Below are 144,179 nucleotides of genomic sequence, written 5' to 3' on the forward strand. Positions count from 1 at the left end.
GAGATATTAGTTGAAATGAAAGTAGCCCCTTCCTTGGCCCTAAATGGAAGTCTGAGGTTCACTAATTGTTCCTTATTTATTTATTTAAGAACTTGGTTGTCCAGCTGTCAAAAATGGAAGAACATAACCTGTACAGGATGGAAAAAGCGTCTGCTCTTCCTTCAGCCAAGTTCATTTCAGAAGTCCCTGCTCGTGTGAAGTTCATGGTTGCTACTGTCTAACCTTTCGGTTCTGCCATCTTTTCCTATTGATTGGCTTCCAGTGCTCATCCATAGCTGTCCACTCTTCTGGGTCTTTCTTTTGTCCTTTTTTTAGCCTATTTTTAGTTGATAGTCTAAAATGCACTATGGTATGAGGTGTATGTGTTACCATTTTTTATTTGTCAGATCCCCCAAGCATAGTCCAAGCACGCGAGGTGAGCTTAACCCTGGCTCTCCTACTCCTGGAACTGACCTTGGGAGAATGAGCCTTATCTTACCCATCTGTATGATGGGACAATAATATATTCTCACTGGGATTTTCTTTTGGAGACTAAGTGAGGTTATACATGATTTGAAAGTTTGTAAATCACAGAGTACTAATTAATGTGGGAATAATGATTACTAATGTAATATAGACCTAATGGTATACATTCAATAAACAGCCAGAAGGATAAATAGAGTACTCCATTAAATACTGAGAAATTCTTGGTGATCCAAAAATAATACCTCATGGGGATTGTCACTAAAATTGTTGATTTTGTGCCAAGAAGAATTATATTGTTTTTACTATAGGTAAAATACATGATTTTAGAGAAAATACTTAATTTAGGGAAAATACACCTCACTTTGGTCTTTTATGGGTATATTCAACATCTAATGTTCAAATTAAATGATTCCTGGAGTCCACCTCACCTACTGTGAGTTTGACTTTCTTCCCTTCGAGGCTCTCCATTCCCTTCCTCCTTCTCTTGTCCCCTCTCCAGGGTAGTTGGTTAGCCCAGTGTCAGAACTGGGTGCTTAATGCCCACAGTCGGGAAAACCAGAAGGCTCACTTGAGCCACCATGGAGTGGCTTAATCTTCTTCATTTGTAATTTCTGCCACTGTTGACCTAGAAATGACCTGGCCAGTCTGGCTGCTGCACTGTCCGCTGTGGGATGACCATTGGTGATCAAGCTCACTGGTCATCCCAGGTCAGGCAGTAGCTTCTCTGTGTGCAGCTTTGATAAGGAGAGAGTAGGGTTAGTAGCTGTCCAGTAGGTTCACTCTGTTCTTCTGTTGGTCTGGACTCCCAATATTGTTGACCTTTATTACACTACAACAATTTCCACAAGACACGCCCATGATTACAGGGTGTCCACACTCAGGAGGGGTCTCAGCCTCAGCCTCACGGTGAGTGACTTTTTGTAGCCCTCCTGTAGGGCGAGCCTGGCCCCCCAGCCAAGACCTTATTAAGAGTCCAAAGTTCCCTAATTTTACCCCTCGGGCCCCTTTTTTGTCTTTGGGGTCTCTGGTATTGCATCAACAGAGATAGTCTGACAACACCAACCTCAAAAGAGGAGTCAGGGTCTCACAGTAGGTTCATTGGGCTTCTATGCAAATAGGCCTACATCTTTCTAGCAATCCTGGAAATTATGGGTTAAATTCTCCAGAGAAACAGAATCAATAGGATATCTATCTATCTATCTATCTATCTATCCATTTATATAAAGACATTTATTATAAGATATCAGCTCACATGATTATGGAGGCTGAGAAGAACCATCATCTGCTATCTTCAAGCTGGAGACCTAGGAAGGCCAATGCTATAGTTGGAAGGCCTGCAAGGCAGAGAGCCAATGGTTAGATTCCATGTCGGGTCTGAAGGCCTGAGCTCCAGGAGCACTGAGGGCAGGAAATCCATGGACCAGCTCAGCAGTCAGACAGAGAGCGAATTTAAACATCCCTGTCTTTTTGTCCTCTTCAGGCTCTTTAACAGATTGGATGAGTCCCATCCGCACTGGGGAGGGCCATCTGCTTTGCTCGGTCCACCAATTCAAATGCTTCAAATGTTTCTTCCAGAAACACTCTCACAGACACCGCCAGAGATAATGTTTAGCCAGATATCTGGGCATCCCTTGGCTTAGTCAAGCTGACACATAACAGTAACTGTCATAATGGTGTAGGGAAACCTTTTTCCAAGTCTCCAAAAGTCTTCTTACACCATCTTCCCATAGTTTCCTGATCCAAAAGTCCTAGTTATATTTGTGTATGTGTGTGTGTGTGTGTGTGTGTGTGTCTGTGTTTAAGAATAAAGAATGTATTTCTATTTCCTTGCCAGCAGAACTAAAAGAGACAAGCAGATTTTCTTGCTAAATAATTTTGAAATTCTACTTTTCTGGGTACTTGGAGGTATAGGCTTTTACTAAAAATATGTATATTTTCTACAACATTTTCTAATGTATAAACATTTTATATAAAGCCTTTGACCAGTGTGTGAGAATCTGAATGAATATGACACATTTGGTTCTCAGTAGTTGTAAACAGCAAAACCATAAAAATTAAGTGAAATTTTAGAAATCTCAGATCCAAGAAAATAAAGTCTTAAATAGAATACAGTTAGCAAAGTGTTAATTAAACTGCTATAAAAATGAGGAAGTTAATTGATAAAAATGAGTTTGTCAACACAGTTTTTATTAGTACTAATAATATTTTTAATAAAGGATGATTGGCTTCAGATGCTAGTCAAGAATAGGTTACTATTAAGAATGGACAGTTATCACAGCTTTGCAGACAAAATCTTCACCATGACTTATGACCTCATGCTTGTCATCTTTACTGTTATTTTGGAAGAATACCAGTATACCTGGTATAGGGCAGTGAGTGAGTTTAAAGGTACATCTTTCCTTATTAAGATAATGGGGAAAATTCTAGGCAAGATAAAGTGGGCCAAAAGGCTAGATTTAAGTTTTCCTTAGTCTTGGGTGTAGAGGAAATTTTTAGGAATGTGGAAATCTTTGTATTTTTTATTATGTTAATGTTAATATAAATATGACCTTTTATTACTTACTATCTGAAATCAATACAATTGATACATTTACAAATGTATTATGTACCCATAATGTGCTTAATAGTATGGGTGGTAAAAATGATCTGTCCTCAAGGAGCTTACAGTCTAACAGAGGAAATGACATATGTATTGATAAAAATAAGTACAAAAGAAAGATGTTTGAATTAGGACTGTCTGGAGAAGAGGTGGGGCAGGAGGGTTGATTGGAGGAGTTGACATTTGACGGGGACTTTGAAGAATAGATAGAATGGTAACAGGCAGAAATGGAATGAGGACATTGTGGGTAGACAAGTCCTAAGTTAGAACTAAGCCTGCAGGTGGGAAGGTCTTGTGGAGGAGGAGATATGGACGAAGGCTAGAAATGTACGTAGAGATATCATGACAACCTACGAGTATTACCCAAGAAGGGTTAGGCTCTATGTTGAGATCAGTGTGGTGCTTTCAAGGATTTTTACAGTATGAGGCAAATTAGAAAATGCGCTTGGATTAAGAGACGGTGTAGATGAGGCGAGACGGTTTTGAAGGGTATGACCACACTCTAGTCCAGGAGTAGGTAAACTTTGTGTTGTAAAGGATCGACTAGGAAGTGCTTAAGCTTTGCTGATCTGTGACAGTTGCAACTGTTCAATTCTGGTGTAGAAGTGCAAAAGTAACCATAGATAGTAAGGACCAAGTGGGTGTGTCTGTGTTCCAATAAAACGCTACTCTTCCCTGTTCTAGATTATTATGACCTGCTGCAGGTCTTAATCTGATAAGTGACCTTCAGTTAAGAAGGCAGCGTTGCATTTTTGAAAGAAACTGTGTTTGGGACCCTGCGCGCTTGGATTTTAATTCTAGCACTTATTCTAGCTACCCTCTCACAAGAAAATAAATATGATATTGTATGTCAAAGCACCAATCACTTAGCAGATATTCAGAGAAAGTAAGATTCTTTCCCTAAATTCAATGTCATAAAGTTCACTCTTTAAAAAAAAAATAAGGTAAAAACAGTATTTATTTCTTTTTTGGGAATATATAATAAGTTCTTGCTTACGGAATCAATTCGCTGCATTCTCAATCACATTCAAGTACCTTCACATTCAGGTTACTTCACTGGCTTTATTTCCCTCTGTGGTCTGTTTGAAACATTTAATCCATCAGGTTGGGTGTGTTCCTTGTCTGAATACTACCACTGTTAATAAAAACAACAGCAGTGACAACAATAATAGTTACTATTTATTATAATTACCAGCTATTTTGTTAAATCTTACATAAATTATCTTATTAACTACTTACAACCACCCACAATGTAAGTAAGCACTGTTGCTTTTATTTAAGAGATGAGAAAAATGAGAATAAGGGAGCTTTTTTCCAAAGTTAGACACCTAGTAAGTTAAATAACTAGTTTTTCAAACTATTTTCTGCTTTTCTATGGTTCTTGAATTGTTCTTGCCTTGAATTCTTATCTCCTCTGCACTCATCAAAATATGATCAAATTTGGTTTAGATCTATTATTTTTTATAAAACCTTTCTAGAGGTCCTCAGCTCCCTTTGATCTTTCCCGTCTCTGACATCTTGTATCATTTAGAATCATCGCTATATGCTATATTAGTCTCTGGACGTTTGTGTCTTGCATGAAAAGGAGAATTTTAGCTACCTCATGGTATATGACCAACCCAGCTGTTACTTTGTTCGTACCTGCTATGTGATGGAAATTATAGGTTCTTGCTCAGCCAACTAATGTTTACTGAGCTCCCACTAGATGCCACATGATATGGGGTTTCTAAAATTATATGAAGAAGGAGGACCCAGGAGAGAAGATCAGTTTCAAATGTGAGCATAGATTTCTTGAGTAACTGAAAAAATACAAATTCAAACTAGGTAAGGGTGAACTCAATAATTCAGGGGAGCCAGGAAAAATAACTCTGGACTAAGAAATAAGCCAGTTCCTTCAGAGATCCACTCTAAAGGGATGAAGGAATGAATAAGAATTATCCTTAAAGGCTGGTGTTCCAAACTTTATGTATGTATAGTTTTTGAAATTGTAGCATGCTTATTCCTGTCTGCAGTAAAACAGTGGCAAAGACAAGGAGGAACATTCATTGTGGTGTGAAACTGGGCTGTGATGACTTACTACAAGTCATGAAAATTGTCAGCAGATATTAAGAACAGGGTTGGGGGGAAAGTAGAGCTGGATTTCCAAAACCACAGTGGCCAGGGAAGGAATCTCCAGTCCCCACCTACCCGTGATGAGCACTTTGTAATTATCGAGACTGCTTTGTGGGTAGTGTACAAGATGCAAGTTCTTGTCATATGATCAAAGGAGCTACCATTTTAGAGGTTACCAGGTATCCAAAAATACAGGATGCATTTGATGCAATCTTTCTGCATAATGTAATCAGGGAAACTGAGGAGTGCCTTGCACTATTAGACAACAATCTAGGGTGGTTAAAGACAGTCAAGTTGTCTCACTGCATGTAACTATTCAGACTTGGCAAAGCCTTGGGAAATCATGTATGGATTTAATGAGTCACAGATTTTATTACATGTCCAACAAGGAATTTAAATAATGCTTGCTTTTCCTTTCATGTCAAATGCAAAACAAAATAAGTGGCTTTGAAAATCATTACTTGGAAGGACAAAAGGAAGAGTCATGATGTCAGCTTTTAAGTTGGTCCAAAGAGATGCTGAAGGCAAACGTAGCCCTTTCTGGGAGTCGCAGGGGAGTGATGAAATGAGACAGCAGGACAAATGCCATCCCATGTAGGACAGCATCCAGATTATAAGGCAAAAGCACTGTTGTGTCAGGAAGTAACTGCCATTCCTTGTCAGGCAGCTGGGCTCTGGACTTTAACACTCTGGTCTTTTAATGGATTCCTAGGAGAACATCTTCTTGGTTGACCAAAAGCGAGAAGTAGCACGAATTCTCTGGAGGTCTTAGTTAATCTCCTTAAATGATGCAAAGAAATCCGTAGGCATCACCAGGGAAACTAAGATATTCACAAGTTTCTATCAGACCGCTGGATTTCAGAGGAAGCGAACTGGCATTTCTGAATAATATTGGGGAAAGGAACAATCAGTAAGAATGTGGTGAATTTGTCAGGGTCCTAAAATATCAAGGCCTTCAGAAAGCTGAGGTTTCATTTTCTGTATTGATTAAAAACTCTACCCAAAGCTTTATAAAAAGGAAAGGAAGTTCTGGGGGAAAATTTCCAGTTTCCATTGAGAAATGTTTCAGGAGACATAATTAACAGGAAAATGATGATGATGATGATGATGATGATGATAGTAGTTATAATAATAGCTAGTAGAGTTGTGTATATTCTTGCTTTCCTCAAAATTTACTTATTGAAACCACAAAGCAGGAAGCTGAATTCCTCTACAGCAGGAACATATCAAATATATATGTCAAATAGAATTGATGCAAATTATAAGAAAAGGGAAGGGAAATGCGTATAACCTAAGCACTTACTGTGTGCTAGGCACCAGACAGGAGCTTTACCTGTGTTAATGTATATATCTATTTACTAATTTTAATCAAAATGCTGTAAGTTATTGGTTAAGGTGAACTTTCAACATTGAAATGTGCTTTTACCTATGTGACCATGAGTGAGACAGTTGAATACAATGTATGTTGTTCTCCCAAGAAAGAGGTCAAATTCGCCATGTGTCTGCTGAGCACTGCACAGCCTTCTGGTCTACCTCCTTTGAGACCCCTGTTATGTGGGACATGACTCCAGGCTAAGCAGAAGCAAGCAAAATTTGCAGGAAGGAAACCATTGCTATTACCGTTCAGAATTATCACGCTCTAAAGATGAACTGGCTTCTGATGAGTGTTGATAGTTTCTGCTCAGAAAGAAAAGTCAAGGGGGTTTCTTAAACCACAAATGGTTGGAAAGATTTTACAGAAGTCTACTTTTAGCAAATGACCTCTTTGATCAACAAATGATCTTGACATCTTTCATAGCGTTTTCATAGAATCTCTCTGTACAGAGAAAGCTGTTTGAGGTGTTTAAGATGAATATCAGGTGAAATCCTGTGCTGAATTTAGTAATGACAATCCAAAGACTCTGCAATCCCTAGATAAAGAGGAAATAATAGGAAGGTGGAGGCTGTACAAGAGTCACGACATTTATCTTTTGTGTCCCAGAAAAGACTGTGAGACCTGTAAGGAGGTGGGAACTAGATTTTGCAGCGTGGTTAGTGGGAAGGCACAGGAGCTGAGTGTGAGCCCCTCAGACACAAGGGGATGAGCCTCCCCCCAACCTATTAACACAGAGCCAGGCTTAGTTGACCCTGTGAAGAAAAACTTATTTTTTAAATGAAACAAATTAGCTGTTTTCCTAGAGGAACAGATCCTGAATGAGGGATATGCTGAGTGGTTCTGGGTAGAGCCAAAGTGTAACAGGGTCCCACCTCCTTCTGCTCCCACGTGCTAGGTCTCCAGGGCTGCTGACGGCTCAGATGCTCTTCAGGGCCCTGGTGAGGCGAGGGAGGTCCTATCAGGAGGGTGTCGGCCTGAGAGGGGGTGGACAGAGGTGGACCTGAAGGTCTGAGTTGAGCTCTTCCAACTTCAGGTTGAGGAGGGAGTGGAGAAGCACTGGAAGGGTGACCTGGAGGGTTCTGCTGGCGCCCATGTGGGGACAGAAATTGCTGGGGAGTGGGAAGCTCTACACAAACAATGTCCAGTCCATGTTCATCCCCCAAAAGGGATGTTTGAGATACCGGGATGTGGCTCTGGTGGTCCTATTAGCTGATCAGAACAGGTCTGTCTCCAGGTGCTTCTGTTGGATGTGGGCACAGCCTCAGACAATGCTCCTTGCTCATTAATGTGAAGTTTACTTCTCATTTGTGGAGAGCAGTTCATTGGTGCCCTGTCCCCTATCACCTTTCTCTGAGTGCTGACCTGCCAGGACCAGGTACACTCATGTCCCTTTCCCTTATGGCTGGCCTCATGCCTGCAAGTTGTTATTTGTATTTGAGTATTTTGAGGGTTAGTTGGTAGACACGGGGTGAGGGGGTGATTAGAATTGAGTGGGGGACACAATGCAGCTCATACTCTTTTGAGCCTATGAGGAGGGAGAGAGGCCACTTACTCATCAAGTTGGAGCTATCTCAGCAGGATGCTTTCTCTCTTCTTGGGGAAGATCTGAGTCCACTTGTCCATGCCAAGTACAGAATTCGAGCTTGAGACTGGTGATGGCACCAGCTTGTAGAAGTCCAGCACAGGAAGAGGAGCCATGGCTGAGGCTCATGAGAAATCTCTGGATACATTTCCAGCTGTGGACTGGAGTCACCTTCAGATCCACACGACTGGATCCAACTTATTAGCTCCTCTTCAGCTGCATGTAGTGATGGTGCCTTTGCTGGCTGCCCATCCTTACCCATCAGGCATCCCTGAGGGTGGGATTTCTCTAAGTGTGTCCCGGAAACCACGCACCTCAGACTCACCCTGGGCACTTGTAAAGTGGAAGAGTCCTGGTCCCATTCCAGAATCACTGAATCAGAATTTCTGCAGCTGGAGCTCCAGAATCTGAGCTTATAAGAAAGACCAGTGATGACTGATTTTGGAATTCCTTAGAGAGCCATTGCCTTACAAGTCTTGCTCTATCAGCAGGTGAGGGTAGAAACTAGTTGCATTTCTAGTGACCATTCACTTGCCCTTGTGTACCCATTTGTCACTCAGATGCAAACTTCCCCTTGGTCCATTTTGCATTCTTGGTTCCTTTCTTGTCAGCCCCCCTTGACCAGGGCTTGGGCATTCTGCCTTGAACTTGCCTTCCCTGCTCTTGGAAACCTGGGCCTTACTACCTGTATCTCTTTGTTGATTTGGGTCCAATTCTAAGTGGACTGATCACCCAAAATCTCAGTGCTAACAGTTTCTTAACTATGAAGACCACCTCCTGCCTGGGACCTCTGGTTTGCATTTCCTGTCAATAAGTTTTGATAGGAATAACTGCTCAGAGCAAGATTGAATTCCCTACTTCCCTTTAGAGAAATGGTTCTCAAACTTGACTGTGCATTTGAAACACCTGAGAGTTACCAAATATTCACAAAATCAGAATGCTGCCTTGGTGGAGCTTACATTCTAGTTGAGGAGACAGATAACAGCTTACCCAAAATAATATAATAAGACCTTAGGCAGTGTTGTAGGTAGAGACATACTGTTGTAGGCAGTAAGTTGTAGGTAGAAACATAAAACAGAAGTGGTAAGTTGTAGGTAGAAACATGAAACAGGGTGGGAGATGCAGAGTTACTGGGAGGTGCTCAGAAAATGGCTCTGAGGAGGTGGTATTGAGCAGAGACACGACTGAAGTGAAAGAATAGGTCCTGCAAGTATGTGAAGAAGAAGCCTTTCAAAGAGGGAACAGCGAGTGTGCACATCCTGGGGAGGAAGGTGCTAGCCTGTTCCATCAACATAAGGATGGAACTCAGTGGATCAGAAGAAAGGAGGAAGTCATGTCAAAGAGGTCACCAGGGGCCAATTCATGGTGGGTCTTACAGGTCATGGGAAGGATTTAGATTTGAGGTTACTCCAACAGTGATAGGAAGCCATTAGAAGATTTACGGCAAAGATATAATCTGATTCAATTTATTTTAAAGGATCTCTCTGGCCACCCTGTGAGGAAAAGTCTATACAGAGCAGCAGTAAAAGTGACCAGTTGGAAGGCTGGGTCGTACAACTGTGGGAAAACTGAACAAACTTTGATGCTAGAAAGTAGATGTCACAGCTGAAAATGGCTAAAATGGCTAGAATTGCACAATGTGAATTCCTGCTACAAGCAAAGACGTTCTTTCCTAAATTGATTCCCGTTCCAGTGATACCCTGGGTGTCTTGTTTCCAGTGTGCTGAATTACAGGGCGCAGAAGCAAGCATGGAGGAGATATGTTGAGGCAGCAGCAGGCAGGCAATGGGAACATGTCTCTTCTGAGGTGTCAGAGAGAGTCAACTCCGTGTGGTGTCAAGAGGGAGACACCCCGGTAACCTGTGATAAAATGGCGGACAAAAATGGCTGGGATCTCTTATGAGGTTGTGTAGGTAAAAGCCGAGACATGGTAACCATTAAACTTGACTGCAGTGTTCTTCATCCACAAGTTGGGAGCAATATTAGTCACAGACTTAATGGGTGATTGGGAAGATTAAATAAGAGAATGTGCTTACCACCCAATAGTGTTCAATAAATGATATGAGTGTAGCTGGTAAAAGGCAAGTAACAGCTGTAACTGGGATTATTTTCTCCTGTCTTAGAATAAGAAATGATTTTAATTGGTAAAAATTCATCAAGGTAGAATAATCTGACATTTATGGTATTAGTTATGTGAGGATTATCTCATTCTAGTTATGAACAGAGATTCAAAACCTTAAAAGCAGGCTTATTTGTTTTTCATAGCTTATTTGTTATTCAAAGGAAGATTGCAATAATGCAGTTTTTATTGCTTGTGGCCTCCAATGGGGATTTGAGACTAGGTTTCTGTTTGGGTTCTGAAAGTTGGGAGCTCCTTTGCTGCCATATTTTCATTATCATTTCTGTTCTGTTCAACCTCCCTTATTCAATTTCTGATTTGGTATTTCTCAAAGTATGTCCCATGGACCACCTCCATTAGGATTATCTTCCAGGGCTTTTTAAGAATGCAGACCTACCTCAGAAGTGGGAATAAGAAATGAGAATTCTTGAAAAGCTTTATTGGTAATTCTAAAGTTTGAGAAACACTGGAAGGTTCAACCAGCCTTTGTTTTCTTCAAGTATTTTATATGTTTCTCAAGTCATCCCATGTTCTTGTATCAAATATTTCACTTTCTTTCAAGTACTATAGAAAATAGCATGTAGGCCTGAAGAAGGACTTAGAACCCATATTCCCAATCCTATTTGTTAACTAACCCCTTTACATAATATAAATAGAAAGAGCTTCTATTTATATTAATCTATTATTATAGTTTTCTATATGAAGATTAGTCATCCCTGTTAATCATGCTGTATTACTATATAGTATGCTTATTATTATCCAGAAAGATAGTGTAGATGCAGTGATGTAGGGGCACACATGCATTTAAAATTCTGACTCTTTTGCTTTGTGATTTGAAACAAATAATATGATTTCTCCTTGCCTCAATTTGCTTATCTTAATATGGGGTTCAAATATTCATTTAATGATATTATGAAATTAAATGATTATATTGTTGTAAATACTAGTTTTTTTTTTTCTTTCTTGGTAAAAGCCTGAAACCATTTCTATGGAAGAATTCTGTTTACTTGTATTATTCATAAAAATGTGTCCTGGCAGGACTGAGGTTGGGCAGAGGGGTAAGAAGTTGCCTAAGATCTCAGATATTGGGCTTTGCTTCTAAAAATGCTTTAAGATATAAGCTCACAAAGGACAATAACACAGATAATGAACTTTTTGTGCTAAAAGGTTGCTTTAAGATTTAAAGTCCCAGAGAATACAGGATTCTCTTTTTAATACCCAGAACATGGTACATGTTGCATAATAAGCTCTAAAACAACAATATTTAATAGCCAAAACTAGTTAAAATAGGAAATTTGGAAGTTGCTTCGCATGTGATGGAGTGAGAAGACTCTACAGCAGATCTGGTGAATGTACATTTGCTAAATATGTGAAATTAATGGGTTAATCCAATAGCTATTGTACTTTAAGTCTCAGAAATGAGTTTGTAGGTCAAAACCTCTCTGATAGACTCCTGTAAAAGGTTTTATTTCCTTAGGAGCAAAAAGCAAGATTAAGAATGAAGTTGACCTGCTATAGGAAAAGCAATTAACTCCTCCAGGTAAACCAGAGTTTTTTTTTTTTTTTTTTTTTTTAAGCAGCAGTTGTTTTCCTATAATGACTTTGGTAGAAGTGAAAGGTCTGGAATTCTATTTATATTTATTTATTTAATGATTAGCCTGTAGGATGAAAACGTTTTGCCCAGTGAGCGTAAATAGGTCAGGGAATCATCTGACTATTCATCCCATGGAGAGGGTGTCCCCAACAGGCCGCCACTCCTGAGACAGCTCTGTCCCTGCAGATGCAGGAAGAAGGTGCATCTGCTCCTGAGCTGGGCAACCTAGAAGCTGGATGCAGCCCGCAGAGATGCTTCAGCTTCTTGCTGCCTGTGGCCTCAGAGCCTAGGAAAGAGTGTGCTTTGTGTTTCACATTTTTCCATATGAAATCAGCTGTTCACCCTGTCAATCACCATGTTTTTAGAGGCCCTGGGGAAGCTGACGGGGTTTAGTATTTTTAGCTCCTTTATCGGATCACTACTTTTCTTTTTGGTTCTAACAAAGCAGTAGTCTCACAGGTTAAGATGTAGACAAAAGGCTCAATACTTGGGAAAATTCCTGTGGACTCAATAAGGCACTTTGACTAATTTTCTTTTTCCCATAGGAATCTGAAGAATTGTTTCAGGATACAAAATTTTTTAAAAATCTTTCTTCCCAAGGGTCTTTATATCAGTAATACATAGCTCCTTTCCCCACAAGAAACAATGGACACTTTTCAGGAAGTTATAGTCAATGACAGTTGAAGATGGAAAACCTCCAAAGAATGGTCCATAGACTTTAAAAAATGAGGAACTTTTGAAAAAAATTCCATTATTTAAAGCAAAAATTCCTCGATTTCAAAGAAAGATATGTAAAGCACCAAAATTCCTCTCTAATAAACCTGGTAAAACATTACTAATAAGCTACTTTATGTTTTTTGGAGAGAAATTGTGGCCAGAAGAACTCAAGCAGTATTACGAAATTAAAAAAGGCAAATATTACAGGTAGGTACAGGTATATACACTATGAGGTCAAATAAAAAATAAGGACGTTAAAGCCTGTTGTTCAAAAAGCAGGGGAAAATGCCATTAAATGTACTAAAATATAAATTTTTCTGTTTAAAATATTGTAGTACTTATAATAAGGGTAACAGTGATACATGAGTAATATAGCATGGACTTACAAATTTTAAAAATAATACTTTTGGTGTTATAATTTTATATAATATAGTAAATGATACTTTATTATTGTGATATATTGATCATATGTTTTTCTAGGTCACTTTACTGGAAAATCATTTATTAGAACCTTGTAACTTCATTTTCACTTGATATGCAGGTATACCTTGCTTTATTTCACTTTGCAGATAAGGTGTTTTGTACAAATTGAAGGTTTGTGGCAACCCTGGGTCAGGCAAGTCTATCAGTGGCATTTTTCCAACAGGATTTGCTCACTTCATGTCTCTGTCACATTTGGTTAATTCTCACAATATTTCAAAATTTTTCATTGTGATATTTGTTATGGTGATCTGTGATCAGTGATGTTCACTGTTACTATTGGAATTGTTTGGGGCACCATGAATCGAGCCCATAGAAGAAAGTGAACTTAATCGATAAATGTGTGTGTTCTGACTGCTCCACTGACCAGCCATTCCCTCATCTCTCTCTCTCCTTGGGCCTTCCTGGTCCCCAAAACACACGAATATTGAAAATAGGTCAAATAATAACCCTACAATGGCCTCGAAGTGTTCGAGTGAAAACAAGAGTCAATTGATGCCACACACGTCATGTTGTCTTATTTTAACAAATCGCCTCGGCCACCCCAAACCTCAGCGACCACCACCTTGATCAGACAGGAGCCATCAACATCAAGGTCAAGACCCTCTACCAGCAAGAAGATTACAACTCCTTGAAGGCTGAGATGATGGTGAGCATTTTTTAGCAATAAAGTATTTTTAATTAAGGTATGTAAAGTATGATATTGCACACTTACTAGACTACAGTATAGTGCAAACATAATTTTTATATGCACTGGGAAACCAAAAAAAATCTGTATTTATTATCACATTATTGACACATTCACTTTCTCGTGGTGGTCTGGAACCAAACACGAAATATCTCTAAAGTATACCTTTCATTGTAAGTGACATTAGTTACTTGGCAAATGCCAGATCACAAATCATTTTTGATGTTTTCTTTTAATTTGAGAGGGATCTTTTTGCTGGTGCAACTGGTATCTGTGACAACATTGGAATATATTTCTGATAAATCAGTTCAAAATATAACTTTTAGTATATTTAGAATTGATGGTTTTTCCTGGACAAATTTTCTAAAAAAGATTTAACTCTTCATACAAATCAGTTTTGTGCAAAACTGAATTTAAGTGTAAATTTATAAAATGCCACTTTAATGTTTCCTCTGACATTTTCTGAAATCTGTGGGAGTTGTAGAGGAAACTGAAAGTGACTTCATTATTTGTATATAATTCGAAATGCATTTTATTACTACAGCTTCAATTACAAGGAAAAAAGATTTGTCTTCCTTATTAATAACTTGTTTATCCGAAGCTTCAGGTGAAAATAGTGTTCTTTTCCATAGAATATTAAAATTTAATTTCTATTTAATTTAATTTAATTTCTATTAAATTTAATTTCTATTTCTAAGCTTGTGGTTGTTTACTTTGTAAGGCACTACCTTTCAAGACCACAGGTTCTAAACTCTTCAAGGAATTCTGAAAACTTCCTGATATGCATTATGGTGATGTCCACGTGTACAGCTGTATTTTGTAATAGGTTAAGGACAAATTTTGCTGCCTGGCTGCTGGTGGTTCCTGTCCAGGTGCTCAAGATGGGAAGCTGATGTTTGTGCAGCTGTCGCAGGGACCAGCTCCAGAGAGAGATGGGCATGCGTCCCCCACCATTTTTCCTGGGCTGCCGCTAAGTGCGGCACCTCCCCTCCCACAGCTATGGCTGCTGCTGCCATTTCTGCCACCAATCTGGTCCAAGGTCCTGACCTGGCCACCTCCTCAATGCTCCACAGCATCCCAGACTGATCCAAGACAGGTACCTGTGTGCTTGGTTAATTGTCTGCGCAGGCGCCGTGGGATGTGTCAGTGGGCTTGATCTTGCGCATGCGCAGGCAGCTACTGGACCACAGTCGCCGTTCCGCAGTACCGTTTGACTTCACCTGCAAAATTCAAGTTCAAAAATAAGGTTATCTTCAGACAAGGCAACAGAGCATCAAACCAATCATAGGGCCCTTCTCAGCACACGATCCTGTATAACTGCGTTGATGGACACCTAGGAAGCCAGCCTTGTCTGTGGGCAAAATTACCTGGAAGTGTGTAGTGATCTCAACTTTTTGAGAAATGTGTTTCTTAAGATGCAGGTGGGACAGGTAGAGATGTGAGACAACTGTGGAGGGACCGTAAGTTGGAAATTCTGAAAAGAACTTTGAAGAACAGCTCAAATTAAGAGATTTTGTTCCGACATATACATGGCCTAGGAGCCATTGATTGGTGTCACATATTTATTTTACATAAACTATAATCATAGTGCATTATTAACAATTTCCACTTCTAGTTTCCTTAAAGAGGAGTCGGAAATTCAAGACATTAGTGATCTAATCTGAGCACAGAAGACTTTGAGATTTTTTTCTTCCCCTGATATTTCACAGTTGCCTTTCCGGTACTTTATTTGAGAACAACTATTTTTAGCAACTCAACTTTGTAGTACTTTCTAGAGTATTCAGTTCAATTTTCATAGAAATCTTTCTTTTTGTGCCCATATAGTATTGACTTTTGTAATATTTATTCAAGTGATTGTAATTAAAGTTCAACTAGTGTAATCAGATTTGGGAGCACACACAATGAACTCTTTAGAGTAAACAAGTCAATTGGAGAGAGGCTAGTAGAGCCATGAGCATTCAAATATACTGCAGACATCAATCAGAATGTTTTTACAGTGAAATTGAGAGCATGGGTTTCTAGTGAATCAGTTAAATGGAAGTTGGTTAAGAATGGTTCTATTGGTTTGCAAGGCAGAAATAGAGAGAACAAATGTATGGACACCAAGAGGGGAAGGGGGTGGTGGTGGTGGGATGAACTGGGAGATTGGGATTGACATCTATACACTAATATGTATAAAATAGATAACTAATTAAAGAACCTGATGTATAAAAAATAAATAAAATAAAATAAAAAGAATTGTTCTACTGTAGCAGTTCAGCTCCACTGTATATAATGTGGGACAAAAATGTTTATCTTCAAATGTATTTTTATAAAGGTCTCTGCTCAGTAACATTCACAGATAATTATTTTTATTTTACTTAAAAGATGACACTATTGAGTTTAAGTAGTTCTCTAGCCTTGTAATGACTCACACATCTTTACTTTTTTATTTTTCTTATTCTGCTTTGTAAACTTCTTGAATCTTAGAAGTTAGCCTATGGGACAGCCAACACACGTGAAACTGCTTTCTTGTCTGAAGAATGCTCTCCTAAGCCTATAGCATCATCCTATGTGTGTTTATGCACTTGTGTGTCTGTCTCCTCTGAGGACTTTATTATAAAAGGCACTAGTTAGGTGATGGCATTACCTGGTCCTTGTTTAAGCTGAGTGGCTCTTTAATCTTCTGAATAGTCTAAATTTTTTTCTTGGATGAAACAAGCATATTAGCATCTAAATGCATTGTGTTAGCTCATAGCTGACTGGTTCTTATCAAATGGTGCTTTGGTGTCATGCCATTGACATGAATTGGTGGGTCTTAGAAGAAATACTGACAAAGTATTTTTGCACCTCATAGACATCTTTTTGAGGACTTGGTTCAATAAATTCAAAAAGTCATCTTTATGAAGGACTAAGATGTAAATTTCTTTACTATCCTAGTATCAGAAAAGAGCTGTGCTTATTTCAAGAAACTGTTTCTTTGTTCTTTGTATGCTCGGGCACTCAGTCAATCTTCTCCCCTCTTCTAATTACTGCAGAGGAACTTAAGACATGCATTCATCTGCTTCACTTTTTTTCCCATGTTTTTCCTTTATCTTAGTCTCTATTTATTTTAAAAAACTTGCTATGATTTATTTTCTTAATAATGTAAATCACCTCAAATCAGTTTTTAATGGACTAGAATTAAAATAAGCGTGTGTCCTATTAAGAACCCGTGAATTCTTTTGTCTTTTCATTTTCACCTTCGTGTGCTTAGTTATTATTATCAGGAACTCCTAAGGAGAGGGAACTGTTTCCCTGATGTTGGCAACTACGTTTTCTTACATCCAGATGGTACGCATCTAAAAACATGGCCTTTCAAACATTTTTCTCATGTAGCTGAGAGGGAGGAAAAGAAAATTTATTGAGAGAGTCACAGTGTCAATCCACAGAGCCTGAAGTATTGGTGTCATCAAATGCTGCACAGCCTACAAGTCTCTGAGGGCCCCAGGAGTCTGGCCCGGTGCCACCATAAGCCATCCATTATCCTGGAGGAATTTAAGTGTGTCTGACAAAATTTCCCATTCTAGTTCATTTGCTCCTGGTGTTACTGTGATGGGGATCCAGGCCTCAAGCCAAGATTAGGTCTCCCATGTTCTGGTCACATCTCTTGAATAGAGTTCAGAAGTTCTGACAAGGTTCCTATTTGCAATCTGCAGGAATCCTCACTATATTCCATGCAAAGTGTCATGCAAAGTGTCGTTGGCATATTGTGGTTAATATTTTGTAAAGAAGAATTTTTTTGGATCATCAACTATCAGAGGCCCAGCTGAGGGATGAGCCCAAGGGCTTTCCATTTTAACATAGCCTGCCTGGCTTTTATGCTCTATTTCCCAGCAGTTTCAAAATCATAAAAGTGGCCAACGGTGGCAGATGGGACCTGACACTTGAAATAAGTGAACTTTCCTCCAGAAGAAGAGGAATTGATGGATGCTACTAGGCACATTCCCAAGACAGCAGAAGTTTTGGCCAATGGAAATGACAGTGGGGTGGACATGAATTAAAACTGTTGATACTTGATACACCCTGATTAGGTATTTCTGCCAGATGTTGTCCTAACAAAACTCTTAAATAAAACACTGAATAAAGCGGAGAAGTGGATCCTGTTTAACAGAGATTATTTTTTGCAGACCACTTGCTGACGGTTACCTCAATGATTACATTATAGGCAGCAGTGAGGCTGTTGTCATTAAAAGTGAAAATAATAAAAAAAAGAATACGGTATGAGCTCAGAGGATTAAACAGAGTTGTGGTTGTTTGACTTCTTCAGTGAGAAGGCAACTGTGTGCAATTATCGGGTGTGAAATTATCACTGAAACAGGAAAAAGGTCATCGGACTCATTCATTCAAAGCTGCAATCCTGCATTGATGTATGGAACCTGGGACTATGAGAATGGGGAAAACTGAGCCTGAAGGGTTATGTTATGGATATGGTATAGAATGCTGGTTTCAGGAGGTTGCTGGACACACAGAGGTCAAGTAAGGACTATGAGCTTTTCTTTTTCAGGTTAGAGTTTGCAAGGTAGGGATGGGAGGTGGTGAACTCTGACTCAGCCTTCTGATGCATTCAGCTGGCTTCCACAAACATGTGGTGGGCAGGACCTGAGGGTCGAGTGAAATAACTCTGGAGCCCCCATGGAATGAGAATGTAAATGTGTTCATATCTCAAAAAGTAAAACCTTAAGGAGCCTCTAGGAGGGTTCCGTGGTCTCATGCCTGGACACACAGAGCAGGAGTTGGGGTCTCACACAGGTAGAACCCTTTGTAGGAGTAGAGAAGCAGTGACTGGGTCACAAAAATGTCAGAAGACAGCAGATGTGCCAGGTCACCTACACAAGGGATCTTTTTTCTTTTTTTTTTCTGTTGAAAAGGTTTGATATCATCATCCTGAAGTGATTCTTAAAAAAAATAAGATTGAATAATTCAGTTTCTTTCTATCGTTTTGCAATTTTAAATGCAAATGAGTTCCAAACTGCATGTAATGAATGAGGTGTTTTATTTTATGGAAAATGAAAATGGTTTATAATGCTATTCGGTTTATCCCTGAAAGGAATCTTACAGATAGCCCCTAATTCTAATTTTTCCTTTTTTTCCTCAGAGACTTAACATACCTATTTTTTATGCACCAAATTTCATATTATAAAAAATGTTTATCTTTTAATTTAAAGTCCCACCCAAAGAAAAAAGACCTGAAGGATGTGTAATATACTGGTAGTGATTATCTGTGGAGGATAGAATGATGGTTGCTTCTTCACTCTTTTATATTTTTTAAATTGTCTTCATTGAACATGTACTGTTTTTTTTTTTTTTTTAATAGATCTCTATTGGAGTATAATTGTTTCACAATATCGTGTTAGTTTCTGTTGCACCACGAAGCAAATCAGCCATATGCATACTTATGTCCCCATATCCCCTCCCTCTTGAGCATCTCTCCCACCTTCTCTATCCCACCTCTCTAGGTTATCGCAAAGCACCGAGCTGATCTCCCTGTGCTATGCTGCTCCTTCCCACCAGTCAACTATTTTACATTCGGTCGTGTATACATGTCAATGCCACTCTCACTTCGCCCCAGCTTCCCCCTCCCACCCCGTTTCCTCAAGTCCATTTTCTATGTCTACATCTTTATTCCTGCCCTGCAACTAGGTTCATCAGTACCAATTTTTTTCTAGATTCCATGTATATGCGTTAGCATACTGTATACTTTTTTCCCTTTCTGACTTACCTCACTCTGTATGACAGAGTCTAGGTCCATCCACCTCACTACAAATAACTCAATTTCGTTTCTTTTTATGGCTGAGTAATATTCCATTGTATATATGTGCCACATCTTCTTCATCCTTTCATCTGTTGATGGACATCTAGGTTGGTTCCTTGTCCTGGCTATTGTAAATAGTGCTGCAGTGAACAATATGGTACATATGTTTTTGAATTATGGTTTTCTCAGGGTATATACCCAGCAGTGGGATTGCTGGGTCATACGGTAGTTCTATTTTTAGTTTTTTAAGGAACCTCCATACTGTTTTCCATAGTGGTTGTATCAATTTACATTCCCACCAACAGTGTAGGAGGGTTCCCTTTTCACCACACCCTTTCCAGCATTTATTGTTTCTAGCTTTCTTGATAATGGGCATTCTGTCCGGCGTGGGGTGATACCTCATTGTAGTTTTGATTTGCATTTCTCTAATAATTTGTGATGTTGAGCATCTTTTCATGTGCCTCTTGGCCATCTGTATGTTTTCCTTGGTGAGTGTCTATTTAGGTCTTCTGCCCGTTTCTTAACTGGATTGTTTGTTTTTTTGATATTGAGCTCCATGAGCTGTTTGTGTATTTTGGAGATTAATCCTTTGTCTGTTGTTTCATTTGCAAATATTTTCTTCCATTCTCAGCGTTGTCTTTTTGTCTTGTTTATGGTTTCCTTTGCTGTGCAAAAACTTTTAAGTTTAATTAAGTCCCATTTGTTTATTTTTGTTTTTATTTCTGCTACTCTAGGAGGTGGGTCAAAAAGGATCTTGCCGTGGTTTACGTCAAAGAGTGTTTTCCCCTAAAAGTTTTATAGTGTCTCATCTTACATTTAAGTCTTTAATCTATTTTGAGTTTATTTTTGTGTATGGTGTTAGGTAGTGTTCTAATTTCATCCTTTTACATGTAGTTGTCCAGTTTTCCCAGCATCACCTATTGAAGAGGCTGTCTTTTCTCCATTGTATGTTCTTGCTTCCTTTGTCATAAATTAGGTGCCCATATGTGCATGGGTTTATCTCTGGGTATTCTATCCTGTACCATTGATCTACATTTCTGTTTTAGTGTGAGTACCATACTGTCTTGATTACTGTAGCTTTATAGTATAGTTTGAAGTTAGGGAGCCTGATTCCTCCAACTCTGTTTTTCTTTCTCAAGATTGCTTTGGCTATTCGGGGTCTTTTGTGTTTCCATACAAATTGTAGGATTTTTAGTTCTAATTCTGTGATGAATGCCATTGGTAGTTTGATAGGGATTGCATTGAATCTGTAGATTGCTTTGGATAGTATAGTCATTTTCACAATATTGATTCTTCCAATCCAAGAACATGGTATTTTTCTCCATCTGTTTATGTCATCTATGATTTCTTTCATCAGTGTTTTATAGTTTTCTGAGAACAAGTCTTTTGCCTCCTTAGGCAGGTTTATTCCTAGGTATTCTTTTTGTTGCAGTGGTAAATGGGAGTGTTTCCTTAATTTCTCTTTCTGATTTTTCATTGTTGGTGTATAGGAATGCCAGAGATTTCTGTGCATTAATTTTGTATCTTGCAACCTTACCAAATTCATTGATTAGTTCTAGTAGATTTCTGGTGGCATCTTTAGGATTTTCTATGTATAGTATCATGTCATCTGCAAAGAGTGACAGTTTTACTTCTTTTCCAATTTATATTCCTTTTATTTCTTTTTCTTCTATGATTGCTGTGGCTAAGACTTCCAAAACTGTGTTGAATAAGAGTGGAGAGAGTGGACATCCTTCTCTTGTTCCTGATCCTAGTGGAAATGCTTTTGTTTTTTCACCATTGAGTATGATGTTCCCTGTGGGTTTGTCATATATGGCCTTTATTATGTTGAGGTAGGTTCCCTCTATGCCCATTTTCTGGAGAGTTTTTCTCATAAACGGGGGTTGAATTTTGTCAACAGCTTTTTCTGCATCTATTGAGGTGATCATATGGTTTTTATTCCTTAATTTGTTAATGTGTATCACATTGATTGATTTGTGTATATTGAAGAATCCTTGCATCCCTGGGATAAATCCCACTTGATCATGGTGTATGATCCTTTTATTCTGTTGTTGGATTCTGTTTGCTAGTATTTTGTTCAAGATTTTTGCCTCTATGTTCATCATGATATTGGCTTAATAATTTTCTTTTTGTGTGATATCTTTTTCTGGTTTTGGTATCAGGGTGATGGTGGCTTCGTAGAATAAATTTGGGAGTGTTTCTCCCTCTGAAGTTTTTTGGAAGAGTTTGAGAAGGATTGGTGTTAGCTCTTCCCTAAATATTTGATAGAATTCGCCTGTGAAGCTATCTCGTCCTGGACTTCTGTTTGTTGGACGATTTTTAATTACGGTTTCAATTTCATTACTTGTGATAGGTCTATTTATATTTTCTACTTCTGCCTGGTTCAGTCTTGGAAAATTGTACCTTACCAAGAATTTGTCCATTTCTTTGTGGTCGTCCATTTTATTGGCACATAGTTGTTTGCAGTAGTCTCTTATAATCCTTTGTATTTCTGCAGTGTCAGTTGTGACTTCCTCTTTTTCATTTCTAATTTTATTCATTTGTGTCCTCTCCCTTTTTTTATTGATGAGTCTGGCTAACAGTTTATCAATTTTGTTTATCTTCTCAAAGAACCAGCTTTTAGTTTTATTGATCTTTGCTATTGTTTTCTTCATTTCTATTTCATTTATTTCTGCTCTTATCTTTATGATTTCTTTCTTTCTATTGACTTTGGGTTTTCTTTGTTCTTCTTTCTCTAGCTGTTTTAAGTGTAGGGTTAGATTGTTTATTTGAGATTTTTCTTGTTTCTTAAGGTGAGATTGAATTGCTATAAACTTCCCTCTTAGAACTGCTTTTGCTGCATCCCATAGGTTTTGGGTCACTGTGTTTTCATTGTCATTTGTTTCTATGTGTTTTTTAATTTCTTCTTTGATTTCTTCAGTGATCTCTTGGTTATTTAGTAGTGCACTGTTTAACCTCCATGTATTTGTGTTTTTCACAGCTTTTTTCCCTGTAATCGATTTCCAATCTCATAGTATTGTGGTCAGAAAAGATGCTTGATACGATTTCAATTTTATTAAATTTTCTTGGGTTTGATTTGTGACCCAAGATGTGATATATCCTGGAGAATGTTCCATGTGCACTTGAGAAGAAAGTGTATTCTGCCACTTTTGGGTGGAATATTCTACAAATATCTATTAGATCTATCTGGTCTCTTTTGTCATTTAAAACTTGTGTTTCCTTATTTATTTTCTGTTTGGATGATTTGTCCATTGGTGTAAGTGATGTGTTAAAGTCACCTACTGTTATTGTGTTACTGTCAGTTTCTCCTTTCATGGTTGTTAGCATTTGCCTTATGTATTGGGGTGCTCTTATTTTGGGGGAATAAACATTTATAATTGTTATATCTTCTTCTTGGGTTGGTCCTGTGATCATTATGTAGTGTCCCTCCTTATCTCTAGTAAGAGTCTTTATTTTAAAGTCTATTTTATCTGATATGAGTATTGCTACTCCAGGTTTCTTTTGATTTCCATTTGCAAGGAATATCTTTTTCCATCCCTTCACTTTCAGTCTGTATGTGTCCCTAGGTCTGAAGTGGGTATCTTGTAGACAGCATATACATGGGTCTTGTTTTTGGATCCATTCAGCCAGTCTGTGTCTTTTGGTTGGGGTATTTAATCCATTTACATTCAAGGTTATTATTGATATGTATGTTCCTATTACCATTTTCTTAATTGTTTTGGGTTTGTTATTGTAGGTCTTTTCCTTCTCTTGTGTTTCCTGCCTAGAGAAGTTCCTTTAGCATTTGTTGTAAAGTTGGTTTGGTGGAGCTGAATTCTCTTAGCTTTTGTTTGTCTGAAAAGCTTTTGACTTTTCCATTGAATCTGAATGAGATCCTTGCTGGGGAGAGTAATCTTGGTTGTAGGTTTTTCTCTTTCATCACTTTACGTATATCCTGCCACTCCCTTCTGGCCTGCAGAGTTTCCACTGAAAAATCAGCTGATAACCTTATGGGGATTCCTTTGTATGTTATTTTTTGCTTTTCCCTTGCTGCTTTAATAGTTTTTCTTTGAATTTAATTTTTGTTAGTTTGATTAATATGTGTCTTGGTATGTTTTTCCTAGGGTTTATCCTGTATGGAACTCTCTGTTCTTCCTGGACTTGGGTGACTATTTCCTTTCCCATGTTAGGGAATTTTTCCATTATAATCTCTTCAAATATTTTCTCAGACACTTTCTTTTTCTCTTCTTCTTCTGAGACCCCTATAATTCGAATGTTGGTGCATTTAGTGTTGTCTCAGAGGTCTCTGAGATTGTCTTCAACTCTTTTCATTCTTTTTTTCTTTATTCTGCTCCTTGGCAGTTATTTCCACCATTTTGTCTTCCAGGTCCCTTATTTGTTCTTCTGCCTCCATTATTCTGTTATTGATTCCTTCTAGTGTATTTTTCATTTCAGTTATTTTGTTGTTCATCTCTGTTTGATCTTTAGTTCTTCTAGATCTTTGTTAAACATTTCTTGTATTTTCTCAATCTGTGCTTCCATTTTATTTCCGAAATTCTGGATCATCTTTACTATCATTGCTCTGAATTCTTTTTCAGTTACATTGCCTATCTCCTCTTCCTTTATTTGGTCTTGTAGGTTTTTACCTTGCTCCTTCATCTGTGACATATTTTTTTGCTGTCTCCTTTTTTTTGTTATGAGTGGCATTATGTTCCTGTTTTACTGGTTCTTTGGCCTGAGGCTTCCAACACTGGAGTTTGTAGGCTACTGGGTAGAGCTCTGTTTTGCTGCTGAGATGAGGAACTTTGTGAAACCTCACTCCAATGAATATTCTCTGGGGTAGGAGGTTCTCTGTGAGTCCACTGGTTCAGATTTGGAGCTCCCACTGCAGGTGCTTCCCCCGACCCTGGGCTCGCAAAGCAAGATCCTGCAAGCTGCCTGGGGTGGCAAAAGGAAAAAAAGAGAGAAAAATAAGAAAATAAAAAGTAAAATTAGACTAGGAGACTAACAGATATGTTAGAAAAAATGTAAAAATAAAAATATAGATGAGTCAACAGGTACATCAGTACCACAATAGTAAAAAAAAAGAGGAGGAGGGAAAGGAAAAACAGAAAAAAAAAAGGTGTGTGGGGGGGAAGACCTTAGCTCCAAAGAACAGGGCCTAAGCAAGGGTGAGGTTTGGGTGGTGGGCGGGGCCTATGCTTAGAACCCAGAAAGCTGGAAAAGGCTCAGGGCACTGTGTGGGGGTGGGGCTTAGGCTCAAGGAACAGAAGGGGTCCAGGCGTGCCCTCCATCCTGGTCTCAGTGGACAGGGGACCTCACCTGGGAGCCTAGCAGGCTTCCTGGGCTCGAGTGGGCTGGGCAATTGCCCTCCTCTCCTTTCCTGCTCCTCCAGTCTGGGGTCTGGGATGGCCCCTCCCTCCTGCCTCTCCTGATATCCCCAGCCTCCCTCTTATGCCCCCAGGACCAATGTGGCTGGTGAGGGGGAAGGTGTGGGAAGGGAGACCTTGGAGGGCAGTGGATTGGCTTGGGAGCTCAGCAGGCTATGAGTGCCTGAGTGGGTGGGTCAATCACCCTCTGCTCCTCTCCTGCTCCTCGCTGAGGGTCCCTCCTGCTTGCCTCTCCTATTCTCTCCTCAGCCTCCTTCCTATGCCCCCAAGGACCCACACCACCTGGAGGGGGCTTTGGAGGGCAGCGGATCAGCCTGGGAGCTCAGCAGGCTCCCCAGGCCCCAGTGGGCAAGGCAATTGCCCTCCGCTCCTCTCCTGCTGCTCCCGGATGGCCCTTCCCACCTGCCACTTGTGATCTCCCTGGCCTCCCTCTTATGCCTCCAGGACCCACACAGCCTGGATGGGGGGGAAAGAAGCTTGGGAGCTCAGCAGGCTCCCTGACCTGAGTGGGCCAGGCAATCACCCTGTGTTTCTCTCCTGCTCTTCCCTGAGAGCCCCTCCCACCTGCCTCTCCTGATCTCTCTGGCCTCAGGGGCACTGATCTTGTCTGACCTCCACTTCTCCTCCCCCCTCAGTCCCCCTACGTCCTACCGGTTCACTTTGGGGTTCCTCCCATCTCCTTGGGGGTCAGAGTGCCCCATGAGTGGCCAGCAGGTGCCCTAGTTGTGGGGAGACGCTAACTCCGCGTCTTCCCACACTGCCATCTTGACTCCTCCCCCTCCCTCTGTATTGCTTTTATAATCAGAACTAATCAATGAATACTATTAAATTTTTTTTTCTAAATAAGGATACTCCACCAATATCTTTTTCAAACACATTAAGCTGTCTGCTTCCTTTAACACACATACACACCCTCATTGAAAATATGTGCATAAAAAATTGTCTTCAGAGTTTTGTAGTTTATGTGTATGTATGTATAGGTATTAGCTTCCATGTAACACTGGAGATCATATCACATCAGAATCATTCAGTACAGTGCCTATTTCATTGCCTATATTCAGATGCCAAGGAGCAAAGTTAAGTAAATTTCTGTTTTCCAACTCTTCTACATCTTTTTTTTAATATATAGTTTTATAATGATATAAACGGCTGAGAATATATGTGTATTATGCAAATTAGGTATATAATTATAAATGTAATACAGTTTCTAGGATTGTTTTTTGTACAGTCACCTCACCAAGTAGTAAAAGTATTTCTTCCAGGTATTCTAAATCAATTACATATGGGGATAAAATGGAGAAACCCTTTAAGTAAAGTGCTTTAACTCTTCAAATGGTGATAATTATAGACCCATAGTGTTCTATAATGGGGCTCCGTACTAAACATATCTTAGGACTGTTTTGTTCCATTGTTGGGATTCAGCTGGGAATTTCAGTAGCTGCACTAATTTCTTGATATTGGGAACATCTCACATAGAACAGGAATATGCAACAAAAATGGTCCTTTGCCTACTAACTAGTAAATTTGCTGACAGTTGACAAGTATGCCTGTTATGCAGAGGGGCTTTCAGTCATTCAAAATCATGCAGGATTTTATAACAGAAACTGTTATTTAAATATCATTTTATAATCTTCTGCTTTAAACATTAAAGGCCTGGGGGAAAACAATCTTCTTCAATATATTGGAATGATAGTGTGCTAGAGGAGAAATATTAGGTAACATTTAGTCAAACCTTATTTTATAATTTTAAGTCAAAGGTTGAGTTCTAAGCTAATGGAGAAAGAATTGCCAAAAATGAGTGCACAATACACAGCTGAGGAAATTCATGAAAATATTCAGAAATGAATATTTAGAAATAAAATTTCAAAAAAAAATTTAATTTTGTGGTTAGTCCTTTTGGAGTGCTGTTTAATACAAGTTTTTCTTTCCTTAAATCATAATAATATTCTGTTTTCTTTTCCTAGAAACTTTTTTTAGCTTTTCTATTTAGATTATCATTTTTCTCAAATTAATTTGCATGTGGTATTAGGTGGGGAGGATCAAGGATTTTTTTTTCACCTCTAATTAATGGGTTACAATTAACTAAAAAGATCATCCCTTCCCAAATGAATTGCAGTGGAGCCTTTGTCATAAATTTGGTGATTGTATGTTTGGTATTCTTTTGCACTCTCTAGTCTATTACAGTGGTCTATGTACCTCTCCACACCAAGTACCACACTGTATTAATGTCAGGGTTATATGTTCTCCAGCTTTATTCTTCATGAACATTGGCTTGGCATTGTTCCTTTTTATTTATATATAAATTTTAAAATTAACTTGCCAATTTCTACAGAACAAACCTTCTGGGATTTTCACTGGGATTGCATTGAATCTTAGAATCAATGAGAGAATTGATTTTTTAATAATATTGAGGTATCCAATCCATAAACATGGTATGTCCTTCTTTTTATTCAGGTAATCTTTCATTTCTCTATGTTATGTTTTTAAGTGTTCTGTGCAGATGTCATGAACATTTTTAATTTTAATTAGTTTTTTATTCTATTGTAAGTGGTGTTTAAAATTTTATTATCCACTTGTTTTTCATTACTATAGAAATAAAGTTGATTATTATGTACTGACCTTCTATTCATCAGCATTGTTGTGTACACTTGCTGTTTTTATTATTTTTTGTTAGATTATTTTAGCTTTTTACATGCATAAACATGTCATCTGTGAATAATAACATTTTTTTCTTTTCAAACTGTGATGAGTTTCCCTTCTTTTTCTACTGGTCAGGATGCAGTACAATGTTCAATGTAAGTGATGATGGTGGACATCCCTTTCTGTTCCTGACCCTGGCAGAAAGTTTTCAATATTTAACCATTAAGTATGAAAGCTGTATGATTTTCTTTGTAGATATCCTTTAGTAGATCACAGAAGTTTCTTTCTAATCCTAATTTTCTGACTTAAAACAAAACCCTTAAATATGTGTTTAAATTGGGATTAATTAAAATTAAGAAATTGTGTTGATTAAATATAAGAGTGTGAAAAAAGACAGGCCGTAGACAGGGAGCATATATTTACAATATATATGTCTGAAAATAAGTTTAAAGAAAAGACACATAATCCAACTACAATGGGCAAAAACAACTTGAAAGAACTTCCGATGGCCAAAGCTGGTATAATCTGATCAACAAAAATTTTAAAAAAGTCTTAGATAATATCCAAATAATAAAATAAACAAATATCCACGAGTCCATACTTTATAAAGAAATAATTATATACAAAATAAATGGAAAGGGACAAATATTTCTCACAGAAGAATTACAAATAATATTCATAGATCCTCCCCCTCCAGGAGGTCAGATTTAATTCCTGTTCCCCTGTGGGGAGTTGACTCAGTCACTCACCTCCAAAGAATAGAGAATGAAAAGGAAAAACAATAACTGTGAAGTGGAGAGACCATCTGATGAAATTTATTCAGCAGTGCTAAGTTTTAGCATTGTTATCATTTGCTCTCTGAAATGTTGCAATGAGATGGACATTTCACCTCTATGGTACTCTACTGAGTTATCTTACAGATAAATGTAGAGTTAGGTCATTCAGGGTCTTTGAGGACACAGTAATAATTCTGAGTTTTGTTTAAAAATCAATGGAAAGGCATTCAGGCAAAAACTAGTTGAGATTTTTGCAGGTGCGCAAGAAGCAGAGAGGGAGGTCAGGGAGCCAGGTGTTTTGGGGCACAGAAACCATAAGCAGGAGAGCACAGAGGAACACTACTTCAGGAGCCCACATGCAAGGAAGACTTCCTACAGCCACAGACTCCAAGTGGGAGGTCATGCTTCAGCTTTGTAATCACAGGGGCTAGAAAAATTGCTTTTATCAGCATCCATATTGAAGTAAAAAAGATCCAAATATATTGTTCAAAATTATTATTTTTAAATGCCAGTTACATATCAAGGGAGGCAACAGTACTTTAAGGTCAAGTTTTTCATGTGACTGTAATATCCATCACCTCCTAAATAAGCAATGCTAATATTGAAAGCCATTTTCTCAGTACACACTCAGTAATGAAGTGAATTCTAGATGGGATTGCCTAGTTGATTTATTACTGCCACTAGGTGATGGGAAGACTTCCACTGGAAGGCTCTTACAATTTATCACATTTTGTTGGCCTAAAAGAGGGTGATTACTTCTCCAGGGTTGATGTGATATGTGAACCAATGCAAGCACTAGGGACATAAACAATGACCAATCTTTTACGAAGACAAAATTAAAGTGTAGCACATTTATTATGTGCAGGGTGGGCATTTAACTGTTTCAAGGGATGGTTGTGGAAATAATCTAATCTTCAAATCCCCAGATACAATATTACATACACACTTAGTCTTCTGTGCATGTGGCAGCCAGGAGCTTGGGGCTCTTATTGGTCAAAGGATATGCTTTTGCAACTCAAATAAAATCATTCTTTAAAAACTGTAAATCAGTGCATGGCATGACTTTCAAAGTAACTCTTGAATAATGAAAGTCACAAAGGCTAACCAACGTATTTTTTTTTAATAAATTTCTTTATTTTTGACTGTGTTGGGTCTCTGTTGCTGCGCACAGACCTTCTCTAGTTGTGGCAAGCAGGGGCTACTCTTAGTTGCGGTGCGTGGGCTTCTCATTGCGGTGGCTTCTCTTGTTGTGGAGCACAGACTTGAGAGCACGCAGACTTTAGTAGTCATGACTTGTGGGCTCTAGAGCGCAGGCTCAGTAGTTGTGGTACACTGGCTTAGTTGCTCCGCGGCATGTGGCATCTTCCCAGACCAGGGACTGAACCCATGTCCCCTGCACTGGCAGGCGGATTCTTAACCACTGCTCCACTAGGGAAGTCCCTAACCAATGTATTTTTAAAATTAGTGTGGTGATGTCAACACTCTAAAGCTGCTATTCTAATCATAAGCTTTTTATATGATTCTATAATAATAAGACATGGGGATATTTAACCTGAAATAGAAACGAAAAAGAGAGGAAAATGTGGGCTCAAGTTATCTGTCTTCAAATAGTCAAAATGTTGTCATGTGGAAGATGAAACAGATTTATTCTATAATACTGCAGAGGGTAAAAGGTAGAACAATAGATAGTAACTGGGAGAAAGAAAATTTAGGTTTATCATAAGCAGTATATCCCGAATAATTATAGTTGTCTTATAATAGACTGCTTTTGTTTTCTGTTTGTTTACAAAACAATGGGTTTCTCATCACTGAAAGTATTACAGAAAAGCTGGAAGTGATTACTACATGAGGTGCAGTTTGGACTAGATTACCTAGGAAATGACTTAAGACTCTAAGCATGTGTGTTGGTTGATATATAATACCAACAAGTCAAAATTCTAGTTAAGATTTCTATTTCTGCAACATCATAAAATTTATTAAGTGAATGAATGCGCTCATACATTTTGGAAAACCTTGTATCAGACTACATTTCTTAGGGGAAATGAAACATTTTTCTCAACATCTTCAACCCCCAAACCATGAAGGAAGTTGGTTCAAGTACCATATGTTTTCAAATTGTCCTCCTTATCCCATCAACACAGGAGGCCTAAGTTGCTAAGAACTGAGGGGGAATGCAAGAAAGTGAAGCCAATGCAATAAACAGTTACTAGTGGGTTTCTCTGGGCTTCCTCTGACCTCTTTGACTTCTCCTCTCACTGTATCCTCCCTGTTCCTTAGTGGGAACTGCCCCATCTGTGTGCTTCTGTTCCAATCCTAGTCCCCCCCTGCCCATCCGCTGCCTTAACTTTTATCACAGTAATTAGTTCAGGAATTTTTATATGACCCAAGCTGACCCTAATCAGCCACTTCTCTGAGATTTTCCTAATGAAGCTGGAACTTGAATTTCCCCTTTCCTCGTGGTTTCCTAAGCTGTGATTTATCAGCTCAGAGTTATGGGAGGCCCTATTCCCTTTTCTGAGGAGACAGTCCACCTGCAGAAAAGAGAATATTCTAGAACATTCCATCCTCCATAAGAAAGAGAAGTATTTCTAAAACCCAGCTGGAGCTAGTTTAAGGGAAAAAATGAGGGGTATTATCTATTGAAAGGATAACAATGTGTCCTAGGAGCTACAGGAGCCAGGATAGTTCCAGATCTAATGTCTCAGAATCTGAGAGTAAGGATTCAGTGGTTATTATATCTAATCCCTTCTTCTATGTGCAGATGGGCTCAGTTCACTTTGAATTCAGTATACTTTATCGAGACCATATTATGTGCCAGGAACTGTGAGTGGTAGAAACGAACACACAAAGTTGAACCACATGAGTCCCTGGTATTAATGAACTTAAGGCTAGAGACAGGATGTCAAGAAACTAGATAATCGAGAGCATTAAAATAAAAGTCTGGGGTAGAGAGTAGACACCAAGCACACAGGGAGGGACCTAACGCTACCTTGGTGATCAGGGATTTATGCAATTTTGTGGTACGTTTCAGGAAGCTTTGTATTCACATGTGTTTCATGAAGAAATGATTTGAATTAGTTCTGAATGATCAGGAAGAGCTAGCCTAGTAAAAAGGGGAAGGAAGAGGGTCCCATTGGCTTAGAGGTAACGTGGCTAAAGCTGAGAGAATATTTGGGGAATATTTTATTTCCCAGAGAAATAAAAACTTACATTCACACAACAACTTGTATACAAATCCCCACCATGGCTTTATTCAGAACAGCCTCAAACTGGAAAAAAATTGAGATGCTTGTCAATGGGTTAATGTTTAAACAAACTCTGCTATATCCAAAACATGGAATACTATGCAGCAATGAAAAGGAACTAACTATTAATACATGCATACTAATATATTGATACATGAACAGCTTTAATGAATCTCCAGAGAATTATGTTAAGGAAATAAAGTCAATCTCAAAAAGTTAACACTATACAGTTCTGTTTATATAACACTCTTGAAACAATACAATTATAGAAACAGAACATACATTTGTGGTTGCCAGGAGCTAAGGACAGAGGAGAAAGGGAAGGAAGTGTATCAACATGAGGGATCCTTGTGGTGATGGAAATGTTCTGTATCTTAACTGTATCAATGTCAATTGATACAATGTTACCATTGGGGAAAACCAGGTAAAGAGTATGTGGGATTACCCTGTGTCATTTCTTACACCTGCAGGTGTATCGACAATTAGATAACAATTGAAAGTTCAATTAATAAAAGCAAGGTGGCGATCCGTTTGGTGGGAAATAGAAATAGAATGTATGACAATGTGCTTACTTTATCAAGAGGAATAAAGATGTACAGCCAGGTAAATTAAGAAGTCACACACACTCACAAGTCTCTACCATTATTAAAATCTCTAAGCTAACAGAAGTAGAGGCGACAAAAGCCATAGCTTGTAGGAGGGGGGTGCTTTCCATTTATTTCTTGATTTGCACTGAAGCTAGATGGACAAGACTAAAACTTGAGTGACCTTATTCACAGTATGAATAGTTCCACACCCAAATGGTTTATTTAAGGGCATCTCAGTCCCTTCCCTTCCCTTGCCAAAAAAAAAAATTCAACAATAACCATCCTGGAAACTATTCTTTTTGTTAGCTGATGCCTCAATTTTTACAAGATTAATGTCTTAGGTTTGGCCTTATGATAATGTATATGAATTCACTTGAATTCATGGAAAATATTGCCTCTTATAGGACATTCAAAGAGTTAATATAATTTACATATTAAGATACCTTAGAGACAAACAATTAAAAGATGAACACAGGTAAGTACTCATGGTGTGGAATGATAAGGTTTCAGCTTCTACTCAAAGTACTTCAAATATCTTTGAGTCTTGGAGAGAACAATTTTCCTAGGCAGTTTAAGGACCCAGGCCCTAATCAAAGTGTTCTCTGGCACAAAATAAGAATATTTACATCTTCCTTTCTGGAAACTTATGCAAATGTATAATTGCATAACGGGAGGAATGGGGTAAGAGCTACCAATCTTTGAAAACCTAGTAGACACCAGCTGCCTTAAACATGGTCTTATATACTCCTTGCCTGAAGCCTGTAAGATAAGTATTACTTTCCCTGTGTAGCCTAAACCCTTCTACCTACTGTAAGTGGGAAGCAGAGTTTATATTTCCTTTTTTTTTAGTTCCAGCTTACTGATGTATAAAGTTCCACCGGCTTTAGCATCTTTTTCAGATGCTGGTTTTATAAGCACTCCAACAAAAAGTGTCAGAGATTCCCAGGGAATGAGTAGTATTCCCAATCAAGTTTTCTGCATTTTTACTCATGTCACTTTCAGCCATCTTGTCTTGATATGGAGCTCTTTTCTTTACTTTGCTGGGTGGACATTGTGGACTTGGCTGGTGAACCCTGGTGATGCTTCCAAATCAGAGGTTGTAAGCCGTGCATACTGGCTGCTCCAGAAACTGGCCCCAACCCTGCCCTGTTTGTGCTTTCACTCCTGTTCGATGAAAGGCTGAAATTTTGTTTTGCTGCCGACTTGTGGCTTTTGATGCCACAGTCAAGAAAGGCTTGCCTGCACCATCAGAAACACTCCAGGTTCCTCCTGCCTCAGGTCCTGGTTCAACAGCCCTCCCTAGCTGCCTGCATGAAGAGCAGGGTTCCCCTCTCTCTAGTCCACCTGTTCACTTCCTGTCCTGGAAATGACCATGTCCCAGGATGACTGACCATCAGATTATCCATTACATTTGTCAACCAGGCGATGTTGAAGTTAGGTGATATTGACCATGGCCCTGTGGGATAATCCCCTAGATGTGCTACACCGCAAATATTTGGGATCGTCTATTTGGTTTGGGGCTACATGAGTTACTTACTTTTCAATTTAACTTGACATGGACTTGGAGAGGAGATGCCTGAAGCACAGATTCCTGAGTTGAGAAATACTTCACTCTGTTTTCCTGGTTTTAAAAATCACACCACTTCCCTCTGCTTTCATTTTCGTCTGAGCAAGGATAACAGTTTAGTAAATCCACAAGCACATTTAAGCAACACTGTGTTGTTATGTTGAAGCTGAAAATAAGATTGTTTTATTCAGGGTCAGATCCTGTTGAACACAAATTTCCTCATTAATTCTTTGCTTTGGAATCACAGGGAACCTTGTTATACAGCCCTGGACATATCTATATGGTTATTGTTGAGCACTAACAATAAGTCCATACTTATTTATTTATTGAATAATAGTTTATGTTTTCCCTGATCCAGTTCACCAATATTAAAAGATAATGATGGGCTTCCCTGGTGGCGCAGTGGTTGAGAGTCAGCCTGCCGATGCAGGGGACACGAGTTCATGCCCCGGTCTGGGAAGATCCCACATGCCGCAGAGTGGTTAGGCCCGTGATCCATGGCCACTGAGCCTGCGCGTCCGGAGCCTGTGCTCCACAACGGGAGAGGCCACAACAGTGAGAGGCATGTGTACCGAAAAAAAAAAAAAAAAAGATAATGGTGACATACTTATATTTCACTGGATTTAATTGGCTAGATTATTTGTCCCTCAGGAAATATTATAATTGTTATAATTATTATTTTCCAAATAACCAAATGCAAACATCTCAGGATTATTTAGTTGGAGGCATGGAACTGAGAATGATTATTTGGAGAAAATCTACCTGTAATACAGCTTGCAAGTGCATTATGCCACTTGCTCTAAGTGAACATGGGTAAATTGATTTGCAAGTAAAATATTTAATAGAATTAATATTAGTGCCATTTTATGTTGACTTGTAAAATTCCAGTGGTGTTTCAGAGACCATTCTTGAATCTTAAAATTACTTATATATCTTGTCAGTTAATGATGAAGAAGAATTATGGCAATTGGCTAAAAATGTAAACTTGTTAATGGCAGTGTCCTATAATTTAATCTTAATTTCTAGAAAGAGCATGTATAACTTTTAGCAACATCATTCTTGCATAAAGTAAAAATATTAGAATATATCTTCATTTTATGTACTTTATATATGCTTGCCCATGTTTTGTTCATGTTTTTATCTTTTTGACCTTTTTATGTTGGCATCTGAGAATAAATGTCTTGAATTTGCAAAAGTACAATTTTAACAGTTGTCTAGTTTACATGAACCAGTTTCACACAGTAACACAGACTTCTTGATATTGGGATTAGAAGACTGAAACATACCTTGGAAAACTGCACATGTGCACGTTTATCTCTAGTTGTCTGGTTTGCTTCTTATGGGGAGTTTTACAATTAGAGTCCAGGATCTATTCTCATGTCATACAGAACTTTGTTTCAGTAAATGCTCCAAAAAGAATACAAAAACCCAAAGGCGGACCTCTGAGTAGATAGTTCTATTTGTATTTAATTTGTGGAGGTGTGCTGAGATTAGTATGTTATTTGGATTTCTAAGGAAAGGCACAGGCTCAGGTCAAGCCCTATAAGAAAATAAGCTTATTCTATGCCAGTTTTGTAATCTAAAAGCATATGACAGCATTATAAATTCGATACAATTGACTTTTAAAAACATGTATGAGACAAAAAAAGAGGGCATAATAGATTATGCAGAGTTAAAAAAAAAAAAACTTGTGCTAAGGATCCAGCCTTAAAAACAAGTTATTTTTAATACTTTACCTATTCCTTTTATGTCTCGGACTTTGCATTCTGTCTAGATGTAACCATTTTCTTGAATTTCATGTTAATCATTCCTTTGTTTTCTTTATAGTACTATTCCCATCTCTCTATATATTCCTAAATAATAAATTCTTTGAATGTTTCTGCTTTGAACTGCATGTAAATGGAATCTTACTACATGTATTCCTGTGTGACTTATTTTTCTCAACATTATGCTCTACAGATTTCTCCACAGTGATACACGTGGCTCCAGTTAATTTATTAGTTAATTTATTTTTACTACTTTGGAATATTCTACAAAAAATATATTTTGCAATTGATTTGTCAGTTCTGCTACTGACAGGTATTCCAATTATTTACCTCCTTTTGTTATTATGAACATTGAACGTTCTTACATACCTCTGGGTTCACATGAGCAATATTTTCTCTGGTGGAATGTTTACTCATATATGTGCTCAGCTTTATAAGGTAATCCCATACTGTATTTCAAAGTGTTTGTACCAATTTACATTCATACACATATGTGTTCTCATTCTTCTACATCTGCACCAACACTTGATATTATCAGACTTTAATTTTTGCCAATTTGGTAACACTGAAAGAGATTTATATTGTGAACTTCATTTCCATTTTCCTGATTCATACTGTGGTTGAGTCTTATTTTATATATTGTGGGCCATTCAGGTTCCACTTCTGTAAATACCTACTCATGTCCTTTCCTTTTGGCTAATTTTTCCGTTGTATCTCCTTTTTAACTATATAAATAACTCTTTGTTGCTGTAGAACAGAAATGCAATTATACCTTTGTATACTGATTTTGTGTAAAGCAATTTTGCCAAGTTCTCTTATTAACTGTAATAATTTACCTGTAGATTTCTCGAGACTTGTGTAGATAATCATATTTTCTAAAAATAACAACTTGGTTTCTTTTATTCATTTTATCTTTAACTTCTATTTATCTATTTTGCTATATTTATTTATTTTTGTCTTCATCTTAAGTCAAATAGTTGTAACTTTTCATTCAGTCAACAAATATTCAATCATAGCTTAGCACATGCCAGCAAACAAAACCACAAAAAGCCCAGACTGCATGCAGCTATATTTAGCAAAGGTGAAGATAGAAGAGAGCTAATCAGCATAATAAATAACTAAGTTATGTAGTATTGTAATACTGTTAGGTGTCTTGGAGGGAAATAGTACAAAGAAAGGTGGGTAAGGTCTGGGGAGGTGTTGCAACTTTCAGTTAGGTGATCAATCAGGTAGATATCTGGAAGTCAAGGTGACATCTGGGGAAGAAGTTACCAGGAGGAGGCAACAGTTAGTTTTTCAGCCCGGAACATGATGTTCAGAAACACCACAGAAGCAAGGCAGCTTGTGTGGAATGAGGGAGGCCAGGGCCATGGGAGAGGAGGTCAGGGGAGTGATAGAGGCTGGATGATTCAGGGCCTGGGGTAATTCGGGGACTTGGGCTTCCAAAGAGTATAATAGGGCATGGATAGAAAGTCTGACAGAGGAGTACCATGGCCGGTCTCAAGCTTTAAAAAGACCACAGGCATATTTGCTGCTACGTTTGGAAGAGACAGCATGAGTGGAACGAGGGTGCAGGCAGGGCCAGAAACAACCACAACACTCCAGGTAAGCGATGGCCATGGCTCCGAAAAGATGGTAGTAAGTGGTCCAGCTCATGTTATTTTTTGGAGTCACACAGTTAATGAGATTTCCTGATAGAATGTCAGATACAAGAGGCAGAGGAAGAGTTTATCAAACAACTGGAAGAATAAAGCTGCCAAATGGTGAAGACGGGAGCAGGTTTCAGGTTTGAAAGGAGCATCAGGGGTTTGATTTCAGAGCATCACTTTTGAGATGTGTATTAGACATCATTTATGGTGCCTGCTGAAGGTTCCTTAAGTTCTTCTCCTCCTCCTAATACACAGATAGGGCATTCCAGGTGCCACAGACTGTTACACTCTTCAAGCGGTTCAGTCATTTACTACTCAGAACACGCCTCAGCAGATCAGCTGTCCTGTGGGGATGCCTTGAGTCCCGGTCAGCAAGTCCTCACATCCTGTCACGTGATCAATTCACTAACACATCTCAGACTTTCTAACTGAAGTTGCTTTCCTTTTGCCTCATGTACAGAGGCAGAATGTCCTTTAGTGAGAGTCTGCTGGTGACAAGCTCAATTTTGACCTGTCTGAATATATCTTTATTTTTCTCTCCTTCTTGAAAGATATGGAAATTTAGATTCACAATTATGTTCTATCAGCACTTCGAAGGTATTAATTACTCTGCCTTATGGCTTCTGTTCTTACTGTTGAAAAATCTTTATCAGCCTGGATGCTAGTTCTTTGTCTTCCCTCCTTGGCTGTTTTGCAGTTTCACAACAATAAGTATGAATTCTATGAATTTTATTTATGTTGATTGCAACTCATTAGGCTTCCTCGATGTAACACTTGCTACATCACAACAATTCTGGAAAACTTTCAGCCATTGTCATTATCTTTTAAATAGTGATTCTTTTTTTTTTTTTTTTTTTGTGGTACGCGGGCCTCTCACTGTTGTGGCCTCTCCCATTGCGGAGCACAGGCTCCGGACGCGCAGGCTCAGCGGCCATGGCTCACGGGCCCAGCCACTCCGCAGCATGCGGGATCCTCCCGGACTGGGGCACGAACCCGTGTCCCCTGCATCGGCAGGCGGACTCTCAACCACTGCGCCACCAGGGAAGCCCTAAATAGTGATTCTTATCCTTTATCTTTTCTTCTTCTGGAACCTTACTTAGATGAAATTAAAACTCTTCACTTTCTTTATTGTGGCTTGACCTCTCCATCATAATCCTCATCTCTTTTTCTCTGTGACTGCATTCTGGACCATTTCTTCAGCTCCATGTCCCAGTTCACTAATTCTTCTTCTTTTTTTTTTTTTAAACTTTCTCCAATCTGCTATCTACTCCATTAATTTAATTTTAATTTCATTTGTGGAAGTAGAATTATGATGCTATTCTTTTGAAAATTTTCATGCTTTTAGGTAAACTCTTGCTGCTTGTTTGTATTTTCAAGCTCTTATTTCTTTAAACATATGAAACAGAATTTATATTCTGATAATTCTCATTTTGTACCCTTGTGGATTCCCTTTTGCTGTCTACTGTTTCAGCTGGCTCTCATACAGGGTGCCTTGTTTCCTTCTGAGTTTTATGTTTCTGTAAATGTCAACTCTTTTCCCTGGACTTACATGTGGAAATATTTCCTACCTGGTTGCACTCAGCTAGGATTTGAATCTACTTCTGCCAGTGGCCTGGTACCCTGCCAACCTGGAGCAACTTTAATTTAAATTCTTTCTTTCCTTCCTTTCTTCCTTGTTCATTCCTTCCTTCCACACAGATATTGTGACTTGGGGCTATAAACTGTGTGAAGTTACAAATACTTGAGGGAGGTTTTTCCTCCATCCAGACAGTACCAAAATTGCAGTCAAGCAATTTCCCTTCTGGACTGGGGCTTTATTCCTTGAGGATCTCAGTTTTATGAGCAAAAGCATCCTACGAGACTCCTCTTGTTGGGCAGGTCTACGTTTTCTTGCTTCTTTCACATCAAAGCAGAAACTCAAGGCCTCCAGGTTTCTGATGAAATCCCAGGCAAAGCCAACTTTGGTTCTTGCTTAGTCCCCAGGTCTCTGCTTTCATTTTCATTTAGAACCTTGCAGAGTCTTTCTTCTATGCCAGTTCAACAGTGTGATGCAATATTATCATCTATCTATCATCTATCCACCATCTATCTTCCAGTATTTTAATTGTTTTAACAAAAAGATCAAGTCACTTACGGTATCTAGTCTGCTAGCAATGGAAGTCCCGTTAATGCTTTTAAGGAAATAATTTTAGAATATCAGGCATTTTAATATAAAATAGTCATAATGAATAATATTTTGAATGTTGGTCTGGTCTGAAATTGCATTGAAATGTGTATTTTCACTACTTCAGGGCTAAAAACTGTCTATATCCTATGTTATTATATCTTGTACTTCTGATATACATCTGACTTCTCTTTAAAATGATTTTCAGAGCCTTAAACTGGATAATCCAAGAAAAGTTGTTCTATAACAATAGCACTTAAGAGGTAGAATTGTGCATGGGAGGGGATGAAAACAGCTTTTATATTTTTTCTCTTTGGATTTTGTTCTATAATTGTATATATATTATGCCTTTTAAACATCCACATAGACATGTAATTTTAAGCATTAACATTTTTCCAACAGTATCCTTGAAGCACTTGATGCTACTACTTGATGAGAAAGGAGACGATTCTAAAGACAATAGATACAGCAGAAAAATAAGGTGTAGAAATTTGATCCATTTTATGAGAGAAACAGTCTTCTCAGTGGAAGACAGTGAAGACAGGGTTTTTAATCTTTTTTTTTAAGTAAGGAGATTTAGGAGGCACATGTAACTTATGGAATAACAAAATCTATTGAATTGTTCTTTTAGCTTGGTGGATTCCAGGGATACCTCTCTGAATTCCCCCTGAAACATTTCCAATAGAACATCCCATATGTAAGAATAAAGTTAAAATAGGGAGAATTTAAAAGTAAAGGGAGGGCTTCCCTGGTGGCGCAGTGGTTGGGAGTCCTCCTGCCGATGCAGGGGACCCAGGTTCATGCCCCAGTCCGGGAGGATCCCACATGCCATGGAGCGGCGGGGCCCGTGAGCCATGGCTGCTGAGCCTGCGCGTCCGGCGGAGCCTGTGCTCTGTGACGGGAGAGGCCGCAGCAGTGAAAGGCCCGCATACCACAAAAAAACAAACAAACAGAAAACAAAAAAGTAAAGGGAAAAGAAACCCAGAGTTGCTTTGTGTTTACCATACAGAGGGATAACATTAAAAAGAAAATCACTTTCCTTCCCTTTAAAAAGAGACAAATTGAAGGGCAGTGGCCACTTCAAACAGCTGCTTACATTGAAGAAAATACTGTGATTTTGTGTTATCCGCTGGTGTGTTGCCGTTTAAAGACTGAATACCTACAGGAGAAAGGTCCTTCCTTAGAAGGAAGACTTGGAATTTTGTGTGGGGAATGGGGAAAGGGGAAAAAGCCAACCTTCTCTGACTTGACTTCAGCAGGAATTTGGAGATTTGAGTCTGAAAGGAAGGTGTCAGGTCTGAGAAAGAGGGTCCTGAGCAATGAGAAATTCCCAGGGCTGGTAACGTCTGAAGGCAGTGTCTGCATATTCAAGACAAAGGTAGACTTATAAGGCTTGAGGTCTTGGAGGGCACCCCAAATCCAGTGAGCTCAGGTATCCCCAGGACTTCTAGTGGGTTCACCCTTACCTTAAATTTTTAACTAAATGAGAAAAATTGGAGGTATACATATGATAGCTTTTCTCTGTTTTTTCAGTAAGATGAGATACTATGGATAGGATATTAACTAGCAGGTTTTCACCTTATATAAATTATATAGGATTAAAGCCTAGTATTACAGAAATGTGTAGTACTTGATTGGAAAGTTTGAGGATGAAGTTCTGGGTGAAATGCTGGAAGCTTGATGAAGTATGTGTGCTTTTCATATGAAATAGGAAAGGCTGGCTGGAGAAATTCACGGGCTGCAAGTTTGGACATAGGGATGATAAAGAGCTATTGGAAGCGATGCAGGAAAGGGGTCAGGGAGACTCACACGCTTACCCATTAGCTTAGTTCCTGGTGCATTTCGGTTCCTGATTTCCAACTCACTGCTTCAAGATGCATCAAGTCAACAGCATCCCTTAGCTCAGCCTGCCTGTGGGTGCACAGGAGCAGGACAGGGGCATCAGTCAGGCAGGGGTGCAACCTCTGAGGGTAACTTCATAGCATAGGCTACCTTTCTCACTAGGCTGCTGCTAAATCCCTTTTGTGTTCATGTTATTTCAACAATTATGCCAAAGAGTAATTTATAAAAGGCTAACTTCATCTGTAGTCTCCTAAGTATGTCATGAAAGCAACATACTCTTGTCAAGAAATTTCTCCCCATGGCACACGTGGCACAGCCCAATTAGGCCTATTCCCTCATGGCATCGAGCCCCTCGGGGCAGAGTGTTCTAAGCTAGCACAGCTTTATTTATCACACTGTTCTGTGTACATTTATGGTGCGAAATAAACGTTAAATAATAATTATGGTGATTTTAATGTCTTCCTCAGAAGCATCCGCCATGGGTCACTGTGGCAGATGCTCTAGCGACCATTTCATTTTACCACAGTTCTGTGTATTTTGAGCAGCCTAGAAATTGTCTAGGCTGATAATAATCTAAATGTGTTTTACTTAACGCTGGCATATATTTTTAAAATTGGTCGAGTGCCATTCATGAGACTCGATGGGATCTTAGTAATTTTTTTATGATGCTGCCAACATGGTCCGCCCTCCTTTTGTGCTGCTTTGTGGTCCTTGAGTTGACTCACACACTCGTACGCATGTGCACACACATACTTTATATCTGTGTTATGTCATTTAGTTATTTTATGAAATCTAAAACATAAAGACATTATGAACTTATTTCAGAATGCTACATAACCTTGAGCACCAAAATCACAAGTGCACAGGAGTAATAAACAGATAAGCAAGTAAGTAAAGAAACTAATAAGGAAGATGGGCTAGGTCATCCTTACAGTAGAATTTCACGCGCCAACTGGTGAATGTGGAGACTACAGCAGAGATGCAAAGTTAACATTTTTTAAAACATAAAAATAAAATTTGGATCAGGCAAGAAGCATCAATGGATGGCAAATCTAGGGGGAAATTTTGATGAGGAGTATCTCCCTGCAACATTCTTCTTTGTTTCAAAACAAGGTAACGACACACTGGAGAAACTGGACACCACCTTGGTTGAGTGCTCACAGCTGTCATCACTGGTGAGGGACAGATAGAGGCCTCATGCCTCTAGGGGTGACACTCTGAGAAGGACACTGGCACCTCTGTACTGTTCTGGCTGAGAACCTGCATCCTGCATCCAGTCCTGAGGAAACATCACACATGACAGGAAGAATGTTGTGTTTAAAAAGGGGGCAGGGGCACCGTACTAAAAAGATTCAAGGTCATTAAAAAAATTGGCAGAGGAAATTCTTGGATGACAAAGGACTGAAGCCACCTAAATGCAGTACCTGACTTGTGATTGGAGCCTGTCCTGGAGGGACAGCTTAAAGGACATTATTGGGTCAATTTCAAAAAACTGGAGTAGATTAGATAAAAGGGTTGTATCAGTGTTAGTCTCCTAAAATGGATAACTACTGTGGTGATGGAAGATTTCCCTCTTATTAATACACATGTCAGGATTTAAGGGTAAAAATAATATTCTTTGCAAAATTCATTTAATCCATTTTCTGTATCCTTTCATACATAAAAATTACTATATATAATTCATTTTCTTCACTATTAGACATTTCATGTCCAATGTACAAAACCCCAGTTAAGTAAATATTTGTCTCTTGAGAAATGGAGAAAATATTTCCATGTAAAGGCCTGTGGAAAAAAATAACATTTCCTCACTTCCTTTTCCTAAAAAGTGCTGCTGCTAGGGCTGTAAAAATACATTAACATAAGCAGAGTTTTACAATATATATGTATTTTGCTCCTTTTCTCCATTTTATTTTTCTCATATTGTGGTTTGGAGCACAGAAGCTGTACCTGCCAACACCCCAGGGCACTATGGGGACCTGGAATTTCTGATCGTGAGGATGCTCAGGTTCAGACCAATGGTGGGTCAGGAGAGCACAGTGTGTGAAGGGATTTTATGTGCACGTGCAGAATGCCAGAGCCCTGACAAAACATGCAGATCCGCCTCTGCCTTCCTATTCAACTTTCCGTCCCGCGCCCTTGCCAAGGGTTCCTGTCTCTGACCTCTGGCTTTCTCTGTTCCCCAGCACTTCTGGTGACTTCATCCAGCGTGTGTAACTCAGGCCTTCAAGAATCATGGAAACCCAATTAAATGTTGTCATGCTCTGGCATCTCCCATCCAGTGCCCCGTGGTTTCCGGCTACGCAGCCGCCGTTTCACTGCACACGGATGGACCTGGGCCTCCGGTTTCTAAAGCGCCTTCTTCCTGAGTAGTTTAACTGAAAGACGGTGGATGCCGACGCGTCAGAAGCTCCTATCCTCGTTGTTCATCCGCATGAAATCTCCCAGTCATCTGCAAAAGGAATGCTGAGAGGCTTTGTGGGGCTAAAACACTGGAGAGGGAAGAAGATGACAATTGGGTTTCAAAAAAGACAGATGAAACTTTCCTAAGATGAAAAACTTGTGAGAATATCCACAGGTGGCTGGTGTGCCAAAAAGGTCCCAGCAGCTAGCCACAGCAATTCGTGCACTAGTGCAGACAGAGCTCTTGACTTCATGCTTTAAACTAAAATGACCCAAATGTAATTATTAAAGCTTATGAATTTATTTGTTCTGGGTCAGTAACCCTTTACTGGCTGCAGGGGCTTTTTACATAAGAACCATGAAGATTAGAGCTGTCTTTTTAGAATACTCTGATTCTTTTCTGGGGGCAGGAAGAAAGCACCAAACAAACGGCTTGTTTTAATCATTACATCCTGTTAAGAACCACTTGCTATCTAATTTTTAAAGAATTAGCTTAATTTTGCAGAAGAAGTAGCACTAAAGCAATAGAGCACATATTCTCAGCACTTAACACCAGTGAGTTGATATTTTTAAAAGTGACATCGTGGAGGTTTATCTGGTTGTGGTGGAAAGACAAGCAGTTTTGGGAAACTCTCATGGCTTTCTCCTTTGTTGGCTGAAGTACAAAAAACCAAGGTAGAAAGAAAGAAGGAAGAGTTTTAAAAAAATGTCTAAAATTTTATTTGTGTACAAATGAAAAGTTGTCTTAATATATTTCTTCAGAAACTTTTATTACTTAAAAAAATTTAGAAACTCAGGTGTTAAAAATAAGTTTTTTCCTAGAATAAATTTTTGATTTGAGAAGTTTGGTGAATTTATCAATTTAAAAGAGGTATTGAGGGAAAGTCTTTTCTTATGTGAGATCCTGAGAAGCCATGCCTTAGAATTAGAAGCATACCTCTTAGTTATTAATAGGCTTTAATTTCCCTTTCTTGCTGCCTTTTGTAAATGTAGGTGTACTCGTTAAAACGCACAACTGGAGAGTGTCTCTCAGCTAAATTTAGACTCTTCACTGTATGCAGGTGGGGTTGTACTTCATCGAGTCTGTTGTCATTTTTCTCTTAAAATTTGTGTTGATACAATTTCAAATCAATTCTTGAGACCACATTTATTTAATGGCTTGTCTAATCTTGCTTTACAATCAGATGTGAGAAATGAAATAATAAGCAATATTTAAGCATGCGAATGTGACTGTTTTTATGCTCCTGTAAAACACAGAACAAAATCACAAATGAGAAATCTTTTGAGAATGAAATCTGAGTATCTTTTACGCAGAAGAATCTCAAGGAACATTTCAGCTGAGGGTACGATCACATGGACCTCCAGAGTCTCTTTCTGGGGTTATCCTTGGACACGCTTTTCCACACACACTCTTTCCCATTCTCTTTCATTTATACTCATTGAAAAGCAATGTGGAGCATCTATCCTATGCTACCCGCCCTGCTAGATACTGGGATAGAGACCAGAATGCCAACAGCCCCTGCCTTCAGGGCGCTCCCAAGCTGTGGGAGAGGACAGATGGCCATCGGATGGCTAAACCTGCGCACAGAGGCTGGAGCCGCTGAGTGGGTCAGGATGTCAGGCTGTGCTGCGTTTGCTGGGAAAAATCCCTTCCAGTCTCTGGGGACTTTACTCACATCCCGACCTCCTTAGCCTTGTGCTTTATCAGTGAGTGGACCTGTTCCACAAGCTTCTAATCCTGATGAAATATAGAGTGTTACTGCCTTGAATATTATAACCATTCCTTTGCATTACAGATTTTGGTAACTGAGAGGAAGAGTAGTTAAAATCCCATAGGCTGTTTCAAAAGACAGACTGTTTTTTTTTTTAAGGTTTTTTTTTCCCATATAGGCCATTACAGAGTATTGAGTAGAGTTCCTTCTGCTCTACAGTTATCTAGTTATCTATTTTATATGTAGTAGTGTGCATACATCAATCCCAACCTCCCAATTTACCCCTCCCTCCCCTCACCCCCATAAGTTTGTTTTTTACATCTGTGACTATTCTTCCGTTTTGTATAACTGATTCACTTCGCTGTACACCTGAAACTAACACAACACTATAAATCAACTACACTCCAATAAAATTTTTTTTACAAAAGCAAAAGACAGACTTTTCTCCTCAACTCCAGAATACAGATATCCAAGAGGTGATTGGTAATTTCAGCCAGGAAGAGAACTCAAGAAAGTTTATTGAAACTTTTGACCATGTACCATAAAACACCATAACAAGAAGCCTGTAAATTTGTGCTATTTCTAAGATTCTAATGGGGAAAATCTTTCAGTTAAATAAAAGGACTGCTTTACTCTTTTCCTGGATCTGGGATGTTAGACACACATGGCCCTAATACTTCCTTTTCATTAGGATGAAGCTGACATACTTGTTTATGGGTAAAAATGACCCTGTGAAGAATTTTTATGTCATACCCCACAGACTCAGTGTCTTAGTCAGACTTGACAGTCTTACCAGAAAGTCCACAGTGAAGAGCTAGGAACCTAGAGCAATGCTTCCAGGATGTGTCTGGTCCTTGGAATCACCTAGAATGCTTGTTAGAAATACATATAACTGGACCCCACTCTAGACCTATTACATCAAAATAGTCAAGGAAGGGGCCAGTGAAACTGTGTTTTTAAGACTTTTACTTTGGAGATAATTGTAGATTCACATGAAGTTCCAAGAAATAGTACAGAGTTATCCTGTATAACCTTCACCCAGGTTCTCCCAGTGATAACATCTTGTATAATTACGGTACAGTATCACAGCCAGGCTATATTCACGAATTGTGTGTGTGTGTGTGTGCATGCACATTTGACTCTATGCAGTTTCATCACATCACATGTGCAGATCTGTGTAACCACCAGTCAAGATACAGAACTGTTCCATCACCACAAGGCTCTCTCCTGTTTCCCTTCAATAGCTACATTCACCTCTCCCCACTCACCATGTCCCTAAACCCTGCAATCACTAACCTGTTCCCCATCTCTATAATTTTGTCATTTCAAGAATGTTCTATGAATGAAATCATACATTGTGTAATCTTTTGGGATTTCCTTTTTTCACTCAGCATAATTCTCTTGAGCTTCATTTAAGTCATTGTATGCATGAATAGTATATTCCTTTTTATTGTTGAGTAGGATTCCATGGTGTGAATGGACCACTGTTTGTTTAACCATTCACCTGTTGAAGGACATCTGTGTTGTTTCCAGTTTGGGGTTGCTACAAATAAAACTGCTATGAACCTTTTCTGTTTGTATGTATTATTATTATTATTATATTTCAGCCATCTGATAAGTACATAGCGATATCTCATTTTGATTTTAACTTGAATTTCCTTAATGTCTAATGACACCGAACATCTTCTCACGTGCTTATTTGTCATCTGCATTCCCTCTTCTGTGAAATGTCTGCTCATGTTTTGTACCCATGTTCTAAATTAGAGTGTTTGTTTACTGTTGAGTTTTGAGAGTTCTTTTTATATTCTAGAGAGGGACCGTTGTCGGATTTGTGGTTTGAAATATTTTTTTACTAGTCAGTGGCATGTCTTTTAATACTCTTAACAAGATTATTTGCAGAGCAAAAGTTTTAATTTTGATCAGGTACGACATTAATTTTTTTCTTTTACAGCATATGCTTTAGGTGTCAAGGCTAACAGCTCTTTGTGTAGCCCTGGGTCCCAAAGATTTTTTTGCTCTTTTGAAAGTTTTATAGTTTTCCATTTTACATTTTAGTTCATGATCCATATTGAATTCATTTTTGTATAAGATGTGAGATTCAAGTTGAAGTTTATTATTATTTTTTCCTCTGGAGGTCCAGTTGTTCCAGTACCAGTTATTGACAAGACTAACCTTCCTTTACTGCTTTTGTACTCTTGTAGAAAATCAGTTGGGCATATTTGTCTGGATCTATTTCTGTTTTTTTTATTCTGTTTCATCGATCCCTGTGTCTACCTCCCATCTTGATTGCTGTAGCTGTTTACTAAGTCTTAAAATTGGGTAGATTGATTCCTCCCACATTTCTTTTGCAAAATTTGCCTTTGCCTTTCCATATATTTTATTTATTTGTTAACTTTTTATTGAGGTATAGTTGATGTACGATATAAGTTTCAGGTATACAACATAGTGATTCACAGTTTTTAAAGGTTATATTCCATTTGTAGTTATTATAAAATACTGGCTATATTCCCTGTGTTGTACTATATGTCCTTGTAGCTTATTTATTTTATTCATAGTAGTGACCCCAAAGAGAAAACATGTGAAAATGTTTGTATATATATGTACATACACACAAAACAATTAAGTTAAAAACAATAAGATCAAAGTGAGTTAAGATTGTAAAGAGATGAAAGTTATGATGGGGAAAAAATGGAAAATAAAGGTAGATGTAGGTCTCATAAAACAAGGGCATTTAGTGAAATGAAGAATATGTTTATAGTGTCCCTTTCTAAATCTATGAAAAGGAAAAACAAAACAAACCAAAACCCTTCACCATTCCTGGTTGTGAGTATTTGCTTGAAGCGGGTGGGTTGAGAGAAGCTCTAGCTGGGAGCCAGCAGCTTCTGTGTAGCTGTTCGGGAAAGCTTGCCCAATATCTTTTGAGCACATCAACACACACAAGAAGACAAACAAGCAAATAAACAAACAAGCAAATAAATAAAAACATGAATAAATAAATCATCAAATAAGTGTACATTTAAAAAAGGGACCATCTTAAAATGCCACATTCTATTTTGACTGCACCATTTCCTTTAGAAAGACACTTTATTTAAATAAAGTCTAAAGTGTATAGGGCTCTTGGTCAGCTTCCACTTCTTTTTCTAGTTCGACATGTCAATATCCTTCTACATGAACCCCCTTGTAGCTGACAGGCTTCTTGTCCTAAAGTGTGCTTTCTCTTTTCTTGCTGGCATTAGTGAGAATCCCCTCTGGATTCAGGAGTGCTCTTCGTTCTTATTTTGCTGTCAAATTCCTACTGTTTTTCAAGACCCAGATCAAAATCTTCTGTTTGTCACACAGCTCTCTTCCTCTTTGGAATTCTGATTTTAGTTCTTTGGCATGTGTATTTGCAGTCTACTTGGATCTGTTGTGTCATATGCTCCAACCAGGGGATAATCCCATGGAGGGCCTCACACATTTCCTGGAAGCCATGTATTTAGTGGAAAAGTGCTTAGTCAACATTTGTTCTTCATAACAGTGATAGTGATTATGATAATCATCTCTTCTCTTCATTATCATTCATTGTTGTTGTTTTCTGGCTCCACCAGTCCCCAAAAAAGTTTTCATGGGGTTGGAAATGGTGCTTTTAGCATCATGGTTTCCAAGTTTTGAGTAAAGAGATAGCACATTCCTTTCTTAAGCACACAATAAACTTCCCTTTGTGAGGTTTAGAAGACTAGAGAGGGGAAAGCAATGCTACTTTACTATAATTTTTTATCACACCGTAACATGTCACCAGAAAACAGTAAGCCAGTAAGCCAACAGTAAGTTGGTTGTGGACAGTTCTTGTCAATTAAGCTGGCCTATGGCAGGAGATATGGTGCTTGCTGTTACTTGACAATTTTAGATAATTTTAAAAAGTGCAAACTTTTAGTGCCATCAGTGTCTCTCTTTCTCTCTCTCTCCCTGTTTTTTTTTTTTTTTTGGCTTTTACTTTCCTGAACTGATACATACTACACTAGGGTAATAAGGAATCATAGAAGGCAGTGAGTGACCACAGTTCCCAAGGAATCTCTGATTTTAACCCCAGTTGGAAGCTGCCTAATTATATTTCGGAACCTGGTTAATAGAAGTAATCAAGAGAACTCAGAAGGTGAGCACAGCTCATTAATCTGGTTGTGTTCACTTTTTAATGTTCTGAGCCCTGGAGTGTTAGCTATTTTTGTGTATTCTTGAGTAAGTAAATGAAGAGAGGTGAGAAGATCAGTTTCTCTGAAGCTTACAAGGAATTTGATTTACAATGAGGTCTTTTAGTGAGTGGCAGTATTATAGAAACTCTTCCTTGGATTAATTCAGGTCCTCTGAGAAGCAAATGCCAAGAGAGCATCACATAGGCAGGAGATTTACATGAGAGTGTCTGTGAAGGGCAGGGGGAAGGGGCCGGAGGAGGTGAAGAGAGCTTCAGATGGTGATGCGTCTCTGACATCTCTTGGAGGGGAAGGAGGAAGGAAAGTGAGTAGAAGAGCTTCAGACACAGCATAGTTCATGAAAGGCTCAGCGGCCGCTGTGAGTCCCTGAGCAGAGGTCAAGCACCAGAGGAGAGGGAGCCCGTGGTGGCAGAAATGCCCTTGTGCTGGTGCCTGGCCCTGTTCATTGTCTGGGGGTGGCCTTGACACAGTCACCACGTCAGATCTGAGGGTACAACAGCTGGAGGTAACCGTCAGCTGTGTTCCCAATGTTCCATCAACTCTCGTTCAGGGGGCGCCCCCTTCTTGTGCACAGATCCACTTCTCGTGCGTGTCTGGGGAGCATCTCTCACTGTCCTTGTGAGGTGCTCTTCCTGAAGGGACACTTAGAAGAGGGGGGCTCATATGACAAACTGCCCCTTGTTTTGGGGTAGCTCCTTGTCCTCATGGCCCCCCCACTGTCCCTTCTCATGACCCCGCACCCCACCAAGCTGGTGATTCTGTGGTCTTGGAGGCTGTATTAGTTTCCTGTGGCTGCTATAACAAAGCACCACAAACAAACTGGTGGCTTAAACAACAGAAATGTATCATTTCGCAGCTCTGGAGGCCAGAAGTCCAAGATCAAGGTGTCAGCAGGTTGGTTCCTTCTGAGCATCTGTTCCAGTACTATATCTTTGACTTTTAGATGGCCATCTCTTCCCTGTGTCTCTTTATATTAACTTCCCTCTGTGCGTATCTATCTCCAAATTTCCTATTTTTATAGGGACACCAGTCTTACTGAATTAGGGCCACCCTAAAGACCACATTTTAACTTGGTTACCTCTGTTGAGGTCCTGGGGGTTGAATGTCAACCCATAGATTGGAGGAAAGAATTCAGCCAATAACAACATGCAAGAAGGTGTTGGGGAAATTCCTGTGAAGGATAGAGAGGGAGGGACAGTGAGAATAGCCAAGGGGTGCCTTCAAAATATGGTGAAGGTCTGGGACTCTCCAGGGACACAGGGGAAGACAGCATTGGTAGGAAGATCTTCAGACTGCCAGGCAGTTGAGAGGAAGTCTTGGCCAGGCCTTGGGATGGGTCCCTGAGCAGATGTCATGTCCTGTTATTAGCAGATGCCCCCAAATAATCCATCCCTCCTTGAGGACCCTGTCTTCCTTGAGCAGCCTTTCAGGTTTTTAGGACTCTGGGTCCAATAGATTGTGTCTTCCACATATGGAGAACATAGTGTTTAAACCACAGCTGATTAAATATTTGAGAAGTAGGTAGAAGAGAGAATTAGGAGCAATGACCAAGGACCCCGGGTTTGGATGCAGGCTTACACAGATCAGGTGGCAGTTACCAAAGAGGAGCCCTGGGTGACAGAGGGGAGATGTGAATGGTGCCTGCACAACCAAACAGCCCAGCCTGCTGGCTTGGTCCTCATGGAAGCAGGTGTTTGGGTTTTCCAGGACCTGCTTTTATCAGATGGCTTAATATGTGCTTTTTGATAGAATGGACACAAAGCATATCAGAGAAATGTATTTATTCTCTTGCAGGAGTTTAAGGTAACTATTCTCTGGGAGAAGAAAGCACAGTAATGAAAGCCTCTTTCCATTCACCATCGATTATTCTGAGATAAGTTGACATGGCAACACCTTAGAGTTTATGTCTTCAGCCCTTTGACACCCAGGGACTCCTTAGCCTTGGGCATCCTCGAAAATGTGTCAGCTTGTTTTCTGCTCCCTCACCCCTGGGTCACACGTCGTCATGCGAGACTTTTCCTCTCCTGTCTTTCTTTTTGAGAAGACAAGACAAAGTTTTGAAAGCTTCCTCTAAACCATATGATTGGGTATGTTTTCAAAAGCATGACCTTATTTATTATGGAAGCTCTGTTATTCTTCCTCTACATTTCTATACATTCCTCAGGAGCACGGATCTTTTTTTTTTTTTTTTTTTTTGAAATTTTGAATGCAAAGGATCACAGATTTGTTTCCCAAAGGCCCCTCCACGGTTCCCTCTTATCTGCTCTGTCCTTTCCCAGCCGACACCACCCCCAAAGGGGGGCAAAACTGGCTTCCTTCTCCCTTTAATCCTTGCCCTCCCTTTCAAGCATTTGCTACTCTTTATGCCAAAACTGAAGTGTAGAAGCCTGGTGTTGTCATGGCAGTCTTGTTGTGGACCTTTGCTGGGTTTGAGTTTTAAACTTTGGAAAAGATAGAATGGCCTCAAAGAAGCCGGAGGGAGACAGCAAAAAAGAGAAAGAGGAGAAAAATAAAACAGGGCATCAGCCTAAGAAGGGGAGAGAGCAGGGAAAAGCAGGGCAAAACCCTGAAAATGCATTCACGGTGACATCACTGCCTTTCCCACAGAGGCCATTGACTTGGGAGGCCCAGCGTCCATTCACCGTCCTAAAGCCGGCTCTCCAGGGCCGGGGAGGCATCTCACTCTTCCTGAATGCCTTTTTTGTTGGGAAACAGTGGACTGTTTCTGAAGGCCTGCATAAATGCCTGAGTAATTCACTGCAGTTGCCAGGAAGTCTGAGGCACTTGTGAGCTAACAATGGGGAACTTTATCTCCCGCCCCGTGCTGGAAGTTCCAGCTGTAGGTCCGAATTCTAATAAGGGCTTTGCTCCTGCCTCTGAGGTTATGGTAATATTTTATCCATCTTTTTTCATTAAGACACAGTCATGGCTGCTATTGAGCACTGGAGGCCAGTCCTGAGGAATGAGGTGTATTGGGGCGGGAGGAAGATGAATAAAAATAAGAGGAAGGAAGAAAGAAAATAGCTCCTCGATTAGCTTGATGGCTTTGCTACTTAATATGAAACTCTAAACTGACTTAGAGAAGATAAAAATTTCACTCTGACCCATGAATCCCTGAGCCAGGGAGATTACTTTGGGGGAATTTTTCATGTTTCAATTACTGTCTCTCTTGTCTCCTTTGTAGCAGAATCATCAGCAGCTGAGGCTGGGGATGTGCTCAGAATTTGCATGAGGCTGTTAGGTTTCTCTTCACTTTCATATTTGCAGGCAAATGACTCTTTATTGCTTACCAATTTTGTATTCCACATATTCCAATACAACAGTGCCCCCTCATCTGTGCTTTCACCTTCTAAGTTTTCAGGTACCTGCTGTTAACCACAGTCCAAAAATATTAAATAGAAAATTCCAGAAATAGACGGTTTTAAATTGCATGCCACCTTTCTGAGTAGCGGGATGAAATCTCCCGCTGTCCCGCTTGGTCCACCCGGGATGTGAATCATCCCTTTGTCCAGCATGCCCTCCCTGTTGGTCACTTAGTTAGTAGCTCAGTCATCAGATCAGCTCACAGTGCTGGTGTTCAAGTGACCCTAGTTTTACTGAATTATGGCCCCAAAGCACAATAGGTGTGATGTGGAAATTCGGATCTGCCAATGCCTTAACGTGTTTCCTTTCAGTGAAAATGTGAAAGTTCTCGAATTAATAAGGAAAGGAAAAAAATCATATGCTGAGTTGCTAAGATCTACAGTAAGAAGGAATCTTCTATCTGTGAAATTGTGAAGAAGGAAAAAGAAATTCGTTCTAGTTGTGCTGTTGCACCTCACACTGCAAAATATTAAGGCCAGCGTGTGATAAGTGCTCAGTTAAGATGCAAAAGACAATATTCTGAGACAGAGAGAGACCACCTTTACATAACTTTTATTACAGTGTAGTGTTATAATCATTCTATTTTATTATTAGTTATTGTATTAACCTCTTAACGTGGCTAATTTATAAATGAAACTATCATGGATATGTACGTACAAGAAAAAAACTAGTACATGTAGGGTTTGGAACTGTGTGTGGTTTCAGGCATCCACTGGGGGGCTTGGAACAGATCCCCTGTGGATAAAGGGGGATGACTGCACCTTCTTTAAAGAATGATTCTTAGCTGGGTGAAACCTTGAAGATATTATTAACTCCCTGCCTTGTAGATTCTGAAGACACACCCACAAAAGTGCCATTGAAGGAGGTCACGGTCATTCATCTGCTGGAAGACCCTAGAAGGACATTTTCTAGTGACTAGTTACAGTGAGAACAGATATTTTAAAGAACTTACTCTATGCCAGGTGCTTTCATGCTTATTCCCTTGGTTAATCTCCATCACCCCGCTGGGATAAATAGTATTATACTATTTTGAATGCATACAAACTAACAGTTACAAATGCATGGCTAAATTTGTAGTAGAGCTCCATTTCTTCCATTACTAAAGTCGACACTCAGGTCTCTTATGTTCCTATATTCTTGTTGGGAGAAGCTGCCCCTTTCCACACCACCATGGTAGCAACATCCACTGAGGAAGCTATACAGAAAAAGATGCACAAAGAAGTGCACTCTCAAATTTGAAATTCTTCCCGTGAGACAAAGAAGAATGGAAAACCTGGACTGCACTGATACAAAATCATTGTAAGAAAATAGAAAATATGAATCAACACACATAAGCAGAAGAAAATTCTCTAAAAAAATTAACCATGAAGCAGAAGAACATTGTAACATAGCAACTGAAACTGAATTAAACATACTCAAACAAGTGTTTGAAGGTATAAAGAAAGCGTCTTAGACCAAAAACTTAAAAATGAAAAATAGAACTAGGGAACACAACAAAAAAGTATTAGAGATAATGGAACTCAGAGAAGGAATAGAAGAAAGTGACACAATCACATAAAGAAATAGAGGCTAAATTACAAGGTGCTCAAAGATGAGTAGATTCAACTAAAAATTTAATAAAGGTCAGTAAAAAAAAAAAAAAAACATTAAGGAAGATAACCAAGAGAATAAAATTAAGATGCAGAAGGAAATAAAAGGGTGAGAGAGAAAATGGCTGATAAGTTAAAGGAGATGGAAGCACGTGTGTTGTTCAGTTTAACTTTTAATTTGGCCAGCCTATGGTGCCTGGTTACTTAATCAAACACTAATCCAGGTGTTGCTGTGAAAATATTTTGTAGACGTGGTTAACATCTGCAGTCAATTAACTGTATTTAAATATTTTTTGTTGCTGTACAACATGAGGAATATAGCCAATATTTTGTAGTAACTGTAAATGGAAAGTAACCTTTAAAAATTGTATTGAAAATACAGTCCATTAACTTTAAGAAAGGAGGTTATTCTGGATCCAGTGGGTGAGCCTCATCCCATCAGTGGAAGGCCTTCCGTGCAAAAACCGAGGTTTCCCAGAAAAGAAGAAATTCTGCCTCAAGACTGCAGCATCAACTTCTACCTGTGCTCCTACCCTATTGATGGGTCCTACAAGTCTTAGACTTTCCAGTCCCACAATGGCATGAGCCATATCCTTAAAATAAATCTACATGTATATATTATACTGATTCCATTCCTCTGGAGGAGAATATAAATACATATATATGGAAGAAGTTGGTGCTGGCAATTTCGCTAAAGTTGACCCTTGTATATATAGAAAGCTTAACCAGTCAGTTTCCATAGAATAAGTAGAAAAACAAATTTGTACAGCTCCTCAAAAATGCATCAAGCAAAATAGGAATACATATGTATATGTAACCAAAGTGTCCCAATGCTACATAAATTGTTTTGGAACTTAGAAGATGAAAGGGACTTCCAGACTTTTTATGAAGAATGGTAACAATGGTAGCTAAACTTAAGAAAGAAAAGACAACAAAGAAAATTAGAGACCAATTTCACTTACTCATACTGATGAAAAAATCAACATTAAAATGTTATTGAACAGATTCCAACATCACATTCAGAAAACAATTCATTATGCCCACGTGTGATTTTATTCCAGAATTTAGGGCTGATTCTATATTAGGGAACTTTATTGATATAAATCACCATATAATTAAGTCTAAAGAGACAAATCATATGACTATCTCCAGAGATGAAAAAAAATAGCCTTTTAAAAAAATTCAACTTTATTTAAAAAAAAATATCTCTTGAAGAAGTAGAAGTGGAAATAGTGATCCTTAATTTGATGGGAGAAACATACATAGTAAACTCCATCCTAATTCTAGATTCTTTCTTAATTGGGAAACATTAGAGCTATTCCTATTAAGTTCATGAACAAAGCAAGAATTCCCACTATTTCCACTTCTGGAAATTGGGCCAATGGAATTAAACTAGAAACTAGAAAAAAATATTTGAAGGAAAAGAATTGGAAAAAAGAAATAAATCTCTTTGCAGATGACATGATAGTATACCTGAAAAGTCCAAGAGAATTAACAAAACCAATTTAATCAAAAAATAATTATCAGGAGACCAAATTAACATGGAAAAATCAATAGCCTTTACATACATGGGTAATAACCAGTGAGAACATATAATGAATGAGGAAATCCCAAGTACGATAGCAATAAGAGATAAAATACATAAGAGTAAACTTTAAACTAACTGATGAAGACCCATCTGAAAAATACCCAGTAGGAAATGAACATGTTTCAACATTATCAGCATGACAATTCTTCCTATGACCCAATTGTATATTAGAAATCTAGTATAATATAAAAGTGGTGAGGGCAAAAATAGACTTTTTAATAAATGACATTGGAATAACTGAATAAGCATTGTGAAAATGATAAATTTAGATCCATTCCCCTCACATACACAAAAACAAACTCTAAATGAGTTAGAGATACGCATATAAAAGTGAAATTATGTGAGCTCTTAAAAGGATGAATTCTTCTATAGCTTGAGTATGAAAAAATTCTAACAATTCAAAATCTACATATAATAAATGAAGATTGTTAAGTTTCCTACATTAACCACCACCTCCCCATAAAACCCTTCTTTCCATGGCAGAAAACAACATTTATAAGGTCAAAAGGCAAGTAAACTGGGAAAAACTACAGATGAAGCATTATATACCTAATATGCAATATCCTACATATATTGGAAGAAAAAGTCAAAAAATCTTATAGAAATGTGGATACAAGTCGTTCAATAATAGAAAAATTGACAAAAGATATGAAAATAACATTTATTTATATGCAAAATGTATTCAACTTACTCATAATAAGAAAGACATACATTAAAAGTACACTGAGATATCATTTCTCACCCATCTATTTGGACAAAATTTAAGAGAATGACAGTTTACTCTGTTAGCAAGGGTGCCTCAAAACATTCATCACTGGTGGGAATTCAAATGGTTCCTATGGAGGGGAACTTGACAATATCTAACACAACTACATGCATATTTATTCTTCAGCCTAGAAACCCCACTTCTAGAAATTTACCTTAAAGATATATCTCTAATAATACATCACAAAATAAACCTTTCTGAGATTAGCTTTGTGTAGTTTTGAGACCTGAAAGCACCTTTATTTTCTAAATATCAAAAATAAAATTGAAACAAGAAAAGGGGGAAATGGAACTGAAAGCAAACTGAAACAAATGAATACAACCGTATTTAAAATGAGTAGCAAAACCACACTGAGAGGGAAGGAGGAAACTTTGAAGTAACTTATGAACGGTGTTGACTACACATCCTCAGCCTTGGGGCAGGGGGTGGGTGGGACGGGGAAATAACTGCCGACAAATCCTCAACTCAACTCTTGATTCAGTACCTGCATTTTGCATCTAGTTAAGTCGATGCTGAAACTGTGTTAGATCTCTTATAGGACTGAGCAAATAAGTAGATGGAAAGATGTTGGAAACCAGGCTTCTTGTTGTAAAAGAATGAAGATATATATATATATATGTGTGTGTGTGTATATATATATATATATATATATAATGTATAATGTGTATATATAGTATATATACACACTATATATTATGCATTAATATTATAATTTATTATAATAATATTACATGTTGATATTAAACATTATATGAGGGCTTCCCTGGTGGTGCAGTGGTTGAGAGTCTGCCTGCCGATGCAGGGGACACGGGTTCGTGTCCCAGTCTGGGAAGATCCCACATGCTGCGGAGCGGCTAGGTCCGTGAGCCATGGCCGCTGAGCCTGCGCATCCGGATCCTGTGCTCTGCAACAGGAGAGGCCACAAGAGTGAGATGCCCACGTACCGCAAAAAACAAACAAACAAAAAAACCCCCAAAACATTATATGAGCCTGTGTATGTATTATATACACATAATACACATGCAATGTATTACATATAATACTTGCATATACATATGAATTAATTTGGATTCAGTTGGAGTGAATTTGGTTGCAATTTGAAAAACTGGTATAAACTCAAGGTTTCTAAGGTAAGAATATGTGAATGTATGCATACGTGTTAAATATGTATATGTACATATGTATGTGTATTGTGTGTGTTTTTATGTATCCCCCCCAGACCTCTGTCTGCTGAAAGTGTGTAGAAGCATAGACACCCCAGAAGCAATGAGCACACTTGGGATGCAGATCTTGGTGTCTAGTTCCACTCTCCTTTGAAGGGAACCAAAGCTTCCCAGAGAAATGGCTGATTCCAATGCCAGGTCAAGGAAAGTACAAGATGAGCCTGGGATACTTTGTTAGCTCAGAAAATAAAGATTCAAAAAGTGATGGACAACTTATGGAAAGGACACAGAAACCAGTTTGCAAGGACTTTCTCTAATCAAGCTGCACAATTTGAGCACCAGAATAATTGAGGAGGGAACTGAATTATAAATCCAGAAAAAAAAAAAAAGAAATCCATGAGCCTAGGTTGATAATAGATAGATAAATAAGTAAATGATCTCAAAGAATTTTTTCTAGTGCTTCCAGAAGATGAAGACAATGCAGCCCAGGCACCGAGTTTGTTTGGGTATCTTGCTGCTATGGGAGGGGCAGAGGCACATACCTCCCTTGATTTACTGGTTCAGGAAACAGTAGTTTAAAAATACCTGAGAATTTCAGTTGAATAAAAATCCCCAAAGTGTGTATGAGACATTTCACTCTGCACGGTGATTTTGTGTGTTACATCTTGTTGATCTTCCCAACCAGCTCTAAAAGGTGGAGATTGTTATCTTCACATTTCAGACCTGGGACTGGAGGCTTGGATGGAGGGGTTACACTGTTGCAACACCACTCACCATCTAATTTGTAGGAGCCTGAAAGCGACTCCAAATCTATGAGAACCTCAAAATGTTAATAATATAGAAGGGGAAATGTGTGAATATATTGTTTTTGTATTTTACCATGCAACTTTATCAGGTATTTGGAATCTCTCTTCATTTACTTCTTAGGACTTACTGATGGAAACACGAAGTTTTAAGTGTGGTCTCTCTTCCAAATTCACATCTGGCAAACATGATGTGGAGCAACATGTGCTCCCTGTACCCCTGCATCCTGGGAAGAGAAAGAGCAGGGATTGTGTGCCTTCCTGTGTGTGTGTGTGTGTGTGTGTGTAGATGTATAATTGCCTTTTAACTCATACTAAGTGTTTGGGATGAGCCTGGACAGTTTGTTTCCTTTCCGTCCACAAACAGGAACAGAACACACCCCTGTCTGGACGTGCCCTCTTGCACTGTGTAATGACCTTGCTACTAGAGGAATCCAGCACAATTAGAAATTCTTTGAAGGCTGAAAATGACCTGAAACTACTGAGTTAACTTTATTTCCTGGGAACAGAGGAGCTCTGCCAGTCTCTCTACCTGCTGCCTTAAGAAGGACACTGATCCCATAACTGACTGATCCCGATTCACGTTTGAACTGAAAGCCTTGATTAGTTAATTTATGTTTTAGGATGTTGGAATTCTGGAGGTGAAATTTCTCATCCTCTATTTTCTAAAATATTGGAACAGATAATCTGTTCCAACTGAGCTTTTTGTCTCCATGTACCTGGAATGTCACTGGGTACATGGAAAACTGTCTCTTTAGAGGATCCCCTGTGATGCTGAAGAGTAGGGAGATTCTAACAAAGACAAGTGCCTTCTTCCCTCTGGGTGCAGAGCTATAGCTCTGTACAGCAGGAAAAAGCTCTTTCAAGATGATTGTAAACTGATCAAGAATTATCTTCTTTAATAGCTAAATCAACTTCAGAAATCCATGTAATTGAGGAACTATTCACATCGCAGATCTTCAAACTCCCTAGAGAATTTTAAAGAAGATTGTCACTGTTTGAAATTAAAGATGGGTTAAACTATGACATCCCTTCAAAATGAAAAGAATTAACTGACTCATTTCTCTCATAAAAATAGAAAAGCAACGAATAATGACCAAACTAGAGGAAAATTTTTATCTTTCCCTCCATCAATTGCCCTGTAATGCCCCCTCTACCTACCACGTGTTGAGCCTTTAACTGGTGAGGATATGAAAATGGCACATGGGTGTTCATGGCATGTGGTCAGGGATTCGGGAACAAGATGTGTCAGCCAAAGCATTGTCAGACCCAAGGTCAATGACAACAAAATTCTTTGTTGACGTTTTCTTCAGAGTTTCTGTTCCTAAATTAGACACTTACCTAACAGATCTAAATGATTTTTAATTTTGGAACCTCAGCTGTGTGTATAGAATAACATATGTGAAGTTTCACACATTTTGTGCCATGCATTCACACCAGTATAAATCTCTTAATTCCCCAGTATTTCTGTTATTGTTAATTTTTGTTGTTAGTCTAATGAAGATGATCACAAATACTTATCTTGGAGAATGCTCACACCAATGTGAACATATTTATGTTCATTAACTCTACAGCAAGGGGGAAAGGTCTTCAGAATAGAATGGAAAAAAGAGTTTACAAACTCTGCCAAGAAACACAAATCTTGTGTTTCTTGTGGGAGGACATATTAAGGGCAAAAACCTAAAATTTAGTGGTTTGTGTCCAAAAGGTAATAATAGCTCATGTTGTCTGGCTGCTTAGTCCATTTCCCCACCACCCCACCCCACCAATATCCTAAAGCTTTGCTTCCTGTTATCAATGTTCCTTTTTGCTTCCTTTCTCCATCTGTTTTCAAGATTTCATAACTTTCTAGTTCTATTTTTTTTTAAATAGCTTAAATGATTTTTCTCTTTGTTGTTTATCTTTCTGCCTTTGAATCTAGTCATAGAAACTGAGTTCTTCATAATATTCCTGAGAGTCATAAACAGGTTCAGCATATTCAATTCTGTCTTCCAGAAAAAATCTTTTTCTATCTATCTATCTATCTATCTATCATCTATCTATCTATCTATCTACCTACCTACCTTTCTATCTATCAAACATATGTTCATTTTCTTGGCCTATTTCAGATGAAAATGGGTATTAGTAGTAAAATGGCCAATCAATTGTCCAGGAGACTGGGGTGTCATAAAGTGGAAATCTGGTCTGTGGGAATTGATGGAGACAGCCTCTATAAGTGGGGTTACAGAATGGAGAAAGTATGAAACATAGAAATAGAGGAAAACCACACATTTTTCTGATTGGCATAAATTTACATGAATACAGACCCTAAACATTTGCTATTTTATGATCTTCCAGTAGTCAGAACCTCAGAGGAATTTTAGCACATTAGGAAACATATTTTTTGTCAGTTCTGAAAGTGGCATTGTCAGGGCACAAAACCATGTGGGGCACAGAACTGAACCACTTGGCCATGGCCTCAGGGACCCCATGGTGCATTGAGCTGGAGTTTATGACATGTCATGATCTGATCTTAGTCACGTGTCCATCTATTCACCAAATAAGATTTCTTAGCAGCAACTCCTGATAGAAGGCTTGGAAAAGGTGACAGATTTTCAAGATATTTAGAAAGAAGAAAAGACAACGCTTGATAATTTATTGGATGTGGAAAAGAGGGAAGGGGGTGTTGAGGATGACTCATCACTTAGATAAATGGGGGTGATTATGCCACACTGAGATGGACTATGGCAGATCAGAGGATATAAAGAGTTTTGCTTTGAGCTTGACAAGTATGAGATGCTGGTGGGATTTCTAGGCAGAGGATTCTAGAAGGCTTTTAGATATATAGAGCTGGAACTCTACACAGAAAAATAGCAGTTGTGAGCAAATAAGTAGTAATTAAAGTCAAAAGAGTGCATGCATCTCCAAAAGTGAGTAAAGAAAAAGCTCAGGGACATCCCTGGTGGTCCAGTGGTGAAGAATCCACCTTCCAATGCACGGGACGCGGATTCTATCCTTGGTCGGGTAACTAAGATCCCACATGCCACGGAGCAACTAATCCCATGCGCCATAACTACTGAGCTCAAGCGCCTTAATTGGAGAGCCCACGTGCCACAAATTACAGAGCCCACACCCTTTGGAGCCTACGCATCACAACTAGAGAAGAGAAAACCCGCATGCCACAAATAGAAGCCCAGGCGCCACAACGAAAGATCCCACACGCTGCAACAAATATCCCCTGTGCTGCAACTAAGACCTGACACAGCCAATAAATAAATTAATTAATTAAATATTTTTTTAAAAAAGAAAAAGCTCAGATGCAACCCTATCCCTCATCCCCAAAACTATGTAATAAATGGATGGTGAGAGAAAAGCCTGTAGATTAAGATGTAGCTATAAAAGTAGAGGAAAACAGGGTCTTCAGGAAGATCAGGGACATAACAATACAGGAGTATCCTAAGAATACAGGAATGCCCAACAGTGCAAAACGTTTCAGAGGAACCTATTCTTCAAGGTCTGGAAAGAATCCATTTAAGAACTTAGGTGTCACTGGTGATCTTGTCATGGGCCCCTTCAGTGGGGGAAGAAACCCAAGGATCAGGGATCATGGGTGCCGACACTGGCTGATATTAAAACACGCAGGTCTGTTCTGGACAAGGGAGCCCTGATGGGCTATTATTCTCCAATCTAGTATTCATTAGCCCGAAATTCCCCAGGCTGCTCTAAAAACAACTGAAGCTCATTGTTCACTCACTAAAACAAGTTCCTGCAGGTTGAATTTTAACTTCTTGTGTAGATCTTTTCCTCTTCCATATCCTTTATAAACTTTCCTTTCCACTTTATTTGCATATTGTTTTGTATCATTCTGCTCCATCTCACCTTCTTTTTCCAACCAAACTTAGCTTTACTAACCCAGACTGGCATCTGGTCCCTTGCTCTCGATGACTTCATTAAAAAGGAAAGAAACCTCTCAATGAATGCCACTCTGGAAGTCTAGGAACAGGGAAGAGTATCTTTGACTCACTCTTGACCCCTTCTCCACCACTCTTTGGATCAACCGTGACCCAGCCTTTTGCTCTGGGATGGTATGGAGGGCTCGGCAGCATTTACAAGCATGGGTTTCTCTAAAATTCAGCCATTCAGTACTTGCCAAGAGTCTCTTTTGATATGATTGTAGGAAAGGGAAACACAGAAGTTCAGGCATCCATTTCCTATCCACTTCTAAGCTCCAAGCTCCAGGCTCCATGCTGGGTCCCATGGTCCTACCCTTTCAACTCCAGAAATCTCTTGCTGGCAGGTTTCCTCATGACTCTCCAGCATTTCCTGTTTCCCTCAACAGGAAACACTGTGAAGGGGCTGTCCTCTGGTTCTTTCAGAGCTTCTGCTTCCCTCCAGAATAAGGAAATGCTATTATGCATATAGTTGGAAATTGAACAAAAGAAAACGAGCCCAATCAAACAATAATTCCCCAGCATACATTCCCCCCACCCAGGGTACTTTGGGGGTTTCAAACACACTCAAACAGTCAGGACTACTTGGCCTAAAGTGGGTCTAATTTTCCAAAAGATAGAATGATGCAAGAATATAGGCCGTGTGGGAACCATGCTTCTGTAACTGGGCTCAGTGATTTGGGGCAAGTCATTTAAACTTCCTGAAGGGCGGATACCTCCTACAGTAAATGGGGATAATATCTTACCAGTTGTTTAACGGATTAAGTGAGACAACTCATAATAAAAGTTTAGCACAGTGGCTGGCACACTGCAAAATACTCATCATCTGAAATGGTAATTATTCATTATCCTACTTTTCCTATTGAAAATAATGATGCTTTAAGAGTATGAGAGGATCCATCCTGAGTATAAAAGTGTCATTTGAAGCAGAGCTATAGAGAAAATCATAGGGAACAGAGTCCTCCTTGAACTGTGGGTCTACAGGGTACCCAGGCACCAGTACACTGGGGAGTGCAAAGAATCGTATCAATAGCAGTTTGATTCAAGTCAGTTTATTTTTAGTGCCTTCAATGTAGAAGGAGCTGCCATTCTGGTAAAATTGAGGTAATAGGGTTTTTCCCTCTCTGCACTTATCCAAATATGAGAAACACTGGACTGTTTCTTTGCAGCACAGACACTGGGATTCTAAGTTGCATTTTCGACTTTCATTTGGAGGTTAGGGTTTGTGTAGGCAGAGCCTCAAAGCTCCTCAAATGAGTGAAAAAAAACTAGACAAACAGCTTAGAACGGGGAGCAGTGTATGTTCGTTCATCTAGCATCTGTGACCATGACACGAATCCTAGGTCCAAACCCAAGGAACGTGCATCAGTCACTTCAGAGAGGCAGCTGCGTGCCCTCACCCTGCACGAAGCCCCCTGCAGCCCCAAGACATTCCCCACGTGAGCCTAGTATCGCAGAGGCCGCTGCAGCCACGCGCTGTATCTTCAGCTGCATTCACACCCTCAACATCCCAGGAGTGAGGACAGCTGATGTGAAGCAAGAACTCTGGTGTCTCTGTGGAGGGTGAAGGTAGTTGATATGTACAGAATAAAAACAGCCAGGCGCTGGCCCTTTTACTTAGGCAACTGGAAGCCCTTCCGACCTGGTTGACATTTCATGCTAATAGTGATAAAAAGGAATGGAAGTGGTGACGATTCCCTACTGTTTTCTGTTTTGCCCTCCCTCCTGGCCTCCCCTTTTAAAGCTCTAAACAACAGTCAGACATAATATGCAGACTTGGGGTTCACCAGGGTGATATGCACAAGGGACTTTATAAGTGAAGGTCACGGACGCTGCAAAACACTCCATCCAATGAACCCTGAACATAAAACCGAAGTGGCCTGTGGGTGAGAGAAACACAAAACAGAATGAGAGAGTAATGCTTCTCAGCACCACTCTGAGGACTCTTCGGGAAAGCTGGGAAACATAGTGCAGCAAAGGGAAGCAGGAAGATGTTTCCGGCGAGAGCAGGCACGGAGCTATAAAGAGTAAAGAAGGGAGGAACAGGACCTGACAGCAGCAGCAGGCCAGGAGAAGGGGCGCATCCCGAGTGCTGGAATGTCTGCTTCCCATGCTCAGAGCCCTGGGGGCCACAGGGGAGGCACCACTGGGCATCTGAGTTTTGCGTCTTTCATTCGTTTCCAGCTCATCTCTCAGGTCTTCTTCAGCCACAGAACTCGATGTTAAACCCATGTGCTCTATTGTCTCTCTGGGAAGGATAATTACTATCTACTAAGTTGCACTGTTACTTTAAAATAATGTGATGATTTCAAGTGAAGTCACCAACTTAGAAAATCAAATGCGACAATTTGATTAACCTTATTTTAAGGAGTGTGGAGGTAATAGGAACAAAGGGCATTATTTTTTGTGAATTCAAGACTCCTTTTTCTTACATTCCTCTACCAGCTGTCCAGGCATGCTGCGTACAATATGTGTATGTGTTTCCAAGTGTGCATTAATTTTACATATTTGATTCATCAACATATGTATATCATTTATACATACATGCATTCATAATCTGCAAATTCAGTTGGCTGTATGTAAAAAATATATACAGTAAACTCTAACTGGAAAATGAGAGAGTAAATAGACAAACCCTGTATTCATCCAAATTCCTTCCATCTCACTGTTACGCCCCAGCACCATCGTCTCCCTTTGGGCCACTACAAGCGCCTCCTAACCACTTCCTCTTCTTCCATCTTGCCCTCTTCCTACCTGGTCTCCACATGGCGCTAGAGAAGTCTTTTAAAAAGTGGCAAATCATGATATTCCCTGGCTTTAAATCCTCTCATGAAAGGAAACCTATGAGTTAAAAAATATCTAAGTGAAATATCAACCAGTTAAAATATATGAACCTTATTTGAATCCTATTCAAACAAACTAAAATAAAAATTATATACACATCAACTTTTAAACAGGGACACACTAGTTGATAATATTTATTTGATGCTCTTAAGGAATTATTCTTCGATGTTCAGGTATGAAATGTGCTGACCTATTTATGGGAGAAATGCAATGATACCTGGAGGTTGAATTAAAATCTGGTCGGGATGGGAGGACTGGGTGGGGCTTGGAAAGAAGGAGGGTGTGAAGTTTTCGCTGTTGAAGGTGGTGATGCCTGTCCGAGATGCATGATGCTCTTCTCTACACTTTTGAGTATGTTTAAAATTATGCTTAAAATCATCCATATTCTTCAAACAAAAAATAAGTAAGGAAAGCCGTCCATGATTTACCACTGCACTTTGGATACAAATCCAAGTCAGGTGCTTGACCTGGCTCTGCCGACTTCTCCATCCCTATCTGCAGGCTCTCCAGGACCCCAGAGCCCACCATCTTGGCTTCCTTGGGCCTCTCCAGCAGAAGACAGTGTATCCTTTCTTGGCCCAGGGCCCTTGTATTTGCCCTTCCCTCAGCCTGGAGCATGAGCTCTCCAGATCTCCACGTGGCTGGATTCTTCATATCACTCTAGCCTCCAATCAAATATCACTGTCATTCCCCTAGCCACCCACTCACATGTGCTCTTACAATGTCTCTCATCGCCCTGCTTCATCTCCTTCCTATGTATCGCTTTTCCTTATTTTCTCGTTTATTACAGTCTTCCCTCACCAGACTATAACTTGTTGAAGGCTGAGACCTTCTTGTTCACTCTTCTTCTCCAGGCCTAGAATAGAGCCTGGTGCATGACAGACATTCAATAAACACTCATTGAATGAATAAATACATGTTATAACCTCCAGTGACAAAGCAAAATCTATTCCTGTGTGTGCTAGACCTTTCTTTTTTCTCTCTTTCCAATATTAGATTAATAGGGACAGAAAGAAATGCCAATTATTTTTGTATTCTCTTTCTCTCTCTCTCGTTGAAAATTACAAGAGGAGGAATAGATAAGAGAGGACCGAATATGCACTGTTACCCTAAGGACAGGGTCCTGTTAGTGGCAATCCTGCAGAAAGGAGAGAAGTGGAGAATAATGATCACAAAACCCCAAAGAGCCTCCACTTCTGTAGTTCTCAGGGGTTCTGGTCAGGGACGCCCGTATCCTGCTGTGGTCTGCAAGCCCTCCTGGCCAACCTGCCTCAGCTGCTTCCCCTTTTTCCTCCTTTCTTGAGCCTCTCTTCAAGGAGCTGGTATAACCATGATCCAAACCCTCCAATCCAGTTGCAAGCGAACTAGTAACTTGTTAGGGGATATCCCTTGAATAACGAAAATGGACATTTTTCTTTCAAAGGCAAAACTATTTTACTGTTTTCTCTTATTTTCCAGACTCCATCACCCTCTACTGCAGCCCCTGCCCCCCGTGTCCCCTCCCCAGGTCCTCTTTGTATAAATACAGGGTCATATCAAAGACGTCGTTTCGATGTTCTACCAAATACCGTTAAAAATAAACCATATGTGTTACTTCAATTTTATATCTTGTTAGTCCAAAGCATAGGGCACATTCTGCCTAAGGGGACAAGGTCACGGAAGCCATGGGGTTAAACTCATTTTTAATTTGTCCACAGATGGATGCACCCAGTTGTTCCTTTATCTGAGAAGCGTACATCCATAGGACTGCAATAACAAATATTCAGGAAGCTGCATTCACTGTGAAATTTAACAAAGGGAATTAGCCACAGTGTGTGAACAGTAACTTTAAATAGCAGGGGCAACAAAGAGAACTGTAGCTGATAAAAGAAAACTAGTAATTACAATATTAGTGCCCTTTCCACATTTTGCTATATTAAAAGGTTGCTTACAATTCCACCCTTCCTTTTACCTATCAAAATAGAGCAAAATAAAATATAATTGAGACAAATTGCTTTTCTGGATAATTTTTACAAAATGATCAAGTCAGTGTAAAATATTCTCTCCCATAATGCAAGTTTTAATTGTAAAAATTAATTTTAAAATATTTTTTTAAATTTTTAAAAATATTTTGATAGAGACTCTTTTACCATGTCAGCCTCAAGGGAGGAAGGGTAACAAATCTCATTTTTCTGAGTCTTCATCCAGGAATAATGGACTATAGCTTTTCTCTTTAATATTTAATCTAAACTTTATTAATTTTTTTAAGAATAAAAGATTCTGTGTCTAATTATGCTCACCTCCAGGGTTGCTCTAAAGCGTGGCTTATGTGATATAAGGCCCACATAAAAGGCTGTATTATCTTGAGCTTTCATTATTGTCATTTTAGTTCAACCATATTTTTCTTTTTAAGCTTTAAAAAGCATTGATCTGAAACGAGCCCTCGCAGTGAAACTCTCTCACTGTGTAAGAATACGAGAGGGAACGCTTCGAAACAGCAGGGCTTCTGTTCCCCCAAGACTCATATCCAGGAGCCAGAGCTGCAGTCATTCCTCCTTCACCACCCAGCTGATGAGAAAGTAGGAAGAGTAGCCCAAGAAAATTTTCCCATAGTAACAGCTTTCAGAATAGGATGTGCCGAGTCTTTCTCACAGAGCCCCGTGATGCTCCCTTCTGCTCACCTGATGCACTGCTTTCAGTTTTGAGCTAAACAGCTTAAGAAGGCCAAGAAGAGTTGCGTGAATATTCCAAGAATGGTGACCAGTATCATAAATGGAATGAAAATCAATAAGCTGTGAGTGCCTAGTAAATTAATCACTTCAGGGAGACACGGTGGATCTTCACTTTTTTGATGGTTGGTCAAGTGGAAGAGGAGGTAGACTTATGTTGTGAGATTCTAGAAGGGTAGAACTAAGATCAACAGCTGGAAATTGCAGGACGAAATTTCGTAGCTCAATATAAGAACTTTCTTATCATTGGTTAGTTCTATCCAAAAACTTAAATAGATTTTCTTGCCAAGCAGGGAGCTCTTGGTCCCTGGCAGGGCTCCCAAGACATGGATTGACGGCACTGTCTTGTATGCTACTGCACCAGTCCTGGCGTGGGGTCAACCTCAACACTAGATGGCCACGTGGCAGAGACTGTGACTCAGCCACCACAATCCAGCCCCTGCCGTCCACAGTAAAGACTTATCACCGAGAAACAGCTGCCCAGCTGGGGACTACAATTCTCAGCCTCCTTTGTATACAGTTGGGGTCTTGTGACTAGTTTTGACAGACCATTGGAATGTGAGCAGAAGTGATGTTTGTCATGTCTATGCCACAATAGTTAGGAAACCAGTAAGTCTTCTTCATCCTTTCTTTCTCCAGCTGCTGCTTTGAAAGACTCCAAGGCCCTAGTGAAGGATTCAGGGTCACGGAAGGAGCCTGGGACCTTGAAGCTTCCCACAGACCAACAACTCACCCGCTGAACTGATACATAGGTCCATGTTAAGCCAGCGAAATTTGGGGGAATATTTATTTTTTACAACAGCTGGCCTGTCCCTACCTAATATAGCCACTAAGTTTTCTTCCAAATGTAAAGAGTTGGTTGATTCTAAGTCAACATGGGTTATTCTGGAATGTATAGACTATACAGGAATTCTAGAAATTTCTTTTTTCAGACAATGATTTCCCCTAGGACAAGTGGCTGTGAATCTATTTCATTCCAACCCTAGTTAAGAACCCCTGCCCTGGGCAGTTTCAGCCAGACTCTCTCAAGCCGTCAGGGGGAAGATGTAACTCAGCAGGTAAGCCATTCCTTTCTACTTGCCTTTGGGTCATTTTTTAGGTTAGCATAGAGTCCTTGGGCAATGCTGGAGATACTCAATCCCAAATTATTTCTGCTGGTGAAAGATGGAGGCCACAGGCACCAAAAGTGACCCTAAATAGAACTAAGAAGGTAATTGCACTATTGGGCTAGAGCTCGGTACACTGGCCAGAAGCCAGAAGCCAGCTCATTTGAACAATGACTCAGAATATTTGCCTCTTCAGACTTGCCAAGGCCCCCCAAGGCCTGGTCTGTGACACTGGATTTCTTCTGTGCACACATCATTGTTTTACTTCCCCTTGAAAGGGTATTTGATTTCCATGTAACTGTGCAGGCTAGAAGCATGCTTAGGACCAAAATAGCACCGATTGTGAAAGAGCATAAGCTTGGTGAAACACTCCCATCACTATACTATGCTCTGTGGCCATTAAAGTATTGAAGTTGTTTGGGTTGAAAATATGGGACCTCTTTTGTAGTTACGGTAAGGCCCTGAGACAGCAAGAGGTTAATCCTTTGTCGGTGGCCATGTCAATCTATGGCAAAACCAGGTTCAGAAGCCGACGTGTTTATTTCCCTTGGCTGCACTCAGCTGGGCACTGAGAATGTTATTACTAAAAGATCAAACCTTCATCTCAAGCCAAATTCCTCCAGAGGGCGGGGAAGGGCGGACAACCAGCTTGTGTTTCTGTTGCGCGCTTGGGCTGATTCATCCATCCATACAGATCCACATTTACAACAGGCCTGTTAGATGTCTGCATTCAGAGTAGCATACGCACCTACATATCATTATGAAAACAGCGGGTAGGGCAGGAGTGTTTTTTTTCCCCAAGGTATTATCAAGGTTCTAGTTTTCCTTGGTGTCCTAAATCTGCTAGGGAAGAATCTGCCTGCTGCAGAAATTGATGCTGTCTGTCAAGGACACAAAGAATTTGTATCTTTCTCTTGGGGGTTTCTGTCACATTGGCAGGCAGAAGTATACCTCCTTTGGGGCCATAATGGGTCAATACTGTCAATATGGTTTTGAGTTTACATTCTGCTTTTCTTTGACTAAAAAGATGGGTATAATGTATAACTAAGGCTTAGGAAGTGGCCGCGGCACTTTTCCCCTTAGAGAAGGTGTGAGCCGAGGCCAGCAGCTGGAGGGGCTGAACCATGTGACTGCAGAGGTCTTTTCACCTGCTAACATTCTGTGACGCTGTGCCTCCAAACTGGGCTTCTTCTGCTCTGACCATATGCTCTGAAATTTGGAATGAGTGCAGTTTAAAGACTCCCTGTGTTCAGTGCTGCCTGGCTCTTGGGGGAACCCAGAGATCCAGAGCTCAGGGCCCAGGGTGACCCAGTTGTGGCTAAATGATTGAGTTCAAAGTTGTTCCCTGCTGTGTGAGCATCCCTTTGGTCCGTCACTTAGAAACACACCTCCACCTTCCCTGGTAGCAACCCTATGGAACTGGCAGACCATGTCCACTCCCTGGGTGCTTGGCCTCCTGTGGCCCTGTCTGGCTGCCCTGTGCTGAGGCTCCTTGTTCAAGATGGAGCATGGAACCTTCCCGGGTACATCTCTCTCCACTACACATAAAGATGATACGGAGCTGGCTTTGCTGTGTGTAAAGGTGTGACAACAGCTGTGTGGCAGTTAATTTCTCCGAGGTCTGGTGACCTTAAGAACGTGTGCACACCCATAACCCTGGCTCCCCCTAGTGGCCAGTGGCACCCCAACCAGAATTTTGCTTCCTAACTTCATGAAGGGTGTGTGAGAAGATCTCTAACCAACCTCTTTTCTCCAGAACCCCACAGTCCAGGCGCCCTGGGAAGGCCCTACACACACTGGCATCCTTTATTCCAACAGCATGAAGCACCAGGGGCTTCCTGGGAGCTCTGGTGCCTTGGAGAAAATGCCTCTTACTTCTCTGCTTAGGTGAAATTTCCTGCCAGGGAACTCACCATGGTCTCGTGCTTTCTGGACTATAGCTGGTGTTTCTTGGCTTGACAGGAGGTCTGGACGCTGAAGGTAAAAGCAGACGCCTCACGTGCCAGGACCAGAACCAGCACCTATACCTTCCCCAGCTCTGGTCTTTGACGTCTTGGTTTGAATCTTCCAATGTCAGGGAACACATTTTAACCCCCATAGTTCTCCAACGACCCTAAGAAACACCGCCAGCAGGAGCAACAACAATAATCCCCAAACTGAACAAGGAATATCCTAGCCCCTGAGCTACCTGACTTTTGCTGAGAACTAGAAATGACTTATTTTCACTTGAATTCCATTGCTCTTTTCAAAGACATGGAGATGTGCTCACATTCATGAAGACACAAGGTACGGGACCTTCGCTAGGTTAGGGGGACTGAGAGGTTAGGGGGAAGCACAGGGTGGATAACGTTTGCTCTCATGCAGTCTGTCTGGGCTCAGCAAGTCACTGGAACGCCGTCCCTCAGCGCCTCCATCTGCATGATGTGCCTAGCTGAGAGCATCTCTGGGGATTAACTGAAGTAGTACTTGGAAACTGCTTGGAACAGTCAGTGCCTGACACTCAATGAATGTTAGCTGTTATTATTAGGGTTAGGACAGCACCAAAAACGTACACTTCCCTGAGCTTTTGTTTGGGCCAGTGTGTGCTTCAAGAGTGTGCCAAAGTCGAACTAATTTAGTTTTAGAAATATAGAAAAAGACATTGCTATTCGCTGAGATCTTACTCCCCAAGCATCAGCTTGTGGTGTATGTTTACAGCTGATGCAACTGTTGGAAATAACAGGCTTTGGAGAATTGGATGCCTTCAGAGTGGAGTCATGGGATGTACTTTATTTGTAGGTGGCTGGTTAAATTCTGACCCGAGTTATCTTGGGACGGCTTTTAAGTGGCTTGTGTGAGACTCATTTCAGGCTCAAGCCCAGTTCCTAGAGGACAGGTGTCCACCCGAGAATGTTGGCACTGGTCTCGGAAACTTTTGTGGGGAGACCAGCCCTCAGATAAGCCCAAGGGCCCTAAAGGCATCTCAGCCCAGGGGAGAACCACTGGGCAGTGGTCTCAGACATAAAAGCAAAGGAAAACAGCTATGAGTTGTTGGGTGGAAAACAACAGACATTGATGGTTTCGGAAACTTGCCAACCTCCGACATTTCATCAACATTAAATACATCGATAAGGGGATCTATGTTCTCAGTAGAAACTGTGACACTGCATTCGGTGCTGTGATGACATAATGTTGAACATTCATCCATCTGAAACCAGCCTCTTGAATCGTGGGCTCCCACGTGGCCGGGTTGTGATGGTTCAGTAGCACGGGGTCATCGGCCTTCCTGAGTCACCCGACCCAGGGCCAGTGAGGGGTGTGTCTTTTTCCTTTGCTGTGCAGACCTCGTCTTCTTTTCTTCCACCTGCTTTACCTCTGAATGCTGAGATTACATCTTTTTCCCATGGCATACATACACCCACTTGCATTTTTCAAAGGGACTAATTGTAAAGAGAAGTCAGACTTGGAGGAACTTGTTACTAAATTTATCTGCAGGAAAAATGCATCTTGTCTATTTGATATGAGATGGAACGGTACTGTTTCCTAAGTGATCCACATTTTGTAAAAGAAAGAAAATCACGAGGAGGAATGAGAACATTTCCGGTGACTTTTCCCTTTTCCCTACTCCCATCCCTGACATTGACGTGAGCTCTGATGGATTTAAAATAAAGCTAGTTTGGGGGGGGGTGTTGGACTCCAGATTTCAGTGAACAACCTTCACCCACAAATGACTGGGTTCTGTGATGTAATAAAAGTAGGCTCTCGACGAAGACTTCAGAGTTGACCTCTCTCCGCACACGTGACTAATCCAGGTGAACTTGGCCTCTGCACACTCTGCCCCTCCCCTTGCCCTCGCGCCCCCTTCCATCCTGTCTTCATGCCAGCTGCACAGGGGAGGCCTTGAGGACACTTTCTCTCCTTTTGGGAGGCTGTTGTCATTGGGGTTGACACTGGGTTCCTGTACGGCTGACCGTTAATTGTGGCACTGCTCAGGCGCCTTTGTCTCCCAAATATGGCACCGTGGCAGCTGAAACACCTTATGAAAATAGCATTAAAATGTGTAATGTACCAGAAATAAACAGAGAGAGACAGCCAGGAAGCTGTGCTAATCACTGCTTTGATGTAGCATGAATTACTGTATTTTTAAGGGTCTCAGGTTTCGGACTGCTTGTTTTGACTCAGCTGCCACTGCTCCAGTGTAGGGTTGGACCCAGTTTTCCACCTCTTCTCCCTCCGTGATGACAGCTGTTGTCTCTTGACTCACACGAAAACGATTTCTCCACCCTTCCCCTGCCTCCCGGCCCTTTCCTGGCAGGACTCCCTGTAAGCCTCCACCTCCCCTCCCTGGGGGTGGCAGAGGGCGAGCACGGCCACCTGGCAGGGGTCCAGCCTCTCCCAAGGTCCTGTGTCATCTGCCAGCCGGTCGGGCACTCCGAGACAACGTCCTATTTTTAATCTCGGGTCCCCTGGTGTTCTCTTCGTTGGTCGGCCGCGTCGGGAAATGGAGTTTGGCTTGACTTGTGTCACTGGGAGCTCTGGAGGACTAAAGCCTTTGCTGGGTGGAGCTCTCAGGACGAAAGCATTGTATGGTCCAGTTTTGGGGGTCAGGACATTCCTGCTTTGCCTGCACGGGTGATGGTCCACGTAAAAAAAGTCCCAATGCTGACTTGCCACGCCTGAGTCTAAGAGGACTTGGGTTTGATAAGGGCTCAGTGCCTTCCTTGGTCTCAGGATCATATGGATGCCGCAGGGCACAGGTAAACACCAGAGGCTGTCCCCACTTTGTAGCTGTCCAGTGACCCCCTTTCAGACAGGACCTCTGGGCAGTCCCGCAAGTTACGTTAAGGAGCTGGCCTCAGTCCCCCTCTGCTCCTGGATCCAGGAGCGCCCTCTTGTGGTGGGAAGAGCTCTGGACAGAGTTTTTTTCTTTTCCTATTTTTTTTTTTGAAAGAACTCCATTATTAACATTTTCTCTGCCTTTTCCACTAATCCCTAGAGTGAAAAACGTTATCTGTTAGTTTGAAGATAAGTAGGGTAGAGAGAGAGAAGTTAGAGGTAGTTTTATCATGATTATCAGCATCCTTGTGTTAAAGCCCCAGTCAGGCCACTTTCATCCTCTCAAACCTGGACTTTGAAAAACATCTTTTTAATGGTGTCTTGGCCTTCAGGATTCTATTCCCTCATCCTTATTTACTTATCTGTCTTAAAATTAAACTACATTTTCTTTAAAACATTTTGTTTGTTTTTTGATCCCTGCTTTGTTCAGAGAACGTTCAGAGCTGCCCTCTGGACGTAGTTGGAAGGCTGAGCCTTTCATGAGCTACCCGTTCCTGCCTCTCTTTGGGGACATCTTACTCTACTTTGCTAAGCCCTTTGGTGACGTGGCCTCCCCTCCCCTCCGGCCACCAGCTGGCGTCTCCTGTCCTCCATCCCTCCTGCTCTGCTTTTGGGGGGGGATGTCAGGATCCCCCTCTCTGGTCCGGTCCTTCTCTCCCCTTCCCACCTCTGTCCATCTTCACCAGAAGGTCATCCTGCCTGAGCCCTGGTGGGCACTTCTTCTTCTTCCATCCACTGGTGCTTACAATTTGTGCTAATTTGCACATTGTGCCTTCTAAACAATTCCTGTCCATTTCCCCAAGGAAATTGGGGGACCAACCGTGTGCCTTTTCCTCCTTGGTTAAGGCAGCAGTGGTAACCACGGTCACCATGAATCGGTGCGGACCTCTCACTGCTCGCCAGGCACTGGCCGTGCTCCTTAGGTGAATCAGTTTACTGCATTCTCACAAGAACCTCCCGAGGTCAGTGTCATTACAATGGTCCCTATCACACAACAGGAGTCACAGATGCTCAGAGAGCTTAGGACCTTTGTCTTGGTCCCAAGCGAGGACAGGATGGAGCCAGGACTATGATCCTAGACACAGATTGTTTTCTGACTACAGCCAGTCAGTGTCACTGACTTGACAAAGACCCTGTGATATAAGTTCCTTAATGGTCATATCTGCAAATTGATAAAAGGTTAAAGTCTCTGTTTTCAAACATGAATATAGTGAAGTATTCAGAAAAGTAAAGTTTATTTTATTTTAAATACTGCCTGTTACTGAACGTAGGAGAAGATGTATGGGAAATGCAAATTAACATCTATCTCACTGATGTTCTCTTTCTGAGAAAGTGGTCATTACAAATACGTTTGGATGCTGCTGCCTGCAGGTTTCAGAGAACCCAGCCAAACCGGTTCCAGAAGGAACGGAGTGGTGCGACCCTTGGACTCGTCTTCCTTCTATGGACAGTTTTACTCTTGGGCTGGTGGTGAGCTAAGATTTAGCAGTTCTGAGACCATTTCGGGGCAGACAATATTCAGAGGAGCAGAGAGTTGCTTGCAGGAGCTCTGCCGGAAGAAGAACTCTTCTGGGAAGAACATTCTCAGGATTCCCCAGTTGTCTTTGTCTCAATATTCCACCTATGGACTCTGCCATGGCCAGGCCAGCCTGGTCCACTGCTGGAGCGGGGCTGAGGTCACTTCCCGGAGGAACACAGATGGCAGGAGGAAGTTTCCAGAATATCACTGGGATTCCATGAGGAAGGAAGAGAGGAAGGTGCAGTCCCAGGACGAGCCTCCTGGCAGAACATGCTAGAGCCTTGAGGGATGAATTTACTCTTGGGGGACATGTGCCCCTCTTATGAATCAGTACCTCACATCAGGGGGATGACTGGTGTTGGGGAAATGAGTCTGATACCACGGTAGAAAGCCCAGCTAACGTCAACTCTTTTCTGTATTTTTTTGGACTCCTGGCTGTATTTTTAGCATTCTGCGTTAGTCATTAATTCACCATGTGCTTGCTGAGACTCACCCTCCGTCTGGCCCTGTTCCAGGGGCCGGAGACATGGTGGTGAGCCAGCCTGGCATGGTTCGTCTTCGCGAGGGGAAAGGTCAGTAAACAGATTAACAAAACGGATCACTTTGAATAATGGAAGTGCCACGTAGAAAATCAAATGGGATGATGCAATCTGGAGCAAGGGAAGAGCTGGCAACATAGTTTGCAGGGCCTGCTGTGTCCAAAAAAGCAATGCAGGGCCCTTGTTCAAAAGCTAGGACGGATTTCAAGATGACCAGGCAAAGCATTAAGCTGAGCATAGGACCCTCTGAGCCTGGGGCCCCTGCACCGGGGCTGGCCCCTCACCCATGACACCAGCCCTGGGCAGGGAACTGCTTTGGGTAGGGTGATCAGGGAATGCTTCACTGAGGAGGTGACATTGGGATTGGATTCTGGTGAGAGCTGGGGTAAAACATTCTGGCAATGGTCCTGATGGGATTTGCAGCCTGGCTTTGCAAAGATGCAAAAAGAAGAGGCCACCAGGGGAAAGCTGCACAAAATGAGGTCAAAGGGCAGGATGAAGATGTAGGTACTCAGATGGTGTAGGCTGGTGGGGACACTTCTCCACTCACGACCTTCCAAGATTCATGATCTCACACGTGTGGATTTTGGTCTCTGCCAATGAAGAGACTTTTTAAGACAAGACATGCCTGGTTGGATTTTTGCTCCAAGAAATTCACTCTGGTGTCCGGGTAAGAAGAAAGCAGATCACAGTTAAGAGGTTCTTCCAGTTACCCAGGAAAAAGATGAGTCAGGATAAAACAAACCTAGTCAAGAATCTTTCTACAGACCGACAAATAACTGGTTATGTACATGGGACTATATTTATTATATTTATTCAAATATTATATCTTGGGCTGTGCATGGACTTTGCATACCTGCACTCTTTATTACACTAAGGTTATATACTTACAGGTATGTGAAATACAATATTACACAGCTGTGTTTATTTAAAAATCTGAAAATACCCTACAGTATTTCTGCATCAGGAGAATTCAGTTCTATCTAATTCTGTCTTCCCTACTCTCCCCACATGATCCTGCGTGGACATTGATACAACTTCAGTTCCAGCCTCTCCTCCCCTCCCACGCTGTGGTCCAAAACAGCAAACAGCTCGTGATTCATCACACAGTTCAGGACTTGCCCTCGCCCTGGCAAGGCTGCTTTGCTGGACCCTCTGCCTGGAAAGACCTCTCTGTGCCTTTCTGCACCCCATCACTAAGGCTTCCACATGCAACCAGAGCTATGTTGTGTTTTTCTCCTAGAGAGACCGCAAGCTCCAGGTTGACAGGGATTGTCTGTGTGCGTGAGGGCACCTGCAAAAGGTGTCTGCCATTGCCTGGGCCCTCCACGCATTTTGTGGAATGAAGCAACAAGAGTTGGCCAGAAGTAACAGGAAGGAGAGTGCATTTTCGCTCCCTTGTCCCAGGTTCAGCTCCCACCTCGGCCGTTTACTAGCTGTTGGATCGTAATCTCTCTGAGTCTCAGGCTTGCCATTTGTAGGGGGAGAAGACAGTGGCTCCTGCCTTGGGTCGGTTTACCAGGGCTGCCGTAACAAAGTACCACGGACGGGGGCTGAAACAATGGGAATTTACTTTCAGAGTTTTGGAGCCTGGCCGTGGGAGATCGAGGTATGGGCAGGACTGGTTCCCTCTGAGGTCTCTCTCCTTCGCTTGCATCTGACCATCCTCTCTCCCTGTGTCCGCGAGTGGTCTTTCCTCTGCAAGAGTCTGCATTGTAATCTCCTCTTCTTTTAAGTGTGACAGTCAGATTGGATTAGGGTCCACTCAGGGATCTCACTTAACCTTAATGACCTCTGCAAAGACACGGTTTTCAAACACAGTCACACTGGGGACTAGGGCTTCAACATGGATTTGAGGGACCACAGTTCAGCTCAGAACACTACCTCCTGGACTTATTACTCACCTTGCACATGGCCATTAATGACATGTTCTCAGTACCGTCTACACGCAAGGTGATGGATTTAAAAAGACATCTGATTGTGTGAGCTAAGAAATGTTTCACTCTGTTATATGAGCAGAGTTTAAGCTGAGAGAGGAATAAACACAGAGGGTCTGCAGTGGCTCCTGATGGAGACATTGTGGTTGGCGGAGTTCAGGCAAACCTCCACCGTCTACACCACGTTTCCTCACAGCCTTTCATCCCATGCCAACGCGTTTGTTAACCATTCCATGCGGATATGTCTTGTCCTCTCAGATGACGTGCTCGTGGTGGCCTGGGGCAACACTTATCCTTGCTTATGTCCCTCTGGCTGGCATTATGTTGAAGAGACTTTTACTAATTAAGTTCTGTAGTGAACACTCATGACTTCCCTCTGTGCTGGGTGCGGGGGAGGGGAGGAAGGGGAGGGGGAAGTGAGTGTCCAGAACGGATTCCCTTTGCCGCCTTCAAAGGCAGCAGGGGAGCCACTGCAGCTTCCTGACCAGACGGAGCTAACTCAGGCCACCCCACCCGAGAGGAGCCCATGGGCGTTCTCCCCTGTAGGAATAACTCTCCCTACCTCTTTCCTAGTGCTCAGTGGCAGTTTCAGAGACAGTTACACATATCACCTGGCACAGTGTTGGTCTCACAGCAGATGTGACATGATAAACGATAGTTGGGGATGTAAATGATCATTTGGGGTGTTTTCCTCTTGCACCTATTCCACCCACAGAAGAGCCTCTTGTTAGTTTCTATTTCACTGCCTAGTCCTGTGTTTGGCGTCTACCATCACTTAATACACTTTGTGCATTAAATACATCACTTAACCCATGCCCACTATTATTTTGTCTTTAGATTCAGTACAAGTAGCAAAATCTGCACCTTTTGTGAGTTTTAAGTGTTCTCTTACAGGCAGAGAAACACGCATAAGGCCCCTCCTCCAGGGTGGCCTCACTTCTTCCTGGCAGGTGGCCTGGATTTCTCCCCTCTCACCCTCCAGCCGGGCACACTTGTGCGGTAGAAGATGTGCAAATGCCCAGTGTCACTAGTGCTTTCCACCTGAGGCTGGGACAAGAAACTGGGCGTGGGGAGAAAAAGCCTTTCTTTTTTTTCTTCCCGATATCATTGCTCCCTCCCATGGTGAGGACGAGTTGAAAGGATTTCAGTTACAAAAGAACTTTTCATGGAAGAATTTAAATATATTGGTTACGCCTGTAAGTTGAATTCAATTTACCCTTCTATAAAGAGTATTTGACATTGGTCACCTTCTTGAGAAATGAAGAGGGGCTCTCCAGTCAACAAAGATTGATTGAGCTCTGATGTGCCAGACACTGGAGAACCCAAAATACAACAGAAAAAGGAAATCCCTGCCTTCATGGAGCTTAGACTAGGGGAGAGAGACAGCAAACAAATAAAACACCTAGTACACCCGATGGTGGTTAAGTGTTGGGCGGGGATGAGGTGGTGCGACGAGGTGCAGGCAGTTGATATAATTACTAGTCTGGTTCCCGGGGGCCCCTCTGAGGTGACCACTGAGCAGAGAGGGAGGTCGTGGAAGGATCCAGCTTCAAGAATATTTCTGGGGAGAGACCCCAAGGCCGCAGGAGATAGAGGTGAGAGCAAGCACGGCTGTTGACACAGGGTCAGGAGACCCTGGTGGCTGCAGCTTCCGGAAGCGTGTGCAGTGGAGGCCTGGAGGGACCAAGTGCAGAGAGTTCTGGTGGCCACCCTGAGTGAACACGGAAGGGCCTGGAATGAGCGGAGCAGAAGAGGTGGGAGGCTGACCAGTCCTTGGGGTGATCACTGGCTGCTCTGTGGGACGACAGGTTGCAGGAGGGAGGAGAAGGCAGCCCAGGAAGCAAGCTGTGGACTCGGTCCACGTTCATGGGAAAGAAAGCCTGTCGGGACCAGCTTTGCTTCTGCTTAGAGAGCGGGGTGGCGTGTCAGAGACCCCGTCAATATGAGGCTTTCACTCTGGAATCTGAACGCAGCTGCTCCTCCGGGGAGCGAGGACTCCCAGCCCAGTTTCTTCTGGAAAGGAATCTCATTGACGAAAAGCATGAAATCTAAAGCAGTCAGCGTGGGTGCGTGGGCTTGCCGAAGCTGTCTTCTCATCAAAACGCTCCAGAATATTACTCTCAATTACATTTGCCAAATCTGTGGACGGGGAGCTCACTCACATTTGTAAATTGCTTCACCTTCTGGATTAGACCACATGGGTTTGTCTACATCTGGAGATAATTACATGAAATGTGTTTCTTTTTCTTTTTTTAAATTTTAATAAAAATTTCTTTTCTTTTTCTTTTATGCTTTGTGATTTTGGGTTTCTTTTCTTTTTTTAACTTTTTATTTTATATTGGAGTATGGTTGATTAACAATGTTGTGTTAGTTTCAGGTGTACAGCAAAGTGATTCACTTATACATATACATGTATCTATTTCTTTTCAAATTCTTTTCCCATTTAGGTTGTTACAGAATATTGAGCAGCATTCCCTGTGCTATAGAGTAGGTCCATATTGGTTATCCATTTTATATACAGCCGTGTGTACATGTCAATCCCCAAACTCCCTAACTATCCCCCTCCCCTCCCCTTCTCCACCCCCATAACCATAAATTCGTTCTCTAAGTCTGTGAGTCTGTTTCTGTTTTGTAAATAACTTAATTTGTATCAATTTTTTTAGATTCCTCATATAAGCAATATCATATAATATTTGTCTTTCCAGTATGACAATTTTTAGGTCCATCCATGTTGCTGCAAATGGCATAATTTCATTCTTTTGAATGGCTGAGTAATATTCTATTGTATGTATGTATATACATGAAATATATTGGGCTGGCCAAAAAGTTCGTTCAGGGTTTTCCATAAGATGTTACGGAGAAACTCAAACGAACTTTTTGGCCAACTCAATGTTTCTTTTATTTGCAGGTCAAGAACTTTGCAGGCTGCAAGGTAAATTATTCTCTGAGCCTTTTCAGCCTGAGCTTCTAACTGTAAAATGTCATTTTTGTTTATCAGTTTCGTGCCTGACCAGAAAACCTTCTGTCTTCTAGGATTCGCCCTGCTCCTTTTATTAAATTATCTCTTATTAGGAACTAAATATCTTCTTGTGATGAGAAAAAATGAATTCAGGATCTGTTACTAGGGCAATGGGTATGAGAAGTCTGTAGTATGCCCGGATCGCAGAACTGTAGAAAGATGCAGAATTTCCTTAATTTCATTTATGCTCCAATAGGAGGAGATAAAACTGTCTTCTCAAGACGCAGAGGAGACAGCAGGGTTCTTCTCACTCTCTTTTCCTTATCTCTGTCTCTGCTGTCTCCCTTCTTTTCCTTTTCTCATTTGGAGCCAATTTTTCATGTACAAAAAACGTAGATGAACATTTCCTGCTGAAAGGAATCCTGAGATGTTGATGGTCCTCATGTACCCCCTTCCCCAAATACATAGAGATTTTTTAATGGTGTAGCAGTAGGATACCTTGTCAAATTTCCTCACTTCGCTTCAGCTGTCATTTGAGTATCTACCTTACATCTGTCCACAAACCAGCCATTCTCCCAAGATGAGGACTATCCTTTATTCCTTTCCTTATCTACTGAAGGTCCCTGTTTCATATCCTGTACATAGTGAGCCCTAAGTGGATATCTGTGAATTGTATTTGAACCCACTCTCCAAATCCAGGCCCCAGGAAATAGTGCTCAGTCACCATGAGGGCAGAATCTCACCTCCTCCAGTACCTACCCTGGGGTTTTGAATGTAGCAGGTAATTCCTAACCATCCGACTACATTACAAAAGTAAAATTGCCTTGTCTCAGAGTTAAACATCCATTTAAGATGTGTGAAGGCTACATGAGGGTCTGTAATTAACTGGAAATGCAGAAGTATACAAGAGCTCAATTTCCTTTTTAACCTTCATTTTAAAGTTTTGAGAGCCTTTTGAATCTTGGTATTTTGTGAGTTCTCATTGAGGGGCTTGTCTGGATACAGTGGTGAGTCATCCCACAGCTGATCTAGGTGCAGTATTTTCTTTTTATTTAAATTTAATTTTTATTTTATATTAGGGTGTAGTTGATTTACAATGTTGTGTTAGTTTCAGGTACACAGCAAAGTGATTCAGTTATACATATATCCATTCTTTTTCAGAGTCTTTTCCCATGTAGGTTATTACAGAATATTGAGTAGAGTTCCCTGTGCTATACAGTAGGTCCTTATTGATTATCTATTTTATATATAGTAGTGTGTATATGCTAATCCCAAACTACTAGTTTATCCTCTCCCCACCCTTCCCCTTTGGTACCATTAGTTTGTTTTCAAAGTCTGTGGGTCTGTTTCTGTTTTGTAAATAAGTTCATTTGTATCATCTTTTTAGATTCCACATATAAGTGATATTATATATTTGTCTTTGATTTACTTCACTTAGTATAGTAATCTCTAGGTCTATCCACATTGCTTCAAATGGCATTATTTCATTCTTTTTTATGGCTAATATTCCATTGTGTATATGTACCACATCTTCTTTATCCATTCACCAGTCGATGGGCATTTAGGTTGCTTCCATGTCCAGTGCTGCTATGAACATGGGGGTGGTGCATATATTTTTTCAAATAGGTGCAATAATTTCCTAACTACTGATTAAAATCCCTCGTTACTGATGAATTTAAAGTGACAGTGATTTGTGTTAGCAAAAGATGAATTGTTAAACAGAGTTTGTTGAAAACATAACATTGTAGGGATGCATACAATTTAGAAAGAGCCAATGATGAGTTATTTTGTGTTTGGTTGGAAGTTGAAAGGAGGATTTAGACACATGTAAAGTTCCCAAGGCACCCATTAATAGCCTATTTCATGTCTCTGATTCTTGCAAAGTAAAGATATTATGCTACAGAGTCTCTTAAAATTAAGGCAATGTGGGTGAAAAAATATCACATTTGATTTATACATTCTTTAGTTTTTCTGTGAAGTCTGTTTCTTAAACTTGGAGATTTTCTGTTATTTTCTTGTTTGCGTTGGTGTCTAGAGAGACATTTGCCTACGTTATAACTTATGAGAGTGTTATTTTTTCCCCCCTAGGCCAGAAAACAAACCAAATGGTCAGTTATTCTTGGTTTTCTGCTTCAAAAAGTTCCTGGTTCAGTTCTGTTGCTCTCCTTATTCACAATTTATTATATCAAAGAAAGACACACTTGGGGAAAATGATCCCCAGGGGCCTCTCTTACCCATGTCTGCTTTAGCAGTCTGGGCTCAGGACCTGAAAGGCCTGCTCAACACAGAGACTACATGGCTCTTTTCTTTCCTTCCTATTCAATTCAATCTCCTTTCTTCTAAATCCTTTCTCTTTTTCTCTTGGTTTTCTATTTCTCTGTTGCGAATTGGCCCTCTTCTCAGTTCTTTCTCACCGCAGGCAACTCTGTCTCATTTCTCCCATTATAAGAAAATCCCAAGTGTAGAATAAAACCCCAAGTCCATTTCCCAGCCTCATTCTTTTGTACATCCCGGTAGAACGACTTTTCTCAGAAATTCCACTTCTTTTCCATTCTGGAAACTGCAAGTTGCTCACTGATCATGGCTGTGTTTGTTTTACTTGAGTTGAGGGAATCATAATCCCAAAGCCAGCATCCAAGTGGGGGGTTATGCATTTTTGATTGATTCTTTAATTTTTTTGTCAAATTCCCCATTTCTGTGTTCAGAACTGCCCTCCTTCTATGACTAATTCAAAATGGCCAAAATTGGTTACGACAGAAACAAGGTTAACATGAGCTGAATCAGTCAGACTAAATATTGGGGGAAACACATTATTTTTTAAAATCTCAAGTTAATGTACAGACATTATTACTGACTATCCTATTTTGTTTGTGCTTTTGGTGTCAAAGATGCAGATTCACATCTGAGTTCTTAGTTCAGCTGTTTAGGCTCCTATAACAAAGCACTGTAGACTGTATGGCTTACAAACAATAAATTTATTCTCATGGTTCTGGAATCTGGAAGTCCAAGATCAGGGAGCCACCTGGTCGGTTCTGGTGAGGACCTTATTCCAGGTTGTAGACAGCTATCTTCTCCTTGTGTCCTCACATGGTGAAAGGAGAGCTTCTCCAAGGACACTAGTTCTATTCATGGGGGCTCCATGCTCATGACTCAAACACCTCCCAAAAGTCCACCTCCCATTACCGTCACCTTGGGGTTAAGATTTCAACATATGAATTTGAGGAGGATGTAAAGATTCAGTCCATTGCAGGAGATGAACTCATTAAACATCTAATATATGTTGGATAGTTAAAGGTAAAATAGTAGTTCTATCTCATAGTCCAGACCTGGTACTGAGTAGGAGAGAAAACTGGACAAGCCATGGACATAAAGTGCTTGTAGGAAGCTCAGAACTAAAGAACCAAAATGTGTTCGTCTTTGGAAAATGACGGTTTAATAAAATAATAACAGTTGTGACTACTATTACTACAACAACTACTACTATTACTACTACTCTACTACAACTACTCTTCCTATTACTTCTACTACTATTGATACTATTACTATATCACTATTATGATATTACTACTAGTTATTACTACTAGTTAATTACTACTAGTATTACTACTATTGCTACTACTACTATCACCATCACCATTTAAATTTACTAGCTACCTGTACATTGGACACTTTATAAAAATTTTTTCTAACCCTCACAGGGACCCTCCAAGACAGATATTATACTCATTTTACAGAAGAGTAAACACTCAGAGAGTTGGGTGATACACCCAGCTAATAAGTTGCTGGGCTGAAATTTGAACTGAGATATTTCTAACTCCAAAGCTTCCTTCATTCCAATACACATTAGTGCAATCTAAGTCTAACACAGAGCAGATGAGGTCATTCACGTGTGTGTGTTGGGGGGTGTGGGGGAGGGTCAGTGGGGTGGGGAACTGCAGTGGGGTGGGGAAGAACCAAGGGAGAGAAGGTGGGCCTGAGAATGGGTCCAGTAGAGCCCTGATGACAGCAGAGGAAGGATTATCCAGGCAGGTACTTCTACTCTGGACCTTAGAGGCTGAGAGGGATTTCTGATATAACTTCAGACCTGATTTAAAATGTTCACTTACTTGGATGAAGACTTAGGACAAGTGCTTATCAAAAATATGGATACTGTGAGTCCAGCATGAATATATTGGCTATCAGAATCAGGACTTCCAAACAGCTAACAAATTTAGAAATTGTATTGAATCTAAAAAGATAAATGTAAAATTGTATCCTTAAGTAAAAAAAAAAAAAACTGCAAAAAACAAACAAACAAACAAAAAAGACAAACCACACACACAGGGAAAAGACATAGTTAAATAGCAGGACAAGTAAAAGAGCGCTAAAGGTTTTGCCTGCCCTAAACTTGATGTAGACCATCCATGAAAGTGAGGTTGCCTAACAGAGTTATGCTGTGTTCACTTGCATTAATAGATGTAGAGAGTGAAGAACAGCGTTTCATAGGACATTATAGGGCTAAGAACATTCAGTACCAAGTTTCTATTTGATCAAGGCACTAAAGATGAGGATGCACAGGGCCGGTTGTGATAACTGGACTTGGAGAAGATTAAGTGGGGAGATGGTAGCTGCCCTGAAATACTTAAAGGACCACCTCATGGAAAATGGATTAGAAGCATTCTGAGAGTTCCAGAGGGCAGGACTGGTATCAGTGGGGAACATTATAGAGAATTGATTTCAACTTATTCTAGGGAAGAAGGATGTTCTCACAATTAAAGCTGTCCATGACTGAATGGGCTGCCTCATACAGCAGTAATGAGACCGTGGCCTTCTTGAGAAAATTTAATTATCAGGAAGTTCTCGAGTGCTCAATTTTATTTTTAATTCCCTTGTAAGAAATTAAAAAAATCTTGAACTATGGTGCTAATATATTATTATATGATAATATCTTTCCTACATTGTATGATCAAATTTTATATTACCTTTGCGTTATTATTTTTTTTTCTTAAAGACATCGGCAAGTTGGTTCCGTTGATTTATGCATAATTGTGTTTGGTGTTTGCCACGGAAAGACACTGACATTTAGGTGAGTTTACATCTTGAAAAAAATGGAGTCACTTCTAAGTGCTTCTTTCTGTTGACAAAAGCTGATATCAAGATTGGAAATGATGCAAACTTTCTAACATATATCAGCCTACTGTACTGAAATTGTTGACATATATCTTTCTATCACTAGACTGCAAGTTTCATGAGAATAGTGGTTTTGTCTTGTCCTTTATATTCTCACACATCGGGCCATAGTAATCATTCAATTAAGTTTTTTTTTTAGATAAATGAATAAATGGTTTACCAGAATGTTCAAACAGAATCTAAATAAATGAATTAATGAGTGAATGAATGAATGAATGTAATTGGGATTTTGTAAATTGACTTATATACCAGGCCAAAGTTTGGTTGCAGACTAAAGGGCATTTTCACTGCAAAGATTGTATAATTCTGTCCTCAGAATTCATTCTATACACTTCAATGTGGAGAGAATTTCAAGTAAAATAGAGATGTCTGTGGAAGGGTTGAAAGAATGAAGAATGAGAAGAAATAGCAGTGGAAAGGCTTTGGGGAAGATGTGAACAGTGAGCTGGGCCAGACAAATGTAGAATTTGAATTGGCAGAGAGCATTTTGGGTACAAGTAGCATAAGTGGATTGCATGGAATTAGGAAGGTGAAGGATGCATTTCCTTAAGGAGCTATAATTTCCAGAACAATCCACTCCACGTCACATGATATGGTAATTGAAGTCCTGGATTATGGGGTTCATGAGTTTGGGTTGAAGGTAGAGGAGAGAATCTGTCAGATGTTTTCAGGGTTGCTAAGGGTATTAGAAACTAGAGCATCATTTTTGAAAAGTGAGCAATTTCTCTTCATGTGCCTTGAATTATCAATAAAAGTAGTAGTTTGGTTTGCAAAGTGGAAAACTACATAATTAAAACAAGCAGATATATGTGAAGTTGTCTGCTCTTAGAATTGTGTGCTGATCACTAAAGCACAAATAAGCCTTTCTCCTCCCCCTGACTTACCCCCACCTTGGCTCTTCCTGAGAACTCACTCAGGGGTCCAGGCAGCTCCCCGCCTGCCTCAGCTTTGGTTAGTCCCGTGGTACCCAAGTGCCTGGGATGCACGTCAGGCTCTCTAATGGGCTTCCTGAGGATCCCTGCATGAGGTTTAAAGGGGTGGCAATTCCTCCTAAAGATATGCTCACTCTGCAATCCCTTTGATCCAACTTTAAGCCCCCAGCCTTGCCTCTTATAAAGCCTTGGAGAGAGAATAAGGTGCAGGGAATTTTTTCTCTTTAGGAAGAGGATCATTCCTTAGGATGGTTTGTACCCACTCTTCAGCAGCTGTCTGCACTGAACACTCTGGTTTTAGCTTTTGGACCTCAGAGGAAACTAAGATGATGGGAAAATTCCCCTTCACTCCCTCGTTTACAGTCTAAGGAGGATCCAAACCCTTCCCTCCTCAATTTCCTTGTCGGATACTGCCCCCTTCACTGTGCACACCTACCCCTCTGCCGTCTATGCTGAAGTCGTAACCTTGAGTCACTTGGTTGCATATCCTCAGTGATTTCACCATCTTTTCTACACTCTTATCCATCCAACCATCTCCCCTATCCAATCTGACTGGGCGCTGGACACAGCTGCAGGGATCACACCGCCTGGAGGCTGGGTCCTCACCCGGTCAACTCAGGGTTCCAGTCCCCATGGTACTATTTATTTTATGCTATTCCATTTCATAGCTGTTTTATTATCCCCAGGAGCCATATTAAGTCTTCAGTGAGTTCTTTAAACCACCTGTCACACACTCCTTCTGCCTCAGCATCTGATCAAGGCCTCTGAACAGGGCTATCCAGATCCTTTGTGGAGCTCCCCAACCTTCAAGAATCAGGAACATGTGCCAGAGCAGGCATTAAAATGCAGTGCAGCTCTAGTTACAATAGCCAGGACATGGAACCAACCTAAATGTCCATCAACAGATGAATGGATAAAGAAGATGTGGCACATATATACAATGGAATATTACTCAGCCATAAAAAGAAACGAAATTGAGTTATTTGTAGTGAGGTGGATGGACCTAGAGTCTGTCATACAGAGTGAAAGAGAAAAATGAATACCGTATGCTAACACATATATATGGAATCTAAAAAACAAACAAAATGATGGTCATGAAGAACCAAGGGGCAAGACGGGAATAAAGACACAGACCTACTAGAGAATGGACTTGAGGATATGGGGAGGGAGAAGGGTAAGATGGGACAAAGTCAGAGAGAGGCATGGACATATATACACTACCAAATGTAAAATAGATAGCTAGTGGGAAGCAGCCGCATAGCACAGGGAGATCAGCTCGGTGCTTTGTGACCACGTAGAGGGGTGGGATAGGGAGGGTGGGAGGGAGGGAGATGCAAGAGGGAGGAGATATGGGGGTATATGTATATGTATAACTGATTCACTTTGTTATAAAGCAGAAACTAACACACCATTGTAAAGCAGTTATACTCCAATAAAGATGTTTAAAAAATGCAATGTTTTTTCCTTTACTCTGTAGCCTCTCAATGTCTGGTGCTTTTTTTTACTGGCTGTTTGATGACACTCTAAGTGAACATTTCTTTTAGATCATTAGCATGAATTTTGCCATTCATCTTTACATTGTGCGATCACAGTGTTACACATAAGAGCATTTAACTTGCCTTCGGGATCACAGGAACTGCGCACTCAAATTTCAGAGCTGAGCCAAGTGTACATTCTTACCACAGCAGGGGAAACCCTGCACACTTACTAGCCTGATTTTATTTCACTTCTTGGTATGTGTATTTTCCCGTGCTCTCTTCTTTGGCTTCCCAGTGATTTAGGAGAACAGAAAGGAAAAGGAGCCATAAGTTGCCCTCTGTTTCATCCCTTCTTTGTCATCATTTTCAGCTTAAGTAGTTGCCTGGTACAGGGAAGTGACATGAGTAAGAAAAGCTACGATAGGGCTGTTCCCTTTCTCACCATGTCATTGCCTTTTTTAGTTCAAAGACAAGTTCTGGTTTGAACATAAAGCATGGCCCCTGGGGGCTTTCAGTGCCTGTTCCCTCAGCCATAGATGTAACACGTTTCCCTTGATCCTGCACACAGTGGGTCCACCTGAGTGCTGTGCTCAGGGGTCACCAAGAACACCCTTTGTTAATGCAGCAGCAGGACAGCTAACAGATGATGGCCTTGCACATAGTGTGTGTCTCCTCTGCTCACACACATGCCTTGTTGTCCCAACTAACTTCACTTACAGAACACAGTTCACACATGAAATTATGAAGGATTTCAGGATGGTGACATCAGAGCCTTTAGCAGGAGTGGGGGCCCTTCTGGCAGCCTGGCCCTGCACAACCACATGAAGCTCCCATGGCCTCCAGCTTCTGAGAGTGAAGGCACACGAGTCTACAGGGGCATATGCCACCCCACGCCCCGAGCCGCACGCACTGACCACACCCCACCTCCACCTTCGTGTTCTAAGTTCACCTTAATCCATTGCTCCTCCTTCAAGATGGATTTCTCAGCCCTGCTTTTAGAGTCCACTTCCGCTCATGCTCTCCAAGCTCCGGCGTGGATTTAGCACTGTTTCTCCTATACTTTCACCCCCTTCTCGTGGCATCACCATCACACTCTGTAAGTTTGTTCAAGTCTTCCTCATTCAACAGTGACAACAATCATCACAGAAAAACGCTGTAGTTTTCATCCCTCATATTTCTCTTTCACCCCACAGCCACGCAACTCACAAGAGGACTCCTCAATCTCTCTCTTCTATTCTTTAACTCTTCCTCCCTCCCTTGAAAATAGCTGAACTATTTCCAGGATCTAGGGAAAGGATCATGTACTTGCTGGGTTTTGTTACCATCCCTTCTCCATGACGTCACCCCACCTGGGTTCTGGCTCTTGTTCTGCTGTTTACAATCACGTGGGCAATGGTGAGTCAGAGCAAAATCCTTCTCAACCTGACATCATATATTCTCTTATTCTAAGGGCATCACCAGATTTTTCAAACCTGCACTGCCGGCACCCCATCCCGGGCACTCACTGGCTGCATTTACAGAACAACAGATGTAGGTAAAAAGTAAAACAGTGACTAAACATCCGAGGACTTGGATTTTAAAATACAAAATAATTAAAATCATGAGGGTACTTGGTGTCTGAAATGGGATAAGTAGTTATCCCATCCCTCTAATCTGATATTCTCAACCCCTGCCCTGCACTGGAACCCCTTGCAGGCATCCACCTGCAGACCTGAGCTTCCTGCAGGCTTCCTGCCCCAGGGAAGTGGAGGTTTATTGCTTCATGATCTGAGTTTACTCTGTCTCCTTAGACTCCCAATGAAACTGGAAGGTGTCTTCAGGTGAGAGAGAAGGTACCTGAGGTTTGTCGGGTGCCTCCCTGTGGGATTCCTGCTGAAGGAGGTCAGTTGAGTTGCTGTGAAGGCTGAAGTTGTTACTGCCCAGCCCCCAGCCAAGCTGAAAGGAAACCAGGATCAAACCTCAAGGTGGTGGGGCCGCCAGTCAGAGCGTCTGTAGGACCCTGGGTTCTGACTGAGGCTCCTTGAAAGCAGTGTCTGAGTTTACCGGACACTGACTTGATTTGCCGGGAATGGCCACAGGGAGGTAAGAGAGATCCTTGGGAAGACCAGTGGGGCCAGAGGCATCTCCTCTGGCCTCTGGTGGATCTGAGGGCTGTTAGGTCTGCAGACACCTATCCCAGACACTATCTGGAGAAGGACATTGGGTTAGGGTAGCACTTTGAAGGAGATGGTGTGGCACCTTAACCAGGGCACAGGTGACTGTGTAGGGATGTTCAGAATTCCTGTGACAAAAAATGGAACCAAGCCAACACCTGCAGACTGTGACTTGCCATTCAAACAGGCACATGGTGCCACCCACACGGAGGAGCTGTGTTGTCTTGTCTTCCGTTTGCTTTAAGTATGAGCTCTCCATCAATCGCTGCTCACACCTTCCGCATGGATCATCCAGAAGACACTTCTCTCTGTGTCCTCAGAGCAGGGAGAGAGTCTCATCTCTCTTTACTGTGTGGATAGGGCACCGACATCTCAGGAAACACACATGCCCTTGGCAAGAAGTTTTCTCGACCTTCGTGAAAAGATGGGAGGGAAATGTTTGCGCTAGCACTTGGGTGAGATTCCAGCACTTGCGCTGGAAAACCCATATCTCTATCTGAAAAAAAATGAAATCACTCAAATTTCCTATTTCAAAAATTTCTCATGTCCTGACAGTGTGATATAGGATCAACTTTTTGTTTCATTCTACACAGCTTCAGTCTTAAGTTTGACCAGTTCTCCATTTTACTCCACTGGGCTATTCCCATTCAAGTTAACAATTGCTTTGTTTTAGAATACTTGATCCAATTGCACAAGAATAGAAGAGGATACTTTTTGTTTTTTCCTAACATTCTTTCCCATAAGCTTATTATTTTTTTGCAATGTTAAGGATTGAGATTCTGAACTTTCTTCTTGCTTATGTTTAGCTTTTAGTCAGTACCCTATAGATTTCAAACTGACAGTAAATATTTAGATACACACAGGCTTTTTCGGTTGAGTACTTGTTTAGTTCAACGAACTTATGATTCTTAATTATTAGGATTATCCTCCTGACCCAACACAAAGGATTATATTAGCAACAAACAAACCAAAAACTTCTTCCTTTCTAGACTCATTTACAAACTGTGTTCTATAAAAATCCAATGTGTCAGCCCTCTGCACTTTCTTTTAATATCTAAAATAATGCAAATACCAAACCTAATTATAGGAGAATGAGTTATTAAAAGAATACAATAAAACTAAAACGCTAAAGCAACAGACTTCACATACTTTCATTTAAGATGACCACACACAGCTAATTCTAAGAGAGTTACTTTATTTCTAAATAGATGTTTTACATGGTTTTCTGTTCAACTCTAATTTTCACAGAACCAAAGGCCAAAGATAATTTCTTGGTCAAACTTTAATTCACCTCCTCAAGAACATTTGTAATCCTTCACTTAAAGAATAAAATCATTCCCTAAAGTAGGAAGTGAGGTGTAGACCAGGTCATTGAAGGAGCGCTTCTCTCATCTATCACTAACAGGTCTGTGACCTTGGGCAAAGCTTTGGATCACCTTAGGTTCTGTAATCTTCAAAACAGTGGGCTTTGATCTTTAAGGTCTCTTCCCAATAGAGGTGACTCTGAGACTAATTATACTTTAACATTTTGACGTGATAGGAGATATTAGCATCTACTTATCAAACGGTTGGGCAGAATGTTCTAATACTTGATTTTCACATGTTAATTCCCTAAGGTATAGACATTTCTTTGGTTTGTATAAACAGGGTTTGAGTCACCATTGAAGACACAGGAATTTCTAAGCTCTGTTTGGAACTTTAGACACAGCGCCCCAGAACATGCTGTAGGGAGATCAGGCCTGGCTTCGTGGGTGTGTGACACGTGCAGTAGGGCACACCACCCCTCCCTTGACCCCCCCAACTGTTCAGAAGGGCGCCACACCCAGTGTAAGGTTCTGCTGCTGCTGTTTGAAAGTCTTCACAGTTTTGTCTTTGAAATTGTGTTTGGTGCGTGAGCAGAGGAGGTACACGCGATAGGTGTGTCCTCCGTACCTCACTGCTACATTTGCATATTGCATTTGTAATGCGCTGTAAGAATTACTGTGGTCCCACTAAGTGTGGTGGGCTTCAGAGAGACCCAGAGTAAGTACAAGGTCAGCCTGTGAAGTCTATGAATGTGTAAGGGGCACCGGCAGCCCCCAGAGGCCATGCTTTCCTTTTCAGCCAGGGCTTGTTTTGCAAACAAAAAGAAAGCAAAGGCATTTTAAGAAAAAGAACAGCCAAGGAAACCTGACACTTTCCTTCCTGGTAGTGTTACTTTCCTGTGTTAACCAACCAGTTCAGCTGAAGATAATGGCATAGAAGGAAAAGAAAAGGGAATCCATAGTTCCTTTTCCTTTCCACCCTTCCTTATTCACCAAGTGCGAAGAATGTGGGTAGGAAGTGCACATAGTGAGAAGTGAAGTAAAGACAGTTGAGTTCATTTTGTGTAGCATTTCCTCTTCTCTGGTAAGAACAAGGTACATACGTAGGTTCGTGCTATGAGATATGACTGTGCAATTTTGATGACTCTATCTAAAACTTAAATGAGTTTATATTCTCCATTAAAACTGACATTGCATTAAAGATAAGTGGTAAAGTCTGTGTTAATAATTAAAACATATATAAGTTTACTTATAATGTCATTAAACTCAAGCAAAATAAACATCATGGCTATTCCAGAGAGGTCACTGACGAAAGGACAGGAGTTTCTGTTTTAGTACTTTTCACAGTATTTTTTCCAGCCTTTTGAACTAGTGGTTCCTCATTTCCACTTTGTACTGAGTCTGTCACCAATTATGTAGCCTGTTTCTGAGAAAATACTGACTGCTCCCTGGGATGCAAAATTGACTGGCTACATCTTACATCCACATTCACTCCCTCTGTCACCTGGTTAGCAGGCATTTGGTCCATAAGCTATTTGGTCCATGACAAAGGTCCTTGATATTTGGTCCTGTCCAAAACCACTTGGTATGGCCCTAATATGCTCATGGGCATTTGTACAGGACCAAATATACTGCAAGACTCTAGCCTTGCTCTAAAACACCTAGAGAGGGTGCAGCTGTTAGACAGATGGTGGTGCCAAAGCCCAGCAGTGCCACATAAAGAGGACCCTAAGGTAGGGCAGGGCGCCTGGAGTTAAGATGCAGTCTGCTTCTAGTTGGCTTGATTCTTGGGACTTTGGCCTTGCCTTTGAGGAATTTTCCCATCCGTAAATTGAGATTAGATTATGAAGATCACTGTCAGTTCTAAGATAGCTAATTTTAGATTTCTGTGAGTGGCTGACACATGAAACATTGGTAAAGTATCTCTTCACCCCAAAGCCACTGTAAACAAACAGAAAATCTGGGTAAATGTAGTATACACACCATGCAAATGGGACTGTCAGCAAAGTTCCCTTCTGTAGCCCTAGAACCAAATTTCTACCCAAACTTCTCCCATGTGGAATATCTCAAGTTTCCCTTGTCCATCACTGCTTTTCTGAAATGTCGGTGGGGCATGGGGCAGGGATTATACCCAATTACTTTGTTTTACTCACAGAGTATCTAAATGATTATGTCAGAAGTCTTTAACACACACACACACACACACACACACACACACACACATACATCATGTCTCAGATGTCAGCAGTGCTTTAGTCATTTTGTCTCATGACAGATGCATCCCAAACAGAGCTCTTCTATCTTCTTTCAAGAGGTCTAATCTTCAGGGAGGGAGATGGATTTCTCTACAACCCTACAGTTTTGAGAGATGTGGGCAATCCTAACAGTACCTAAGTGAAAAATCTCTCATAGCCAAGATGGCCCTGAGCTGCTCTCTTAGTCTTGACCTTGGGAGGGTCCTGCCCAGTTGTCTCTGAACTGTTTTCATTCTCAGTCCCCAGAGTGTACTTGCTGCCTTAGAAACAAAGATCATTATTTATGCTTTACACAAGTTTCCATTTAGTGGTTTTTAGCACACCCATAAATTAATAGATAAACTTGTTAAAAACAAGAAAAAAAATAGTTTGTTGATGTAAATTGTTCCTCAGCAGGAAGTCCAGACAAAATAATCACACAGTTTCACTTGTTGACAGTTGCATTTCCTTAAATCAATTATTTCCATGATTTTTCTGCAAAAGCAGCTTACCGTGACTCTTGGTTTGTTAGAGAACCAGTTAATTGTTTTCTATCTTATTACTAATCTTACTGGCTTTGCTTTCTTCTAAAATACTGTACAATCTTCTGAAATAGGAACATTAACTGACCTCCAATTGAAAAGTAACCTTCCATCTTCTTAGTTGAACAGTGTGTTTTGAATGCAGTAAAAGAAATGAAAGACACACTGCTTCCTATTCATTTAGGCAAACATAAAATGGATTAAAAAAACCTAACACCCAATGGGAGGTCATTCCTGTGTCTGCCATTCTCATGGTAAATGCTGAGAAAAACACAGAGGAAGAAACTGTGATATGAAAATCAACAAGGGAGAGTGGGGACATTTAGCTATCAGTTATAAAATACCCTAAGGTGGTTTTATTCAGTCTTACCTGCAGACAGATTCACGGGGGCAAGATGAGAGAGGGGAAAGGATGAGCCCTTCTCTAAGCCCGCTGCTGTCTAGTTTTGGAATTACAGTAAGTGCCCTACATATGAACGAGTTCTGTTCTGAGAGTGTGTTCATAAGTCCATTTTGTTCACAAGTCCAACAACGTTAGCCTAGGTACCAACTAACACAATCAGCTATATAGTACTGTACTGTAATAGGTTTATAATACTTTTCACACAAATAATACATAAAAAAACACAAAAAATAAAGAAAACATTTTTAATCTTATAGTACAGTACCTTGAAAAGTACAGTAGTACCAACTACATCACCTCTGCTTTTATGCTTGTTTCCAGACTTCCTTCGCCTGAAATAAAGATACTGTACTACTGTACTTTATACAGCACTGTATAGTAAAGTACACAAAAGCACAACCACTTGTAGAGAATGCACACATGTGATAATGTACACCAGAAACATGAACTAACTTACGTGATTGGACATGTGAAAGCATGTTTGCATCTTTGGAAGTACGCAACTTGAAGGGTCGAATGTAGGGGGCTTACTATAGTGATGCCTCAGATCCGCAAAGGACAGAGTAGCCCACTTTATTCCCAGGAAAACTACTTCCCGATGAACTCTATCTCATTGTCAATTAAATGTTTCTAATGTTAGCCTCAGATGGTCTTCCTTCTATGTCCCAGAAGGCTTCTCCTATCCATTTCGAGCTCTGATGGACTATGGGGCTGTCGGCAGAGCTACCGAATGGCCTTTCTTGGTCTACTCCAGCCATGTTAGTTTTGCTTATCCTTCTTTTGAAGTTTCCTAGATGCCCCAAGAAAAGTGTTGTTTTAAGGTGATGCACAGTTTTCCTTTTTCTTTCTTTCTTTCTTTCTTTCTTTCTTTCTTTCTTTCTTTCTTTCTTTCTTTCTTTCTTTCTTTCTTTCTTCTCCATCTTTGGAATGAGTTTAGAATTAGTGTTTCTTTGGGCAAGCAGGGGCTTCTGCTGAGAGAGACAAGGGCCCCCTGCATGTATGGTTAATGTAGATATTTTTATTCCCACCACCTGAAAGGGACTCAGGTGATACAGAAGCAAGAAAATAGGAGAGTTTTCTTTTCCTTGAGCAGAAGTTATACACAGTAATCTGACTTTGTGCCATAAAACAAACTATAAATTTTCCAGGTAAGAGATGAAAGGAGGCAATCATGTCAATATCCTGCAATTCACCTGTACCCTGCCTTTCACCCTCCATTTGAACCTGTGTACATTTTGTACTCTCTGCCGCTACCTTTTCTTTTCTGATACTCAGCCTGTCTCCCCCTGATGAATGGTCATAATAAGGAAAGATAACACAGGGATACTTTAGCTCATAAACTCTTACTGGGAAAGATTGGTTATGATGCCGAAAGATTGGTTAAGATGCAGGAAATTATTTACTTGGTTTATGAAAACTTTGATTGCTGTGATTGAATCATTTGACAGAATAACGATGCATTGTATTTGAATATAAGTAAATAAATGTCCACATTACTAAGGATTTTAGTCCTTAAAGTTAATGCCAACATCTTCTTCTCATCTATTTCTTGACTTTGAAAACTATTTTTATAGGGTTTTTCAGTATTGAAGGTGTTGAAGATACCCTGTGTCTAAGATGAGGTGAGAGAAAAGAGGGTTTGAGCATTCAGCACTAATTTTTTTAAAGGAAACATGACTAATTTCTACTCAAGTATCCCTGATAATATTGAAATGATGCTTACCAGGTGGTCCAGAGGTTAGGGTTCCATGCTTTTACTGTCGGGGGCCTGGGTTCCATCCCTGGTCTGGGAACTAAGATCCCACAAGCCTTGCGGTTGCCAACGAACAAACAAAAAGATGCTTACCAACAGAACTATTTGCAAAGGCAATTCACATATATGCAATTCTGTTTCTGTGAATAGAGCAAAGGCAGTGGATATTAAAAGTTGCCTTCTCACACTTTGAGGAATGCTGTGATCCTCTCCTAATCTTTTATTATCTGTAATTTTTCAGCCACTTAACAGCAAACTGATAACAGGGGCTGATGTTGAGAAACACTTCTGTCTTCTTATAGTTTACTTTGCCCAGAGAATAACTTTTTCATGAGGGGAACACCAACACATATAGAGATAAGACTAATTAGAATTAGCTCAGACTACGAAAATTTTCCAGGGTTACCAAGAGTATGTTTGGATCCTGCTGAAGGAAATGATTCAGCATTTGTACTGATCGGAGACCAGGAGGCCCGGCACTATTGGATCTCTGTAATTCACAGAGCTGTGATGCCGTAATTGCAAGTGTATGCCAGGGCTTGGGCACCTTTTCTTTTCTCCTCCATTCAGCATGTTTGAACTCTTCACAGTTTCTGTTGAGAATTCATATATTTAGCTCTCAGAAGAATGGAATGTGTGAATTCTTTCTTCTGAAACTTTTCTGAGTTTCATATTTTAAGGCATTCAACTAAATGTAAATTTTCTGGTGCTTTACCTCCTGCCTTAATAAGAGATGTTTTCCGTGGGGAAAAAATAAAGTAGACTTGCTACCTAGACTCTAATGAAAGACTTGTGACATTAAGAAATGTGAAATACAACATAGATTCTTTTGAAAAAAGATCTTTTAAAAGTTTTACAGTTACGAATGAATAGCTTTTTATGTTCCTCTTATATGTTTCCCTCTCTTCCTAGAACTAACTCTGCTTTGAAATTTGTGTGTATTCTTCACATCCATATTTTCATGCTTTAATTAGTATATGTTTAGTTATCATATAGTGTTATTTTGCATATTTAAATATTTACAATGCTTCATGTGTTAAAGGTATTAACAATCAGGAATGAAGATGCTTGTTGAAACTATAAAAAACTGGGTAATTTATAATTTGTTAGTTGTGTTTCCCTGCTATAGCCATTAGCTATTTTTCCAAAGGCTGCAATCTATCAACATCTACCATTCTTAAAATAAATTCTGTGGCTTTAGATATATGCTGTCCAATATGTTATTGATGGATATTAACCAAATGTGGCTGATGAGCACCTGAAATGTGGCTTGTCCAAAGTGAGATGCACTGTCAGTGTAAAATACACCTGATTTTAAAAATTTAGTATAAAGAAATAACATAAAATATATCAATAACTTCTAGTGATTACATGTTGAAATAAAAAACATCTTTCACATATTGGATTAAATAACGTACATTATTGAAGTTAATTTTACTATTTTTTACTTTTTAATTTGGCTACTAAAAGATCAAAATTACACTTGTGTCTCACATTTCAGTTCGGCATTGCTTCTTAAGACATTCCTAGAAACTTAAGCCCTTTCTCTTCCTCTGCCTTCCTCCCAGTGGACTTCGAGTTTTCTCTTCATTCAGGTGCCTATCGACTGAGCAGATAATTGCTATCACTGTGCTGTGAATACAGGTACTTTGTGATGCTGATGGAGTTCCCGAGGCTGGATGCTGGACGTTTTCCCACCATCACTCCATCACGGAAAATGGTCCCGTCTGTGACTGGCAGCCATGACCAGGATGAATAATACTGATCATGAAATCACCCTGTGTAACTTTATACTTGTCCTGTGATGAATGATTGTTTACCTTTATTAAAAGTGGGCATGCTCAGGGAATTCATGGGGTTTAATTCCACTAACATTTCATTTTACAATTATTACAGTCTGTAGTTTTAATTAAAAGTCTCCTGCACTGGTGTGTAGGCCTCCTGGTCATGAGAGATTACCTGGGCAGGGACAAAAGAAAGTTCTGTTGACTAATGGAATGTGCACGGTGAAACTATTGTTTCTAATTATAGCACACTGGAAAATAGTCACATATTGCTGTGCATTATGTTTACTAATAATCATCCTTATAGGTGTTCTTACAAACAGACATCCTCTTGTAGGCAGTTTCTTTGAGTCTGGCTAACACCTTGGGGAAAAAGCTGAACTATGTGTATAGATATTCTTCTTCAATGTTAAACCCATACAGTTGTTAGTTTTTTGTTTTTTTTTGTTTTTTTGTTTTTTTTGCAGTACGTGGGCCTCTCACTGTTGTGGCCTCTCCCATTGCGGATCACAGGCTCAGCGGCCATGGCTCACGGGCCCAGCCACTTTGCGGCATGTGGGATCTTCCCGGACCGGGGCACGAACCAGTGTCCCCTGCATCGGCAGGTGGACTCTCAAGTAGTGTGCCACCAGGGAAGACCCAGTCTTTCGTTTTGACTATTTGATATGCTGTTTCAAACACACGTTTTTCAAATTAGGTCTATTGTAAATAATGCATAGTATAGGTCCAATTCTGTACTTTCAATTTATTTAACATCCATTGATTCTTACGACTTCTCTTTGAAGTTTTATGCTCATTTAACAATCTTTTAGGAACTTTGTTCAGTGTTATGTTCATTTCCTGAAAGCAATACACTTTGAAAAATGAGTTTAAACTTTTAAAATTCAACCAGCCTAATAAATGTAAAACTACATATACTATTTATGTGGAGAGAAGATTAAACTACAAGAGACAAGCCCTGTAATAACACTCATATGTTTTATGCCTTTAGTTGTATTCTAGCATTGAACAGAAACTTTAAAAAAGATAAAAGAGTGGCTAAACACAAAAGGTTTTTTTTTTTTTTTACTAAAATGAATGTGCAATTGCTGATGTTCTCATGTAGAGATGATACTGTTCTCTTTTTGTGGCCCAGTTTCATCACATAAGTTCCAGATCTTCAAAAGAGTTTGGGACTTAGGGGCTTCCCTGGTGGCGCTGTGGTTGAGAGTCCACCTGCTGATGCAGGGGACACGGGTTCGTGCCCTGGTCTGGGAAGATCCCACATGCCGTGGAGCAGCTGGGCCCGTAAGCCATGGCCGCTGAGCCTCCGTGTCTGGAGCCTGTGCTCTGCAACAGGAGGGGCCACAACAGTGAGAGGACTGCGTACCACAAAAAAAAAAATAGTTTGGGACTTAGGACTTTCACTTCTGACTCAGATGGGAGGCTTGTAGTAGACCACAATTTTCACTACAGTAGAAAAATCAAATAAAACACAAAATCCTCCACCTGAAGGTGTTTTAGAGTTTCTGCATCAACCAGGGCTTAAGAGGTTACTACCAGGAAATAAGCCTTTTAAAACCAGCATTTTACAACCACAGTTTTCCTTGAGGTTTTTGCCGACTGTAGTGTCAGGGTTGTTTCTGAGAATCCAGGCTGCTGTGGCAGAAGGTGGCAAATAGGAAACAAAGAAACCAGCAGAGACTTTAACAATTTTATGATGTTTGAGAGAAAAATAAATAATAGAGATGTAAGGCTCCAGAAACCCACTATGACTAAAGGATCAGAGAGCCTGACACTTGACCCATTCTCCCCTGGACCAAAGTCACAGCTAGTAAGGACTAAGAATTTTAGGACAACATCTCTAAAACCTGGAACAGAGTTTTTCACAGTCCTGCAGTTTCCAGAAAATAAAGATTAGCCATCAACACCCATCAAAGAGGAATATCTGAGGCAAGAAGCATGACTGCACATCACAGTGGGATCAGTCCATCAGGGAAATATGTGCATTTTAAATTTCTATGCTCCCCAAAACATAGCTTCAAAATATATAGGGCAAGAACTGATAGAACCAAGAGTCAAGATAGACACAGTCACAATCATAATAGAAATGTTATCATATCTCTTTCGAAGCAGCTTATATATCTGACAAAAGATCAGTATGGATGTAGAAGTTCTGCTCAACATAATAAACAAACTACAAATGAACATATATGTAACACTAAGCCTTCAAATGACAAAAAATTTCGAGAAAGGACATTTATCAAAACTGACCTATTATTGGGTCATAAAGCATGGTTTAACACTTTGGAGTACTGAAATCCCTCAGAATAGTGCAATTAAGCTATAAATCAATAGTATAAGAATAATTAAATCCCTAGGGCTTCCCTGGTGGCGCAGTGGTTGGGAGTCTGCCTGCCGATGCAGGGGACACGGGTTCATGCCCCGGTCCAGGAAGATCCCACATGCCGCGGAGCGGCTGGGCCCATGAGCTGTGGCCACTGAGCCTGTGCATCCAGAGCCTGTGCTTCACAATGGGAGAGGCCCATGTACCGCAAAAATAAATAAATAAATAAATAAATAAATAAATAAAATTATTAAATCCCCAATTAAAATCCTGAAATTAGACAATAAATTGCTAAATAAGTGATAGGCAAAATACACAATGAAAATTTGAAAGTATTTTGAGAGGAATGCTAAAGAAAATTACACATATAATAATTTGTAGGATGCAGATAAGTTGGTACTGAAAAAGAATTTTTATATTCCTAAAACATGTATCAGAAAAAAAAGTCTGAATATTTAGGCCGTAAGTATCCATCTTCCAAAATTAAGAACAGCAAATTACACCTGATTAAGATAGAAGGAAGAAAATATTAATTAAAGAGCAAATATTAACAAAATTAAACATATAACTACAATAGAGAAAGTAAACAAAGCAAAAACCAAAACAATGTACTGGCCTTTGTTAAAAAGAAAAAAAAAAAGAATAAATATACAATTTACCAGAGGCAGGAATAAAATGTGGTATGACACTATAAATACATCAGATTTTTATTTATTTATTTATTTTTAATTTTTTTGAGAGTTTTTAAAATCAGGACCAATTTTAAAGTCTTTATTGAATTTTTTACAATATTGCTTCTGTTTTACATTTTGTTTTGTTTTGTTTGGCCACAAGGCATGTGGGAGCTTAGCTTACTGACCAGGGATCAAACCTGCACCCCTTGCATTGGAAGGCGAAGTCTTAACAACTGGACCACACGGGAAGTCCCCAGGTTTTCAAAAATGCTAAGAGGATGTAATAAAATTTATGTCAGTAAACTTGAAAATTTAGATGAAATGAACAAATTCCTAGTAGACACAAATTACCAAGGCTAAAACAGGAACAAATTAAATTTTTATTTCAATAATTCTGTATGTACTAATTAGTTGAATATGTGATTTAAAACTTCCCAGAAAGAAATCTTGAGGCCTAGTTGTATTTAAAATTGCACTGGAGTTTGTAGACATTGGAACAAGGTAAGAAAAGAAAAAGTCATAAGAATGGAAAAGGTAAATTATTAGACTTTAAAAAATGAACTCAGTAAGGTTGCTGAATATGATGTCACTATACAAAATTCAATTTTGTATATATACCAGCAGCAGTGAAAAATTTTAAATGATGTTATTTGAAATGCCATTCAGAACATCAAATTAGAATTATATCTAATGAAATATATGCAAGAGCTCTACACTGAAAATTTGACATATTGTTGTGAGAAATTAAGAAGGAATTAAGGAATCCAGAATAATTAAGGACTGTGCCACATTCATGTGTCTGAAGATCCAATACTACCGTCAGTTCTATAGATAGGTCTGTAAATTGTGGCTTTCTCTTAAAAAAGTGTGCAGCTCAGATGGAAGTCATTCCCACCTGCACCTATAAGTGGGCCACCAGATAGCCAGTGAGAGGGCCAATATTTTCTCCAGAAAATCAACTTGCCTCTTCTGAAATGTCTGTACAAGCATTGGAGTTCTGTGTCACAAAACACACAAGAAGGAGAAAAACCACAGTTACCAACTTTCTGAATTTGAATACTATCACCTCCTGATTGAGGTGCTTTTATGCTTGCCCACTCACCTTGATAAACTCAAAGGTAAGATCCTTTTTATGTCAACATCCATTTGTGGAACAGTATATGCTCTTTTAAGTAATAATGATGGCGACCACTTACTATAATACTTATTATGCATCAGGCACTATTCTAAGTACCTTAAATATATCACTTCATTTAACCTTTCTCCGAACCTATGAGGTAGGGAAGAATACCATTGTCACTACACAGGGAAGGAAGCTGAGGCACAGAGAGGTGCACCCACTAGTCATCTTGGCATCTCGGTGCTACATTCTGTATTGCTAACCATTATGCCTTATTTCTCTTCTTAATGGGAATTTTTAACAGCCTCTACTTTAAACAAAAACAAACAAAGAGTGCTCTTCCTACGTTTTCCTCTAAGAGTTTTATAGTGTCCAGCCTTACATTTAGGTCTCTATTCCATTTTGGGTTTATTTTTGTGTATGGTGTTAGGGAGTGTTCTAAATTCATTCTTTTACCTGTAGCTGTCCAGTTTTCCCAGCACCACTTATTGAAGAAACTGTCTTTTCTCCATTGTATATCCTTGCCTTCTTTGTCATAGATTAGTTGACCATAGGTGCATGGGTATATCTCTGGACTTTATATCCTGTTCCATTGATCTATATTTCTGTTTTTGTGCCAGTACCATATTGTCCTGATTACTGTAGCTTTGTAGTATAGTCTGAAGTCAGGGAGTCTGATTCCTCCAGCTCCGTTTCTTTTCCCTCAAGACTGCTTTGGTTATTTGGGGTCTTTTTTGTCTCCATGCAAATTTTAAGAGTTTTTGTTCTAGTTCTGTGAAAAATGCCAGTGGTAGTTTGATAGGGATTGCATTGAATCTGTAGATTGCTTTGGGTAGTATAGTCACTTTCACAATATTGATTCTTCCAGTCCAAGAACATGGTATATCTCTCCATCTGTTTGTGTTATCTTTGATTTCTTTCATCAGCATCTTACAGTTTTCTGAGTACAGGGCTTTTACCTCCTTAGGTAGGTTTATTCCTAGGTATTTTATTCTTTTTGTTGCATTTTCTTTCTTATCTTTCATTGTTAGTGTATAGGAATGCAAGAGATTTCTGTGCATTAATTTTGTATCCTGCAACATTACCAAATTCATTGATTAGCTCTAGTAGTTTTCTGGTTGCATCTTTAGGATTCTCTATGTATAGTATCATGTCATCTGCAAAGAGTGATAGTTTTACTTCTTCCTTTCCAATTTTTATTCCTTTTATTTCTTTTTCTTCTCTGATTGCCATGGCTAGGACTTCCAAAACTATGTTGAATAATAGTGGTAAGAGTGGACATCCTTGTCTTGTTCCTGATCTTAGAGGAAATTCTTCCAGTTTTTCACCATTGAGAATGATGTTTGCTGTGGGTTTGCCATATATGGCCTTTATTATGTTGAGGTAGGTTCCCTCTATGCCCACTTTCTTGAGAGTTTTTATCATGAATGGGTGTTGAAATTTGTCAAAAGCTTTTTCTGCATCTACTGAGATGATCATATGGTTTTTATTCTTCAATTTGTTAATATGCTGTATCACATTGATTGATTTGAGTATACTGAAGAATCCTTGCATCCCATTTGAACATGGTGTATCATCCTTTTAATGTGTTGTTGGATTCTGTTTGCTCATATTTTCTTGAGGATTTTTGCATCTATATTCGTCAGTGATACAGGTCTGTAATTTTCTTTTTTTTTTGTAGTATCTTTGACTGGTTTTGGTATCAGGGTGATGGTGGCCTCATAGAATGAGTTTGGGAGTTTTCCTTCCTCTGCAATTTTTTGGAAGAGTTTCAGAAGGATGGATGTTAGCTCTTCTCTAAATGTTTGATAGAATTCACCTGTGAAGCCATCTGGTCCTGGACTTTTGTTTGTTGGAAGATTTTTAATCACAGTTTCAATTTCATTGCTTGTGATTGTTCTGTTCATATTTTCTATTTCTTGCTGGTTCAGTCTTGGAAGCTTATACTTTTCTAAGAATTTGTCCATTTCTTCCAGGTTGTCCTTTTTATTGGCATAGACTTGCTTGTAGTAGTCTCTTATAATGCTTTGTATTTCTGCAGTGTCCGTTGTAACTTCTCCTTTTTTTCTTTTTTGTTTTTCTGTTTTTTGTGGTATGCGGGCCTCTCACTGTTGTGGCCTCTCGCATTGCAGAGCACGGGCTCCAGACGTGCAGGCTCAGCGGCCATGGCTCACGTGCCCAGCCACTCTGCAGCATGTGGGATCTTCCCAGACCGGGGCACGAACCCACATCCCCTGCATCAGCAGGTGGACTCTCAACCACTGCGCCACCGGGGAAGCCCCTCCTTTTTCATTTCTAATTTTATTTATTTTATTTAATTTATTTTATTTTTGGTTGCATTGGGTCTTTTTTGCTGTGTGCGGGCTTTTCTCTGGTTGTGGTGAGTGGGGGCTACTCTTTACTGTGGTGTGCTGGCTTCTCATTGCAGTGGCTTCTCTTGTTGTGGAGCACGGGCTCTAGGCACGTGGGTTTCAGTAGCTGTGGCTTGCAGGCTCAGTAGTTGTGGTACATGGGCTTAGTTGCTCTGTGGTATGTTGGATCTTCCTGGACCAGGGCTCAAACCCATATCCCCTGCATTGGCAGGCGGATTCATAACCACTGCAACACCAGGGAAGCCCTTTAATTTTACTGATTTGAGTCCTCTCCCTCCTTTTCTTGATGAGTCTGGCTAAAGGTTTATCAATTTGTTTATTTTCTCAAAGAACAAGCTTTTAGTTTTATTGACCCTTGTTATTGTTTTCTTTGTTTCTATTTCATTTATCTCTGTTCTGACCTTTATGATTTTTTTCCTTCTACTAACTCTGGGTTTTGTTTGTTCTTCTTTCTCTAGTTTCTTTAGGTGTAAGGTTAGATTGTTTATTTGAGATTTTTCTTGTTTCTTGAGGTAGGTTTGTATTGCTATAAACCTTCCCTCTTAGAACTGCTTTTGCTGCATCCCATAGGTTTTGGATCATCATGTTTTCATTGTAATTTGTCTCTAGGTATTTTTTTAATTTCCTCTTTAACTTCTTTAGGGATCTCTTGGTTATTTAGTAATGTACTGTTTAGCCTCCATGTGTTTTTGTTGTGACATAAATCGCAGCAAGATTTTTTTTGATCCACCTCCTAGAGTAATGGAAATTAAAACAAAAATAAACAAATGGGACCTAATGAAACTTAAAAGCTTTTGCAAAGCAAAGGAAACTACAAACAAGACGAAAAGACAACCTCAGAATGGGAAAAAATATTTGCAAATGAATCAACGGACAAAGGATTAATCTCCAAAATATATAAACAGCTCATGCAGCTCAATATTAAAAAAACAAACAATCCAGTCCAAAAATGGGCAGAAGACCTAAACAGACATTTCTCCACAGAAGACATACAGATGACCAAGAAGCACATGAAAAGCTGCTCAACATCACTAATTATCAGAGAAATGCAAATCAAAACTACAGTGAGGTATCACCTCACACCAGTTAGAATGGGCATCATCAGAAAACCTACAAACAACAAATGCTGGAGAGGGTGTGGAGAAAAAGGGAGCCCTCTTGCACTGTTGGTGGGGATGTAAATTGATATAGCCACTATGGAGAACAGTATGGAGGTTCTTTAACAAACTAAAAATAGAACTACCATATGACCCAGCAATCCAACTACTGGGCATATACCCTGAGAAAACCATAATTCAAAAAGACACATGCACCCCAATGTTCATTGCAGCACTATTTACAATAGCCAGCTCATGGAAGCAACCTAAATACCCATTGACAGATGAATGGATAAAGAAGATGTGGTACATATATACAATGGAATATTACTCAGACATTAAAAGGAATAAAATTGGGCCATGTGTAGAGACGTGGATGGATCTAGAGACTGTCATACAGAGTGAGGTAAGTCAGAGAGAGAAAAACAAATATCGTATGTTAGCACATATATGTGGAACCTAGAAAAATGGTACAGATGAACTGGTCTGCAGGGCAGAAATAGAGACACAGGTGCAGAGAACAAACGTATGGACACCAAGGGGGGAAAGTGGAGGGGTGGGGTGGGGTGTGATGAACTGGGAGATTGGGATTGACAGTAATACACTAATATGTATAAAATAGATAACTAATGAGAACCTGCTGTATAAAAAATAAATTAAATTAAATTAAAAAAACAAACAATAAAAACTTTTTCTATGTTTAAGGATTTTTGTTTTAGCATATTGGCTTAAGGAGTCTGATTGATAGTAAGTGTCTCAAAAGCTGGATGAGTACTCAATGCCTCTCACATTTCATGATTATAAAAGCCACATCTTTAGCAGAAACAGAATCTTAAATTTTAATTTGCTAAGTAGGATAGACAAGCATAAAGTCAACCCAAGTAGAGTGAAATTATTCAAACTTAAGTTCAGTGCAAGAGAGACAAATGCACGCACAGCCTTTCATCATGACATTTGAAACTAAACTTTGTTCTGCCGAAAGAGTGTTCAGTTTGATACAGCCAGAGCCTGGGATGTGAGGCAGCTCCAATGGATGCACAGCCTTAAAACTTAGCCCCATAGACTCTGTCTTTTCACATCTTTTCAGTCTGATGAAGGCAATAAAGACATTTTGGCTAATACTTAAAGTGATTAAAAATAACATCTGGAAAATTTCAAGTTGGATCTAGAAAGAATTGCACATTGTCTATGCTGTATTTTGTTTCTTCTGTGTTTTAGAGAAGAAGAGGAATAGCAGTCTGGTTGTGATAAAGGAAACGCAGGAGGAAGACAGGATGAGCCGTCGTTGCAGCAAAGTTCAGGCAGAGCTAGGATGTGTTTTGAGGGCAAAGGAAAAATGTCGAGCTTCTTAAAATTGAAACAATTATTTACCATTCATTGAGTACCTATCAAATGTTTAAATGCGGGCTCATTAGGCTATTTAACTTTAACATTTTTATTTTCCTGTCTCAAAGAAAAGAAAAAAAGGAAAGAAAAGATTTTGTAGAAGTTTAAAAGCAACGTAATAATTGGTACTTTACTATTTTGGTTTTAAAGTTAACCTAAAAACCATATCTTTGCCCAAATTCCATTTCATTTTGTGTCATCATGAGATTAATAAAAAGCAAATCCTTCTATCTCTTGACTCGGGATTATATTATACACACGGTAGTAATAACACTAATAATAATATTGAAAGCAGTGACGTTATTGAGGGCTTGGTATATGCAGGTTAAGGGTTTTATATGTATTCTTTATTTAATCTTCCCCAAGCTGGATAAGATAAATAGTATTATGGATTGTGAAGATGGTAAGTAACACAGCTAATAAGTGAGTTGTTTAGTTAAAGATCAGAAGCAGGGGGTCTAGCTTGGATCAATAATTGTAACAGACAGGAGTAGCTTCATTTAGATACCTTGTATCTGATGAATTCCATGACAAGAAAGGTTCTGATTTTTATGTGTGTGATTTGAAGGCAAACTGTAAAAGTCCTCATTACAGGTAGAAGCACACACTGACATACTATGTTCAAGCTTCACAGAGGCTTCAGATAAGAAAAGCAATTTTACTTTAAGTCAAAGCTGTTCTATGACAGAAGCTCAGAGAGTGTATTAAAGTGTTATAAAACCAACTGCTCTTATTTGAGATTGGTATTTGAAGATATTTCGAAAAATGCCTCTGAATTTTATTTTAAGTCTTGGTAATGATTGAGATTTAGTCATAAGAGTTCAATTTAAACAATAAAGAATTAATTTTCTTTAGATTCACAGATTCAGATGAGGAGGTGGGCACTGGTTTATGCTGTCAAGGATCAAAGTTTGTCATCTGGTGGTGACTTAGAGGAGGTATAGGCACATGACACCAGCGTGAAGAAATAATAACCCCAGTGCTTTTCCAAGGCACCACGTGTAAATCCACAGGTATCATCAGAGTGAGCAAAACTTGATTTGATGGGAGAAGGTGGGAAAAATTATTGCCATTGACAATGACACTGCCTCACAGTGACGTTGTAAGAATAGGTGAGGTAATGCCTGAAATATTTTGCACGGTTCCTAGACCACTATGTTTTAGTGCTCCAAGAGGGTATTCGTATTAGTCTACTCTGGCTTAAAAACAATCGAACAAGAAACCCTGGAAGGGAAAGTGGGGATGCCCTGAAGACAAAGCAGTTCCTTTAGTCTTTTTCCAAGGACTGCCTGGTGGTGATTAGACGGGGAAGTGAGGGGGAAGAACGGGCTGACCCTGAGATCAGAGTGCTGAGGGCCTGAGAGAAAAAAGTGCCTCTTCTCTCATGAGATTTGCATTTCATGTAAGGTCTTTCAACCAAGTCTGGATTCTTTCCTATTGCAGAAATGAGTTAATTAAACAAACGAGAAAAATGGAATTTACTTTCTCTTGGAAGCATTTCAAGATTAACTTTAGAGCCTATTTCAGTGATTTCCAAATTTTTGTCATGTCTCTCTCTCAGACTCTCCAAATTTTCTAACACATTTTGTAGCTCTTCCTAACACAATATTGTGTAAAGATATATTTATATCAACATAATAACATTGAACATAAGTAAAACTGGAAAATAAAATAAGATAAATGAATTTTTCTTCTTCTCCAATCATGAAATGTCAATATAGGTGCTCAGAAGAGCTACTTATCTTGACACCAATATCCCTAATTGAGAAGAATTTTGCAAAGCAGCTTTCACTTGGAAACCTCTTAACTCTGTGACCTTAGGTAGTGCTGTGCAGAATTATCCATGGTGCCCTTAAATGCAGTGATATTACATGGGTCATTCTTAATTGATAAGTTCTCCAGAGGGCACTCAGGAAAATGAAACATTTATATTTTGCACCCACATTCTAAGGATAATTTTAAAACCATATGAATAAACACTCAAACCTAATTTAACTGTGATTTTTTTCAGCATGAGTTCTTAAAAATCATGAATGAATAATTTTATTCAATTATGAATTGGGCCATATTTCTAAAGGATCACAAAACATTAAAAAAGACACACTTTAAAATAACTTGCTCCAAGGGCATATGACATGAACTCAAACTTTAATGTATTGAGGAGAAATGAACTTATAGCATATAAAAGTTAACATTAAAATACCAGAACTCATAAAAGTCATTAATGTCGTGATATTGTTGAACAACATTTTATATGTATTTGATATGGTCTATTATATATTTCACAGAAAAATTGTCCCAATTTATAATATGTTTAATTGGTGAGAATTCTAGCATGGATAATAGGCTTGTGGAAGTTTTTGGAATATATAAAATGTGCTTGTTTGGAATTGTTTCATGTGATTTTATTTAAATGGGAACATCTTTTTGTGTTGTGCATTCTACCATTTTATTTTCCAGAGTTTGTTTGTTTCTTAGTAATGTATTTTAATTTAGATGTTGTGCTGTTTGGCACTTGCTTCTAGAAAATGAGATTTCATCCTGCTCCTTCTAAGTTTTACAGTATGTCTGTCACCATGGTAATAACCTCATGGACCCCATGTCAAATAGTAACATTTTGATTTTCCTTGCATTAATTATCACTTGAAAGCTGATGAAATTAAAACTCACATGTTAAGGCAAGACAAGGCATAAATATTTTCTCTGCCTGTTTGGGTCTCCTCCCTCCCATCAAATATGCATTGTGCATCTGCATTTTGCGTTAACCAGAACTCCCCAATGGCAGAAATACCGGCTCAGCCATAGAGATCAATTTTTTCCTTCTGGTGTCAGCCATATAGCTCCTTAGAAGATAACACTCCTTTCTCAATCCTGTAAGGGGTCACCACCACTAGCCTTGTACCTGCAGACATCTTTGGTGAACTTTCTGTACAAGACCAATACATCACCTCCTTTAAAGACATTGATGGGTGCAGAGCAGACCGGTAAAACAACCTGGGGAGATACAGAGCCACACCTAAGGGAAGGTCTTAGCTTAAATACCTACTTATGACCTTATTAGTGTTACTAGTTATATTACTTGTATTCTGCCTCTTTTACAAGATTATTGGTTCTTGCATTACCTATTGTGTGACTGAGACTCAGATAAAATTATTGATGATTAGGTGACTTGAAAAGATTGATCAAATATATCTCCTACAAAATCAATGGTTGTAATAGTGTAACTCTAGATTTGGGAAGAAGCCACAAGAGGGAATTATTTCCTGGACCATAACAAACAAGTAAGACAGGTGGTCCACAGGCTTTTGGCTGCTGTTAACAGGGCCTAGTCCGGTAACAGCACTTGGAGTGACCTCTCGACAAAATCCTCCCCTGACCTGGGGATGAGCATTCCTAGCGCCTTAGGGCAAATGGGTCAGGAAATGCCCCCCAAACCTTTGTCAAAACTAAGCCTGAAAAGGAAGGGATTGCAAAATAAAGACTGTTGCCCACCATCCAGTTCTACGAGAATCAAATCATTAGCCACTGAAGTTGCTGACCTACAAGACACCCTGAATGGAATTCAGAACAAAGATAAGGATGAGGCACTCTGTGCTCTGGGAGAACGGGAAGAACCGGCCCTCAGAGAGTTAGATATTCTCAGGAGAAGTTTTTTATGAACCTGGATTCTTGCATCTTTCTATACTTAGAAAAGCACTAAAACCATTAACTAAGATGTCTGTTCCCTGTGGCTAGCAGCAACCTTCTACTGAGATGTGTGCTTGACTGCATGAACCCCTTCACCAAAATCACATATATACTGGCCTCCCCTTAACCTCTTTGGAAGAGTCCTCAGAGCTCTCTGAGAGACTGTCTCTAGGATTATAATCCTCAGTTTGGTTCATATAAAAATGTCCATGTCTTTCCTAGGGTGACTGTAATTTTCTGTCAACAAACACAAGTTTTAGAATTGGTGGATGACTTTGTAATCTGTGTCCCATGTAGTTCTCCTTTTTCCTGATTCTCCTTTTTTCTGGTTTCCTATTTTTGTTTAAGATTTCTGCTTTGAATAGTTTAAAATGGTATCTGGCATCAAGTTATTACACAGCCTGTGACCTACCTATGAAAATATCCATGAAAACATATGGGAGAAAAACACAGGATAGTACAGTATGGAAACTACAACACAGAGTGTGGTGCCTGAATCTGGGAGGATTTCCTCTAACTTTAGGGCTGATGACACCTCACTGAGGGACACCATCCCTGGCGGTGCAGCCCTATATTAGAGCTGAACGTGAGACCATAGTCTTTCCTCTAAACATGCATCCAGCAGAAGACGCTTGTTAGAACCACCAGCAAACTAAGTGGCTGATGTTCGAAAATTAGCTAACTAGGTATTTTAAGTGAACTATCTGTGTTGCTTATAACAATGCTTCCATAGAGGTGTAAATATTTATTCCCATTTTGTGGATAAAATAACCTGAGGCTTAGCATGGTTAAGTGACTTTCCAAGTTCTCAGAAATTGGGGGTGGGATGGAGTGGGAGGTAGGACTGGCTTCAGGTCTCTGTTACTGTCCTCCCATTGCCCTCAGGGCGTCGGCTTTCTGAGGCAGACAGAGTCATCCTTTCCTCAGAAAGAGAATTTACACTCAATGTCTATCCAGATGTCAAAACCAGAAGGATTCTTCCACTTTCCTGCGGCGTTTCCTGGTTTATTGAGATTTCCACTTTGGCCATTTGTGACTATTTGCTCATTACGCACTGAAACATCAGCAGGAAAGTCGATCACTGCTCTCATTCAATGACATCTCTATTTTTGTGTTTTCAATTTTTATACTTTTTGCTTGATTACTGGAGTTGATCTTCGATAGATTACCCAGGAATGGCATATTTGTTGAATATTTCTGACCCCATGCATTTTTGAGGAAAAGGTTTCTGTTGCCTTTTCACTTGTATAATAACTGAATTTAAAAATTCCTATTTCGTGGGGCTTCCCTGGTGGCACAGTGGTTGAGAGTCCGCCTGCTGATGCAGGAGACACGGGTTCGTGCCCGGGTCCGGGAAGATCCCACATGCTGCAGAGCAGCTGGGCCCATGAGCCATGGCCGCTGCGCGTCTAGAGCCTGTGTTCCACAACGGAAGAGGCCACAACAGTGAGAGGCATGCGTACCACACACACACACACAAAAAATCCTATTTCGTGAACTTTTACTGACAAACCTTTGTCTGGCATGTCTTAAGATGTCTTCTTGCATTTCATCTTGTAAAAAAGTCTTTTCCATTTGGAGAGAAGCTTGTTTGTTTTTTTCTTGGGTGGTTGTAACACTTTTTTTTCTTCATCCTTATAAATCATAAAATGTGCCAGAAAGGGACAAAATACAGCTTTCTTTTCATTTCAGATAAATATTGAAACTTATCTCCATTTCTTCTGCATTTTTTTCATCTCTGAAGCATTTTCTTTAGTAATTTATGTGATTATTGCTCTTGTCCAAGTTGCTCTGAATTACTTCGGAACACTTCTTATCCGTAAATGGAATCTCCCTGCTCTTTTTTTCTTTTTCCTGAACTGTGAGAGAGCTTTACAAATTCTCTCATAACATCAGCTGGGTTTTCCAAAGTCTAGTTTGCTCCTAACTGCCTTTTATTTGACCTGTAATTCACATTTTAGTTTCTTACCCTACCTATTTCCCTCTTCATCTTGGGTATCACTTCCTACTGTTTTCACATCTGGTTAGTCTTTGAGTGTAAACAAATTAAGTCTTAGCTTTCAATCACATTTTACTCATTTGAGTTGCTGCCAGAAGCAGGTCCTCAGACAAGGATTGGTGTGAAGGAAGTAGATTAGTGAGGTGATGGCTACCTGGTAGGGATGTAGGGAGGTGAGCTGAGCAAGGTCAGGCAGTCCTGTGGGCGGCTACCTCTGAGCTCACCCAAGGAATGAAAGCGCTGGGCCAGTCATCTAGAGGACATGTCCCAGAAGTGGTTAGTGCCCTGGCACTTAGGTCAGTCACAGGGGTGGTCAAAGTGCCTTCATCATCGACTGAGGCTGGGGCAGGGGGATGGCTGAGCTGCTGTGGAGCTGAGGCCAGTGTGCACTGAAACAGTAAGGCTGGGGGATGAGGATCTGCTGCAATCATCACAAGAAGGAAACCTCGCCAGCCAGCTGGGTCACAGGAGATTTCTCTGGAAATGCCTCCCCTTCAATTAAGTTTATTATGAAATTTAAATGGGGAGTTAGTGTTTAATGGGGACAGAGTTCAGTTTAGGAAGGTGAAAAATTCGGGAGATGGATGATGGTGAGAGTTGCACAACAAGGGGAATGTACTTAGTGCCACTGAACTGTACAGTTAAATATGGTTAACATAGTATGTTTCACGTTATGTGACCTTTACCACAATAAAAAAGAATTAAAAGAAGTACCAAAAAGTACAATGAAATGTGGTTATAACTATTTTATAAACTCTGGAGATAATGGGGTTCATTAAGATTTTGTGATTGACTCTTTTTACTTTACAGCAAATGGACACATTCTGCTTTTAAAAAGCATCATCTACACAGGGAACTCAGCTCCGTATTATGTAACAACCTAAATGGGAAAAGAATTTGAAAAATAATGGATACATATGTATGTAGAACTGAATTACTTTGCTGTACACCTGAAACCATCACAACATTGTTACTAGACTATACTCTAACATAAAATAAACAGCTAAAATTTTTTTTAATTAAAAAAATAAAAAGCATCTTACATAAAGAAAAGTATACATTTCAGTGAATGTCCAGAAATTAAACACAGCTGGGTAACTAACATCCAGATAAGGGAAACCAACCACCAACTTCATTCCAGAAACTTCCCTAACCTCCCTTCCAGACTGTACCGGCCCTCCCTCCAAGGGCAGCTAGCCCCATTCTTATCCCTACAGTAGTGTGTTTGACTTATTACTTTATACCAATAGTTACACAGTGTGTATTCTTTAGTGTCTGGCTTCTTTCTGTGATGTTATGTTTTATTCATAAAGTTGCATGTAGTTGAATATTATTTATTTCCAATCCTACATAATGTTCCCATAAGTGTATGTAGCACAATTTCTTTATCTATTCTATGGTTGACGGCTATTTGGATAGTTGCCAGTTTTGACCTATTATAAGAAGTATTGCTGTGAAAAATCTACTTCATGGCTTTTGGTGAACGTATGCATGCATTTCTGTTGGATATAAAGACCTAGGAGTATAATTGCTGGGTTAGAGTGTAATTGTAGATTTAGTCTACATAAAACTGCTAGATTTTTCCAAAGTGGTTGTGTCCCTTTACTCTCATAGAGCAGTATATGAGAGTTCCAGTCACTCCATATCTTTGCCAACATTGATATTTACATCTGTTTATTTTAGCCATTCTGTTGGTTATGCACCCCTTTGGCATTGTGGCTTTAACTTGTATTTGCATGCTGACTGATGATGAAATAAAAATTCACATATTAAGGCAAGACAAGAAAAATGTAAACATAAAATTTTTCTTTGCCCATTTAAGCCTCCTCCTTTTCCTCTAATGCGCATTGTGCATCTACATTATACATTAACCAGACCTCCCCATTGCAGAAATACCAGCTCAGCCATAAAGGTCAAGTTTTATCTTTCTGGCACCAACCATATAACTCCTTAGAAGATAACACTCCTTTCTCAATCATGTAAGGGGTCACGATCACCCACCACTAACCTTGTACTTGCAGACATCTTTGGTTGACTTTATGTCCAATGCCAATACGTAATTTCCCTTAAAGATAGTGATGGGTGCAGAGCAGACTGGTCAGGCAAGTGGGGGAGACACTCAGCCACACCTATTGGAAGTTCTTAGCTTAAATACTTACTTATGACCTTATTAGTGTTACTAGCTATATTACTTATATTCTGCCTCTTTTACAAGATTATTTGTTTTGCATTACCAATTGTGTGACTGAGACTCAGATAAAATTAATGATGATTAGGTGACTTGAAAAGATTGATCAAATATATCTCCTACAAGATCAATGGTTGTAATAGTGTAACTCTAGATTTGGGAAGAAGCCACAAGAGGGAACTCTTTCCTGGACCATACAGACCAGTAAGACAGGTGGTCCACAGGCTTTTGGCTGCTGTTAACAGGGCCTAGTCCAGTAACAGCACTTGGAGTGACCTCTCGACAAAATCCTCCCCTGACCTGGGGATGAGCATTCCTAGCGCCTTAGGGCAAATGGGTCAGGAAATGCCCCCCAAACCTTGGTCAAAAATAAGCCTGAATGGGAAGGGATTGCAAAATAAAGACTGTTGCCCACCATCCAGTTCTACGAGAATCAAATCATTAGCCACTGAAGTTGCTGACCTACAAGACACCCTGAATGGAATTCAGAACAAAGATAAGGATGAGGCCCTCTGTGCTCTGGGAAAACGGGCAGAACTGGCCTTCAGTTAGTTAGATATTTTCAGGAGAAATTTTTTATGAACCTGGATTCTTGCATCTTTCTATACTTAGAAAAGCACTAAAACCATTAACTAAGATGTCTGTTCCCTGTGACTAGCAGAAACCTTCTACTGAGATGTGTGCTTGATTGCCTGAACCCCTTCACCAAAATCACATATATACTGACCTCCTCTTAACCTCTTTGGAAGAGTCCTCAGAGCTCTCCGAGAGACTGTCTCTAGGGTTATAATCCTCAGTTTGGCTCGAATAAATATTTCCATTTCTTTCTTAGGTTGACTATTGATTAATTTTTTTTGTCAACACTGATAAATATGCCCACTTTTTCACTTGCTTATTGGACATTTGGATATTCTATTTTGTGAAGAATGTGTTCAATACTTTTACTCATTTTTGTTCTATTTGGCTGCCTGTATTTTTGTTTAAATTGACTTGCGGGAGCTCCTTATGTATTTTAGATGCAAATCCTTTGTGAGACATTTGTATTGTGAATGTGTCTTGCCTTTTCACTCTCATAATGGTGTCTTTTGAAGAGCAGAGCTTCTTAATTTTAACATGAAACAATTTATCAACTTTTCTTCTATTGTTATTACTTGTGTACTGTTTAAAGAATCTTTTCCTAGTTCAACATCACAGAAAACTTCCTCTATGATTTCCCCTAAAAGCTTTATTATTTACCTCTTCCAAGTAGATCTGAAATCTATCAAGAATTGAGTTTTGTGGATGGTGTTCAAATCCATTTTGTCTCCTGCGCAGGTAGCCCATGGATCCAGCACTGTTTGATGGAGAGTACTTCCCTCACCTCACTGCCGTACAGAAGTGCTTTGTTTTAAATCAGACACCTGTGCATGGGTCTGTGCCGTTGATCAATTTGTCTATCCAGAACTTTCCAAATTAAAAATAAATTTCTTTTTGTTGTCCCTCCATTCATTGCACAAATACAAGCTAGTGGAGAGAGAGGAATTTTCTGTAACTGAGAAGAAATGGAATTGAATTTGAGGTCTGTTGGTGGTACTTTGAATATTCTGAGAAAATGGTAATATTTCAGTTTTGAGGAATGTTGCTAATTTTATCTCCTGAGAATCTGGTGACAAGGTCATAACTGACAAAAAAGAACTGGGACAGAGGGGTGTATCTGTATGTCTGTCTGCACATTTATTTTGGGAAGATAACTAGTATCGCCCGGGGGATGAGTATACCTTGTCCTCAGATTACATCGACTTCTCATAGACTCAGGCAATTAGATGTTCTTATTCATCTAACTGATGGGTAGCAATGACCAAGAGAACATATGCTCTGGTTAAATTTTAGCAAATGTGTTCCAACCTTGATTACAGCAGGAAAGTCAAAAAACAGAACAGCCAGGTCCCGTGTTTGCTGCCGGGGAAAAAGAAGGTAGTGAAATGAAAAGATCTGAGTTGATTTCCTAACTATATATCATTTGGGGCATTCTAAGAGTCCATAAAATATTTTTACAGAGTGCTAAAAGTTTTTTCCAAAATGTTTGTCTTAACTTAATGACCCTGGTGAAGGTGCTGCTTGTATCCACTTTGTTTGATTAAAAACCATACAGAAATTATTGAGGAGAAAATTTGAAATTTCTCTATGAAGTTTAGAACATAGTACTCACTGAGAGTGTATACAATTCTAATGAGCCTACTTTACATGGTTTTAAAGTGGTATTTTAATAAATTAGTTATGTTTATTTAAAAAAAAACCCTAAAGCCATAGGATTTTTAATCTACATCCTGTGGGCTGTTGCTTAGGTTCAATTAGATATGACATCTATGATCATTTGACAAATGCAATGAGCGTTTGGTAAAGCAGGAAGGTTAAGCTATTAGAGATATGATCATTATTTTTTATAGAAAGATATGCCATGTCAGTGGGCTCTCTCTGTCTCTGTCTGTCTGTGGTATATATGTTGGATGTTTTCAATGGAGTTGGAAAAATGTGAAAGGATTCTCAGAGTGCAAAGGAGAATCTTTGTGTTCCCAGATTGAACTAAGGAACAGATGCCAGAAGCTGAATGAGGAACACAGGGCCGAACGGAAGAGGAAGGCTTTAAATCTTATTTTTAAATGAGACACAACACAGAATGGGGCATTTGTTTTCCTTAAGAAAATCAGAGGCTGCTGCAGCAGGGCTGGGGTCAGCAAGGATCAGGGAGCTTCAGAGGAACTGGTGACCGGGGAGGGTCTTAGTGAGGGTCCTTAGCATGGTTGGCAATCAGCGGTGCCCAGCTTCACCTGATCTTCCTGATAAGGAAGATCTGGTGCCAGAAATAATTTTACAAAATCTCACCGCAAGTGCCATAACCAGCAGTTAGTGGATTTGTGGAATACTGTTTAGACATGAAAATACTTAGATGCTCCTTTTCTTAAGAAATTCTGTAGCCCTTTCTCCCTCTTTCCCTTTGACATAGGAGAAAGGAAGTCACGAAAGCCGGCCCTGTACATTTCCAAGGCATCTTTCCAGGGGCAGCGCAGTGTACCTGGCTGTTGGGCGTGGCTACCAGGTGTCTCTCAGAGCTCAACGGCTGGGGATGGGAGTAAAAGGGTCTTTTACGTTCCTTTTAACTCAAACGGGAGGGATGCAACTCAGTTCTCATTCAAGGACACAGTTAACAAACGAGAGATGGTCTGGAAAGCTCGAGGCCGCCAAATCACCTCACCAGGTTCCTCATTTGATCCTTTTAGGGAGATTTTCTGAGCACGCATTTGCAATGGCTCTGTGTCAAGGTAAATCTGCTTTTGCCAGTGCCGCTACCTGTACGTGCGCCTGCGTGTGTAGCTTTCAGCCAAGGCGCCTCGTGAACCCACGCGTCCTTCGGGGTGAAGCCCTTCCGTCGTCCGCCCCTTCGGTGCGCGGCTGGCAGAGCCCGGCTTGCTCTCCGCAGCGCAGCGGACCATTGCCCTAGAGGAGTCAGAGAACACAATTAGGAAAGCTCTAAATTGAGAAAGACGGCTTTGACGGCGGGCCCGGAGCTGACGGAGCACTTCCTGATGCGGCGCCCAGTCCCGGCCCACGGATGGGACACGGGGACTGCCTGCCCCCGCCTCGGAGGACTGGGGGCCAAACTGCCCGCCTGGTCTGGAGGTGCCTGCCAAGGCCTTGTCCCTGCAGAATAGGGATGTTTGTCTTTGGGAAACACTTGACGTTCTGCTGCGAGGGTTTCCAGGGCCTGAGAATTTCCAGTCCTGGGAAAGGAATAAACCCCAGTCCTTTTCTTTGCCAGCAAGCACAGAGGCTGGCCACCCCCAACGGAGCGAGGCTTTGTTTTTTTGCTCAGAGGTTGTCTTTGATCCAAGCCAATGGAACAAAAGCTGATTATCTTACCTTTAAATAGAGGGATTTCAGTAGAAACATTGAAGCGTCAGGGGGAGGGGAAGTGGGAGGCGGCCAGGACGACCCTCCAAGTGTCCCAGGTGCCCAGCCAGGGAGGAAGCCAGGGAAAGAACAGGGGCGCACGGAAGCCCCTGCTGCCAACACGAAGACACCGCCCCCCCCCCCCGAGCTTCTTGTAGTTATAGAAAAAATAGACTGCAAGTAAACAAGCATATTAATTCATTTGTGAAGAGAAACCCCACTTTCTCAACTAACCATTTAGGGATTGTGCATTTACAGTACCATCCAGTTAGGGTGGCTCCCCGTGATTTTTCTCCCCATCTTCACAGGCCGGCACTGATTGTTCCACTTTCTTTCAGGAAGGAACTTGACAGGTTCTGGATCTCAGCAAATCAGAAGAATGCCTTGTCATCAAAAGTGGAGGCCTCCAAACTATTACCATACGACCCAGCAATCCCACTACTGGGCATATACCCTGAGAAAGCCATAATTCAAAAAGAGTCATGTACCACAATGTGCATTGCACCTCTATTTACAATAGCCAGGACCTGGTAGCAACCATGTTGATGTCCATCGACAGATGAACAGATAAAGAAGATGTGGCACATATATAAAATGGAATATTACTCAGCCATAAAATGAAATGAAATTGAGTTATTTGTAGTGAGGTGGATGGACCTAGAGTCTGTCATACAGAGTGAAGCAAGTCAGAAAGAGAAAAGCAAATACCATATGCTAACACATATATATGGAATCTAAGAGAAAAAAAAAAAAGGTCATGAAGAACCTAGGGGCAGGACAGGAATAAAGACACAGACGTAGAGAATGGACTTGAGGACATGGGGAGGGGGAAGGGTAAGCTGGGATGAAGTGAGAGAGTGGCATGGACATATATACACTACCAAATGTAAAATAGATAGCTAGTGGGAAGCAGCCACATAGCTAGCACAGGGGGATGAGCTTGGTGCTTTGTGACCACCTAGAGGAGTGGGGTAGGGAGGGTGGGAGGGAGACGCAAGAGGGAAGAGATATGGGAACATATGTATATGTATAGCTGATTCACTTTGTTATAAAGCAGAAACTAACACACTGCTGTAAAGCAATTATACTCCAAAAAAGATGTTAAAAAAAAATGTGGAGGCCCACTGACCCTACGGAGCGAAGCAGCAAGCCCAGGGCATCTGCTCTGTTGTGATAATAGTTACAGTTTCTCTTACTTCAATCTCAGACCTCATTGTATTGGTAGAACCTTTAAAAGAAAATTTTCTTTTGTGATATTGGAAAAGTCACTTCTTTTCACCTCAGGTTTTCTATCTCGCAAACACTTCTTACTTGCAAAGCTAGGAATATCAAAATTTATTATGATCTCTGAATTCTAAAATATGTGCTGACACACACACACAATTGGCTTCCACATTATGATTGAAAATATGCAAATTTGTCCTATGTGTGTTTTAATACTAATAGTTATTCACCATTTATTAAGAATTATATTTTAGGCACAGTACCAGCTCTTTTAAATATCATGTCCTTTCATTCTACAGCATTCCTAGGAGGCAGGTATTATAATCCTTATTCTATAGGTAAGAAAATTGAAGCCCTAAAATTTATATACCCTATTCCTGTCCATATAGTATGTGGTAGGTTGAATCTTGAGATTCAAAGCCTAAGATTCCAAGGCTTGCCCCCTTACGATTCTGTACACACAGTGAAAATTCCTGTACCTCATTTGTAGCCAGTGTTTTCAGGGCTTTCTTCTGCAAGGGGTAGTCCATGATGACAGGCACAATTTTAAAAGCCTATAATATATTTTGGGTTTTTTCCTGCAACAAAGAACAAGATGCATCTGTAGCTTGGTTCAAGACTGAGATTCCTGCACATGTTTAACGGATCCAACCGGCCATGCAATTCACCTAAGCAAACAGGGAGCAGTGAAGGGTTTTATTCTGTCCAAATGGTGGCACAGAACTGTTCTTCAGGGACTTCCCTGGTGGCACAGTGGTTAAGAATCCACCTGCCAGTGCAGGAGACATGGGTTCGATCCCTGATCTGGGAGGATCCCACATGCCACAGAGCAACCAGGCCCATGCAACTAGGCCTGTGCGCCACAACTACTGAGCCTGCGCTCTAGGGCCCACGTGCCACAACTACTGAAGCCCGCACACCTAGAGCCCTCACTCCGCAACAAGAGTAGCCCCCGCTCCCCGCAACGAAGACCATTAAACTTTTTACGATGCTTTGTTTATTTTATGAACCTGGCATTAAATTCAAATTACATCTTGAATGCTATTCACTCAGTTCACATCTCATTGTGGGAATATCTCATTATCCTGGCTCATATTTCTAACGTAGATGAGTGACCCATGCTGAATGGCAAGTTAAAAAAGATCCTGTTAGTTCTGTCACCCAAAACTATCCTGTGTCAAAGTTATTTTTGATCTTACTTCTCATTGCTGGGCAGTTTTGGAAAAGGACTTGAAAAATATTAATGTGTGTGTACATTTCCCAAAGTAATAAAATTGATAAAGAGTCTCTGTTCAGCCCCAAGCCATAATTTAATATTTCACTGTTGATCACTGACATTCCAGTTTCAGTGAAATTTGTACTGTGTCACACGGGGTATAAATGGTGTTTCAAGGTTCTGCCAGAAATTCTTGCAAATCCCGGCTTGCACTGAATCTCCAGTTGGGTGGTCCATAATTCTCTTCCCCTTGTTTCCTTGCTGGTTGGTTATGGATTGTCAAGGCGAAGTTAGATCTGTATGGAAGTAGGAAGCCTTTATTTGCCATTAACTTGAAAGGAAGTTCACTCCATTTTCTTCATCAGCAGATGAGCATTTCATAGCCTTTTAAAAAGTGCAAAGGCTATCTTCTCATTGGAAGGTCTCATGCAATTCTTAGAGGCCCTCCACACTTGAACAGAGGGTTTATTATGAGTTTTTAAATTGTCATCCTCTTATGTTCCACTTAGTATGAGGTTAAGGTTTACATTCTCTAAGAATATAATGGCCTAGCAGATAAAAATGAAAGGTAGTATTTTAAAAAATAAGTGTAAATTTTAGTCCAAAGGGATTAAAATAATTTGGGTTTAGAAAGAAAGTTAAAAAATTAAAACTGATATTATAATATTAGCATTAAGAGTGTCTTAATTTACCTGTACATTTGTTTCATTATATATCTCCATTATGCAATAAAACACCACTAAAATTCTTGGGTCTATTCTATTCCACACTCAGCACACATTAATAATTTCATATGTGAAACTGTTTACTTCATAAATGCCAATAACCACATGACAATTTTGAATTAAAAGGATGTAGTTTTTAATGTTATATATCAAATTTTCACAAATGGCCTTTTATGCTAAGTTCTGAAATGGCTCATACAAGAGTGAAGATTAGTCCTTTGCCTTACAGGTCCCAAAAGTCCATGGGGGGTGAGAAGCAAATGAAACCAGGAAGAAAAATATGCTGAATATGGGATAAGCTTAATAATTTATATTTTGAATGTTTGCAAATTTGAACCTTGGTTATAGCTCATCTTTGTATTCTTCTGTTCATTTCTTCATCCAACACCTATTTATGGATGCCTGTGAGGTGCCAAGAACAGGTGTCAGTGCTGGTACCCAGAATTACCAACATGCAAGGTTAAGGGTGTGGCCCCCAGATGGCCAAGTCTGCCCATAACTGCTGACCCAACTTCAAGGAGTTAGGGTTCAAGTGAAAAGTTAGGGGGAAGATTCCACAGAAAGTCACCCCCACTTCTGACAACAACAGCAATTTGGGGGGTTTCCCAAAACACCCTCACATACAATAATTTGCAGAGGAGACTCACAGGACTTACTGGAACCTGTTATACTCATGGCTATATTTATTATAGGGATGGAAATGTTAAAATCAGCCAAAATGAAGGGATACACGTGAGAGCATCAGTGAGGTTCCAAATACAAAGCTCTCTTTGCATGGACTTGTGATAATACACATGGACTATTACCAACCAGGAAGACCACCTGAGCTTTGATGTCCAGGGTTTCCAATGGGGCTTCATTATGTGGGCATGATTGATTGACTGATTGATTGATTGACAGACTGGTTGCCCGTATGTTTACACTCAGTCTCCAGCATCCTTCTTCCTTGGAGGTGGTCTGAGGGGCCAGCAAGAGCCACTTCATTAGTATAAAACATCAGGTGTGGGCCAAGGGGTCTCCATGAATGACTAAGACACTGCTATCACTCAAGTAATTAGAAAGGGTTAGAGGTTGCTTCCAAGGGGCTGGGTACTAAGACCTGGCCTTTCTTTGGGTCAAAGTCCTTCCCACCCAGCTGGAGAGACGGCAGTAAACAAATCAAAGTCCCAGCCCACACGGGGTGCCGACTCTGGGCTGGAGACATACAGTGGGTAAGTCAAATAGGAAACATCTATTGTGCCTCTGGATATATCCATGGGTAAAGGGAAAAGTAAAGCAGGGAGAAGAGGTAGAGAATATTGAGGTGGTGAATGGTGACATTTTAGATCCAAGACAGGCATCAGTGAGAAGAAGATATCTAAACAGATACCTGAAGGGAGTGAGGGTGAGAGCCAGGTGGACATCAGACACCAGGGGAAGGACCCTCCAGGCAGAGAACACAGCCAGGCAAAATTGCTGAGTCAGAACCGTGCCTATGGCATTCCAGAAGCAGCACAGCAGAAATACGGGGAGCAAGAAGGAGGGTCTGGGAAACGAGGTCGGACGTGTGGAAGCAGACTTTGTGGGGTCTCACGTGCCAGAGTGATTTGGCTTTTGGTCCAAGTGATACAGGAAACCACCAGAGGGCTTTAAGAAGTGACACACGCCAAGATACATGCACCCCAATGTTCACTGCAGCACTGTTTACAATAACCAAGACATGGAAGCAACTTAAATGTCCATCGATAGAGGAATGGATAAAGAAGATGTGGCACATATATATAGTGGGATATTACTCAGCCATAAAAAAGAACAAAATAATGCCATTTGTAGCAACATGGGTGGACCTAGAGATGATCATAGTAAGTGAAGTAAGCCAGACAGAGAAAGACAAATATCATATGATATCACTTTATGTGGAATCTAAAAAATAATGCTACAAATGAACTTATTTACAAAACAGAAACAGACTCACCGACTTAGAACACAAACTAATGGTTACCAAAGGGGAAAGGTTGGGGGGTATAAATTAGGAGTATGGGATTAACATACACTCACTACTATATATAAAATAGATAATCAACATGGACTTACTGTATAGCACAGGGAACTCTACTCAGTACTCTGTAATAACCTAAATGGGAAAAGAGTCTGAAAAAGAATAGATATATGTATATGTGTAACTGAATCACTTTGTTGCACACCTGAAGCTAACACAACTTTGTAAATCAAATCTACTCCAATATAAAAAAGAAACGAAAAATAAGTGACACACTCCAAACTACAAAGGATCATGACCTCTTTGGCACTCTGCTGAAAATAAACTGACAGGGAGCCCTGGTGGACGCAGGACCCCCAGGGACACAGACATTGCAATCCCCAGGCAAGGGATTCCGATGGCTTAGACTAAAGAGGAAGAAGTAGAGGAGGCAAGAACTGGCCAGATTCCGAATGCACGTTGAGTATAAAACCGACACGATTTTCTGATGCATAAGATCTGGGATATGAGAGGAAGAGAGGGGTGAAAGTTGGCTCCAAAGTTTGCAGCTTGAGAACCTGGAAGAAAGAATTTCCATGTGCTGATCCCAAGGAATGGAGTGGAGAAGCAGCTTTGCAGGGGACAGCAAGGAGCTCTGTGCAGGGCTGCTTAGGTTGGAATGGGCATGAGGGGTAGGAGATGGTTGGAATTTAGGGGACTGGAAGGAAGTCCAGACTGGAGACGTTAACATAAGGGAACATCGTGTAGATGATATTTGAAGCCACAAGATGGGCAGAGATCAGCAAGGGAGTGAGGGTAGATCCCAGAGGGCCAGGTTCTGAACCCTGAGGCTCCACATTTCCAGTTCAAGGAGAGGAGGAGGAACTAGCAAAGAAGTCCAAGAAAGAGTAGCCAGAATGGTAGGGAGGATGCAGGTGGCTGTGGTGTCCTAAGAGCCAAGGGAAGAAACTATTTCAAGGCACTCTGGTGCCCTCGACAAAGCACTATGGTGGAGAGTTAATGGCTAACGTCTGCTTGAGGTTGGTGTTGCAGAGAGGAGAAATCAAAGACAAGAGATAGACCACTCTTCAAATAGCAGTCTGGCTGTAAGTGGAAGGAGAAAACAATACAGCAGCTGGAGATGTAGGAGTCAAGAGAGGTTTTTGGAGATAGGAAGATAGCAGCATTTTACATATTTGGGGAGAAGATCCAGTGGGAAGAGAGGAATTGCTGGAGCAACGTCCTTGTGTAGGCGAGCCAGGATGAGAGCCAGTGCTTAGCGGAAGGGGTTACCCTTTGTTAAGAGCAAGGTGATTGCTCATCCACAAGAACAGGGGCAGAGACAGAGTACGAGTGGGTAGAAAATATAATCACAGCAAATACATATGGTGTGTGCTTTGTGCCAGGCACTATTTATGTGCTTTACATATATTAACTCCTTTAATTCTCAACTTCTACCCCAAAGTAGATGATACTGTTATCGCTATTTTACAAATGAGAAGTTAGGCCCAGAGTGATTAAGTAATTAGATCAAGGTTCCCCCATCTAGTGGCGGCAGGATTGAAACAGGGAGCTTAGCTTGAGTCTGGACCCCTAAACCCACATAGCGTGACACCTGTGAAGAAAGGGTTGCCCGTGTGATAGTGGAGCCTGTGGAAGTCTTCCTCTAGTCAATTTTTTTCACTGAAATAAGAACTAAGATTATTGGATAAGAAGGAGGGTATGAGTGAAGGTGAGTGAGGGTCGAGGAGAGACAGTAAGATATGAAATATTAATCTGGAAGAGTAGAAGAGGAAAAGGGTAAGGAATATAATGTTATAGCCAGACGTTATTAAGGGCCCACCTGAGGTTAGTGATTATGGATTTAAAATATTAGTCAGCATAGCGATACCAAATTTTTCTCCAGCTCTGTTTGATTGCAGATGTGCAGGGACAGTAGGGCACAAGTTGGGTTTAACCATGGTTTGGTTTAACCATGGTTTGGTTTAACCTATAGGAGAAAGGGATTGAGGGTGAATTCAAGCAAGTGATTATAATAATTGCTTATGGAATTAAAGTTGAGTAAGTAAGAAAAGATGCACACGGGGTGAGAGGCAGAGGAAAGATAAAAATGGTGGATTGTGGGTGCTGGTTGGAAAAAATTAACACATCAGCTAGTGCTTCCTCTAGCGTAGAGACTGATTTTAAAATGTGTTGGTGGGGTGGGGAGTTGGGGAGCAATATGCTTGATATTTAGAAGGTAGAATGATTGCTGTTGCTATCATGACAATATCTGGGATTTGGCAACAGGAGTGAGTTGGCTGGAGCAGTAATGAAGTAGTAGTAGTTGGAGTAGTAATGAAGATCATCAGAGAAGAGGTCATAGAACTAAGAAGTTGGGCTACTGAAAGGATCTTCCAGGTGAATATCAAAGTCACCAAGACTCAAGGCTGGAATAGTGTTCAGGGAATGAAGAGCCAGGAGTCCTTAAGGAAGAGGAGAGAGTTCCTGGGATATGATAGATGCTGCCACAGGAGTGGGTGGTGGTGTCACCTGACGACCCGAGATCCAAAGCTGGAACCTGGGGGTCAGAAGTCACCTTTTTTATCTTTTTGGTACAATAGATTTTTCCTATTTGACTTACCCATTGTGTGTCTCCAGCCTAGAGTCGGCACCCCATGTGGGCTGGGACTTTGATTTGCTTACTGCTCTCTCTCCAGCTGGGTGGGAAGGACTTTGGCCCAAAGAAAGGCCAGGTCTTACTACGCAGTCCCTTGGACTGTTAAATGACACATTTGCTTTAGATCACCTTACGATAGTTTCCAGCTCTAAAAAGGTCAAATCAAACCATGACAAACAAACAGCAAACTCTCCAGGAGAGTCACATCTGGTGTTTCCCTTAATTCTCCGTCGTTTCTATTGCTAGGCAAAGGTAGATTATTTTTTCCTCACATGCTTCCTTTGGCCTTTAGATTAATATGATCATGTTGCTTCACTTCTGTCTCACTTTCTTGTTTTTATAAAAGAGTTCAAAATAATTACGAAGAGGTCCAGGAATGGAGAGCAAAGGGAACTTCCTCTGAGACTACACTGTTTAAGAAACTTTTGTATCTCCTTTAATCCTCTCAGTGAAATAGATATTACAGATATTATTATCCCCATTTTACAGATGAAGTTACAGAGACAGAGCGAGGTTAGATGACTTTTGTGAGACCACAATGCTGGAAAACCATAGAGCATAGAATAAGTTTCAACTCTGGTCTCTGCAATAGAAAATGCTCTTTCTATTGTATTGTGCCGCTGTACCAAAACATGAGCTTTTGGACTGAAAAACCTGAGTTCCAAAGTTGGTATGGGTACCCCAGAAAGCTGTTTGATTTCCCCCTTAAATTCCAGTTTGGCCTTGTGTTATGCAGGTAAGTGTTTTCCCATGATGACACTGTATTTTGCAAACCGAAATCTGAGAACTTGGAACACTCATCACTGAGGTACACCTCCTTGTCATAAGAAAATACCTATTGCTCTAATGATCACATTTGAGGCTTTTCCAAGTGGTAGGTTGTGAGCTCCTGAAAGTCATTGTACAGAAAACATTTTCTGAACTGATTCCCCGGGAGGGCAGTCATTACCTCTTGTACCATGCCAGGATCTTCTGAAGCTCTCCTGCAGGAAACTTGAGAGTGATTCAATGAGCACATGCAAATGGTATTTGCTGCAAAACTACAGAATTCCTCTGGGGGAATCTTGGGTGATAAGAAAACAACTTTGAATTTAAGCAAAGTAAACTGTGGGAGAAAGGCTGTTTATCACCCCACACTTTGGTTTGCTACAGCAGGGGAGAGCTTTAACTTTCCTGATTCTTCCCCATTAAGAAAATAGTTGAGGCTAATTTCATTCTTACACATAAACTACATGGCTGTTTAGTTCTCTCTGTGAGTTCTTGGATGAAGGTGGTGTTAGGAGCTTCTGAGGCAGTAAACAAGACTTCTCCTGACTGTTCCTGGTGCTGCACATCAATAAAATGCTTTTGCAATGAGACTGGAGAGCCAAGGAAGAAGATCTTAATGAACTGTGCCCGAAAACTGCAGCGTCAGATGAAATGTACCTTAGGCCATTATTTCTGGATTCCATTTGTAAGAGCTGGGCTCCAGTTTAAGCATTCTTAACATCCATGCTTGAACATACGGGCATTTTTATGGAGAGGAAGGCATCGTAACCTCTCAAGATACATAGACTTTATCAGAAATGCAAGTTAGGTACAATTTTGTCACTTCCAACTCTTAGTCACATCATACCCAGAAGGGAGAATGTCTTCAAGTTCCAGAAACACCCACTATGGCTCTTTATTTACCTGGCTTCGAGGGGGATAATATGTTGGCATCTCAGAACAAACACCCAGTCAACACCATCAGAGCAGGAACTGAGAGGTGCACCCTCTGGTGAGTGTTCTGGAGACACCAGATTTACTCAGAAATCGAGTTCATTCCTCTGTACTGTCTCCTGTGCTCTCTGATTGCTGAAGAAATCTTTGCAGGAGATTCATAACGGACCCTGACCAATCAGTTAACAATCCCCAGGAAGCATAGCTGTGTCTTCTCTACTAATCTTTCTTCCCCACCTCAGATAATGCATTTCACTGTAGCCCCCGGCACATAGCAAATGTTTCATGTGAACTACTATTTTTTTTTTTTTCATTTGGTGAATGTTTTTTGATCCCACTGTGTTCTAAAGCTTATACTACACACTGGAGAAACAGAGAGAAAAGTCACGTGGACGCCTTTGAGGAGCTCATATCATTTTTTTTTTTTTTTTTTTGCGGAGCACAGGCTCCGGATGCGCAGGCTCAGCGGCCATGGCTCACGGGCCCAGCCGCTCCGTGGCACGTGGGATCTTCCTGGACCGGGGCACGAACCCGCGTCCCCTGAATCGGCAGGCGGACTCTCAACCACTGCGCCACCAGGGAAGCCCAGAGGAGCTCATATCTTTATTTCTCCCTCAGCATTACGCACAACATCTCATGCCTGGAAGACACATAAAACAATAAAAAGTGAAGAAATGTATTAATTGCTGTCACCCACTTCTACATGCCAGGCTGAGCCTAAGACTGCAGGTTTCTGGTACATCCCTGGAGACCTCCCTGTCCCACTTGAACAACTTGTTCAGAGCTGAAATAGTTTACCCCAGATTCAAATACAGTGTTCTTTCTTCTGTTGACATAGATAGTAGTCAAGCAACTGTGAGCTGTGAACAAACTCTTAAACAAGGAACTATGGACCCCTATGCTGGGGCTTCTGAGTCATTATGGTTTGTGGCTGTTTCTGTTTCTTCTTCTGTGCTTTCAGTACAAAACCTGACTTACTGCTACTTCAGATTACTTTCCCCAGGGACAGTCAGTGCTGGATTTCCCATGAGAGCACCATGCTGTAGGCTCTAATGTCTCAGATGGACTAGAGCTTGCCTGCCCTTTCCTTCTGGTGTCCCTCTCCCCTCCCCAGAGACTTGGAGACTTGGAACACCTGCACCTCATCTGTGTGGGCTCCGGGGCTCTGGCCCCTTTTGTGGCATCTCAGTGCGTGCCCTCTTCATGACACTGCTGTCTGTGAACTGCCCCTCGCCCACCCTGCCCCCCATGCTCTGCTCTGCAGGGCTCCTGGCTACCTTTTCTTTTGCTTCCTAGTTGCCACTAAAATCAGGAGAATTCACTTTTGGGCTTTAAACCAAATTCCAACTTTGCTTTCTGTTTGGATCCAGGCCAAAGGAACAGTGCAGAATGCAGGGTGTGGAGGGAGGGCAACATTGATGTCTTGTTACTTGACACCTATGTTCTCAGAAATTTCACTACCCTAGTGAAAACCTTTTACTCCATGTGCCCCCTGAGTGGTGGAGCTGTCACGGTGTAGCTCTACTTTAATTACATTCAATCACAACCAGGAGGAATTCTTACCAGGAGAATTTCCATGCAAGTGTGTTGGCTGGGAAAAGTCCTTTGGATTCGGGTTTTGAAAAGTACAGGTAACCTAGCTTTTTGCCATTGCAAGGGTGATCCACCAAGCTGTGGCAGGAATTACCTTGACGTATTAGACCTGCAGCACCTCGGGCCTTATCCCAGACAGACTGCATCAGAAGCTGCATGATAACAAGAGTCTATGCAGGTTGAATTTGACAAGCATTGGGCTGTCATTCACTAGTAGCTAGGTACAAACACAGCTACCTTTAGAACTTCCGGAATATTTTCTAAAATATATGTTTACTCTGTGTGTGTGCTACTAGCCCTTACTATCAACATAAATGTGCCGTGAAAACCCGTGAGATTTGCTAGCAAAAATCCCACTGAGGAAGGTCTACATCTAAATATGGTAAATATCAAGTACACGTCTCATTAAAAATTGGCATCTCTCATAACTGCCCTGAGGAAATTCACTTCTAATAGCCATGAACAAGGTAACGTGGATTGATTCTCTGTCTCTGCAAAGCAAGACTGACAGGAGATTCTTAGTTCTTCTCAAACGCTGCTTTAGGGGCATCGGTGGGACTTGCAGGAGATGGGAGACTCAGTAGAGCATCTCTTCGCAGCATCTGAAGAGGCGGTTTTAATAGGAACGGCAAATACTTTCCAAGTTACACTGGTAGTACCCATGTGAGGCTCCCCTGGCTAAGGAACCTGACAGATTTCTGCACAAGAACAAAGTAGTTCATGTTTTTGGATCCTATAGGAAAACCCTCATGTTGCCTTTGCAGAAGAGGACACCAGAATGCAGATGCCTGGGTTCCAATGAATCTCTGAGCATCAGAAGGTCCTTTAGTTGTGTCATCCGAGCTCAGGGTCCCTCTCCCGAGTCTGTGCTTCATGGCTGGCAAGACGCAGAGATGCTGGGAAACACTTGCCCTGACTTGATTAGCCTCTCTCCAGAAGATAAAACGCTGCATGTTAGTCCTACGGCAGCACAGCCATCTGGAAGCAAGATTCATTAACCTCGGACCTCAACCAATGAGGCCACATTGACCTTGTAGCCAGGGGAAGGAAACGTCCTCTGCTTACCTAATATTCCCTACAGCTTCGAGCAAATAAGCCATTCTTCATGGTTGGTCTTAACCCTTCTCTTAATGTTGTCCTGATTTATACAGAAGTTCCCCCATTTCCCCTTGAGGTGACTGTACTTTGGTGCTGTGTGAAATGATCCATATCTATGCTGTTTCTAATCCATTTGTAAAACCATTTATAAGCTGATTGGGGAGGAAAAGTGGTCTGTATATGCCAGGCAAGAATAATGATTGTGATACTTATGAGTGATGAGAGATAAGTAGACATCACAGCAGGGCAAACGCTTTTGTTCCTTTCCTCAAATTCTCTCTGAGCAATTGACATTTAAAAAGGAAAACTCCCCCTCCAGAGTCCATCTACTCTCTTATTTCCCCTCAGACATAATCCCGCTCTCTTTGTAGGGGTGAGAACATCGCAGTGGAGGGAGAAGGAAGAATGGCTCTGGTGAACTAGGGTTGTGTTGCTGAAATCTCACTAGAATAACTCAGAGGGAGTGATTTGGAAAGAGCGGGAGAGTTTCCGAAGCTGTAAGAGTGTAGGAGGATGGTTTCGTTTTCTCTGCCTGTAGCCCATAGTACATGACTTTTATTCCTACAACCAGTTAGCCAAAAATATGCCTTGTTCAAAGAAAGGAGTTTTTTAAGTTATATTTTTACCAGAGTATTTTATATTTGTGTGTGAATATTTCACAAAATTTATAATCTTCCATAAATATTTTTTGCCAGTATGCATTAAACCAGATTGCATATCCTCCTCACTATGACTTCAGAGGAAACTCTTTATTTTTATTAAAAAAAATGTATTCCTAAGGCTCTAATGTACACACACACACACACACACACACACACACACACACCATGTACTCACACACTACATATACATACTGGTATTTCTTAAACATTTTAGCTATAAATAAAGCAAAATTCCGTATTTTAGATTTTTATTTCATTACAGGCATTTCATATTTTCACATGGTGTGTCCATGTTTCCTCTTTTCAGGGAAACAGAAGTAAAATACTGAAAGCTGAGGGCCATAGGGAATATTTCTCTCCACCTTGCAGCCTTGTTATACTTAACAAGGTCCTCCCCGTCTTTCCTTCTTCAAGAATAAGCTATTGAAAGCTCTTTCCTGTCTATTCCAACAATTAAACTCAGGTGCAGCAATGCCCTTATTTTTAGCTGTGTCATTGGCTCTCAGACTGACTAATGTAAATGAGCACCTACTCATTTCCTGATCTATTCTGTTCATTATGTCTGTAACACTGCTCACAGCATCATCTTGTCTCACTGAGGAAAGAAACACGGGATGCATCTCCATAGATGGTGAGGTGAGAGATACGCCCTGAGGAGTGTAAGGAAGTTGATGTTTACCGAGCACCTCTTATGCTCAGGGGATTTATGCAGTGGGATTTCAATGTTCTTTCTTTCTTTCTTTCTTTCTTCTTTCTTTCTTTCTTTCTTTCTTTCTTTCTTTCTTTCTTTCTTTCTTTCTTTCTTTCTTTCTTTCTTTTTTTTTCGTGGTGCGCGGGCCTCTCACTGTCGTGGCCTCTCCCGTTGCGGAGCACAGGCTCCGGACGCGCAGGCTCAGCAGCCATGGCTCATGGCCCAGTCGCTCCGCAGCACGTGGGATCCTCCCGGACTGGGGCACAAACCTGTGTCCTCTGCATCGGCAGGCGGACTCCCAACCACTGTGCCACCAGGGAAGCCCTTACTTCGTTTTTTGAATGTTATTATTATTACTTTAAACATTAACACAAGGCCATGGGGAAACTCCAATGGTACAAACGATATGCGGTGAAATCTCACCCTCCTGGCCACTGTCAGTCCTTTTCCCCAGAGGGGAGTTGCTATTTTTTCATGTCTTTCCAGTGATAGTCCATGACTGGCACATGTGTGTATTAGTGTTGAGTCTCTGTGCAGGTTCCCATTTTGTAAACCTAAAAAGTAGCACACAATAAACATTTTTTCTGAGCCTCACTCTTTTTATTTAATAATATCTTGGACGTTGTTGTATGTTCAAATATAGAACCACTTCATTATTTCTGATGGCTAGAGAATCCTCCTGATTTACTGAACAAATTGCATCCGTTGGGGTTGAAGAGAGAAGCAGAGCCATTCTAAGTGATCTAGAAGAATTAGACCTGGGGGCCAGTTAAGCAGCCTATGAAGTCTGTGGGCTCCATCAGTGGTGCTTGGTTGGAAATCAGGAGGGCTGGCACTTGGACATAAAGTTTCGAGGGTGCATCAAGAACAATCGGGAAGCCATGAAGATAAAGTGGAGCCATGTCTTTCTCTCACCACTTCTATCGTTGACCATTCAGGGGAACTGCAGGATAAGCTGGTGCCCTTTACCACAGAGCCAAACTCGCACCTGGCCAGGATGCACAGAACCTGCCAGGGGCAAAGCAGCAGAAGCCGTAGGAGCTGCACCATGATGGCTGCCACGCCTGTAAGTGAGCAGCCTGCACTGAGGTGCATGGCGCCTGCCATACACCAACCTTCAAACTCAATATGGGCTGCGCTTCCGCTCTGCTCACCTGACACTTTTCTCTTCGTAAGCCTCGAACCAGAAAATTTACGAGGAAGGGATTGGGAAAACTAGTTCCAGCTTAGCTGGGCTCTGGACTCCAAGCTCTACACTAGCCCCGCATTGATGGAACCGGAGGATGTTTCTCATCTTTTAAGTCTGTAAGTGATTTTGTAATGAATAGCTCTATACTTGCATCTTTGTTCACTTGTGTAAGTACACCTAGAAAATTAATTTCTGAAAGTGGAAGAGCTGGCCCAGATGTGTGAACTTTTAAATTTTATTAGATATTGTTAAATTTCATTCCAAAGAGTTTGTACCAATTTACATTCCTGTCAATGATGTATGAGAATTTGGATTTCCCAACATCCTCATCAGCGGAATGTATTATCCTACTTTTTGATTTTTATAATTTCGATGGGTTAAAAACTCATTGTGATTTTAATTTGGATTTCTTTTTACTTGATATGTAGTTGAGCATCTTTTAATACTGTTAAACCCATTTGTATTTGTTTTATTGACTACTTTTAGCCATTTTCTATTGGACTCATTTTCTAGCTTTTTACATTGACTTATAAGAGCTTAATATATACTTTAAAATGTGTTTATTGTTTATATGGCAAACATATTCTCCAATTTGCCTTTTGTATTTTCCATTTTGTCTATGCAAACATTTACTTTTATGCTACTACACTTACCATACTTTAACTATATGGAGTTTTGAGTTTCCTGCTTTTAGAGCGAATTATCTCTTTTATTTTTCACAAAAATTCTAAAAGATAGGTAATATGAATCTTATTATACCAATGATGAACCTGAGATTCATAGAAGTTAAGCAAATGGAATAAGTTCATACAGTAAGTGGCCAAATCCATCTGGGTCCCCAAAGGGAGCATATGGCACAGTCAAATTTGGTATTTGAGGCATGTTTAATAAAGAGACAATTTCCAAAATTATAGAGAGAGTGTTGTAAAATCACAAGGAGTGGTGTAGTTCCCCAGGACCTGTAACAGTGGGCAAAACCACGACTGCCCCAGGTCAGAAGAGAAAAGAGAGGATGTAGTTACTGGAACCCGGAGGGATGGAGATGTTGAGGCAATGGGGGCCACAAAAGAGGAGCAAAGGGATGCAGCCAGACTATGGGCAGCCCCGACACTCTGCCACTTTGTGAAGATCTGAAGCAATAACCACCCTTACTGCTTTCTCTTCCCTCCAGCAGACCCTGAGCCAATAATGCTCAGTGAACGCCAAGGGTACAGATATTTAGGATTCAGTTCAAAAATAATATTTTAACTTCTCCTTATGACTTTTATGGAAATAACAATGATCTGGCACTTCAGGGTTGTGATGGAGGAAAGGGGTGATCAATGAAATTCACTGGGCACACATAAAGTCTCTGGTAGGTGCCATCCTATGTGAAGAAAAAACAAAGAGCTGAAAGTAAAAATAAAATTAACTGCCTGCTGCATCATTAGAGTCAAAGGCATTGGTGCATTTGAGTCAGTGGGATGTGCCATTTTTTTCTTTTTTTTTTGGCATTTTCAATTAATGATTTATTTTTGGTTTTGATTGTTTGTTGTTTTTAACATCTTTGTTGTAGTATAATTGCTTTACAATTGTGTGTTAGTTTCTGCTTTATAACGAAGTGAATCAGCTACATATATCTACATATATCCCCATATCTTCTCCCTCTTGCATCTCCCTCCCACCCTCCCTACCCCACCCCTCTAGGTGGTCACAAAGCACCAAGCAGAAAGAGAAAACCAAATACTGTATGCTAACACATATATATGGAATCTAAAAAAAAAAAAAAAGAAAGAAAGTGGTTCTGAAGAACATAGGGGCAGGACAGGAATAAAGACCCAGACGTAGAAAATGAACTTGAGGACATGGGGAGAGGGAAGCATAAGCTGGGACGAAGTGAGAGAGTGGCATGGACTTATATATACTACCAAATGTAAAATAGATAGCTAGTGGATGTGCCTTTTTTTTTTTTTTTCTGTACGCGGGCCTCTCACTGCTGCGGCCTCTCCCGTTGTGGAGCACAGGCTCCGGACACGCAGGCCCAGCGGCCATGGCCCATGGGCCCAGCCGCTCTGCGGCATGTGGGATCCTCCCGGACCGGGGCACGAACCCGCGTCCCCCATACCGGCAGGCGGGCTCCCAACCACTGCGCCACCAGGGAAGCCCCCGGAAGTGCCATTTTTAATGATAGCGGATTTGTCACTAGAATTGTGACATATTCTTCCTACCCAAATTAGTTCATTGGAGAGAACTGATTACTATTACTATACCCAATACAGACTTCCATTACATAGGAGGGCCATAGAAAATTGAGCATTCAAAAGTAAACACTGAAGCTCATTCTACATTAAAAAAATTGGGATGCAGAAATTAGATGCTAGGATATAAGCATGATCTAGAGGAAAAAAAGCTGAATGATACAATGCAGCCATACCAAACTAACTTCAGTTTCTGAAAACATCTCTTTTCTCTAGCTCTGGGACTTAGGTGCTGGGTGAATTTGTGCAAGGAGAACCACAAAGCAGGAAGACATTTTAGGATACTGTTGCATTAGTCCAATGAAATATAAAACACTGAGCCAGAAGCAATAGAGTCAAAATGAGATAGAGTCCAAGATCATTACAAAGAAGCAATGTTCAGAACTTAAAAACTAAGGAAAGTTTTAAAAGGAAGAGTGATATTATCTGAAACTTTAGGCTTTCATATTAGTGAACAATAACACATTAAACAGAATTTGGGCATCCTGAGAGTATCCTCAGGAGATGAAGGGAAGAAAGGTGAGTTTAGTTTATAAACTTTTAAAGTTGAGATAGTGGTGGATCATTTTGGTAGAAGTAGCCTTCCGGCAGTTGGAAATATAAACCTGGAGCTTTTGGGTTATGAAAGACAGATTATATGAAGACACATTCTCTCCACAGAGCTGACAGTTAAAATCCTGTTAGTAAGATAAGTGAGACCTGAATTTAAGGAGTAAAAGAAAGGGTTGAGGAAACTCATTCGTTGGAGAAACATGCAAACGTACCTCCCTAAGTGCTTGGTACTAAACCAAGCATTAGAAAAATCTACCTTTATAAATGGAGGGTAAGGAAGAGGATCCAGCACAGAGGTTAGCAAAAAACCAGAGAGGGACAGACACAACTGTGGTATCACTGCAACAGGCAAAGTGTAGGATCTTTCAAGATATTGGTTAATTTCATACAAGTTATCAAATCTGTGGGTATAGAGTTGTTTTTAGTATCCCTTTATCATTCTGTTTATGCCCATTGGGTCTGTAGTGATGACCTCTCTTCCATGTCTGATATTGGTAAGTTGTGTCTTCTCTTTTTTCCTTTGTTAGTCTGGGTAGAGAGCTTACAATTTTATTGATCTTTTTAAAATAACTATTTTTGGTTTCATTAATTTCCTCTATTGTTTCCCTGTTTTGAATTTCATTGATTTCCATTTACATAATAAAAGTTCATTATTTATTTTATTTTGCTTATTTTGAATTTACTTTGCTCTCCTTTTTTTGGTTTCCTACGGTGGGCATGAGCATTATTGATTTTAGATATTTTTTTCTTTTCTAATATATGCATTCAATGCTATTAATGTCTCTCTAAGCCCTGTTCTTGTTTTATCCTGCAAATAACGACATGAGGAATTTTCACTTTAATTTATTTCAAAATAGTTTTTAATTTCTCTTGCATGCAGGGTGGTGTCAAATGCTGAATCTGGAGTCATGACATAGGTGTGAATGTTGGCTCTGGGACTTGCTAACTCTGTAGCCCCCAACAACCAGACATCCCCAAACACCATCCCACCAGCACCACGGCAACATCCAGAGTGCTCACTGCGTGCCAGACCCTGTGCTGCTGGCACTGCATACCTGCCCCAGACATAGCTCACTCCATCTCTTCACAGTAGATATAATTATCTTTACCCCAGAAAAAGAAGCTTGCCCAAGGACAGAGCTAGTGGGAGGTGGAACTAGGAATTTAATGCATATCGGACTCTCTCTGGAGCAATAGATTCTTTTGTTCTTTGTTTGCTTTCCTGGAAAGTAGGGTTAATAACTGTGCTCCCATTTTGAAAAATGCATAACCAGACATTCCACCTCTGAATCCTACCTCTTGTTTCTTCTCAAAAGATCTCAGTCTCTGGATCATCCTTATGTTATTTGATCTTCATAACAAACAGCATTGAACCTCCCTTGATCACCACATCCCCTGGAACATCTGCTGTCCCTCTCTCTTCCTCTTCACAGCCAGAAATTTCAAAAGAGCTGTTTACATTTCTTGTTTCCACTTCTCTTCCCAGTCTCAACCTAAGCCAGAGACTCTGGCTTTGCTTTCACAAAATCATTTGCCACAAATGATCTGTTGTAAAATTTCAATGGTGAATCTTCAGTTCAATGGTCAGTCTTCATCATTCATCTTATTCAACTCCCCAGGAGCTTTAGACACAATGGGATGTCCTTTCCTATCTGTTACCCTCCTTTTCCTTGACATCGAAGCACAGCTGTTTCCTTCCTCCTCTCCTTTCCTGGCTTCTCCCCTCTGACCATCTATGGGTGGTACTCAGGTGCTCATGTCTTTCCTGTTTATACCTATCAGCTGGATGATCTCATCTGTTCTTATGGTTTCAGTCACCATCAATGCCCAGGAATCAGGAGGCCATGTACCTAGCCTGCACTGCTTTTCCGAGCTTCAGGCTAGACCAGCAGATCACAAAGTTGCCTGTGTCTACTTGAATGCCTTTGCCAGACAAAATAGAATCCATCACTTTTCCCTGAAGTCATTTCTCCACTAATGTCCTTTATATACATATATAAAGAGCAAGGGAGAGAATGACTTACAACTGTTTTTCTTTTATCCTGAGACTAAATCAAGGAAAATATCAACCTTAAGGTTGTAATCTGGCAATCATAATTTATAAAGCAGCAAGTTGATGGAGTAAAAAACATTTACTGAGCTTGAACTTTGTTTTTCCAATGACTGTTTCATGGTTTAATAATAATAATCTTACGTGCAATTCTAAAATTTTTCTTTCTAGAATTTGAACTTTCCTGTAACTACACAAATCAGAAAATTCAGGGCAAACCTGTCCTGAAAACATCCAGGATTACCTTCAGTTTTGGAAACACAAGCTGACTAGAGTTTTGGGCAATGGTTTTCTGGGATATTCATAAAGGAATTTTTGTTTGATGGTAACACCCTTACAAATGCGTTCTGTAGTTTAGAGACTTGAGTGTAAAAGGTGATACTAATGAGAAGGTCTAAATGTTGAAATGAATCTCTCAGAATTGTATCTTTCTTTTCTACATAAGTGTGAATTTTTAATATAATTGTTCTTTTTTGGAGAGGGGTTAACTGATCATTTCCAAATTTTTACTCATTCAAACCTCTTAGACTGTGATATCTTATGGTAACTGTGTTGATAAATGGGCATAACTTACCAACTTTCATTTAGAGTTAATAGTTTGTGTGAGACTAGCTCTAGATAAAATTGGAGAGAGAAGATTCTCTAAGTTAAGTACCCTTAGAAATACTGCCTGTTAGAAAACATATCTGAAATGTGTTCAGTAAAAACTTGTTGTTTCCCCCCCCAACCCCATTTAAAAAATGAACACTGTAGGGCCAAGTGCATCTCTCAATGCATCCATTTACTAGATTGGTTAATTATATTGATTTTTTTCCCCTACAAATTTCAATCAAAATAATATGTATTTTTAAAGCAGTACTTCATAGTTCTGGCACTGTTCTTAGAATCCAAAATCTTCCTTTTATCTCCTTGACATGTGTCAGCTATAGCTATATTAAAACTCTACATTTTAATCTTTCCGAATTCAATTCTCTTGATGAATTCCTTCTTCCTCCACACCTGGAGTCTGACTTCAAAAGAAGCTTTTCATACACAAGAGAGATAAATGCCAGGAGAATTGAAGTAAGGATTGGGTCATATAACACTGGAACCCTTTTCTTCCTGAATTTTGAGATGTGAAATGTGAGCCCAAACTAAATGGTAAAGGAAACCTACCTCTTATTCTATACTCCATATGTTGCTTGGGAAGAAATTGTGTCTCTCAAAAAGAAGAGTTCATAAACTGTCTGACTTTGCTGTGATATCCAGCTCCTTCCAATATCCATCCTGTGAATGGATAACTGTAGATTAAATACTGTCTTCTGTAACAGGCTGCTGGTTATATGCCAGGATGCTGCATGAAGAATAAAATCTGGGACTCTGAGTGTTCAGGAAGGGTAGATCTCTTTAGTGTCTGGGACTACTGGCCATTAGAGGAAAGTGTGAAGGAGAAACCTATTAGGGCAAACACATGAGAGCATCTTGGAGTCAGCCTGTGTTTTTCTCTGAAAGTGTGTGGCCTTTCCATGTGAGGATTCTACTGGTTAGAACTTCCCTTTCAGATGTGGGACACGGACAGTACACAGACACACGCCTGGAAATAAATGGGCATACACACATGGGAAAAATCCAAATAAAAAAAAAAGCCTAGTGTTATATGTTTTTCTGCTAACATCACATAGTGTTTGAAATCTCGGGCTGCATCTTCAGACAGAGACTTAAGGCATCTCTGCAGTGGAGATGTTCGACTTTAAGGATAAGGAATGTCACCCTCTCATAAGGGTTTAGCACAATGAAAAATATTTTTTCAGATTCTTGTAATTATAGAAGACTGCTGAGCAGCTGTTATCTAACCACATGAAGCGCAAAATACAAAGGAGTGGAGTACAGCTGAAGTCGGTTAGAATGAGGTGCGCAGAGAAGAATTTGCAGATGGGATATTCTCTGATGTCTTGGATAGTCATGGAAATTTTGGTCTTACGTTCCTTGATCCTACCAATGAGGATGTCTTATGGTAAAAATATAGCACAGCTGTCCTGAAGTATTCAGCAAAGGAAATTTTACCTGGTTAGCCAGGTGGGAGAGCCTTGTTCTTCCTGAGGCTCCCTCTGTACCAGAGTCTGAGGGCTCATGCTGGCAGCCCAGGGTCAAGGGGCAACTGTCATTGCAGCAGAATGAGATACAGCACGCAAAATGGAACTTTCTGAGTTTAATTCCACTAAAATGACAGTACAATTTTGGGTCATTATAAAGAGTTATTGACAAAAGTGAAGTACGAGTAAAGCCTCCATACACAACTGAATTGCCTTTTTGGGGGGTAAAGTACAAAATTCATATTAAGCGGGCATCCTTCTAATTCACCTCTATCATCCATTAAAATAAAAATAAAGGTATTCAACTTGCCTCCCTCATGCCCGTTTCCAGGTAATGGGTAAGTCGGCAGGCTTTGAAGTCAGACAGGCCTGGACTCAAATTCTGCTCTTGAAATTAGGGAGCATATGTAACCTCTCTGAGTTTATTCACTTATAAAAAGGATAAACTACCAACCTTACCTTTTTCACCTTTTGTCCCTCCTAAGGATTACAAGTGCTTCACAAATGGCCTAGACACTATTAAATGCTCAATAAATAAGAGCTAGTATTGCTGTTGTTTTTATCATCATTAGGGTAATGTGGTCACCAGTGAAGAGGTGTGAATGCCTTGAGTCTAACTGAAGCCGGGGTGGGCTCCCGCCAATTTTCTGCAGGATTAGGCTGCCATGTGTGATAGAGGTCAGGTTTTAAAGTGAGTCCTTGAGAGAAGAGATGAGAGAGGTTGAGAGGTCATTCCCCTCCAACCCACAAATGTCTTTGGTCCACTGCTCTTGGCTGGTACTTCTTTGTCTATTGTCTATTTTTATGTGTTTGTTTCATACTTCTTCTCTTAAAAATTCAGTTAATGTGGAACCTTTGAAAACTGAGCTCTCCCAGCTGCTCTCTTTGCTTTAGATATTTGCAGTGAACTGGTGTTTGCAGCTAACAGTTCAGGTGTGATGGCCTGTGGGTGCCCAGCAGGTATGAAGAATGTCACAGGCTCTACAACCTCTGGTCTCTGGCACCCCTGGGTCAGGAAACAGGGTTATTTTTTTCAGAAAGGCACTGCCAAAATTGTTACTCCTTTGGCCAACACATTCTAGTGGAAAGTGTAAGGGATTTGAAGTCAAAAGCTTGCTATAGTCCTCAGTTTCCTTGTCTATAAAGATAAGGAAATCTCATAGGAAAGACAAAGTGTGATTCTTTAGGAGGGTGAAAGCACAAATGCTTGTTAGGAGAGACTAGCCCTGGGTGGCCACTCTGAAACATTGAAAGGCTGGCCCTGATCAAGATGCAGAGGCATTTGATTTGCATGGAGAAGACAGAAAAGTCTGAAGCTCAAGTCCAAGCCTAGAGAATATGTGTCAACCAGACACAGTCTTAGGATTGTTGAGGATATAATTTATTATTTTTTTTTACTACTTACAATTCAAGCTAAAATTTCTCCAAGTGTAGTCAAAGTGCCGCTCAGAAATATTTGTTAAAATGCATATTTCTGGGCTCCATCCCAAACCCACCAAATGCGTATCTGCAGGGAATAGTACCAGGAACAAGTGTTTTAATGAGCTCCCCAGAGGATGCTTCAGAAATGCAAACTGTGAGCACATCTGACCTTGGCTCAAGGGATCTTACCTTCCTGAACCAGCTAACATGAGCCCCTTCTGTTCAGGCCTTGTTTCTCACCCTCCCAGCTGTGCATTCTTTCCTCTTCACGTCTCTGAAATCATAATCTCCTTTAAACCATATTACGATGAATTTGGTTTTTGCTGTAACCAACTCACATTTGGATTATTGTAACGACTTTGTACCCGTCTCCTTAGCTCCAGTTTTTCTCCCTTCTGGCTCATTTCACACACTACCGCCAGCTTGACTCAAATCACTGCCTTCATATCACACTCTTCAATGATGGCTTTTTATTACTAATTTATAAACCCAAATGCTTGGCCTGGCATCTAAGGCCCTCTTCAATCTGACCTCAGTTTAGACTTTTTACACTTCTATCTGGTCTCTTATTCTCACTAAACCAGGCTGGTATTTTTTTTTTTTCTTTCTCTTTCTCTAATGTGACATTCAAATCCTATTCACTATTTGGATTGCCTCTCACCCCAACTAGAATTGCACACTGTCCTTTCTCAATGTGACAGAATCCTTAAATATCCAACTAATAACACCATAAACATCTCAGGCCACTTCAGTCAAAAAAAGAGTGCTGGCCCTGCTCTAACTGGATGTCCCTGGATGTGCTCTGCAATGAACATCTGGGTTGTTATGTATCACAGAAGTCTCTCCCTGCCTAAACCGTAAGCCCCTGGAGAAGAGAAGCCTGTTCTGTGGTTGCATTTTCATCAAGAACTAGCTGATTTCCTGGCTCGTGAGGGGGCTTCATTCATTCCCTGAGCTCTTCTCCAGGACAGCAACATCCTCGCCCAAGGTTATGCAGCTGTTTAGTAATAGTCTCCTGGCCCTCAGTCCAATGTACTTTCCTTTTACTTATTAGATGCCTCAAATTAGAACCAAGGATTCTCATAACACCATGTTAGGTGAGCCTGGAAGGTAGCTTTTGGAGACCCTGAGAAAATTTCCTTCAACTGTCCCTGGGCCAGCTGATTGCTCAGTGTCCCCATACACAAAGAATGCTGTTGGCCCGTTCTGACTGCATTCACTCAAGTGGCAAGCACTGAGCAGCAGTACAGGTTAAGCCCATGCCAGAGTCTATAGTGGGTACAGGATGAGTGGGCTGTAGAGTTTACCCTCAAGGATCATCGTGCTTGGTGGGGTACGAAAAGATGAAAGGGGTAACTCCAGGCCGAGCTGGCTGTATCAGGCCCAGCTTACCCACCCGTAACGGTCTCTTCACCAAGTAAGGAACTGCTGCTAATACGATCAGGCAGAATCTTCCACACAGGTGGTACCAAGTCCAAGGGTGGGAAAGCCAGGGAGGTTCAGATTTCCTGTCCTTGCACTTCCTGCTCTGGCCCTTCTGGTGGACAAACCCTTGGAGGCCTGGATG

Source organism: Mesoplodon bidens (genome assembly GCF_964165515.1).
Source record: "Mesoplodon bidens genome assembly, chromosome: 12".
Classification (NCBI taxonomy): domain Eukaryota; kingdom Metazoa; phylum Chordata; class Mammalia; order Artiodactyla; family Ziphiidae; genus Mesoplodon; species Mesoplodon bidens.